Genomic DNA, 144179 nt, shown 5'->3' with positions numbered 1-144179 from the left:
AACCTGCGGCTCCCGAGGCCGAAACTCCCGAGGCCTCGGCAGGCCACCGAGAGGTGGCGCCTGATCGCTCCTCCCAGCCTGGCGCCCCTGAGGCAGGTCGCCCTGGTGCTTCTTCATCCACGCCTCGCGCCGGCCCTCACTTCGAGAGCTTGGGTCGGTTCCGCATAGACTTTGACGCCCTCCGTAAGATGAAGGAGGCTTCGAGTGGCAGTGATCGCCCCTGCCGCCCGTTGAAGCACAGGAAGTACTTCACCATGGATGAGTAAGTACCTCATTCTTGTAGTTCCTAAACTGCTGGTCTCTTTCCTGATGGTGGCCTTTCAGGATCCCTCCTGCCGAGCTCACGGAATCTGTCAAGAAACAACTTCCTCCGGCCTTGCCTCCATCATTGACCTTGAGTGCTCCGAGCTCGCGTGCCGCCCCTGATGCGGATTCGTCCAGAGAAGCACGCCAGCCCGCATGGTGCCTCGAGCTCGTGCCCTCGCCGCCTTCCCTTCGTGACCTTGCTCGAGATGTGATCAGCTTGTCCCGGGCCCCTTCTCTGATCGTGGACAGCGAATGGTTGAAGTCGATCTTCAGCTCTTCTTCTGGGGACGGGTCTGCGCCGACCCGGGTCCCTTGCGGGGCCTGTCCGGCGATTGTGGGGGTGCCAGTCCCCAGCCCCCTACCGACAGGGGGCGAACCACTTCAAGGCCCTCCGCCAACGCCGGCGGCGGAGGATGATATCGACGACGTGCTCAAGCGAGCGCGGGAGTGCAGCGCCATCCGCCAAGAGTTTTTTCGGAAGGCGACGGACGCGATGGGCCAGCTCGGTGGAGAGCTCGCGGATGTGGACATGTGTCTTGAAGCCGAAGGCCTGTGGCTGGTTGAGGAGCGGCGCAAGCTGAAGGTGGCCGTCAGCCTTGCACGTCATTAGCGTGATCTTGACAACGCAAAGGCCGAAGCATCCCTCGTGGCCTCGCGAAAGGCCTGCTCCCGAGCCATTGAGGAGGCTCAGGAGGCAGACCGACGATGCGAGATCACGGAGAAGCGCGCGTGGGAGCTCCAAGCCTGGAGCACTTCCCTGGAGCAGCAAGTGGAGCTGCGCCAAGCCGCCCTTGCGTTGCTGAAGGGGATGCCCGTCGAAGAGGAGGAGCTCCGGAAGCGCGAGGAAGCGCTGACGCTGGAGGCTGCCGAGCGCAACCTCGATCTTGAACGATTGGAGATGAGGGAGCGCCAGGTTACCCAGGCGGAGGACGACGTAGGCGCGCGGGAGGCCTGAATCCAAGAAGAGATCGACCGCCACGTGGCGGAAGTTCGCGCGGGTCTTGTGGGTGAGCATGGCAAGAGGTTGGAGCTGATTGTAGCCGAGGCGGCGGGCAGGACTGCCGCTCTCAGGACCAAACTGGCTGAAGCGACGCAGCACGCGGAGGCCACCGCAGCCGCCCTGGTGCGGCGCAGGCTGAGCTAGCCTCCTCCCATGCCGAGCTGCTTCTTCTCCAAAGGAGGGTCGATGACGCCGAGGCCATTGCACGTCGGAACAAAGACGAGATTCGCCAGCGGCAGACGCTGGAGCACATGCACAGTCCTATGCTCCAAACGCTCAGGGACAGGGCCAACACTGCCCTAGGAAATATCTGTGATGTGAATGTTTCGCAACCTCATGTGACCAACTATGCCGGCAATCTCCAGTTCTTCACCGACGTGGTGACGCATCTGGGGAAACGCTCTGAGAGGGCTCGTTAGCTTGTCGAGGAGAGGAGCCGCGGCCTGCTCGCGCGTGCATTCTCCCGTGTCTTCAGCCACCTTCAGGATAGGGATCCTCACTTTGACTTCGACGCTGTCATTGCTCCGGTGCCCGTGGCCATCCGAGGCGACCTGGCGCGGTGGGTGGAGGACAACATGGATGCACTTGTCCGGGCCTTCACCTCTGATGATGACGGGGTGGTAGTTGCTGCGGATGAAGGTGACGTGGTGAACGGTGGCGAAGATGGCGGCAACGACGACGATGGTGAAGCCAGCGATAGCGACAGTGGTGCCAGCGATGCTTCCGGAGACGGCCAAGAGGATGCGGTGAGCGACATGTCTGATTGATCCTGCGCCCCCTGCTGTTTATCCTGCGCGGAAAAAGCTCGGGCGTGGCCCTGAAGGTTGTAAGAGCATTTTGGGAGGGGAAACCCCTCATGTAAAAAGGATTGCTGTCCGCGCGTTGTTAAAGACGGCGCCGAATGGGCGCCCGCATGATGTTACGGGCCCTGCGATGAGTTGGTTGCTGTGATTTTACCTTTATCCTGGGCGAGCCTTGAGTAGGCTTGTGGTGACTCTCCGAGGGTCCTTCGGGAGACCTGTTGGCCTTGTGGCGAGAGCCTTGCGAGAGCGAGTGCCAGCCGCGGGACGGCATGCGCACGTGTGCTGAGCCCAGCCCCGCCCGCGAGGGGGCTCGCGAGGGGGAGGCGGCTAGTGCGAATTCCAACTTGGGCAGGAACCGGAATACGAGAAATCACGCGAACAAGACAAGACACCCCTCCCCGCATACGCAAACTCAAATTCAACTTCAACTTAAATCCGACACGAGAAAGCGCTACCACACAAAAGGAAGCGAAAAAACAAAAGGCCGCGTCTGGAACCTAGTCTAGTCTTCGACGTCTTCTTACCAGCGCGGAGCAAAGTGCTGCCACTGGGCGTCGGAGGGAGCCCCCGAGGCCCGAGGGCGGCTCTCCGGAGACTCCGGGGCATGTCCAGCCCCACTCATTATTACGTGAGAGTGTCACGGGCGGCGAGCTTCACAGGCACTTGGCCTTCTTCATAGGTACCGGCCCTGCTTCATATCGCCAGACGAGGGGCCCGCCTTGCGCCACCCTCAACCGCCATTGACGGCGACCAGAAACCAAGGACAACGCCAATGGGGTTAAGGGGACGCCAGCGGTTCCCCCGACGACCACGGGTCCTCTGCCAGGGGTAGGCCTTTTGGCACCTCCCCTACAGAGGGCCTACCTCCGAGAAACAACTTGCTCCGCGCACCGTGGGGAGGGGCCTGGCTCCCGGCCCCTCTCCTGCATCCCCTAGTGCACCCCTCCTGACGGGAGGGAGGCTGCCGAGCTGGGGCAGCCTTCCGCTGCAGTGACCTGAACTTCCTGCGACCCATGGTTAGCATAAGCTTGCTCCTGAGGAATTAGCGGTACCCGATAGCTGCTGCTGCCGGCGCGGTTGGTGAGGCTTCCTTGAGGCTCCTGAAAGGGCTCGGCTTCTGGCATCTCTTCCTCCCAGCCTGGCCCGAGAAACGAGCCGTGGTCTTATTCCAGTGCGTATTCCCGATCCACCATGTGGGGCACGTAAGCCTCCGGGGTCGCCGCCCCAAAGACTTCGCCGTAGTGCCCCGCGCTCCATGCGGCTTGGCCCGAAGCACCATCTTGGGGGTGATAGGGTGGCAGCCTGCCCGAGCCATAGGCGGCGATGCGCAGGCCCTCGCTCAGCAGGGGCGGTGCTGGTATAGCTTGACGCCCGACGCTGATGGTCGAGCTGGAGTTGACGAAGCCTTGGGGTACACTTGAAGGTGCGCGGGCGGGTGGGCCCGCCGTGCGATCCGCCCGGGGCCTGGGATGGAAGCTGGACGAAGAAAGGAGGCGCCCCTGAAGCACCGGCATCCAGGAGCTCGGCGACACACTCCAGCAGCATGTCATGGCCGCTTTCTTGCAGCCTGCACCGTAGCAGTTCTCGAGCCACCGTGAGCGCGGCCTTCATGTTCGCCTGCTCCCGTCGGGTGTGCGGCACTGTGGCCGTGGCATGGTTTGAGGCCCTTGCTGCTGATCACACTTGCCGCGGAGTGAGGGCAGGCGGCGCTTGACCGCGTCGCTCGCGCCCCGCAGCGTTCTGCGGAGTACGGGCTGCCTGAGGCGCGGGGTTGAGGTCACCTTGGGCAGGCGGCGCGGCGTGGGCAGGCCATGCCGCCCAGCGGTCGGCGTTGACCGTCGGGTCGCCGGACATTGATGCGACGAAGCAATGGAATGCAGGTCGGCGGAAAGAGGATTTTGGTGCACCCCTACCTGGCGCGCCAAATGTCGGATATCGGGTTCCGGCAAAACCCTTAAGGTTCAAACTCTGGGGTGCGCGCGAAGATCTTCCCCGTACCAATCCATGTCCCAACGCCTCACCGTGAATCTAAGCTACACGATGAACAACACAAGGGACACAAGGTTTATACTAGTTCAGGCCACCATTGTGGTGTAATGCCCTACTCTAGTGTGTGGTGTGGTGGATTGCCTCTGGGCTGATGATGAACAGTACAGAGAAAGAACAGCCTCGCGAGAGGTGTTCTTGAGCTGGTGCGGTGTTCTACTTGGGATGGATCTTCCTGCCTCTAGATGAGATGATCCCTACTGTGGTGGCTAGCTCTGTATATAGAGGCCCTGGTCCTCTTCCCAAATATTGAGCGGGAAGGGAGCCAACAACGGCCATTTTGAAGGGGAACAACTAGTACAAGCTATCCTGACTAAAGTTGGTCTTCGACTGCCAAAGGCACTGGCAATGATGCCCTCTTGGGCTCCACGGTGACCTCCGTCCCGCCGCTCTGCTGGTCTTGGTCTCGTTGCACCGATATGGTAACCTTTGCTTGATGCCTCGGTACTCTGTGCCTGCGCTTGCCCCCTTTGCACCAAAGAGGAAACGAGGACACTGTGCTGGCTGGCACCCGCCTGGCGCCCACCTGGTCTTGATCGTCATGGCTTGCGTCATGAGCACCTCGCAAGGTACCCCTGCCATGATCTCTCCACCTCTCGCGAGCCTGCCTGGTGAGGCCGCCCCTGAGGAAGCCTTGCATCGCCCGCCCCGCGAGGCTTGACCCCTCGCGAGGGTCTTGAGCTTGGTTTGATGAAGACGGGCCGTACTGGGCCACTGCTTGAGCCACGCCGCAGGCAGGCAAGTCTGGGACCCCCGTTCCCAGAACGCCAACAATAGTATCTTTGTCTAATATCTGGTTCACCTAGTGTATGCCTATGTTGTTCATCTTGGCTGGGAAACATATAGTAAAGCAATCATCGTCTGTCTTTTTATTAAATTAAAGCAATCATCAGCCTGCTATCATGATTTTTGGATCCATCCACTGGTTGTTACCATCACTCTAAATTTCTGCATGCTCTCCTTACATAATCTCACCATATTTTTGCCGTATGCATGTCAGATATTGTACACAGTCATGCAAAACATGTAGAGAAAAAGAGAAGAGTTTTGCACGGCAATACAATGTCATGCAAACATCGCTCCATTGTTCTGAGGCGGATTCAGACGCAGCTGACCACTCCTATTTACCCCCGAAGGTGTTTGCTCTACCTTGGCATGATGATGCTAGTCATATCATGCATATGTTGCCTTGCAGTGCCTACTTTTGACATCATATATGTCATCTGCTTACTTTAGACATGTTCTGTAATGCCACCTGTTTAGTTTCTATATCATATATGGGAATTATGCAGTCTCATGTCTTTTAGCCAGCCATAATATATGTGAAATGTGCAATGCCGTCCAGTTTAACCAGGCATCATAAATTTGAATGATACCTTGCCCATCCTTTTCTTCATTACATTTCCATTTGTCAACAATGTTTGTACATTAAACTACTCTTCCTGTGAATCAGCCATTTGGGTGGGAGATGGAAAAATCTGGAGTGAAAACAAGGCCTTTAGAGCAGACAGTGCTACATGTCGAAGCAGATCTCTTGTTGGGTCCCGATAGCTCCTCGGAGATGGATTCAGAGACAGATGACCAGTCCTATTCCCCTATCGAGGTTTATGCTCTAACTTGCACGGTTATACTGCTCATATCATGCATATGGTGTCTTGCATTGCATAGTTTAGACATCATATACAAAATATTCAACACCATGTTCTTAGTTCAGACATCATATCGAATGCCCTCTATTTAGCATATAAATCTCATATGTGAATTAAATCATGCGATCCTAATTACTTAGATAACATGTAGGTGAATTAAGTCATGCGATCCTGTTAATTTATTCATCATATCTTTGAATTATGTTATGCTATGCTATCCAGTTTAGATAGACATCATATGTGTGAAATTATGTCATGCTATCCGTTTTAGTTAAACAATATACATGTCAACTATTTCATGCCCTCTTTTTTCCACACTATCTATTGCATCTGTCTCTCATACAATGTCTGTACATTCAACTATGTTTTCTGTTTATCAGCCATTTGAATTGGAGCGGGTAATGCCAGTATCTAGCGGAGTAAAAACACGGTCTTCAAATAAAACAGTGCTACCTCTTGGTGGAGGTAGCACCCCGGTTGTACATGCACGAGAACCAGCCCTACCACACATAACCCAAACTCTCACAGATTGTACCCCTATTGCAATGGACAGAGAACCAGCTTCACCCAATCTAACCCCAACCCCAGCAGATAGTAACCCAGTTCCTATTGACACAGCACCATCACCACCACAGAGCTCCCAAACAAGAGCAGTTAGTAAGGCAGCTCCAGTGCCCAAAGGGCCAGTACTACCACGGCGAACCCCAACTTGTCGGCGTCCTGGGAACAGGGTTCCCCGGACTTGCCTGCCTGCGGCCTGCGGCGTGGCTCGAGTGGTGGCCCAGTATGGCCCATCTTCATCAACACAAACTCAAGACCCTCGCAAGGGGCCAAGCCTCACGGGGCGGACTTGTAAAAGGCTTCCTCAGGAGCGGCCTCGCCAGGCAGACTCGCGAGGAGGCAGAGAGATCAAGGCAAGGGTGCCTCGCGAGGTGCTCGTGACGCAAGGCGTGACGATCAAGACCAGGCGGGCGCCGGCCTGCGAAGTGTCCTTGTTTCCTCTTTGGTGCAAAGGGGGCAAGCACAGGCGTGGAGTACCGAGGCATCAAGCAAAGGTTACCATTTCGGTGCAACGAGACCAAGACCAGCAGAGCGGCAGGATAGAGGTCACCGTGGAGCCCAAGGCAGCGTCATCGCCATTGCCTTTGGCAGCCGAAGACCAACTTTAGTCAGGATAGCTTGTACTACATGTTCCCCTTCAAAATGGCCATTGTTGGCGCCCTTCTCACGCAATATTTGGGAAGAGGACCAGGGCCTCTATATATAGAGCTAGCCACCACAGTAGTGGGCATCTCATAGAGTCCCCATCAGATCGAGAGGCGATCGAACTCTCCCAAGTAGTTCATCGCACCAGCCCAAGAACACCTCTCCCGAGGCTGTTCTTCCCCTTGTACTTTCATCATCAGCCCCTGTGGCAATCCACCACACCACACACTGGAGTAGGGTCTTACACCACAACGGTGGCCCGAACCAGTATAAATCTTGTGTCCCTCGTGTTGTTCATCGTTTAGCTTAGATTCTCGCGAGGCGATCATACGTGGGTTGGTAGGGGAAGATCTTCGTGCGCACCCCAGAGTTCGAACCTTAAGGGTCTGCCAGAACCCAACATCCGACATTTGGCGCGCAAGGTAGGGGTGCGCCGAAGCTCTCCCTTCCGCCGGCCTGCTCTCCATCAGCACTGCGCTCCGCCCTCATGGCGGGCAACGCGCGGCCTACTCCGGCTGTCGACGCCGGCGCGGGGACCGGGGGGCTCCGAGCCTTGGCCCCCGCCTTGCGACAAGTGCGGTGGCCGAACAAGTTCAAGCCAGACATGCCGCCACGCTACGACGGCGCGGCCGATTCGCTGGCTTTCCTGCTGGCGTATGAGGAGGCTGTCCTCGAGGCTGGGGGCGACGACAGGGTCATGGCTAACTGGCTGCCCATGGCCCTCACTAGCGTCCCGCGCAGGTGGTTGCTCCACCTGCCAGCGGCTTCTGTGGCCTCCTGGGAGGAGTTGCGCAGCCTCTTCCTCGCGCATTATGCTGCGCCGGCGCCCCCGGTCGTCGCAGCTCTCCTGGGCGGCTCGCAGGCGCCCCCTTCGAGCCGCCACGTCGAGCCGTTCGTCCGCCAGATCGGTGCCGTCCTCAAGCGCCGTGAAGCCCCCCCGGGCTGGGTGGCACCCAAGGCCGATTTGACCTTCAGCTCGCACGATCACCCCTCCAACACCGCTTGTTCGGGCGCGCTCCCGATGCTATGCACCCCCACCATCTGCCAGGTGGCCGTCACTAGGACCCTCATCGACGGTGGGGCCGGCCTCAATGTGCTCTCGGTGGAGGCCTTCAGCCTCCTCCACGTGTCGCTGTGGCGACTCCAACCCAGCAAGCCCTTGCTAGGCGTCGGAGGTAGCCCCACCGACTCCCTGGGGCAGATCCGCCTCCCGGTGACCTTCGGCACCCACGACAACTTCCGCACGGAGCTGGTCAACTTCGACATCGCCCCCATCAGCCTCCCGTACAACACCATCCTCGGCTACCCTGCCTTGGCCCAGTTCATGGCGGCGACTCACCCGGCCTACAACCTCATGAAGATGCCCGGGAGCAGCAGCGTCCTTACCGTGTCTGGAGGTGTGAAGGATGCACTGTAGGCGCTCAAGCTCGCTTTCAAGACGGCTGCAGTGGCGCGGCCCGCCAGCGCTGACACCCTCGAGCCCAAGGGGGCTGCGCCGGCCAAGAAGAAGCAGCTGTTCACCCAAGACAAGGCGGATACCAAGCATGTACCAGTAGACGAAGATGGATCCTCTGGCGCCACCTTCACCATAGGCGCCAATCTCAACCCTTAACAGGAGGAGGCCCTGGTGAAATTTCTGCGTGCAAACAAGGAGGTGTTTGCATGGGAACCTGATCAGCTAGCGGGAGTCCCAAAGAGGTGATTGAAGACCATCTGAACGTGTGCCCCAACGTGCGTCTCGTGAAGCAGAAGGCAAGGCGACAGTCCACCGAGAAGCAGGCTTCATTGTCCAAGAAACCCGCAAGTTGGAGGTTGCAGGTGTCATTCGCGAAGTTCGCTATCCTGAATGGCTGGCCAACCCTGTTGTTATGCCGAAAAGGGAGGAAAGGAGCGCATGTGCGTCGACTTCACCAACCTCAACAAGGCCTGCCCTCAGGATCCATTCCCGCTCCCTCGCATCAACCAAATCGTTGATTCCACCGCCGAGTGCGACCTGTTGTGCTTCCTGGATGCCTTCTCGGGCTACCACCAAATTAAGATGGCGGTAGAAGATGTGGAGAAAACGGCCTTCCTGACCCCGTGCGGACTATATTGCTATACCTGCATGCCGTTCGGATTGCGCAACGCGGCGCGACCTTTCAGCGATTGATGCACATCGCCTTGGGCCGGCAGCTCGAAAGAAACGCCGAGGCCTACGTCGACGACATCCTGGTGAAGTCTGGGGAGGTGAAGACCCTGATACCGGACCTGGAAGAAACCTTCGCGAGCCTTCGCGAAGTGGACCTGCGGCTCAACCCGGGGAAGTGCGTGTTCGCAGTCCCTTCAGGCAAGCTTTTGGGATTCCTCGTGTCCCACAGAGGTATCGAGGCTAACGCAGAGAAGTTCATGGCAGTCGAAGACATGAGTCCGCCGAAGACCCTCAGAGAAATGCAGAAGCTCACCGGGCGAGTAACCGCGTTGGGACGCTTCATCTCCAAGCTGGGAGAATGAGCCCTGCCCTTCTTCAAGCTGATGAAGAAGAAGGGCCCGTTCAAATGGACTGAAGAGGCTGACAAGGCATTCCAAGATCTCAAGAAGTACCTGACCAGCCCTCCGGTGATGGTGGCTCCACGCCCTCAGGAGCCCTAGGTACTCTACCTTGCAGCCACGCCCTACTCCGCCAGCGCAGCCCTGGTGGCGGTTCGGGAGGAACGCCGGGTCAAGACCGCGTCGGTCACAACACCGGCCGCGGCAGCACAAGGCCAAGAAGACCTCGTGAAGACCACGGCCGCAGCAGATGAGAATCAGCCTCAGCAGGGGGACGCACCCAGGACGGAAGAGGCCCCGCCAAGCGACCAGGCGCTGGGGGCTCCGTCATCTCAGGAGGCGCCTCGACCACCGGAAGTCGCAGGCCACGTCAGCGCCCCCAACCTCGTCGAGCATACCGTGTACTTCGTTAGCACGATGCTGCGGGACGCAAGGGCACGATACCCCATGCCTCAGAAACTCTTGCTCGCATTACTAGTGGCCTCACTCAAGCTACGACACTACTTTCAAGGTCACCCCATCAAGGTCCTCTCGGCATACCCCTTGGAAAGGGTGCTCAGGAGCCCCAACTCAGCTGGAAGGGTCACCGAATGGAACATCGAGTTGCAAGCATTTCAGTTGGAATTCAGCACAACCAGAGTCGTCAAAGGAGCCGCACTCGCAGATTTCGTGGCGGAATGGACAGAGGCGCCAGGGCTTGGAGTGGGCGAGGATCGGTCGCTTTCCCCAGGAAGTGAGGCACCGGACGGCTGGGTCATGTACTTCGACGGAGCATTCTCGCGACATGGCGCAGGGGCTGGCGCAGTGCTCATATCCCCCACTCAGGACAAGCTCTATTATGCCGTGCAGCTCTGTTTCCAGCATGGAGAGAAGGTCTCCAACAACATAGCAGAATACGAGGGCCTGATAGCAGGCTTGAAAGCTGCAGCCGCCTTGGGGGTAAAGCGCCTCATCATCAAGGGCGATTCACAACTCCTCGTCAACTTCTCCAACAAGGTGTACGAGCCGAAGGACGAACACATGGAAGCATATCTTGCGGAGGTCCGCGGGATGGAAAAGCAGTTTTGGGGGTTAGAGTTGCAGCATGTACCCCGTGGCACCAATCAAGAGGCTGATGACATCGCCAGGAGGGCGTCCAGGCGGCTGCCTCAGGAGCCCGGCGTCTTCGAGGAACGACTCTTCAAACCCTCAGCACCACCATCACTATCAAGTACAGCGCAGCCTCGGGAGGAGCTCCCTCAACCGCCTGCCTCGGGAGCTCCAGCCTGCGGCCCGACCTCCGGAGCGCGCCTGCTCCTGGCGCTGGAGCCTCAGGAGGGATGTTGGAACGCGGAATTCAAAGATTACCTGATGCAAGGGACTCTGCCAGAGAAGGAGGAGGACGCAAAATGCATGGCGCGGCAGGCCACGGCCTACTGCATCCAAGACGGAGAGCTCTACCGAAAGCGGCCGAATGATGTTTCCATGCGTTGCATCTCCAGGGAGCAAGGGAAAGAGTTGCTGGCAGACATTCACGGTGGAGACTGTGGGCACCACTCGTCTTCACGGACCCTCGTCGGCAAGGCGTTTTGGAGCGGGTTCTATTGGCCAACAGCACTCAACGATGCAATCGAGCTGGTGAAAGCTTGTGAAGCCTGTCAATTCCACGCCAAGCAGATTCATCAGCCGGCTCAGGGCCTGCAGACCACCCCCCTCTCATGGTCGTTCGCTGTTTGGGGACTGGACATCATGGGCCCGTTTCCCCGGGCGCCAGGGGGCTACCGCTACCTCTACGTTGCCATTGACAAGTTCATCACCAAGTGGGCAGAGGTGGAAGCTGTCTGCACCATCCCGGCTGGTTCAGCGGTCAGATTCATCAAGGGCCTCGTGAGCCAGTTTGGGGAGCCTAATCGCATTATCACCGACAACGGTTCGCAGTTCACCAGCAATCTCTTTAAAACATATTGTGCTAACCTTGGAACGCAGATATGCTACGCTTCGGTGGCACACCCTCGGAGCAACGGCCAGGCTGAACGTGCCAACGCGGAGGTCCTGAAAGGCCTCAAAACCAGGACCTTCAAGAGAAGCTGGAGGCCTGCGGTAGGGGCTTGTACGACGAGCTCCAGTCCGTGCTATTGTCCATCCGCACAACCGCTACCAAGTCGATCGGCGAAACCCCATTCTTCCTCGTCTACGGAGCTGAGGCGGTCCTCCCTCATGAGGTCAGGCATCGCTCTGTGCGGGTCCTGGCTTTCGACGAAGCATAGCAGGACACCATGCGGGGGATGGACCTCGTGCTGGGGGAGGAACACCGTCGGGAAGCTGCGCTTCGGGCAGCAAGATACCAACAGGCGTTGCGGCGGTACCACTGCCGCAACATCCGCCCCAGGACCCTTGAGGTAGGTGACCTCGTGCTCAGGCGGGTGCTCTCCAGGGAAGGGCTGCACAAGCTCTCGCCATGTGGGAGGGCCCGTTCAAGGTTTTTCATGTTTCCAGACCTGGCGCCGCGCGCTTGGAGACCCAGGAGGGGGTGCCCATCCCAAACACGTGGAACATCCAGCACCTCCGGAAGTTCTACCCTTGAAGAAAGGCCCAGTGCCTGTAAAGAAGGCCCGGCGCCTGTGAAGCTTGTCGTTCCAAGAAAGGCCCGGTGCCTGTGAAGAAGGCCAACGCCTGTGAAGCTCATCGCCCCGAGAAAGGCCCGGTGCCTGTGAAGAAGGCCAATGCCTGTGAAGCTCGCCGCCCGTGACACTCCCATGTAATAATGAGTTGGGGTTGTACACGCCCCGGAGTCTCCGGAGAGCGAGAGCATACGAGCGGAATACGATACTATCGAGCTTTCCGAAAGTGTGAGCTGAAATTCCAGGCCCTCAGGCCTCGGGGGCTCCCGCCCACGCCCAGTGGCAGCACTTAGCTCCGCGCTGGTGAGAAGACGTCGAAGACTAGATTAGGTGCCGGACGCGGCTTTTTCATTTGCTTTCTGCAGTTGGCTTGTTCATCCTTATTTGAAACTTTATTGGAGTTGCTTTTAGCATTGTTGCCATCCCTGGCCCGTGATTCTCTATCTTTGTTGCTCGCCTGACTCATCTTCTCTTTCGCAAGCCTCGCGAGGGGGCTGCGCGGGCGCCCTCGCAAGTGCTTTCTGACCCCGTCTCGTGAGGCTCCCCTATTCAAGTTCACCGCGGGAGCACTTCTCCCGGTCCGTGCCCCACGGGCATCACGACATGAACGCAGGACCTGAGCCGGTTGCCCTCACGACCAGGTTCGAAAGTTATCCCCCCAGCTAATTTTTGCAGGCCTCGAGACGCACGACGAGGCCTCAGCCTCGGGAAGCAAAGACTGCGGCAAGTCCCCCCGAGCTAAGTTGTTCATACACACGAGCACGCAACACCGAAACACAGCACGGGAATAATTGAAATAGCATAGTAGTTAATGGCAGCAGTCCAGCACGCCCCCACGGGGCCCCACACTACTCTCTCTTTGTACAGGAAAGGGAGAAAAGCAAAATAGACGTAGCTTGCCCGACGATGACTCATGGCGGGGGCTCGTACTGCCCTCCGGAGCTTAGTCAGACCCCTCCTCACGCTTCACCGAGGCGCGACGACGGGATGACCCACTACCCCCTCAAGGCGAGCGCAACGGCGCGGTGGCTGGTCACGGCCGCCGCTGGAGGAGCTGTCGTCTGAAGGGGAGCCGCCGAAGCTTGGCGAGCTACGAATGCCGTCGGCCACGCGCCCACCTTCGTCCTCATCTCGGCCATCGCCGAGGCTGAGCACCCGGTCGCCGTCATCATCTTTGGGGCAGCACCCAACGCGGCGGCCATCTTCTCCGAACACCCTCACATAGAGGGTGGCGTCACCGTCAAACTTGAAATGCAGGGTGCACCGCTGGCCCAGGCCACGCGCGCGGGCAAATGTTTGCCAGCCACGGGCCAAAGCCACGTTCCCGGCGACGGAGATCTCCAGTGAGACCCAAGAGGCCTTGCTGCAGCAGCCGTCCGCTTGAAGCCAGAGGCCGCCAGGAGCGCCGGCCGGGATTTCGCCCGTGAAGAAGTGGGGAAGCTGGAGCCAGCTGCCGGTTGGGTCCGCCGACCACACGACGAACTCCGGCAGCACCTCAGCCGAGTGGAAGCGCGGCCTGGGTGGCCGCGCGGCCACGACGCGCCTCCCCTCACCCACCAGACGCCCGTCGCCACGCGGGAGATCATCGCCGCGACCACGGGGAGCCACTGTGGGAGTCGCAGGATGCTTGCGAGGACGACCTCGGCCGCGCTTGGGCGGAGGAGAGTCAGGCCCTTCCCGACGAGCCTTTCCTTTCTCCGCGGCTGAGACCCTCTTCGGCGGCGCCATGGGGCATGGCGAGCAACTGGGGTGGGGAGAAAGAAGAAGCAAGGAGGAAGATGTGCAGCGGGAGCCTGCGCCCACCCGCACTTATAGTCCAGAGGAGGCCAACCGTCGGCCTGCACGATCGCAGGTAATCATGACTCATTTTTGCATGCAGGGACTTGTCAGGTCGGGCAGTTGCCGAGGCAGCGTCGGGAAGCGGAGATGCCCACGTCCAATCAACCACCACGCAGCGCCCAAGGCCGCAGGCTGTTGGGTCCCGCGGCGCTCTGCACTTGCCCTTTCGCTTCTCTGCTAAGCCAATCCGAGCGCGCCTTGGGCCCGGGGGCTACTGTCGGCATCCTGGGAATGGGGGTCCCCAGACTTGCCTGCCTGCGGCCTGCGGCGTGGCTCGAGTGGTGGCCCAGTACGGCCCAACTTCATCAACGCAAACTCAAGACCCTCGCGAGGGGCCAAGCCTCGCGGGGCGGACGACGCAAGGCTTCCTCAGGAGCGGCCTCGCCAGGCAGACTTGCGAGGAGGCGGAGAGATCAAGGCAAGGGTGCCTCGCGAGGTGCTCGTGAAGCAAGCCGTGACGATCAAGACCAGGCGGGCGCCGGCCTACGTAATGTCCTTGTTTCCTCTTTGGTGCAAAGGGGGCAAGCACAGGCGTGGAGTACCGAGGCATCAGGCAAAGGTTACCATTTCGGTGCAACGAGACCAAGACCAGCAGATCGGCAGGATGGAGGTCACTGTGGAGCCCAAGGCAGCGTCATCGCCAGTGCCTTTGGCAGCCGAAGACCAACTTTAGTCAGGATACCTTGTACTAGATGTCCCCCTATGGCCGTTGTTGGCGCCCTTCCCGCTCAATATTTGGGAAGAGGACCAGGGACTCTATATATAGAGCTAGCCACCACAGTAGAGGGCATCTCATAGAGTCCCCATCCGATCGAGAGGTGATCGAACTCTCCCAAGTAGTTCATCGCACCGGCCCAAGAACACCTCTCGCGAGGCTGTTCTTCCCCTTGTACTGTTCATCATCAGCCCCTGAGGCAATCCACCACACCACACACTGGAGTAGGGCATTACACCACAACGGTGGCGCGAACCAGTATAAATCTTGTGTCCCTCGTTTTGTTCATTGTTTAGCTTACAATCTCGCGAGGCGATCAGACATGGATTGGTAGGGGGAAGATCTTCGCGCGCACCCCAGAGTTCGAACCTTAAGGGTCTGCCGGAACCCAACATCCGACACAACTCCACCAGTTAGTACGCCTATTCCTGTGGAGGAAGCTCAACCAGCTAGTCGTAGTTTAGCATCTATCGCATTTGATGTTGTTAAATCCTATGTGCGTATCTTCCCATCTTGGAAATATTATACTGAAGATGAAGGAAAATGCTAGTTGCAGGTGTTTGTCCAGGAGTTATGTGTAAATAATGTTATTCATGGCAATTACTTTGCTTTGTCCCATACATCCTACCTCCATGATGGTTATGATACAGCAAATTTTCCCATTTTTCTCTATACAGAAGGACCGATTTGGAAATTCAGGATGAGGTAACCTGTGCTAATACCTTTGCTATCTTCAAGAATGCTTGGTGGCAGTATCGGAATTATCTGATGAAAACGTACTTCACTGGCAAAGAAACTCATCAAATTCCCTTACGTTCTCCTAAGACACATTTACTGGAGGATGACTGGGAACGCCTTGTTCTGTACTGGTCCTGAACCAAGAATGTGGTAAGGTCTATGAGCTCATTTTCTATTTTTGAGTACTATATTCTTGCGTCTTACTGTACTCTGTTCATGTAGAACAAGTGCCTAAACCTGAAGAACAACTGTTCTAATTTAAGATTCCATTGCTATCATAGTTCAAAAAAGCGTTATGCGTTAATTGTGCGTTTTGCAACCGCCTTGTGCTTTACTGACCAAAGCGCATGCTTATGTGCAGTTATGCACAGATTAACTGTAGCTATGCGCAATGCATTTTGCCAACGCCTAGAGCCTAGGCGCGCTTAAGCGTTCGCTTAGGCACGCCTTTTTTAACTATGATTGCTATCGTGCATAGTGCTTTGCTCTTGTATCACTGTATTTACTCATACAAACTTATTTTTTAATTGAAGGATCCAATCGAAACTCCAATGGCACAGCAGGTATGTTCACGCATGTTTCTTTAACAGGTTTGGTCTTATCAATAGCTCTATTGATTTCAATTTCAATTGTGTATATAGTTGACTTTTCATATCATGCACATTACTAGCATCAGAACAGAGCAAATAGTGTTGTTGTACATGTAGACCCATGGTACCCATCTGAACTCTTGTTGTGCCGTGTAGTTTCCCACACTTTGTATTCTTTCGCTGCTGCTTTGTCTTGAACTGATATGATTTGAACCGTGTCTCTATTTTGATTTTGCAAGACAATGCAGTGACCATAGGACATAGATATATGTCTGTTTGATGCTTTTATTATGTACTAGTACTTGGCAATAGAAGACTTGGTAGTTTAATCCTGTCCACCTTACTAATGAACTGGTTCACCGAAATGAGTTTCATATACTAGTACATGCTAAACCTGTTATGTGTCTGCTTGTTTCTTCTTTTACAATGCTGACAGAATATTGGGGAAGAGCGCCTTATTAAGCAATGGTAAAGGAAGTAATGCAAATAAGGTTCAGGATAGTGAGACATCCTTGTTGGTCTCCAACAAAGCTGATAAAACAGCTAAGGAAGACTATCTTGAAGACAGTGAGACAACCCCAAAGTCTTGTCTTGGTTTAGTGTTCGAGTTACTGGCCACTACCGCTTGCACAAGCTATTCAAACTCACTATCTGAATCAGTTCGGTTTCTTGAGTCTCAACTACAAGCTCAAAGACATCGACCAGCTGTGCTGCGACAAGAAGTGGAAGGACTACGAAAGTCCCTGGAGCATTCAAATGCATACTTTCTGGTGCAACAACAAGCGTTGGAGGATTTCAGCGCCAAACAGGACAAAGCTAATAAGCTTGCTAAGCTTATTGCCAGCATGGTGGATACCCAGGATGACGTTTCTTGAGCTCTTCTGAAGTTGTTTCAGTTATGCTCTTGTTTTGCTGCCGCGTTTGTTTGCACTGCTGGCAAATTTTGACGGCCAGTGTATGTAATATGGTGCTTTGTTCCCCATATTTGCACTGGTGGCGAACTTTGATGCCCAGTGGATGTAATATGTGTAATGGCGGTAATAGGCTAGCGTTAGTTGCTTGCTTATTTATTTCCTTATTGTCTTGTTTAGTTGTTTGCTTGTAGGCACTGCAGCTCTTTTTCCGTGTTTTTCTAGTGGCCACAATAACCTTTTTTTGGTAACTAGGCCACAATAATCATGGCAACACATGGACTGTTGTAACCATGGGCCTCCTGCGGGCCGTATGATCCATGGGCCTTCTACGGGCAGTAGGATCCATTGGTCTTTTATACGGGCCTTAGGATCCATGGGCCTTCTACATGCCATAGGATCCATGGGCCTTCTACGGGCCGTACGATCCATGGGCCTTCTACGGGCCGTATGATCCATGGGCCTTCTACGGGCCGTAGGACCCATTGGTCTTCTACGAGCCGTAGGATCCATGGGCGTTCTACAGGGCGTACAATCATTTCGCCAATCATGGGCCGTACAATTCGTGGACCATAACAGGCCGTTAATAGTCCGTCTTTGATAACTCTATGAAAACAGCCCAACGGGGTTTTTTACATGAAAAGGGCCAACGTATTAACGGGCCACAAACGAGCCGACTGTAACGACGGGCTGGATTTGGCCCACAAGCAGAACATGACAGTAACGGGCCGTAAGTAACCGAATGCTGGAAATGAGCCCAAGAATAAATGGGCCCTGAGTAGGCCAAAAGATAACTTGGGCTGGAAACGGCCCGATGGAATAATGGGTCGTTAATGGGTATAAAGTGATACATTGTTCATTACGGGCCAGTTTCACCACGGGCCGTTAATGGGCCAAGAGTTACAAAGGGCCTCATATGGGCCGAAAGACGTCATGGGCCACACATGGGCCACAAGTAAAATGGGCTGAAATCATATTGGACGGCCCAGATGATGCTACTGGGCCAAATTCGAATAGGCCGTAACGGGCCCTGGGTTAGCGGGCTGTAAATGGGCTATACGTGAACAGGCAGTTAACAGGCTTTCCGTGGGCCGGCCCGCCACCTTTTTACCAAGTCAAACGGGCTGGCCTTTTCACAGGAATGGGCCTTCGTTGGGCCGTGCCACATGTCGACGTATCATAGGCGCCTTCCATCCAATGAGTGGATGACATCTGTCCCAACGGTGAGCCCACACGTGTTTCCTCCAGCCAATGATGATTTTACACGTGGAAAATCCCCATTGGTCGGGGCTGTTAACGGGTTATCGGATCCAAAACCGGACCCGATAGCTTAACGGCTTTCCATGGTGGATGCCACGTGTTAGCCACCTTTAACGAAAGCACTTCTGTGACGCGTGATTTATCGTCATGATAACTTTGGTAACGTCCTGGAACACTTCTACGACAGCACAGGTATGACTATCTTGATTCTGTCATAAAATCGTCATGGATGTACATGCATGACAGAAAACGTGACCTACTGTGACAAACACGTATCATCACGGAAGTGTATTTTTTTGTAGTGCATACCTAACTCTACAGGCTGACAAAGCGCTTAAATGCTTGCTCGGAAAGCCTTGCCGAGCTATCTTGCCAGCTTCACGCCTGCTCGCTTGACACATTGCAGGACGGGTGTCGTCTGTAGGTATCTCCTGTAGAAAGAGGCTGCCATGGCAAATGGCTGCCACTTAGTCACTTTGCGGCTTGACACCTCACTGATCGATGACGTGCGTCGTGGTGAGGTGGTTTGATGAGGTGGTTCCGCCTCCCCGAGTCCCAGTAGGCCCTGCTGGGGCATCTTGGGGGTTTTCTTACGGGGGTGACCCTGTCCACTCTAGGCTTGCCTGCCCGGCAAGGCAGGCTTTACTCCTGGTGGTTTCTTACTCCTTTGGCTTGGTCTTGGTCCTCTTGATCTGCATGTTGGTCCTTTGAAGATCTTGGTCTCCTACACCTTGGCCTGATCTTGGCGCTGTAATCTTGCTCCCATGTCTATGCACAGTCTGGGCAATGGACCCAGGGTTTGTTGCACCGACACAAACCCAAAAGAAGAACGGAGAGGGAGTTAGGATCGGTCGTGGGGTTGCAAGGCTTGGCCAGGAGCAACACCATTGATGCGCTCACCTTTCCTTCTTTGGGATTGAAGAAAAAGGTGCAGGAACGAAGTATGTCTACCAGACGGGGGGTAAATGGGAGTTTTAAAATTTCTTCAGAAATCACAAAACTCCCGGAGCCCACTAGCGGAAATGAGAAACAAACTACAGCGAGCTAAAACTAAGTACCGAATGGAAACTGAAACATGCATCAATACAAATCACATGAGAGAAAAATAGATCGAATGTAAATATGGGTAGTAGAGGTACCCAGTGATGCTCGATGGTGATAGGGTATTTGTTCGACCAGTTCATCCTGCTCGACAAGGACCACGTCTGGTTGGAGGGGTTGTGACTTAACATGGAAGATACACTCTTTTCGCCCTAATCTCCTCGATAATTGCTTCCTCAACCAATGTCGATCACTCGTGGTAGATACTTGAGGCGATCTCCGAACCTTTACAGACTTCTTCTTCGAGAACCACAATCACTCTTGGTCTCTGAAGAAAATGATACCTAACCATCTAAAGAGTTTGCAGCTCTCAGGAGTAATGGGCGGAGTGTACTAGACTTAGATTCGAGTGACGCTAAACCACTATCTAATTCTTCGGCTCTAGGGTGTTTTCTCTCATTGGATTTTAAACTCATATTGCTCAGAGAGGGGGTTGCTCGACAATCTTCTCAGAATGAAACGGAGCAGCCGCCGGACAAAGCCGGCGCGGGGTGTCTATTTATAGGCGCAACCTTCCCTGATGGGAAATGACCATTTTGGACATGCCGTCCAGCCAATGGCCAACTGACACATTCACAACTGTCGGATTTTTGGAGCAACGGTAACATTACTTGAGGAATAAGTAATGCTAACTCCTCAGTCAGAGAAAAATCTCCCTTCAGTGAAATGCTCATGAGATGCTTATGCAATGCTCTTGAAATGCTCATACATGCATGCAACTTGGTCGGCGGCCCCCCAGCGCTTCGTTTATTTCACTATTGCTCAGGGTCTGCGCCTAGCTTTGTACAAGTGGATACATGCAACTGAGGCAAGGCCTGTACAAAAGGGGGGTTGCCGGGCAGGGCCTGACAGCCACGCCTTACTGGTAGAACTTATGGAGATGCTCAATATTCCATGATTTTTGCAATTGAATGCCATCTCCGGTCTCCAGATGGACTGCACCAGGTCTGGTGACTCGAACTACCCGTTAAGGGCCTTCCCACTTCGGCGTCAACTTGTTTGTACCCTTGGCGGACAGAACGCGCCTATGGACAAGGTCGCCTTCCTCAAAACAGCGGGCATGAACCCTGCGGCTGTGGTAGCGACGCAAGGCTTGCCAATAGAGTGCAACAAGCGTAGCAGCCCGGAGATGGTTCTCCTTGAGTAGCACAAGGTCGTCATGCCGGTGCTGATCTTGCGCTACTTCATCATAGGCAAGCACTCGAGGTGACCCATAAATGAGTTCCGTGGGGATAACTTCTTCTGCCCCATAGACTAGGGAGAAGGGAGTCTGCCCGGTAGCTCGATTTGGTGTCGTTCTGAGGGACGAGAGAACTACCGACCGCTCATCGATCCACCGCCTGCCGTGCTTCTGCAGCCTATCAAAGGTTCTTGTCTTGAGTCCTTGCAGCACTTCAGCGTTCGCCCTCTAAGCTTGCCCATTGCTCCTAGGATGTGCAACAGAGGCAAATGAGATCTTGCTTCCGACGGCATGAACATACTTCATGAAGGCGCGGCTCGTGAACTGGGTGACGTTGTCGGTAATGATCCTTGCCGGGACTCCAAAATGACACACCAATTCTTTCATGAACTTGATAGCTGACTGAGCAATCACCTTTCTCACGGCAGCTACTTCTGGCTACTTTGTAAACTTGTCGATAGCGAAGAACAAGAATTCAAAGCCCCCGGCAGCTCCCAGATCGAAAATGGCCATGATAAAGGGATTGTCTGAAGAGCTTGAGCAGGAAGGTGGATGTTCTTAGAATGGAATTGGCAGGCTTCACATTTGGTTACTAGCTCAACCACATCTTGCAGGGCTGTGGGCCAATAGAATCCTTGTCGGAATGCTTTCCCAACTAATGCCCTTGATCCAATGTGGAGCCGCACATGCCTTTGTGTATCTCAGCCAGCAGTTCCTTTCCTTCTTCCCGACAGATGCACTTCAATTTCACACCTTTGGGCCTCCTTCTGTATAGAGTGTGATCGAAAAACTGATACATACTAGCCCTCCGAGCTACTCTTTCAGCTTCATCTTGGTCATCGGGAAGTTCTCCGGTTTGAAGGAAATGGACAATGTGCCTTGCCCAAGTTGGAGCCTGGGGCTCGGCAACAAGGACTAGCGGCACCTCCTCCATTGTGGGGGCACGGTCGTTGTTCACGGGGACCATAGGCCCGGTTGGAGGGTGCGGTCCGGCAAGTGATGAGGAGTTGTTTCCGGCAGGGTCCCTGCCAGGAGCCCTAGGAAGCTCTACCGGGAGAGGCTTACCGGAGTCCATATTTCTCCATTTCTGGGCAATTGTTGCTGGGGATACGGAGGGCTGAGTAAGATGGAGAACAAAAGTTCCTGGTTCCACAGGAAGCTTCTGTGTAGCACACTTTGACAGATCATCAGTTATGCTATTTTCTGCACGGGGTGCGTGCTCTGTTTGCAATCCGTCAAAGCACTCCTCCAATCTTCTCACTTCCTCAACGTATGCCTTCATCAATGGACTTTGGTAATCCTTGTTGACTTTTCTCACCACAAGTTGTGAATCCCCTCGAACGATTAGCTTCTTGATTCCCAATTCTGAAGCAATCCTAAGCCCGGCAAGGAGCCCTTCATATTCTCCTTTATTGTTGGCCGCCTCTTCCCGGGCTAAGAGCATCTGGACGACATACTTCAAGTGCTCCCGAAGGCGGCAATGAGAAGCACGCTAGCCCTTGCACCTTGTAGGGAAAAGGCACCATCGAAATACACGATCCATTCTTGGGGCGCTTCCTTGCCGGGGGTAGCTGTTTCCAGCACTTCCTCATCAGGGGTTGGCATCCATTCTGCAATAAACTCTGCCAATGCCCTACTCTTAATTGTTGACGTGCTCTGAAACCTGACATGCTCTCAAACCTCAGGCCAAAGATGGATAACTCCAAAGCCCAGCGGGGCGAAGAATAACAAGTTGACCTAGGTTGGGTATTCCGCAACAAAAGTATAGCTGTGCTAGCCATTTTCACCTTGAAAAAAAATCTGGGCTGGATATTTGGTCGACATAAAATAATAGCCTGGGCTAGACGGGTCACAGCCCGCCCAGTTGATACCCTGCTCCCCTGAACAACAACAAAAACATCACTCAAGAAAAACTCCGCTTACACCTAAAAAGACTAATTCTGCTCGAGCTGCTGGGTCCCAACTGTCGGCCGCTCCTTGTGCAATTCTCTCATTTATTGACTATATAGGTTGATGATGCTATGGCACCATGATGTCAGGAAACAAGGAGGAAGCAAAAAAATTATAAGGAGGAACTTGCGTACGTACGACTATGGCCCTAGTCGGTCCCTACTGTCATCCAGTCAAAAAAAGTCATCTCCTCAATCCTCATGTTCGTTGACCATGTTGACAATGCTCGGCGCCACGGCAAGCACAAAAACTCGAAGGACGACGGAGAGGGCCTAGCGGGCCCTACCGATGGTCTGATACAGCGCCCGCTGCTCATTCAGGAAGCCAGGATCATCGGACACCTATGAGCACCTTCGAGAGACTGAGACGACATGAAACGATATGGCCGCGCTTGGGAGCTCTGGTTTATTTCAAACCAGTATTAAGATACAAGTGTAATTTACTCATCATCAGAAACAACGTGTAAAATCCAGGAGTAATGAAACCGAGGGCCCGAGGTCTGTAACGAAAACTGGCGAGTTGCGCATGTAATTTGAGAGACCATTGTATATTTTACTAGTCGAAATCACCCAACCAAGCGCTTCGCCCAAGACCATCTGCATTTATTTACAAGCGTTAGTTTTACAAGCGGTTTTGGTTGGGAAACGATGATCCCATCACGACCTAAGATGATGAGTTGGTCGGAAGATCATATGGTTTCACCTCTAACCTACTCGAGTTGTCGTATAGGCTATGAAAGAAACATAAGACAATGAACTTGTTAAGCACAGAAACAACAGAAGAGGATGATCTTATTAACATGCAAATCACAAGCATTAGATCAACAGGCAAACAATATGAAGCATTATTCTCAGGAGGAATGGTGAACAGCTCGTGATGCCGCATGCCACAGCATTCCAAGCTCAACTTTGCAGTCAAAGTCACAAGGCCTGGCATTACATAGACAACATTCAGAACAAACTCTTAAAATACCTTACGTAAGTCAACATTCATGTGACAATGCATCTCAACAGAGTAAATATTTACTTTTGAACTAAAGACAGGAATAGGAAAAAACGATCGACGTTGCTCACAGCAAAGGGCGTCTGTCGGTGTCAAAACCGGCCGATCTCGGGTAGGAGTCCCGAACTGTGCGTCTGAAGATCGATGGTAACAGGAGACAAGGGGACGAGATGTTTACCCAGGTTCGGGCCCTCTTAATGGAGGTAATACCCTACTTCCTGCTGGATTGACTTTGATGAGTATAGGGGTTACAAGAGTTGATCTACCTCGAGATCGTAATGGCTAAACCCTAGATGTCTAGCCTATGTAAATTCTAATAGCCTCCATGGACTAACCCCTCTGGTTTATATAGACACCAGAGGGGCCTAGGGTTGTATAGAGTCGGTTTACAGAGAAAGGAAACTACACATTCGGAGTTCAAGCCTGCCATCCACGCAAAGGAGAGTCCCATCCAGACACGGGGAAGGGCCTTCTATCTTGTATCTTCATGGCCCATCATTCCGGCCCATGCTACACAGCCCGGACACACGAGGACCCCATAATCCAGGACTCCCTCAGTAGCCCCCAAACTTTCCTTCAATGACGATGTAGTATTCGGCTCATGTCTTCGGCATTGCAAGGCGGGTTCTTCATTATAATCCGGACCAATGACAATCCGGTGGTAACCTTGATGTCTTTTACGATTCCCCCCTGTCGACGCTTCGATTTTCGCATGCCGGGAAAATACGAATGGTCCATGATTTTTTGCAAATAAGTTGTTCACCACGCTCGGATGGCATCTATATAAGGAGCTATAGATTTACAAATGCCATCTCACATCACGCAGAAGGAAAACGGCCAAGTTTGGCCATGAGCAAAGCCTTCCATCATGGCTAGCGCCCCAGGCTCCTCTTCGCCCCCCATGGCCCTCAAGAGGGCGATTGGCAGAGTTGCTCCATGCCTCATCTTCAGCTAAGCCAGATCCAGACGCAGGGCTACCTCCCCCTCGCGGATCTAGTCTTTGTTCGAGCGGGATTATATTCAATAGGCAACGACGCGATGGCTGAGAACTTCCCCAACCCAAATAAGGAAGAGAGGGTGTGCTTCATCCCATTCCTATTGCGGGGCCTAAGATTTCCAATCCATCCCTTTCTCCTGGGGTTATTGGAATTTTATGGCATCCAACTACACAACCTCACCCCAGGTTCGATTCTGCACATCTCAGGTTTTGTTGCCCTCTACGAGCTATTCTTAGGCATCGAGGCCCATTTTGAATTATGGAGGAAATTCTTTTGCCTCTTTCCCGCCACCGAGGAGGTAGACGGATCCGGATAGACGGATCCGGATACCTTGTAGGAGCAATTAAAGAGGTATACCCGCAGTGGTCTTTGGAATGGTTCTATATGGACGATGTTCCGCTGCCGGATCCAGTTAGGCGCGGCCTCCCTGAAATTTCCAGTGCTCCTTTAAAGAAGCGCCTCAACTGGCGCCCCCGAAGTCCCAAGGAAGAGGACAGTGCGGAGATAAAGAGGTTGGTCAGCAAGGTCAGGTTGCTTGCGCATATGGAACTCTCGATAGTTGAGGTCATGGCGATTGCAATAAAGAGGTGCGTTCAGCCTCTCCAATCCAGAGTAACTTCCTTATGGTGTTACAACGGAGAAGACGACGCATCCCGTTACAGACGGAAGGGTCCAGATACCCCAGCCGAACTGGCCACAATGTTGGCCGAGCTGTATAAGGGCGAAAAAGAAGATTTTCTCCAGTTAAACTGTCTAGAGGGTTATTCGATGTACACCCCTGTCGAATCGGTAAGATTTCGATCGTCTGTGCTTATTTTATTGCGTTTACACACACTAATCCAATTCGCCCTTTGTCGCTTTCAACAGTCATGGAGGAAGATGACCGAGGACGTCCACTGTCCTGCTCCCCAGCCAGAGGATCACAGTCATGATGAAGATCCTGGCTTTTGCGAGGATCCGGACATATATAGTGTTCGACGATGGGGTATTTTATCAAGCGAGCCTTGATGGTTCAGAAGTGGCTATCACCGCCGACTACCCTCGCCTTTATCCCTTCTACATCGTGAGTATCCAGAGGATTCTTCAAAGGAGATCCTTATCCACATCCTTACCCGTTATACTGATCCAGATTTTAACAGGATCGGCACTCTAGGGACCATATCTTCTCAAGGGCGGTTGTCACATCCCTAGTTCTGGTATGCTCTGAGCTAGCTAGTCATGTGTTGCATCATGTTTAAATTCTTTTGAATTTGAAATGGGGATTGATCAAACCCTAGCACCAGATGAAATCAAATAGATTCAACATAAAATCATTTTCAATGAACCTGAAATGCCCTTCTAAAATGTCCATCACTTTTGCCTTGGGTTAGAACTTCTGCCAAAAATTGGTTCACATTTTTCTAGGACACATAAGGTCACTGGATTAAATCATTACCTATTTGCGTTTGGGCATTTAAATGCTATGAAATAATCTAAATGCCCAACTAATTCTGGAAATAAGTGAGGGCTGTTGGGAATAATCTAAACAGAGCCCACAGCTATTCTTAGGATTTTTGGAAGTTCCTAGCTATTTTTAATAAAGCCCAACAGATACAGAATAATAGAAAACAGAAACTAAAATAGGAGAAGCAGAGAGAGAGAGAAGAACTTACCTGGTACCCACCAAAGCCACCTGGCCGGCCCAGTTGGCCAGCCCAGCCCACCTGGCCTTCCCCCCTGTCGTCTTCCTCGTGACAGAAGGACGCCGGGCGTGTGCCCCATGCGCGCGACCACGCGCCCCGGCCACCTCCTGCTTGCCGCTCCCCCTCGACGCTCTGGACGCCCTGGACGTCGACAAGCACCCCCGAACCCTCTCACTCTTCCCCGAGGCCCTCCTCCCCTCTGCTCCCTCTCTCTCGCCTGAACCCGAGCGCCGCCATCGCCACCGACGACTTTCGCCGCGGCCATAGCCATCGCCTCGCCTCTCCGTTGTGTCCAGACGCCCCGCAGACGTCTGTATCATCTCCACGCTGACGCATGCGAGCTCGGAGGCCTTGAATCGTCGTCATCGTCTTCGTCTTCAAGCTCGGGCACCATCGACCGCCGCCACCGATTCGCCTGCTTCCGGCCTTCCCCGAGCACGCAGAGCCTACCCGTCGACGCGCTGTGAGATATCCGTCCTTTCTCCCTCGTTACCTCCGTCCCTTTCGACCCCTAGCATCAGCAACTGCCGTGGCCGAGCTTCCCCTACCACTGGCCCTGTTTCCGCCGTCACTGCAGTCGCTTGAGCTCGATTCGGAGCGCGTCACCGCGCTCAGGAAGCCACCAGGAGCCTAACGCACACGCTAACTCGCCCTCCCGTGCACCACAGCGCCAACCCCGCACTCATCTGAACTCCGGCCGCCGCGGAAGTGCTCGCCGCCGTCAACTCCAGCCATCCCAGCTGCTGTCGTCACCACCACTAGATGCGCGAGAGCTCCAGCAAGGCGTAGCAGCAAACTGCGCTCAAAACAGAGCCCCATAGCGAAATCCCGACTCCCTCCGCCGCGGATTTGGTCGCCGGCGGCTAAACGCCGGCGGGTTGACCGGTTTGACCGGCGAGGTTGACCCCTTCTTGACCAGGTTTGACCGCCTGAGTCACTGACGTGTGGGGGCCACCTCACAAACTAATCTGGTTTAGTGCTAACTAACCTAAGTTGTTAGTTAGACACTGACACGTGGGCCAGGCCCTAATTAACTTGGTTTAGCATTTAACTTAGTGTTAATTAACTCGGTTAATTAGTGTTGTCACTGACCAGCGGGTCCCCCAGGTCAGGTTTGACTTGGGCTGGCGCCTTTGACCTACTGACGTCACCCCGACGTCATGCTGATGCAGTTATCCTTTTTTCTAGATTTAATTTTATACAGGAAATTCCAGAAAATAGTGCAGACTTCAAAAATTCATAGTAATTAATCTGTAACTCCAAATGAAAAGATTTATATATGAAAAATGATCAGAAAAATCCAATCTTTCCATCTGTACTGGTTTCATGCATGTTAGAATACTTTAACCTTGCTGTTTAGGTGAAACAAGTTAATACACTAATATGACTTCATAAAATGGGTTTGCATTTGAATCTTTGGTTCAAATGGACTCATCTCAATCTGTTCTAGCTTGCATTTGCCCAAAACACATTCATATTGCCATGTCATAGCATGCATCATATTGTGCATTGCATTGATCGTGTTTCTACTCTGTTTGCCGGTGTTGTTCCCCCTCGGTAGACGTTGTTCCGACGCTGTGATCGTTGACACTGATGAAGACTCAATGCTATCTTCAGAAGTGCCAGGCAAGCAAAACCCCCTTGTTCATTCCAATACAATCCCACTCTCTCGCTCCTGCCCTCTTTTACTGCATTAGGACAACACCGATTCATCTGTTAAATGCTGCGGTAGTTGAACCCTTTTCCTCTGCATGACCTGTCATTGCCACAGTAAATAGATGAAACCCACTAGCATGAGTAGGAGTTGTTTGAGCCTTGATGTGCCTACTCATTCATGCTTGTTTGTCATGCCTGCTATTGCTTAGAGTTGTGTCAGGTCTGATTCATCGGCGATGAATCGGAGGTGGTGAACATGTCCTACGGTGTGTGAGCTAAATGTGTGAACATGATTTGGTAAAGGTAGCGGTGAGAGGCCATGTAGGAGTACATGGTGGGTTGTCTCATTGAAACCGTCCTCAGGAACTGAGTTCTGTGTTTGTGATCCATGAACAGCTACTACCACACATTGGGATCCTTAATTGACTCTCTCGGCTTCTTAACCACCCTTGTCCTCTGTCCAGGAGTTGCAAGTAGTTTCTGGTGTTTGTAGTATGCTGGAGGCCGTGCGCAGCGCTGACCCGAGGGGTGGGCTGTGATGCGGTAGGCACGTGGCATGGTGTACCGGGCGCCCGTTTGGTGTCTCGGGAACCCTGCACACATCGTTCGGGGCCGTATGTGGAAACCTCGGCCGGACTCCCTGCGGATGGAACCTGAATAGGCGATAAACCTGGACTAGAGACTTGAGTGTTTAGGTAGGCCGTGGCCGACACCCTCGCCAGGCTTCCGCTTGAAGGTTGCCGAGATACATGACGTGTACATGGCGGTAAGTGGCGAGAGCGTGTGTGAAGAAGTACAGCCCTGCAGGGTTAACATCATCTATTCGAATAGCCGTGTCCGCGGTAAAGGACTTCTGGGTTGCCTATAACAGTTCATAGACAAGTGAAAGTGGAAACTCTAAAACTCGCAAGATAAGCGTGAGTGCTATGGATGGCCTTCTCGTAGGGAGACGGGAGCGGATCCATAGTGGTGTATTGATATGGTGAATATGTGGACTCGTGTGCGCCACCTCAAAAGAGTTACTTGCAGTCGTAGTTCAGGATAGCCACTGAGTCAAAGCTGGCTTGCTGCAGTTAAACTCCACCACCCCTTTATTGATACCGATGCATATGTAGTTAGTTCTGATGTAAGTCTTGCTAGGTACATTTGTACTCACGTTTGCTTAATTTATGTTTTGCAGAGAGACTTCAGTCTCGCTAGTAGTTCCGCGTGGACTTCGACGTTTAGCTTGTTACCTAGTAGATAGTAGATAGTCAGGCTTCTCAGCCTTTTTCATTTATAGTTGTCTGTACTCAGACATGTTAAGCTTCCGCATGTGTTTGACTTTTATGCTCTGAATGCTGGGTCGAGAGACCCATGTTTGTAATATCTGGCTCTTCGGAGCCTAATGAATAAATACTCTGAGTCATAGAGTCTTGTTGTGATGCCATGTTGTATTTGCACATATCGAGCATATTGTGTGTATGATTGAAATGCTTGGTATGTGTGGGATCCGACAATCTAGTTGTTTATCCTTGGTAGCCTCTCTTATGGGGAAATGTAGTCTTATGCTTCCATGAGCCATAGTAGTCCGCTACAGCCCGGTTCACCGGAGTCCTGCTAGCCCAGCACTACTGTTCCGGAACACTTGACTGGCCGGCATGTGTTTCACTTCGTTCTTGTGTCTGTCCGTTCGGGGAAATGTCACGCGGTGACATCCGGAGTCCTGCCTAGCCTGCTACAGCCCGGGTTCCCGGAGTCCTGTTAGCCCAGTGCTACAGCACGGATTCACACGCTGCTGACCGACATGCTCGATGTTGATTCATGTATGCCTGTCCCCGTAAGTTAGTGCCGCTTTGGGTTCACGACTAGCCATGTCGGCCCGGGTTCTCTGTCATATGGATGCTAGCGACACTATCATATACGTGAGCCAAAAGGCGCAAACGGTCCCGGGCCATGGTAAGGCGACACCCGTGGGAATACCGTGCGTGAGGCCGCAAAGTGATATGAGGTGTTACAGGCTAGATCGGTGTGATTTAGAATCGGGGTCCCGACAGCGGCCCCTACACAAGGCCGTCGTTCGAAACAAAAAGGGACCGGGTGCACTACAGAGAACTGATAGGCTTCCAAGAGGTACTTATGCCTTAATGCATGCCTAGGAATGAGTCTGGATTATTTAAAGTCTCCCTTTTTATCCTTGACATCAGGAGGAGTACGCGGCAGAGGTGGGAAAACGCCTGATTAGCCAAATGTCCACTAATCTGGTGCCGGACTCGTCAACTAGGACGCGAGCCGACGCAATGCCCGTTCCGCCTCCTCAAGAGGATTTGGATGACGTATTAGTCATGAATTCATAGGTGGAGAGCGTGATGAATCACCGTCGATTAAAGGAGGCTATGCATGCTCCGTCCTTTTCTGAACAAGAGTTTGCCGCATTGAGTTCGGTCGATGCATATTTCCGAGCCGCTTGAGACGGACTTGCCGGACTCATTCAGCTATTCTCGAAGGATATAGAGGAAAATCTTGATGCAATCTGTATAGTCATATGCCAGTAGCCCCCGGGACTTAAAGCGGTGAAGCAAACCGATTTACGGATGGATAATTTTTGCAGGTTCTGAAAGAAAAGAACACTATGCTAGCGCAGGAGCTGAACACAAACCAGACGCAACTGAATGTGGTCACCGCCAAACTAGCGAAATTGAAAGAGACCGCAACGGGCGCATCTAGGGAGAAAAAGCTTGAGGAGGAAAAGGACAAACAGTCCAAAGAGATAGAGAGCTTGAAGGCCCAGCTATTGGCCGCTCAGAAGGAAAATGAAAAGCTGAAGGGCGGCATGTTCGGTATGTCTTCCCCTCTTATTCAGAGCTACCATAGGTGCTCATGTTTAATCCATAATGCGGAATACCATGACCTTGTTGTGGCAGGTTTGTTAACTGGTCGGCCAGAAGAGGCAGTATCCAGATTTCAAGGCGACGTGCTAAAGGAGTTGTCCGCCGTGCATGCTCGGGCCCGGAAAGCCATGAGGAGTATGCTGAAGGCATTATGGCCATCTGATACCCCTCCAGAAAGTATGGAGGGCTAGCAAACCTGTTCAAAGGTGCCCGACGCCGGTTCGAGCTATGGAAGACGTCTGCCTGCCGTGAAGGCGCACGAGAAGCCTGGGCCATGGTGAAGACACGCTTCACTAAACTAGACCCAATCATATAGCCCGAGTAGGACAACAAGGACCAGATGGGAAGGAAATCCCTTTAAATTTGGTCTATGATCAAGTAATGATTGCTGCGAAATATTCGCAGGAAGACTGTAGATTAGGCAGCCTTATAGACGGAATAGAGATGGAATAGGTTTTTGACTTAATGTATCAATTTACATTTATGATCAACCTTTGGTTAGATCCGAACGTGTGAAATGATTTTGTCATTGCAGGATTTCGGCTTTAACCTCCAGACCAAAATGGTGGAGTGTTTCCGGATACTTAAGACAAAAGGAAGTATCTATCCGAAAACTAGGCAACCCAGTCATTGTGCTTGAACAGACAAAAAATTGAAGTTCGGGATGTATGTTATATTACGTATGCAAGAAACATCTCCAAGGAAAATAGTTCCGTTAAGGGTTCATTTCCTTGGGTCGGCGTATTATGATTACATGTGCCGGGGTGTGTGCTCCGTAATGCGGAAAAACTGTCTCACAGTGTTTAAAATGATTGCAATACAGCAACAATCTGTCGTTTTAGTGCCGACCAATTATTCCCTTAAGAACGCTAGCTTTCGGCTTCACCCGTCTGAGGTACATGTCCAGATAACCCGGTTGTAACAATCGTAGAGGTGCTCCATTTATGCCCTAGCCGAACAATCGGGAACGTAGGGCATAAGCACAGGAGCAAGGCAACCCAGCTTGGCAAAAACTTAAGTCATAGAGGTGCATAGAAAAAAGGATGTATATCCGCAAACGACACATATATTGTGAGCTCTAGGCTTGGTATAATAATAAGCTTCTACTTACAGAAGCCCCCTGTCATGGTGGGGTGTGTAATTTAAGAATTTCTACCCCTCAAGTGTTCGGCTTATCCGAACACACCATGGGAAACGTATAAAAATGGAAAGAGGAAAAAATTGAAAAGGAGATAAAAGAACGAATAAGAAGCATGGCCGGACTTATGCGTAAAATCTTCGGAGCCGGGCAGCGTTTCAAGGGTTCGGCTCTAAGCGATTATCCGATGCATTAAGAAGGCGGTAGGCTTCTCCAGTGAGAACTTCATCTATAATGAAGGGACCTTCCCATTTTGTTTAAGTTTGTCCTTTTTCTTCTCTGGGAGGCGTAAAACAAGCTCAGGGACATTATAAGTCTTTGCCCGCACTTCTCTGCTTTGGTATCTTCGAGCTTGTTGTTGATAGAATGCGGAACGGGCATTTGCGACATCGCGCTCCTCCTCCAGGCCATCTTAGTCGTCTTGCCGATCGAGCTCGGCCTCTCTCTCTTCATACATGCGCACTCGAGGTGAGTCATGAATAATGTCATAGGGCATGACAGCCTCTGCGTCGTACACCATGAAGAATGGTGTGTATCCGATCGTGTGGTTGGGCATGGTCCGCAGCCCCCAGAGTATGGAGTCGAGTTCCTCCACCCAGTGTTTATCCGACTCCTTTAGGGATCGCACTAGTTTGGGTTTGATGCCGCTCATTATCAGGCCATTAGCCCGTTCGACCTGACCATTTTTTTAGGGTGATATACGGAGGCGTGATCGAGCTTGATGCACAGGTTAGGACACCAATTTTTCACCTCATCGGCTGTGAAGTTAGAGCCGTTGTCAGTAATAACGCTATGCGGGACACCATAGTGGTGTACGACACCGGATATAAAATCTATCACCGGTCCGACTTCAGCCGTTTTTACCGGTTTGGCCTACTTAGTGAATATTTCTTCTTACGTCTTCCCCCTTTAAGGGGTCCGACCATGTCTAGCCCCCAGACCGTGAAAGGCCAGATAATAGGGATTGTTCTTAGGGCTATGGGCGGCATATGGCTTTGATTGGCAAAAAGCTGGCATCCGACACAGCGCTGTACAAGGGCATGTGCATCTGCTAGGGCCATGGGCCAAAAGAAACCTATACGGAAGGCCTTGCTTACGAGGGCCCGAGATGCGGCGTGATGGCCACCGAGGCCAGCATGTATTTTGGCCAAGAGCTGCCGCCCCTCCTCTTCGGAGATACATCTTTGAAGAACTCCAGTAGTGCTTTTCTTGTAGAGTTCTCCTTCGTGAACTTTGTAGGCCTTAGAACGTTGAACTATGCAACGGGCCTTGTTCTGGTCATCAGGTAGCTCCTGCCTATTAAGGTAGGCTAAGAAGGATTCGGTCCATGGGGCGATTACCACCATGATTACATGGGCAGAAGGCGTTGGTTTGGTGCTTGACCCCCTGATGATATCGAAATCGTGTTCGGCATCCGGGGGTGTGATCGGCGCCGGACTGTCATTACCACTCTCGTCAGGCCATTCCATGGATGGCTTGAAAAGCCTTTCCACAAAGGTGTTAGGCAGGCCGGGGTCGCATTTAGCGCCCATTCGAGCAAGGATGTTCGCTGCTTGATTACTGTCTCGAGCCACATGATGAAACTCGAGCCCCTCTAACCGAGCTGATATTTTGAGTACGGCGTTGCGGTAGGCCGCCATCTTTGGATCTTTTGCATCGAATCATTCATTTATTTGAGTAATCGCGAGATTCGAATCCCCACGCACCTAGAGGCGTTGTATGCCCATAGAAACGGACATCCAGACACCATGCAGTAGTGCCTCATATTCGGCCGCATTATTGGAGTCCGTATACATGATTTGTAATACATAACAGACTGTTTCCCTTGTAGGGGATGTTAGGATGACACCAGCCCCCAATCCGGCTAACATTCTGGAGCCGTCGAAGTACATCACCCAGTTGGAGTATGTGTTGTACTATTTAGGGAGTTCGGCTTCTGTCCATTCGGCGGCAAAGTCGGCCAACACCTGAGATTTAATAGCTTGGCGTGGCTTATATGTTATTTCAAATGGTAAGAGCTCAATAGCCCATTTGGCAATGTGGCCGGTGGCGTCTCGATTGTTTATGATGTCATTGAGTGGTACTTCGGAAGCCACTGTGATCAAGCACTCTTGAAAGTAGTGCCGCAGCTTCCGAGATGCCATGAAGACCACATACGCTATCTTTTGATAGTGTGGGTATCGGGATTTGCATGGTGTAAGTTCCGCCGATACATAGTATACTAGTTTTTGGAGTGGGAATTTCTGTCCCTCTTCCTCTCGTTCGACGACGAGCACAACGCTCACCACCTGGTGAGTTGCAGATATGTACAGCACATAGGTTTGCCGATGTTTGGTGCGGCAAGGATTGGGTTGTTTGCAAACAAAGTTTTTATTTCTTCCAACCCGGCTGCTGCCGCATCCGTCCACTCTAAGTGGTCAGTACGTCGGAGCAGGCGATAAAGCGGCAGTGCCTTTTCTCCCAATCTGGAGATAAAGTGGCTGAAGGCTGCCACCCACCCAGCTAGTTTTTGGACCTGCTTTAGGTCTGTTGGCGTTGCCAATTGTGACAGGGCTCGGATTTTGGCTGGATTTGCTTCGGTTCCTCTATTGGAAACAATGAACCCGAGCAGCTTTCCGGCCGGAACGCCAAAAACACATTTTTCCGAATTGAGCCGTATGTCATATGTTCGGAGGTTGTCGAATGTAAGGCTCAAGTCATCCACCAATGATTCTACATGTTTAGTTTTGATGACTACATCATCTACATATGCCTCCACCGTCTTGCCAATTTTTTTCAGGCATGTTTGAATCATGCGTTGGTAAGTGGCGCCGACATTTTTGAGTCCGAAAGGCATAGTGTTGAAGCAGAAATGCCCATACGGAGTAATGAATGTCGTTGCGGCCTGATCGGATTCGTTCATCTTAATTTGATGGTATCCAGAGTATGCGTCGAGGAAGCACAGTGAATCGTGTCTTGCAGTTGCGTCAATGATTTGGTTAATGCGGGGCTGCGGGAAGGGTCCTTAGGGCAGGCCTTGTTGAGGTCTTTGAAATCGACACAAAGGCGCCAGGATTTGTCCTTCTTTGGCACCATGACCAGGTTTGCTAGCCAGTCCGGGTGTTTGATTTCTTTGATGAACCCGGCTTCAAGTAGTTTGGCTAGCTCCTCCCCCATAGCTCGTCGCTTGGGTTCAGAAAATTGCCGCAGCGTTTGCTTGACTCGTTTGAACCCCTTTATTATGTTGAGGCTATGTTCGGTCAATCTGCGTGGGATTCCTGGCATATCCGAAGGATGCCAGGCAAAGATGTCCCAATTCTCACGCAGGAACACTCTTAGAGCGGCGTCGATCGTTTGATCCAGCTATGCTCCAATGCCTGTTGTTTTATTAGGATCCGTTGGGTGTACTTAAAATTTGACCATTTCGTCTGCTGGCTTGAAGGAAGTGGATTTGGGTCTCTTGTCGAGGATTACATCGTCCTTGTCCACTATAGAGTGCAGAGTGGTTAGTTCCTCGGTCGCAAGGGCCTCGGATAGCGCCTCAAGGGCCAGGGATGCAGTTTTGTTTTCGGCGCGGAGTGCTATATCCGGATCACTAGTGATAGTGATAACTCTATTGGGCCCTGGCATTTTGAGCTTCATGTACCCGTAATGGGGTATGGCTTGAAAGCGTGTGAATGCGTCTCGCTCTAACAGGGCGTGATACCCACTATAGAAAGGTGCCACGTGGAAGAGCAACTCTTCGGACATGTAGTTCTCCGGTGTGCCGGATATGACGTCGAGTTTGATCTTTCCCGAGCTTCGTGCTTCTCGACCGGGGACGATGTCTCGGAAAGTGGTGCCTCTTTCCTCAATGCGACTTTTGCACATCTGCATTTTTTGGAGTGTATCTTCATAGATGAGGTTCAGTGCGCTGCCGCCGTCCATGAGCACTTTGGTGAGCCGAAAGCCATCCACTATTGGGTTTAAGACCAAGGCGGATGGTGCTTGGACTGGTCTGGCCCTTGGCTCGTCATCGGCGGTGAAAGTTATCGCCATGTCATTCCATGGATTTATTGCGGCTACCTGGTTGACCTCGACAAGTTCGCTTAATGCCCTTTTGCGCCGGTTGTTGGAAGAAAAGGTCTCTAAGATCATAAAAATGTTGAGATCGGCATCCTCCGAGGAGTGCCTCTCTGGAGTAATGTTGGTGAGGATGGCCTCGCCGCTCTTAGCCACCTGCCGGAGTACCCAACATGCCTGAAGGCTATGTGTTGGTTAGGTATTTGGCGTCGTATGTATCTGACAGGGCTTGTCGAGCAGGTCATCAAGGCAAGTTCTGTGTCCCATGAAGGGCTTGACTTTTTTGTCCATGATATGATGATCAGGTGCCCCGCAAGGGTGCGGCCTTTTTGTCCGTCCGGTGGGCTGCTTGAAGGCAGGCGGTTCCCACCGAGCTGTCTGGGCCTTCCAGGCGCTTTCCATTGTGCAGTACTTCTGTATGATGTGTGCCAAATCTACGAAGGGTAGTATGCGGTGGCGGTTGAGGGCGTTAAGGATTCCCTCATTCATACAGTTGCGGCAAAATACTGAAACCACGTCGTCGTCGCAGCAATCTTTGATCTTGTTTTTAAGAAGGAGGAATCTGGCCCAAAAGTGATGGACCATTTCCTCAGGTTGCTGCCGTACATACATTAGGTCGCATACATCTGGTGGACTTGAATTGCTTCGGGAATATTGCTTGTGGTGGGTGGGCGGGTTAAAATCTGAACCCTGACCCACTATTGCATCCGGAGTTTGAAGAATTGGCGAGGTCACCGACCCAGGATCCAGAGTGTCCTGGCGGCCTTTGGGCTCAACGCCCGGTTCTATCTTTGGAGGACATGAGGTCTCTTCCCGAAGATGGGTATCCAGCTCGCATGACTTGGAAGTCTGAACATAGCTTGTTCCTAACTTAGGGGGAGAAGTATTCTCGGCCTATTCCTCCACGACCGCTACCAGATGGGTGATTGGGGGGGACCTGATTTCCCTCTGATTGGGTTTAAGCCCAATCCGATCATAGTCTGTTGCAACTCCCAGGGCGGCGATGCGGTCTAGTAGCTCATTTAAGGATGAGACATCTACTGGATCCATCTTTTCAGGATATTCAAGGCCGATGCGAAGATGATGTTTAGCAACTTCGGGGGCTACCTTTGGCTTAACGGCCGCACGAGCGCCCATGGTGAAACCGCCGAGCTGGAGGACCTGTCCCGGAGCTAGGTCCCCTCTAGAGGTAATCTTGTCGTTAATGACAAGGCGAGCTATCAATCCCGCCGTCGACGACACAGTGGAACTCTGAATGAAAGCACCAATGTCGGTGTCAAAACCGGCCGATCTTGGGTAGGGGGTCCCAAACTGTGTGTTTGAAGATCGATGGTAATAGGAGACAAGGGGACGCGATGTTTACCCAGGTTCAGGCCCTCTTAATGGAGGTAATACCCTACTTCCTGCTTGATTGACTTTGATGAGTATAGAGGTTACAAGAGTTGATCTACCTCGAGATCGTAATGGCTAAACCCTAGATTTCTAGCCTATGTAAATTCTGATAGCCTCTATGGACTAACCCCTCTGGTTTATATAGACACCGGAGGGGCCTAGGGTTGTACAGAGTCGGTTTACAGAGAAAGGAAACTACACATCCGGACGTCAATCTTGCCATCCACGCAAAGGAGAGTCCCATCCGGACATGGGGGAGGGCCTTCTATCTTGTATCTTCATGGTCCATCAGTCCGGCCCATGCTACACAGCCCGGACACTCGAGGACCCCATAATCCAGGACTCGCTTAGCGTCCCACTCAAAGATATCAAATGCATGTCTTCTGGCTAACATCAATGAGCAAAAATTGACAAGGTTTTCCAATTCCAATATATTAAACTAGTGTCTTCTTGCTAACATCAATGATTAAACTTCGACAAGCTTTTCCCATTCAAAATATGTAATGCCTATGATTGTGGAACGGGCAGGGTTTGTCATCAGTTTGTCATCTGATAGTCCGGTGGCTCAAGGTGACGACGAATGATTAGAGAACCATTCGATGTATTGTGCATGATGAAGTATTACGGAGGACACTGTAACGCCCCGGATCCGATGCACCAGGTGTCTGCCAGTTATTCGCTGTCATTGCCATGTCTTCTGCTTGCGTGTTGCATTTTGCCATGTCATCATCTGCATTTCATATCATGTCATCATGTGCATCGCATTTGCATACATTTTCGTCTCTTGCATCCGAGCATTTTCCCCGTTGTCCGTTTTGCAATCCGGCACTCCGTTGTCACCCGGTGCCCCCTCTTGTCTTCTTTTTGTGAGCAGGTGTCAAACTTTCTCGGAATGGACCGAGTCTTGTCAAGTGGCCTTGGTATACCATCGGTAGACCACCGGTCAAGTTTCGTTCCATTTGGAGGTCGTTTGGTACTCCAACGGTTAACCGGGCATCCGCAAAGTCCATTTGAGTGTCCAGCAGAAACCCCCCTTCAAACATTCCCAAAACCCCTCTAAGTCTCTGCCATGCTCTCGGTCGTTTGATCACGATCGCGTGGGCGAAAACCGCACCTCGTTTGGACTCTCCTAGCTCCCTCTACCTATATAAACACCCCCTCCCCCGAAATTCGCGGATGAATTCCACCCTAACCCTAGCTCCGCTCCCCTCGCGCCGTCGGACACGTCCAGCCGCCGCCCTCCGCGAATCGCACGCCGCCACCTGTCCCTGGCCGCCGGCCCGTGCGAGCCCGTCGCGGGCCCGCCGAGCCCATCTAGCGCCGCCCCGAGCCCGCGCGTTCTCCGCCGCCGCGTCCATCTCCGGCCACCGGAGCTCCGCCGGACTCCGCCGCCCGCCATCCCTCCGCCGCCGCGTGTTCTGCCTCCCGTCGCTGCCGGGCTCCGCCCGCGCCGCCGTGCGCCCTCCGGCCGCCGCCTCCTCGCGCCGCCCAGCTCCCTCCGCCGCCGGCGCCCGGCCGCGCCTCTCCTCGCCGCCCCGCCGGCGTGCGCCGCCCGCCCCGCCGTCGGTGTGCCTTGCCTTCGCCTCTCCTCCGCCGCGCGCTCGCGAGCGCCTCCCCGTGCCACCTCACCGCCGCCGCCGGAGCGCGCCGCCCCTTCCTCTCTCCGGCGACTCGAGCCGGCGACCCCGAGCCCGATCTGCACTGCCGACCCGGCGTTGACTTCGTCCCCCCCCCCTCTAGGTCGAAATATTTCTAAGTCCCCAGTTCTTATCATTATGTGTGCATGTTCAACTGTGTGTAACTCCGTGCATGTCGAATTGTTCGTCTCGCGATGCTCTTCATTTTGTTCCATTGCACCTTGTTCATTTGAGTCCATCTTGATGCCCTAATCTTTGTTGGAAGAGGGCTAGTTGCTGTTATTCTCTGGTTCTTATCAGAACTTGGTGATTTGTCATTTTTGTATCATTTATTCTGTGCATCTTATGAGCATGAGCTCTACATGTGTTTTGAAGTATGCCATGCCATCTTTCCATTCGTGTAGTCCATGTATTTTTGTGATCTCTGTGGTGACTAGCACGAGCATGCAAAGTAGGTCCCGTAATATTTCTGATTTCAGGGACTTAGTGATTTCTCTAAGTCCTTGTCTGCTGTAATTTTGTTGCCATGTAAACTTGATGCTACAGAGAGATCCATGCATATTTTGGAGATTTCAGTAAGGATGTTTTGTAGCTATAGTTGTAATTGATCCATTAATGCAGTTGTTTGCAATTATGGAGTGCCATAGCATGACTTAATCTTGATCTACTTTTGCTATAAAATATTTCTGGCAGATTCTTAACATGATATGCAATTTTGCCAAGCTTATTGTAGTTGATCCATACATGCTATGCAATTGCTCTTGCCATGGTTAGCTTCATAAACATGCCATCTTATTGTAGGTGTGCTTGGTTTGTCATGCATTGCTCTGTAGTGAGTGCATCATGCTCACAAAGAGACCTACATATTAATATTTCTGCCATGCTCTGTTTTCTGCTAAGTCTAAAACCTGATAACGGAACTTGCTATGTTTACGTGCTTGCCATCATATATTCTGGTCCTTTTTGGCTTATGGTCAGTAAGGGACTTTTGTTATATGCTTTGAGTGAATCCATGCCATGCCTTGTTTTGCCATGTTAAGTTCCTGTAGCATATTGATTTCGTGCTCTGAACATTGCAACCTGATGCTGTTTCTGCCATGTCCAGTAATTATGCCAAGTCTGTGAATCTGTTATTATTTTGCAATCTTGCCATGTCCTTTTGAGCATGTTCTACTGATTTCTGGAGATAGCTCACTGTTCATGTTTTGTTGTGCTTTACCTGTACATCATGCCCATGTCTTTTGTTTTCATGTTAAGGTGCTGTAGCATATTGTTTTGATGCTTGCATTATGCCTAGTTGCTGTTTTGGACAGATTGTTGCTATGTATTGTTTGGAGTGTATGTGTTGCACCGTTGCTCCGTTTTGAGCATGCTCTATATGAAACTTGCTTAGATTTGCGTGTAGTTTCATATTACCATGTTGCATCCTTGTTTTGGGGTGTTTGTTTGATGTTTGTATGCATTTTGCATCAATGTCATGTTTAACTTGTTTTGCTCATATCTTCTAGACCGTAGCTCCGAATCTATTGAACTTTATATGTAACTTGACTAGAATTTCGTGTAGATCACCATGGTGCTCTTTAACTTGCTGTTTTACAACTTCAACTTAATGTTTATTCAGTTCTGGACCAATTTCGAAATTTGCATATGAGGACTTACCGGAATTGTTATAGGTTGTTTCCGGCCTCATTTAAACTTGCCTTGATGTGTTCTTGTATGCATCATCTCTTGTCATGAGTAGCTCCATATAGCCTTGTCATGCATCTTACTTGGTTGAGCATCATGCCTTGTTCTTGTGTGGTGTGTTTACCTGGTTGTGTGCTTCTTCTCGATAGTTCCCGTGTCGTTGCGATCGTGAGGATTCGTTCGTCTTCGTGGCCTCATCTTCTTCATGGATTCGTTCTTCTTCCTAGCCGGATTTTAGGCAAGATGACCGTCACCTTGGATCTCATTACTATTCATTGCTATGCTAGTTGCTTCGTTCTATCGCTTTGCTGCGCCACCTATTCACTTGTTCCTGAAGCCTCCCAAATTGCCATGAACCTCTAACCTTTGTCACCCTTCCTAGCAAACCGTTGTTTGGCTATGTTACCGCTTTGCTCAGCCCCTCTTATAGCGTTGCTAGTTGCAGGTGAAGATGAAGATTGCTCCATGTTGGATTATGTTTATGTTGGGATATCACAATATCTCTTATATTATTAATGCATCTATATATTTGGTAAAGGGTGGAAGGCTCGGCCTTATGCCTGGTGTTTTGTTCCACTCTTGCCGCCCTAGATTCCGTCATACCGGTGTTATGTTCCCGGATTTTGCGTTCCTTACACGGTCGGGTGATTTATGGGACCCCCTTGACAGTTCGCTTTGAATAAAACTCTTCCAGCAAGGCCCAACCTTGGTTTTACCATTTGCTCAGCCTATTTCTTTTCCCTAGGGAGTCGCTCTCTCGAGGGTCATCTTATTTTACCCCCCCCCCCGGGGCCAGTGCTTCTCTAAGTGTTGGTCCGAACTAAGTAGACTGCGGGGCCACCTCGTGGAAACTCGAGGTCTGGTTTTACTCGTAGGATGTCTCATCCGGTGTTGCCCTGAGAACGAGATATGTGCAGCTCCTATCGGGATGTCGGCGCATCAGGCGGCTTTGCTGGTTTTGTTTTACCATTGTCGAAATGTCTTGTAACCGGGATTCCGAGACTGGTCGGGTCATCCCGGGAGAAGGAATATCCTTCGTTGACCGTGAGAGCTTATCATGGGCTAAGTTGGGACACCCCTGCAAGGTATTATCTTTCGGAAGCCGTGCCCGCGGTTATGTGGCAGATGGGAATTTGTTAATATCCGGTTGTAGATAACTTGACACTTGACCTTAATTAAAACGCATCAACCGCGTGTGTAGCCGTGATGGTCTCTTCTCGGCGGAGTCCGGGAAGTGAACATGGTTTCTGGGTTATGCTTGACGTAAGTAGGAGTTCAGGATCACTTCTTGATCATTGCTAGTTCACGACCGTTCCTTTGCTTCTCTTCTCGCTCTTTTTTTGCGTAAGTTAGCCATCATACATGCTTAGTCGCTGCTGCAACCTCACCACTTTACCCCTTCCTTTCCCTTTAAGCTTTGCTAGTCTTGATACCCATGGTAATGGGATTGTTGAGTCCTCGTGGCTCACAGATTACTACAACACCAGTTGCAGGTACAGGTTGTGTGATGATCATGACGCGAGAGCGATGTTTACTTGTTTTGGAGTTCTTCTTCTGCTTCTTCTTCGATCAGGGGATAGGTTCCAGGTCGGCAGCCTGGGCTAGCTGGGTGGATGTCGTTTGAGTTTCTGTTTATGTTTCATCCGTAGTCGGATGTTGATCTTATGTATGTTGTATTGATGTATTCTTGCGGCATTTGTATGCCTTGTATGTATCCCCAAATATTATGTAACATTGATGTAATGATATCCACCTTGCAAAAGCGTTTCAATATGCGGTTCTATCCTTGGTGGGGCCTTCGAGTCTCTTTAGGATAGTATCGCATATTGGGCGTGACAAGTTGGTATCAGAGCCTCGACCGACCCTAGGAGCCCCCCTTGTTTGATCGTGTAGTTTGGCCGTTGTTGAGTCTAGAAGAAAACTTTTTCTGAGTCTAGTTATATCGGAGAGTAGGAATTCTTTTTACTCCTCTGCCTCTTCGTCGCTCTGGTGAGAAATCTTGACGTAGGTGTTTTGAACTATTCCTCTTCCCCTTCAAATTTTCTTCAGGATCACGTGGTTAGTTTTCGTTCGTTGTCCATCCTTTTTCTATCCGGCGCATTTCTCTTCGAGTGTTTTCGGTCCTCGTCATCTTTTGCGAGATCAGTCCTCAGTTATTTCTCTTCTGTCGTTTTCCCTGTCCGAAGTTGTCCTTGTTTTTCCCACCCGCCCACCCTTCTTCTTCTCAGAACCTGAGTTCATAATCGAGTATCCATTCTACTCGTGCGAAATCTTTGCATTCTCCCCTCAATTATTTCAACCGGTGCTTTTCTCTTCAAAGCTATTAGTCGATTTCCCCTTCCAAGTTGCCGTTGTTTTTCCCGCCCTCCCACCCTTTTATTCCCGGAGTCTGATCTGCTATTCAAGCATCTATTTCATTCGTGCGGAGCCTCTTCAGTCTTCCATCAATTATTTCAACCGGTGAATTTTTTTGCCTCGTTCGACATTCTTCATCTCTTTTCTTCTCCGGTGGATTCAATTCCAATTTTTCGGTAGTAACCATATTCTTTCCTCGGCTCAAATATGTTCCGTTGCTCGTTCCCCTCTCGTCATTTAATCGTTCCGGAGTGATGAAGACATCTCAGGAGATTCGTCTGTGTTCGAATTAATTCGAGGTTGTCACCTCATTCAAATATTTCTATTGTTTCGGGGCATCGTCTATCTGATCAACAATCCTTTTTCAACGGTATTTCTTTTCGGTGGGCCCTAACCCACAGGTCTTTTCCCAGGATCTTACCTGACTCTTCTAATTTTACCGGAGTTACTCTCAAATCCTTTCTGAAGTTTGACGTAAGTATGTATTTCATCAGTCAGACGCCTTCCAATTTCAAATTATTTTCACTGTTGACTCTACCTCTTCGATTTTCATTACCCCGGAGTATCTCAACAATTTTGGTGTTATTTCTCGTCGTCATTGTCAATTTTGGAGGACCGAAGAAGAATTTCTCTTAAATCTTGTTCGTTCTCCCGGAGATTCGCGGTGCTAGCTCGATATTAGCCTATCCAACTGTTTCTAGCCGTGCATTTATTTTCAACCATCCAGAGTTTCTCAGGAACTGTTTTTTCCGTCTCAGTTATCCGGAGGTCATCTTTTCGGTATATTTCGTCAATTCTAAGTTTTCTAATCCGTTCTCCAATTATTCTTTATTCATGCCGTTCGTTCGTTTACATATTCTTCCGGTGCTGCGTTCAAGTATGCTTCAACCAGCTCGCGATCTCTTCTTTTTAGTTGCATCTTGTTTCCCTCACCTATATTCGTGCTTTTCCTATTTTTCCCGGTGAGTCATCCTCCTTCGTCAGTCAATTTTTAGAATTCTTACGGTGGTTCGTTCAAGATTCTTTCTGTTGTTATCTTACCAATCAATTAATTCGTTCTTTCCAAATCCTACCGGTGGTTCACGAAGATTTTCTCAAGTTTTGACGCTATATCTCCCTTTTAATCTTTCCAACGAGAAAAAGTAGTATGCGAAATCCGTTGTTTCTCATCAATTTAATTGATGAAGGATAAGCATAACGTAAATTCTTATTCTTATTTCATCGTCGCCAAGAAATTCCTTTTCTTCAGAGTTTATTCTTGATGAACAAATTCTAGTTCCAAGTGTTTTCATCTTTTTCTTTCCCGGAGTTCAAATTTCCTCAGCTTTTTCGTCGTAACCTCCATCTAAATCATCGCAAGGCTTTAATCTTATTTCTTTTCTTCCTTCAATTTTATCTCGTCATCCTTTTGGTATCGGAGTTTCTTCACGATGGTTCGGCATGATTTAATTCTTTTCTCAAGTGTTCTTCAAGATTCTTATCGAAGGAGCTCAAGTATTTTTCCTTTTGCCTTTCGAAGTGCAATTAAACCTCCGTATTCTTTTGAAGTGGAGTTTGGCATTTCTTCGTTCTCTCTCAGCTATTCAATCTTTTCCGCTTGTGGTAGGTTACCACCTCATAATTTTGAGATGTTATACATAAGTCCACATCAAGCTTATTCTTTTGTTGTTGAATTTCCAACAACTCCATTCAATGTTTGCTTCGAAGGAAGCTCTCCATTTCATTCGTGGCACAAGTTGTCATTTTCTTCCCCGTTCTTATCATTCCACTCTTTCAAGTCTTCCGGAGATTTTGTGTTGTTCCTCAAGTCAAGTATCATCCCATTTCTCGAGCTTGTGCTGTCTAAATCCTTTCAGTCTTATTGGTTTCTTATCTAGTTCTAATCGGAGTGGTTTCAGAGTCTATCTGATTCCGTGAGCATTCGATTCTCGTCATTCTCGTCGTTCCTTTCTTCTCGAGTGCTCTCGATTCCTTGATTTCCTCTTGCGTTCTTATTCCTTTTTCTATCTTCTCCCAACCGGAGTGGTTTTGATTTCAGTCTTATTCCTTGAGCTTTTGCTTCTTATCGCACTCAACATTCCTCTTTTCTTCTCGAGTGTTTCTGACTTTGTTCACCCGCATTGTCTTGTTCTTGTTTTACCTCATCCTTTTTCTCTTCCGTCTCGGTCCTAAGATCTCGGGACGAGATCTCTTGTTAGTGGAGGAGTGTTGTAACGCCCCGGATCCGATGCGCCAGGTGTCTGCCAGTTATTCGCTGTCGTTGCCATGTCTTCTGCTTGCGTGTTGCATTTTGCCATGTCATCATCTGCATTTCATATCATGTCATCATGTGCATCGCATTTGCATACGTGTTCGTCTCTTGCATCTGAGCATTTTCCCCGTTGTCCGTTTTGCAATCCGGCACTCCGTTGTCACCCGGTGCCCCCTCTTGTCTTCTTTTTGTGAGCGGGTGTCAAACTTTCTCGGAATGGACCGAGTCTTATCAAGTGGCCTTGGTATACCACCGGTAGACCACCGGTCAAGTTTCGTTCCATTTGGAGGTCGTTTGGTACTCCAACGGTTAACCGGGCATCCGCAAAGTCCATTTGAGTGTCCAGCAGAAACCCCCCTTCAAACATTCCCAAAACCCCTCTAAGTCTCCGCCATGCTCTCGGTCATTTGATCACGATCGCGTGGGCGAAAACCGCACCACTTTACCCCTTCCTTTCCCTTTAAGCTTTGCTAGTCTTGATACCCATGGTAATGGGATTGCTGAGTCCTCGTGGCTCACAGATTACTACAACACCAGTTGCAGGTACAGGTTGTGTGATGATCATGACGCGAGAGCGATGTTTACTTGTTTTGGAGTTCTTCTTCTGCTTCTTCTTCGATCAGGGGATAGGTTCCAGGTCGGCAGCCTGGGCTATCTGGGTGGATGTCGTTTGAGTTTCTGTTTATGTTTCATCCGTAGTCGGATGTTGATCTTATGTATGTTGTATTGATGTATTCTTGCGGCATTTGTATGCCTTGTATGTATCCCCAAATATTATGTAACGTTGATGTAATGATATCCACCTTGCAAAAGCGTTTCAATATGCGGTTCTATCCTTGGTGGGGCCTTCGAGTCTCTTTAGGATAGTATCGCATATTGGGCGTGACAGACACGAACCATCTGAACATTTTGTGCAGTTCCACTAAAATCAAGCTGAGCATCCTTGTGGATTTCGTATTTATATGCTTGCAAGAAAACAAAGACACGTCAGCACACACATGAATATTGGCCCCAGTGTCAACCCACCAATCGGTGGACTAACAAACTAAAAGTATGGTAAACAGATTACCATACCCAGATGTCCCATCATTGTTGCTTAGAGTGACATTGACAGACTTGGAGTCCTATCCTGGCTTCTTGTACTTGTTTGGGCACTTGTTTGCCCAGTGTTCCTCCAAACCACAAGTAAAGTAGCCATCTCTCTTTTTGTCTTTCTTCTTACCCGTCTTAATGGCCGACGTTGGCAGCTCCATTCAAACAGATAGTACGGTGGCTCAAGGTGACAACGAATGATTAGAGAACCATTCAATGTATTGTGCTTGATGAAGTATTATGTAGGACACAAACCATCTGAACATTTTGTGCAGTTCCACTAAAATCAAGCTCAACATCCCTGTCTGCATAAATACAGAAAAAGCGTGATGAATATAATAGTGGTACTAGTTGATTAAACATACGCTTACAACTATAATCATCTTCATTATCTTTAATAGGAAAAGATAGCAATACAAGAGCTTGAATTAAACATTTATTCAAAACAATACAACAATATAAGTAGCACAACATAACAAAGCACAATCATGTGGATGAAGAACGATAATGACCTCGTTTGTTATAGATGTGTCGGCAACTGACTTGGTCATACCTTTCCTTGTGGAGTGAATTTTGCACTCCACGTGTTGTTGAGTTGCCCATGCTCTCTGCAGACTAGTCATGTCACCAGCATCTACTAATACTCTGTAAAGCTTCTCGATCATTCCTTCTGCAATGTAGCGCAAACAGTGACTCCTTCTTTCTACAAAGTGGTAAGACCAACTGGACCCACTAATGCAGCAGTTTTCCATAGACACATTGGCTCTTTTTGTGCAGTTCAACTAAAATCAAAGTCAAAATAAAACCGAGCTTTAATTTTGATATCCCTGTAAGCAACAATAGGTATAAGGGAAACTATTACTGAGAAATAACGGTTGATGACTTGTACTCCCAGAAGAAAAACATCTACTGATCTACCTTATGTTAATGGGAAACAAAGTAGGAGAGTAGAAATTCTCAATCAGTGTGATTCATTCATATTAACTGAGATATTATCTTAACAATGCCTTGTTTCAACATGTATAAAGAACGACAAAGCACAAAAGTACCATTCCTAAAACAATGCGACTGATTCATTTTAGCAGAGATATTATCTTAACAATACCTTGGTTAAACATGTAGAAAGAACAACAAAGCAGGATAGTACCATTTGTAAAACACTGTAACTGATATATAATAACAGAGACATTATGCGAACAATACATTTCTTAAACATGTACTCTGGTCGATCCCTAATAGAAATGGTACTCCCGCCGATCCCTAACAAGTGGTGTAGTTTTGAACTAAGATTCAGTAGTTAATTCTGAGAGTGGCATTGCTTAATTTTACCAGCGGCATTAGATTAACAATACAAGCAGCACAACATCTCAAAGCACACTGCACAATCATGTGGATGAAGGCCTGTACTGACCTTTCATGAGACAGACAAGATAAAATACGAACCTACCAACACGAATAGGAAATCCAATCTCGTTTTGTGCAGTTGCACTGAAATCAAGCAAAGTTGCCGGTGTGACATTTAAGTTCGCTATAGCAACAACTTAAATAGATATCCCTATTTTAACAGAGGCAAAAAAGGAAACAAATACTGGGCAACAAAGGAGGATGAAACAAATGGCGACAAAAAGAAGCATCTAACTTATCTTGATGGAAAACAAAGTAGGACAGTAGCATTTCTAAAACGGTTGCATTGATTCATATTAACAGAGACATTCTCTTAAAACAACATTCGTTAAAAACGTATTTTACTTTTAACAGTGGCATTGCTTCAATTTACCAGCGGCATTCTTAGATTAACAACAGCAAAATAGTTGTATGGGACATGGGACATGCCAGCACCATGTGCGTCCACACATATAAATGGGTGATGCAGAGTATGTTGCCAGGTAGCATATCTGCATTGGTCCCATATTTGTTCTCTTTGAACCTTTTTCCTATGTGAGGGCAGCAAATCTAGTCTTGCACAAACTACCGACGCTCCAGTTTCTTTCCTTTTTCAACAAAGAGATCGGTTCCTTACAGATGTGTGTACTGGGTTACCCCCTTTTTCCCCTTTCGACCGACAAAGTGGCTGGATAGCCAGTCTATACTACTTTCCCTCCCTCCTTTCCTCATTGAACCACGTCCTAGATTCATGCTCCACCCCACCGCACCCTTCTTTCCTCTTTGAACCAAGACCTAGATTCGACTATAGAATCGAAAAAGATCTGCATGCAGCTAGAGCAATGACGTTTTCAAAGAGTGTTATACCTTAGGGTCGTCGGGATGTGGCTAGACGTGCGGCGGGAGGCTGGATCTGCCCACACTACGTATGACAGTGAGGAAGATGGGGTCAGTGGCCTCCCGCACAGGCGCTGGGTGAAAGAGAATAGCGTAGCTGGCAGTGGATTGCCTCCCTCGCCGAAGGCGATAGAGTGAATGCTGCACTTCCTCCCCTTCCCGGTGCGACGGGATTCGGACAGCTCCTTCACTAGCTGTGAGGGGTGAGAGAGAGACAGAGGACAACACAATCTTGTTTAGATCTGGTAAAGATGGTGAGAGACTGTGAATATAGCAAACCCTAGCAAAGGAACACTAAGCCTCCAGCGTGTATATATATGTAGTGCGGCGAGAGTGTGGAGAGGGCAAACCCTAGCGAACAAGCGCTGAGGCTCCAGCTTATATAGTACTACATATATAGTACGGACTGAGCTCCGGTGCCTTAACTGCACCTGCGTTTGGCTGTATGACAGGTGGGTCAGCCACAAGTTGGGCCCACCTGTCATACACCCAAAGGCAGGTGCACTAAGTCAATCAAGCTACGTCCATATAGTACTCGTGTATACTACTAATATATAGTGGAGTGGTTTTATTATTCTCTCCATAACAATCATTTTAAATTGTGTAAGTACGAAACAAAACTCTTTATTTAACGTACCAGTGAAGAAAACTACTACTTACGATGAACTAACGATCCACGCGTCCTGGTCGCACTTCCTGTCCTTCACGTGTGGTACACTACCCTCTGTTAAGTGAACAACCACACATGTGCCAAATTATCAGAAACGTGTGAGAGTGTGTTCAAATAAAGAATTTTAATTTCAATTATCGGAAAGGTCTGAGAGTATGTACAGTTTTCCCTCTCTCAATAATTATGGTATGTTGTGTTCGTCCTAAACTTGGTCAAACTTTACAAAGTTTGACTTCAATCAAAACTATTATGGACAGTAAATAAAAATGGAGGGCTACTACGTCGATCCGGGTTGTTAGTGCACACCATTTTTTTTAATCAAAGGCTGACCACATATTTAGTTAATAGCTGGACTAATAAAATTACAGGGGAGCTGAAGACAAAGTTGTGAGAAGGCTTAGAAATCAATACAAAACTTATGCTCTTAGTACCAACGTCAATCCTTCTTCGAGGAAACATTTGGTTCATAGCCAATTGTGTGATAAAATTGCACCAACGTGAAAGACGAATGTGTCTCCAACGCAACCAAGGTGGACTGATGAAGGATATCATCTTTGTGGGCAACAAGCAAAGACCACTGATGGAAGACAGCTTGTTTTTCATTGAAAATCGATCAGCCTCACCAGCTGATGCAACCATGAGGCGCAACCATGAGCATTGATAGGTCATCGTGGTGATGCATCATCCATTTGGCATCAAGTTTGGGTAAGGCACCTATGAAGTTCGACAAATTCTCACCGTGGTCTGTTTCTTCTTAGTAATCAAGCTCGAGGAAGGAAGAACCACGTGGCAGAGGATAGTGAGGCGGACCAACAATGGCCATCCAATTTTTTGCAGTTCCACTAAAATTGAGGAAGACATGCCCAGGTATGGAGATACACATCGTTGTTTGCAAAAATATAAAAAAAGGGATATAGTGTTGTTACTTTGTTTTGGCAGTGGTACAAGATTAACAATGACATCTCAATTGTCAATAAGAATTAATGAAAAATACACCAACAAACAGAAGCATCATGATTATGTTGATGGGAACTAAACCAGGATACCCGAGAAAAAAAGCATTTCTTCATTTAACTAGTGATAGTATTAGATTAGCAGCAGCAATAGGAGCATATGAACAATAACCGCACAACCACCATGTACTTTTTGTCGAAACAACATGTATACCTCCACCGAGGCATAAACCAGGACAACTTTTCGAGTGGCATTTCCTCTATAATAGTAGGCGATGTTGGACCAGCTGACGAACCCTAGCTACTGTACATGGCGGGCTGGGGAGTAGTCGCGTAGAAGAAAACCCGCATACAGCAACCTGGGGAGCTAGACTAGTACAAGAAGTTATACCACAGGTGGGCGAGATGTCGCTTAGGAGGGCAGGCTAGATCTGCCCACATGATGACAGTGAACAAGGGTGCGGAGGACCTTCGTCCGCGCCAGCGCTGGCTCTGAGAGGATGGTGCGCATCGGCTTCCTCCATCGCCGGCGGCGACAAGGTCAACGCTGCACCTCTCACCTCCCACAGCGGACGGGATTTGGCCGGATCTATGACCACCGGTGAGGAGAGAGATAGAGTGTACACTGTCATCTTGTTTTGATATGGAGAGGGTGAGAGAGCGAGACGCGAGAAACCCTATCAAACAAGAGGCTATATATACAATGGAGTAAAAAAAATCTCCATAGCATTCGATCAAAAACACGGCCCCGCTTCCAGGTCGCGAGAGTCGTCGCGCACACACGCATAGACATAGACATGCATGTCCGTGTTTACGTAAAATTTGGTTTCCATCTCTAATCATATTTTTCCAACTGGCACATTATTTACGTTGTTAATTATATACGCAACAATATTAACGTACAACATCTCTTGTTTGCGGGCAACCGGACCGCTGCCATGCCTGCTCCTGACCAACCCGAACCCTCTTCATCACCCGCGTCTGCTTCCCGCCTGAAATGGTCAGTGCCGCATTCATGCCCAGCCAGAGCGGACGCGACCTCTCACTGGCGCCGGCATTGAAGCGGCGCGCTGGCCGAGAGAGCGTCGCCCGTGCCGCTTCCCGGGGCACGCGACTGCTCCGCGTTCAAAGGTCGCAATAGCCGGCCACAACATGCATGTAAAAAGTTCTTGTGAGTCCATGCTACAGCTAGCTGTCCTCCCCCAACTTGTCAATATCTTCCAGTATTGCTAGTACTCCATGGCGCAATCCATCGACAAGCAGGCAGGAAAGTTATCGTATACTCGGTTTGCGGTGAGTGGCATGCCGAGCGACCGTGTGGGGTGGAGCCGTGGAGGAGGGTGAGACACAAACGCGACAGACGTGATTTAAACGTTGGTTTTGCTCAATGGCGCGATCCAACGAAACGAAACATTGGTTTCTCTCCGTTTCCATTTTTTCTTCGGAAAAACGAAAACTTTCCACTCCATTTTCATTCCTACTCCAAGGTTGCCCCGTTACAATACAACATTCCATCAAATACAAAGGAAAACTAACACGCATGCTGATGCATCTCAATGATTCACAGATCATAGCCAATATTTACTTCACAAGTGAAGACAAAAGTTGTGAGAGTGTGTACAAAAGAAAAACTACTGATGGGGTCACTACAACTTAAACCCTAAACCCTAAACATGATTTAATTTCCTGGCTAGGTAGAACCTGTCGAAGGAAAGACGGCTGGCACCCTCGGATCATACGATGCTTTTGTGCAATTCCACTAAAATCGAGCTGAGCATCCCTGATGGCAAAGATATTTAAGAAGTGTGATTAGAATAATAGTACTGGCACTAGTTCATGAGACATAAACTTATCACAAATAGAAGCCGGTAGAAGTAGAGAAAGAACGACATGGAGATGGAGCTACATGTGGAGCTGCGGCAGTGGAGCAAGCTGGCTCCAAAAGGAAGATGTACCTGGGACGTCGCGCTCTAGCTAGAAGGGCGGTTGGGAGGCGACATCAGCCCATACCACGGGGACCCCTGATTGGGACGCGCCGACTGTGGGTTTTCACCCTCGCCGATTTCAACGGCGTCTACGTAGAACATCGTTCCCTTCCCCCAGCGGCGGCATCAGGCCGGATCTCTAACCAACAGTGTGGCCACCGTTGTTCTATGCTTGTGAAGAGAGCAACCCAAGCAAGCAGGCATGTAGCTTAGGCTCCTGCTAGTGTATATACAGTGGTTTTCTTTTTCTCTCCATATCAACCATTTTATATTGTGTACGTGTCATTGAAGAGTGAAATGATCGTTGCTTCTTCCGACTAACTTACTGAGTGATTTGACTGCTCCTTAGTGGCCCATACACGTACTCCCCCTACGTATGACTGTTCCTGAGTCTCACTTGTACTTATCTCTATTTTCTTGCATCACACGTAGACAGGATACGCATAAAGGAATTTTGTTACTACACGTTGTTACGTAGTACTACTAGTACCTACTGCCTTCTTCCGGTTCACTACTGGCACTCTCTCCGTCCTGGCTTATTGGTCCCCTTTGTACTCAATTCGTGGGCTCATTTTCCTCAAGAAATTGTCTTTACCAACATATTAATATCGAGAATGCATGCGTGAACAACGAATGATTAAACCTTGCATGCAACGTTTTGACAAAGCATTGAGTTATGAAAATGTGAATGTAAGGGACTACAACCTCGTGCATGCATGCAACAGTCACACGTACACATGGACGCAAAAACGTGTGCGATGCCCTAATGCATGCATGTCCGAGCACACTACGGAACACACATGGTCACGCTCAAGTGCTCAACCTACACGTGCATGCACACACATACTCAGCCAGGGTGAGCTAGTGACCGTATAAACACCAGAAAATGTATATATTGAGCGCAATGAGCATATTCCACTAACCGTATTTTTACAAATATACAGTGACAGACATTGTATTTATCTCATTTGAAATTAAGCCATATTAACCGGAAAGGAGGCAGTATGGACTAGCATTACTTCGTTGTGTCCCGTCAACTTGCCGAACAAGGAGAAGCTTGCAGGACGTGAGAAGCTTGCGCGCGGTGGCTCGCAGGACAAGGAGAAACTTTTGACTAATGCAAGCTCTCCCTCGCTCAGGCGGTGGATGTGCAACAGTTAATTCGTTGTCAGATTGCCAGAAGCATACACTGTACAAGTACCATTATTCAATTTCCCGAAGAGGCGAACAACCAAGCGCAAATTTTACTAGTACTAGTACTACTACTATAGAGGTACGTACTACTACTAGGATCCGGATGGAGGACCGCCTGCACTCTTATTTTATTTTTAAATGTGATAAAGCAATCTTCAACACATTTGGTTCTCTTCGAGGTTTCTCGCATGTGATAATGGAAGTTGATTGCATGGAAGACTCGCCACAATTCCCGCTTAATTCTGGCTCATATCCTGTTACAAATAGGAGCGCTCGATAATATTTTCTCTTTTTTTGTTATTCAACATGTAAACAGGTCAGCAAACCTTGCGGTGCATCTTTGTGCGAACCGTGCTTGCTGCACTTTGAATGTGACCAAGAGTTGTCTTGATGAAACACCTTGCTTCCTTCTTATTTTTGCGGGGTACCTCGCTTCCTAGTGACCAGTCTCTTGGCTGATCGTCCTAAGATTGCTTATATATGAATAAAGCTCTCTCATTTACCCGCCAAAAAGATTAAGCCATATTAAGCGGAAAGGAGGGAGTATGGACTAGCACTACTTTTTGGATTGTCTCGTCAACTCGCAAAACGAGAAGAAGCTTGCAAGACAAGGTGAAGCTCGCTTACGCCCACTCCGTCTACCTCAAGCCTAGTGGCTCGCAGGACGAGGAGAAGCTTTTGACTAATGCAACCTACCCTCGCCCAGGCGGTGGACATGCAGCAATTCATTCGGTGTCAGATTGCCAGAGGCATACATTGTAGTACCCAACATGCGGAGTACCATCATTGTTCGACTTCACGAAGAGGCGAAGAGCCAAGCGCAAGTTTTAGTAGTACGGGTAGTACTACTATTAGAACCGCATGGTGGAGCATCTGTACTCTTATTTTATTTTAATCTCTGATAAAGTACACATTTATTCGGGAGAAGTGCGGAAAACGGCAGCCCAATAGTAGTATTAAAAAACATCGAACATGTAATGATGATATCGATCAACCATGCTCGAATATATCTTGGCCTCCGTGGTAATGATGATATCGATCAACCATGCTCGAATATATCTTGGCCTCCGTGCGAGCCCGTCTGTGTGTTCTCGCTCCTCGTCTCTCTCAAGGAACGGCGGGTTGGCCATTTTGCCATCAATTGAGATCGGTTTTCTCACACCCCGGTCCCACATGTCAGTGATATGCCAAGAGGAAGTGCGTTGACCAACTGGCCATACGCGTACTTGGTTTTGCACCTTCATACTGCTCCTCCCTCCATCACAGTTTATAGGGCGTGCTTCATTCTGATGCATTTCTCTCCATGCATTTCCACCACCAGAGAGACTTTAGACGCGTTTGGTTTAATTCTCAATTAATTAGGGCATGGTAACCACAATTTTCTCTCGATGTACTACGTGTGTACGCGGAGTCGAGTAAGTGCATGCATGTGTGTACCCGGGGTGGAAGCACTGCATGCATGTGTGTACGCATTATTTCCTCTAGTAATAGCCGCCGTGCTATAACTACCAATTCTATTTTTCATGCCAATTGCTAGTCGCCTTGGTCCCAGAGATTGTTTTTTTGAAGCGCGCTCTATAAACAGTGACGGAGGGAGTAATATGAGCGGATTCAAAGAAGAGCGTATTGATGGTTGCTTCTTCCAAGCAACTTACAGTGGGAAAGGTGGGGCTTATGATTTGACTGCTCATTACTCACTACTAGTGCGGCACAACGACCGGGCTGAGTCTCCCATGCGGTTGTGCACTACTCCCTCTGTTCTTAGATATACTACGGAGTATTTGTCTTTCTAGAGATTTCAACGAGTGACTACATACGAAGAAAAATGAGTGAATCTACACTCTAAAATATGTCCATTTGAAATTTGTAAAAAGACAAATATTTAGAAACTGAGGAAGTATAATTTTGTGCATGGCACATGGACCCGGATGCAGAAGAGGCTTCTGGCAATGCTATCAAGCTTGCAGCATTTGTTTACATAATTGACGTAGTATACAAATAATTTTCTAGCGACATGAAATTGTACAATGCTCTGAGCTTTCAGCTTTTGTTTCGTGTGTCTTGCCATCCATGCTCTTTCAGAAAAAATGAAAAACTAACTTCCATGCTAATGCATCTCAATGATTAGCATATCAGAGCTAATATTTACATCACAACTGAAGACAAAGTTGTGAGAAGGTGTTATATTAAAATTGATCCATGCTTTCATTGGCAGCAACTTCCCCCCAGCTCTGTCTAAATCAGCAAGGCATGTTGGGAAAAAAGTAGCTGTCTGGAGCTGAGCGTCCCTGTTCCAAAGATATTAAGTGTGATTACAATAATAGAGGACTGTTGATGAAACAATAAACACACAAATAGAAGGTTGTCACCTTTGCAGTCTCTCTTAATACTAACTAGTTGGAGAAGATTAAGCAAATAGTTGGAGAATATTAGGCTCGGAGTTGGATGAGGAGGATAGAGCAAAACCAATCTACCTTTGTGCAGTCGCACTGAAATGTAGAGACGTTGCCCGTGTGACATTTTAGTACAACTGCAGAAAACACTCTTAAGAAAAAAGTGATTTGTGCAGTTCACCAAAAGGTCGCAATAGCAATGAGGTGAAATGGATAGCCATGTTTGCAAAAAAGAGGTAGAAAGGAAACATTTACTGGACAATAACAGTTGATGACACATACGACGACAAAAAAGAAGCATATTCCTTGTCCTAAGGGAAGATAACAACACGGTTGTGTTTGTCTCAAACGGTGTGAGGACGAGATTGCAATATGGAAAGTACGCTGGACGAGCTACGTTTTGGGCAAAGAACTATGGAAGGTCCACATGCAAGATTTGCCACATGTAGCAACGTGGGAAGATGGGCAGTGGAGCAAGGCCGGAGGGGATACCTGGGGGTCGTCAGGATTTAACTAGGAGAGCGGCAGCGGGTGGGATCTTCCCATACTATGGCAGCGAGCAGGTGGCGTAGGACCTACCGTGCCGGAGCTTGGTCAGAGAGAACGGTGGGTACCGCAGATCAGGACGAGCTGCCTCGGCGCCATCGAACGGAGAAACGATGCACATCCTCCTTTTTCGCCGGCGGACAGGATGCGGTCGGATTAGTGACCAATGGCGAGAGAGAGAGAGGCCAACGCCTCCTTGTGTGAGATACTCTAAAGAGAGACAAACCCTGCCAGGCAGGCTCCATTGTATATAGCGGAGCGGACTACCTTTTTCTCCATAAAAATCGTTTTATATTCTGTGTATGTGCCATTGAGCGATATAACTTTATTTAATAATAATGCACCAACGCATCAAGTTGAACTTTGTTTCGTGCATGCGTGGTACACGACCTCTGTAGGTAAAAAACCACTACACGCGCTGAAATTAGCATGTGGGATGCCATTTCGTACATAAATGAGCTCCACCGTGTACCCTTGTGGGTGTGGCTGGGCACGAAGCGTGAGTATGTGCACCTATCTCTTTGTGTATGTACACCACCTACGTGGGGTTGTGTGAGAGAAATACAAACGTAGAGATATAGTGTGTGGGTTCGTGAGTGTATTTGGGGGGGGGGGGGTTGAGAAATAGGCAAGCAATATGTGTCAATGATATTTCAATCAAAAAATGTAACATATGCAATGTGTGTGAAATAGAGTCCTGGATATATCATATATATAGAAGGGGTGATCCACGAGAAGAGAGTGGAGGTATCATCGGCTTGAGGTATCCATAGAATCGAAGAGAGGGATAATGTATGTATGTGTGTGCGCGCGATCGATAAAGAGTGCCATCAAATTTATGTGAGCCCACGTCATAGATATAGGGTGGCTGGCCTACTGGAACGTGAGAGGGGACATGTGCAGTTTGTCTCTGTGGCATGGATACCTACCTACATCGCTCGCGGTGTGTGGTGGGGTTGGGGGGTGGGGGAGACCTAATTAACTATAGAGGTACAATGGCTGGTATATGTGTGGAGGAGGAGAGAGACCTACCTTATGTATTGAGGGAGATCGACCGACATCCATGCACATGTGTAGGAGAGGAATAAGGTTGGGAGAGATACAGAGCAAGAGTGTCGGAGGGGTTGGTGGTGGAGTTGCTTCTAACAAATGGTGGGAGAGGCTTGCTAGACAAATGGAGGGCACACTTTCAATAACAATAAGAGAGGGGATGGCTGCTTGTCTGTGCACGTGCGTGTGAGAGACAGGTCAGGAGGCACGCACGAATGATGAGGGGGGACGATATGGCTGTGGTAAGTAGACGTAACTATATAGGAAGATCAATCGTCCTTTGTCAGAGAAAGGAGAGACATAACTTGTGAGGTATGTCGATCGATGGGTGGGGGAAATAGTTAAAGTCAACCTAGGTACATGTAGGGAGATTGATCGGTATACATGCATGTATGTGTTAGAAGCAAATAAGGCCCAGAGAGAAGGATAGAGAGAGAGGGATGCAGCTAGGAGGTGGTGCGAGTGGCATACTGTATCGAGGGGGAAGGAGTGTGCGAGTGCGAGATCGATGAAAAAAGGGGTGGGAGTGAGGCATGGACGGTGAGAAGAGAAGAGGGAAAGCTTGTGTTTGTGGTAGGCACACCTGGCTAGAGAGGCATGGCGATCGATGTGTGCCATAAAGAAGGAGCTGGGGGGCCTACACACACCATGGATGAACGACCTAAAGTGAAAAGATGAATTTGCATGATGGAGCTAGAGAATGCTGAGGAAGGGCGAGAGGGATGTGGCCGTGTGCATGCATGAGAGAAAGTTAGCGCTAGCTAAAAAGATAAGAGGATTGTGTGGGTGTAAAAGACGAATAGAGATCATAATTCATTATAAAAAGTGAATTTGGATATTTGAAGAATTTATCATAATGTTTTAAACCGATGCATGCGTGAATATATATAAGGGTGATACACATGGTGTGGTTATGAACATGTTGTACTACATATACTATATTTTATCTCTACTCTTATAAAAGACAGAGTTGTCGATGATGGTGTGCCTGCCATCCTGCAATATAGGTCGTCTGATTTATATCTGACGGATAGGAAGGAAACTATGGCAATTTTGAAAAAAGATACCCACACCCCTCTCCACATTTGCAAATAAGGCCTCCCCTCGATCATCTTGATGTTCCGTGGAACGCATGGGCATCTTGCTAGTACTACATATAATATATAGAACATTGATTATAATTTGGGATAATGTGTGGCTTTTGCAGCTCATGGCTAAATACTTGTCATAATGTAGGGGGTGAGGCACTATACTTTGTGTGATAAACACGGTGTGTGTATGGAACATGGTTTAGATTATGAATATCTAGTTAGTACATCAAATGTACTATTATTTGGAATCAACATCAAGTGTATTCAAAAAATTAAATTCGAGTTCATATAGTACACATAGTTCATATCTATCTCTATAGTAATCATGTGGTGTGTTGTTAAGGTAATACACGAATGATGGTTGAAGTTGGCAACAATCATGATTGTAGATTCTTATTCAAATAGAGAAACGAATTCAAATTTAGTTTGAATTGCAGCGCTAGTATAGACATTTGGAATGCACTAAAATGTTGGTATGACTAGGTTACATGCATTATACAGACAGCAAATTTTTAACTGGACATAACATGGATTCATAGCTTTGAATAGCATTTGTATAGTAAAACAGGACAAGACTCTCTTTGTGTGATGTGAATAGTTTTCTTTTTTTCATTTTTTCGTTGAGGGAAGTGTGAATTGATTTGGTCCGTACAAGTACAATTTTACACGTTAGGCTTGTCCCTAAAATTCAATGCGCGCCTTGTTATATCCTGAAATTCAGATATCGTGCTCCCAAAACTCACGCCTTCACAACCCGCGCCTTGCTATCCTGAAATTACGGCGCGCGCGAAAATTACCTCCAGCTGCCAAATCCCGACACGTGAAATCCCCTTCTAACCCCGAGCCGAAAGGGCCACTAGTTTCGGTGGGGGTACTTTTGTAACACACCCTACATTTTCGACAAGCGCGTCCCTAAGTCATGGTTCCCCCTCCCATCGCCTCCTTTTCGCCATTCGAAATCCCACGCCGCCATAACCTCTCCGCTCCAGCCGCGAAACCCCACTCTACTCCGTTCGCCACCTCACCGCTGCCCAGCCGGAGCCTATTCCCCGACGAAGTCGTCCACCGCAACAGCTCGACGTCCCTCATCCACATCCTCGGATGAGGATCCGTCGTCCATGTCGTCGTCCTGCCGGTTCAGCCGCCCCGTCCTCCACCTCTAAGGAGTTGCTCCGACGATCGCCTCATCTATCGCGGCTGCTCCATCCCCACAATACCGCCTAAACCTGCTCCGCCGGAACCGCAGCATCCTCACCGACACCTCGGACGAAGCCGAGGCCTACTTGGCGCCACCAAAGAGGTTGTACACTCATCGCATCGCACCTTCTCCTTAACTTGACCTCCCGGCACCGATGGTGCTCCATCCCGCACCCCCATGGCGCCGCTACCTCAAAGCCGGAGCCGCGGGCGACATCTCCATGGCGACTCTCCCCCAGTGCGAGGCCCCTTCGGCGGCGGCGTCCATACCAGCCGGATCTGCTGCTGCTCCATCTCTCACTCGCTCGCTCGCTCGCGCTGCTGCTGCTACTTCGGCTCTCGCTCACTCGCGATGTTGCTGCTGCTCCGGCTCTCGCTCACTCGCGCTGTTGCTGCTGCTCTGCTCTGATTTAGCTACACTTAATTTAGTCGACTGAATGAACTTTTGGGTCAGTCGATTTTCAGGGGGTGGGGGGCACGCCGGAGTTAAGGAAGAACCACCCACAGTGGGGAGGGGGCTCACCGGAGAGGTACCCCACTATCTATCTTAAGGTTCAGGGTGGGGCGATGGTCGCCGGGGGTGGGGGCGGGGTGGTGGCGTCGGAATCGCCGGAGAAAAAGCTCGACACGGGGGGGCTAGAGGGCTGGCCGGGGCGGTGGCGGACCGGTGGTGGGGAGTGGTTTTGGGCGGCGAGGCGGCGCGGGAGCGCCACCGGCCACGGGCGGCGGGGGCCGGCGGTTTGGCCGGTGGTGGCTGGCGGCTCAGGCGGGTGCAGGTTGAAGATGAACCACAGGCCCTCCCTAAACTACATGTGAAGTGCCTCTCTGCTACCATTGCGTTCAGTTTTGACAGTAACATTCAGATTCCACAGTAAATTTTATTTTCGACAGTTAAGTTCAGAGTCAATAGTTTTTACCTCATCCATAGTAGTCTGGCGGTTTTTGGTGATGTAAATTGTACATCTGCCATCTTTTGGCAATGTATTTTACATCATCTATTGGAGATGCTATTAGAATCCCACTTGAGATTAACGATGTTTGTCTTGTGCTGCTTCAGCCTCGATGTCTTACGGCTCGCCGGAGCTGCTCCAACGACGGAACTATCCATCACCACAGAGCAGTGCCCGGGACGCCGTCTACAGATTCCTCAGATCTTCCTCTACACTTCCAACAGCCACCTCTGCCTCAACTTCTTTAGCGACCAACCCAGTGATGCTGAGGTCGACATGGCAACGGCAAAGAGGTTGTACACTTGTCGCATCACTTATTACTCTACATTCATGTCGATCCATTAGGGCTATTTTGGTTCAATGGAAAAACACAGCAATAGGAAATTTTCCTATAACACTCTACTATTCAATTATTCATGCATTTTGTTGCAAGGAATGGAGCAAAATATCCACCTGGACCTACTTTTCAAAATCCTATGCATGAAAACAAGACCAAGTGCATTAGTGGCAGAATAACATTCTAACTATACACACTTTCATATGGTTTCACTTTATTTTGGCCATGTTTCTTTGCATTCCTCTGCTCTTCAAATTCCTGTGAACCAAACACCCAATTTGACAAATATCATGTGCTCACAAATGCTCTGTTTCCCATGTGCATTCCTATCCTATTCCTGTGTTTTTCCTATCTGTTGGTGATATAGCTATTGGTATGACCCGCCCAGGAGGGGCCGGGTTATACATACAAATATTCTTGAAGACCAAGACCCAGGGTAGAGATGGCAGTTTAGTTAAGGGCCCAAAGCCCAGAGGCAACTTAAGGCCCGTAGTGATAAACCGCCATGTATGCGTGACTTGTATTGTAAGGCAAGAATAGTTAAGAGACCAAGCCGGACACTATTTATGTGCCGGCCGGGACTCTGTAGGGCCGCTGGGCGTCGACCTCTGTATATAAAGGGACGACCCGGCGGCGGTTCAGGGCAAGTAACATCAGCTCGAGAATTAGGTCAAGCGATTCGCTCCCTGGTTATCGAGACATAAGCAATCCCACTCAAAACTGGATCGTAGGCTTTTACCTTCACCGTAAGGGGCCGAACCAGTATAAACCTCGTGTCCCTTGTCCCGATTGACCCCTTTAAGCTTCCTAGTTGCGATGGCTCCATGACTAAGTCCTTTCACTAGGACATCTGACGTGACAATTCCACAACAGTTGGCTCCCACCGTGGGGCCAGCGCACGGTGGATTTGAGTTCTTGAAGGGCAGCTTCAAAGGGCTCAAGGGATACGCTATGGGCCGGATGACCAAGAGTCGTCGCGGCAAGCTCTACATCGATGACGCAGGCTGGGGCCCCGCCGCCGGCTCAATTGAGTACGGGTACCGGGTCCCCTTCAACAGAATTCACATCTTCATCGGCAAGATTGGCGAGCCGGGCCCTAAGCCGGACATCCGCACCGACCTCATCGAGACGGCTCAGCGTGCGAGACCCACCCGGGCTCCGCCTGCTGTGAAGCGCGCCTTCATGGGATGCATCCACGGAGGGCTCTCTGAAGGATCTGCCACTGGCGGTGAGACAGCCATCTACTCTGATGGTGAATTGTCCACAGGTGAGATAGATTCGTTGCATCAACTGCAAGATGGCGGGCTTGGGGGCTGTTCCGATGGCAGCAGTATTCCGGATTTCCTCGAGCCACCGAGCAGGGTTGGAATCTTCATGGCCGACACACAACCTATCCAAGACTCCACAACTGCGGCAGCCATGACCTCCGGGTCAGTAGCAGCCGGGGCAGGAGGCCCTGCGCGCTCGCCGGCTCAGGTGCTGATAGATCTCACAGATAAGATGACCGCTCTGTTAACCGCCGTGGTCAACCCGGCGGGTCAAGCTCAACATGATGCGGATGTGGCGCAGTTAAAGCTGGATATAGTGCAGGCTAAGGAAAACCTGGCAGCGAAAGATATCAGGATGACCGCAGAGCGGGCGGCTCTGGATGCTCAGGCTCAGCGGATTCAAGCGCAGTCTTTTCCGGCTCACGCAGGATCAGAACGCGTCCAATGAGGTCATGAGGAGAAGATACCAGAAGACTCAGTCTCGACTCCCTTCGGTTTATGATCCATGAAACCTCTTTCACACACCCGACGCAGGACCCAATAACCCGCCGTGGCTCCCCTCGCGTACTGAGGTAGACCGGGTTGCAACACCCGAGGTCGGCGCGCCGGTTCAGCCACAGGTGATAGGGCCTCCCCGCAGGAATACTGCTCCACCTCAGTACGCACCGACACCACCGGGTCACTATTCCAACCCGTTGGAGAACATGATTGCGGCGGCGGCGGTTGAAACCCGCCGGGTTAGAGAACTTCTTCAGACGGCTTTAGCACAACAGGAGGCGTACTCATACAGCCGGGACAGGATCCACTCAACCCCTCGTCCGAGCCGAAGCCCGAGTTATAGCAGGCACATGGACTCAGCGGCCGTTTCTAGCAACGTCCAGCGTCGTAATCAGCCAGGCGGGCATGACCCGGCATGCCATGGAGCCCTTAACTTAGTAGATCAAGACAGAATACATCAAGAGGCTGAGCGGGCGGCTCAGCAGGCGGCTCAGCTGACGGCTTACCAGCCGTATCCGGTTTATCCGACGACTTCTATCGAGGCAGGTGTGGCCACCAGGACCGGAGGTGTCCCCTGTCTGGTGCCGGCTCTATGTAATGAGAGTTTGCCCAAGGATTTTAAGGGACCTAGGAATGTGCCGAATTACACATCCGACTTACAGCCCGGGGCGTGGATTGAAAGTTACGAGATGGCTATGGAATTACTGGAGGTCAGTGATGCTGCGATGGCCAAGTACTTTACCATGATGTTGGATGGGACCGCCCGCACTTGGTTGAAAAGCCTACCGCCTAATTCAATCAGTTCATGGGCGGAACTAAAAGCTCGGTTCGTCCAGAATTTCAAGGATACGTGCAAGCAGCCCATGTCAATCATGGATTTGACGAATTGCAAGCAGGAGGCGGGCGAGTCCACAACCCATTGGGTGCGCCGGGTTAAGGCCATAATACATTCGTCTGATAAGATGGATGCCGGCTCTGCAGTCTTAATGTTGGATAAAAATTGCCGTTTTTGCCTCTGAAACAAAAACTGGGGCGGCTCAAGCATGATTGTAATGATATGGGCACGTTGATGGCGGCTCTGGTCAAGTACGCCGACTCTGATAGTACCAAGGATCCCGAGTCTGATGATGAAAAGACAAGGAAGGGAAAGAAGAACGGCAATGGCAAGGGCCCTCAGCATAACCCGGCAAATCAAGGAGGTAATAAACGTAAGGCTGATGGTAGTTTGGAGTTTGTGGCTAACGCTAATGCACAGGGTAATAACCAACGGCGTAAGGGGAGACCACCTCCCCGGTCTGGCGGGTCTGGCCCCACACTTGAGCAGTTACTGAATGAGCCCTGTTCAAGGCACGACACTCAGCAGAAGCTAGCTACTCATCTATGGAAGGACTGTACGATCATGAAGGCTTTCAAAAATTCCAACATGTTCGATGGTAATAATGGGCAGGGTGGCGGCGGTTTCATGGCCCGGGCGGCGGTTCAAATTCCAACTTTCAAAATCCTCAAGGTTATCAAGGTGGTCATAACCAACAATCCGGCCAGGGCGGTCAGCAACAACAGCAAGGTGGATACCAGAGCCATCCAAAGCAGCTGAATGGTGGGCAATAGCATGTGTTTACCACCAGTTTGTGCAAACGAGACCAGAAGCTTCATAAGAGGACTGTGAACGCTATTGAGCCGGCAGTTCCTCGTTATTTGAGATGGTCTGAGCAGCCTATTCTATGGAGTAGGGAAGATCACCCTCCTCGGGTTAATAATCCGGGTCACCTAGCCTTGGTGGTGGCCCCTCAGGTTGGTGGATATAAGTTTGCCAAATTACTCATGGACGGAGGCAGCAGCATCAACATCCTCTATTATGAGACCTTCCGTCGCATGGGACTAACTGATAAAAGCCTTAAGCAGTCCAACACTGTTTTCCATGGCGTGGTGCCCGGCAAGTCGGCGTATCCAGTTGGTAAGATCGAACTGGAGGTGGCCTTTGGAGATGAATATGACTCCAGGGCTGAGAAATTGACTTTCGAGGTGGTCAAGATCAGAAGCCCGTATCATGCTCTGTTCGGGCGGTCGGCTTACGCCAAGTTCATGGCACGGCCGTGTTATGTGTATCTGCAGCTCAAGATGCCGGGTCACAAGGGTACCATCACGGTGCATGGGAGCCGGAAAATAGCCCTGGAATGTGAGGAAGGCGACGCGGCTTACGCTGAGTCGGTCTGTGCAACAGAAGAATTAAAGTTCTACCAGGACAATGTTGATCCGGCAGATATGACATCTTTGAAAAAGCCAACCACACAGCATGAGCCAGTCATGAAGTTTAAATCGGCCGATGATACTAAGCTTGTTGACTTTGTTCCAGGCGACTCATCCAAGCAGTTCAGTATCAGTGCTAATTTGGATCCCAAATAGGAAAGCGCGCTCATCGAGTTCATCCGTGAGAACCGGGACATCTTTGCATGGAAACGCTTTGACATGCCGGGTGTACCGAGAGAACTTGTTGAGCACATTCTTAATATTGATCCAAAGTTTAAGCCGGTCAAGCAGTTTCTTCGGCAGTTCAATAAGGAACGGCGCAAAGCCATTGGTGAGGAAGTAGCCCGGCTCTTAGCGGTTGGGCTCATTGTTGAAGTTTTTCATCCGGAGTGGTTGGCCAACCCGGTGCTTGTGCTCAAAAAGAACGGCACCTGGCGTGTGTGTGTGTGTGTGTATTACACGGATCTAAACAAGGCCTGCCCGGCTGATCCCTTTGCTCTCCCTCGTATTGATCAAATCATTGATGCTACGACGGGTTGTGAGCGTTTGAGTTTTCTGGATGCTTATTCTGGTTATCATCAGATCAAGATGGCAGTTAAGGACCAGGAGAAGACGGCATTCATTACTCTATTTGGAGCCTTCTGCTATGTGTCAATGACTTTTGGGCTCAAGAGTGCCCAGGCGACTTACCAGCGGTGTGTGCAGAATTGTCTTCATAATCAAATTGGGCGCAATGTTCATGCTTATGTGGACGACATAGTGGTGAAATCCAGAGAGAAGGAGACCTTGATAGGTGATCTGAAGGAAACCTTTGACAATCTTTGGGTCTACAAGATGATGCTTAACCCGGCCAAGTGTGTTTTTGGTGTGCCTGCAGGCAAGCTTTTGGGTTTTCTGGTTTGTAACAGGGGCATCGAGGCTAACTCGGAGAAGATCAAGGCCATTGCCTCTCTGGCTAAACTGGCGTGTATCAATGATGTTCAGCGTTTGGCGGGTCGTATCGCTGCTTTAAAACGGTTCATAAGCCGGTTAGGTGAGAAGGCCATACCACTATATCAAATTATGAAGAAGACAGGTAACTTCGTCTGGAGTGACGCTGCCAACACTGCTTTTGAAGATTTGAAGAGACAGCTGGCTGAGCCGCCGGTTCTTGCTGCTCCCATTGATAAGGAGCCCTTATTGTTATATGTGGCTGCTAACACGTGTGCCGTCAGCGTGGCCATTGTGGTGGAGCACAAGGAGGCTGGCAAGGAACACCCGTTTCGGCGGCCGGTTTACTACATCAGCGAGGTGCTTATTGAGTCCAAGCAACGGTATCCGCATTGGCAGAAGCTTGTTTATGGGGTGTTCATGTTGGAAATATGCCCTAGAGGCAATAATAAATGGTTATTATTATATTTCTTTGTTCATGGTAATTGTCTATTATTCATGCTATAATTGTATTGTCCGGAAATCGTGATACATGTGTGAATACATAGACCACAACCTGTCCCTAGTAAGCCTCTAGTTGACTAGCTCGTTGATCAACGGATAGTCATGGTTTCCTGACTATGGACATTGGATGTCATTGATAATGGGATCACATCATTAGGAGAATGATGTGATGGACAAGACCCAATCCTAAGCATAGCATAAAAGATCGTGTAGTTTCGTTTGCTAGAGCTTTTCCAATGTCAAGTATCTTTTCCTTGGACCATGAGATCGTGCAACTCCCGGATACCGTAGGAGTGCTTTGGATGTGCCAAACGTCACAACGTAACTGGGTGACTATAAAGGTGCATTACGGGTATCTCCGAAAGTGTCTGTTGGGTTGGCACGGATCGAGACTGGGATTTGTCACTCCGTGTGACGGAGAGGTATCTCTGGGCCCACTCGGTAATGCATCATCATAATGAGCTCAATATGACTAAGGCGTTAGTCACGGGATCATGCATTGCGGTACGAGTAAAGAGACTTGCCGGTAACGAGATTGAACAAGGTATTGGGATACCGACGATCGAATCTCGGGCAAGTAACATACCGATTGACAAAGGGAATTGCATACAGATTGATTGAATCCTCGACACCGTGGTTCATCCGATGATATCATCATGGAACATGTGGGAGCCAACATGGGTATCTAGATCCCGCTGTTGGTTATTGACCGGAGAGGCGTCTCGGTCATGTCTGCATGTCTCCCGAACCCGTAGGGTCTACACACTTAAGGTCCGATGACGCTAGGGTTGTAGAGATATATGTATGCGGAAACCCGAAAGTTGTTCGGAGTCCCGGATGATATCCCGGACGTCACGAGAGGTTCCGGAATGGTCCGGAGGTAAAGATTTATATATGTGAAGTCTTATTTTGGTCGCCGGAAAAGTTTCGCGTTTTATCGGTATTGTACCGGGAGTGCCGAAAGGGGTCCGGGGGTCCACCAAGGGGGTCCACCAGCCCCGGGGGGCCACATGGGCTGTAAGGGGTGCGCCTTGGCCTATATGGGCCAAGGGCACCAGCCCCAAGAGGCCCATGCGCAAGAGATAAGAAAGAAGGGAGAGTCCTAAAGGGGGAAGGCACCTCCGAGGTGCCTTGGGGGGGAAGGACTCCCCCCTAGCCGCACCCTTCCTTGAAGGAAGGGGCAAGGATGCGCCCCCCCCCCCCTCTCCCTTGGCCCTATATATAGTGGGGGGAAGGGAGGGCAGCAACATCTAAGCCTTGGGCGCCTCCCTCCTCCCCTGCAACACCTCTCTCTCTCTCGCAGAAGCTCGGCGAAGCCCTGCCGGAGACCCGCTACATCCACCACCACGCCGTCGTGCTGTTGGATCTCCATCAACCTCTCCTTCCCCCTTGCTGGATCAAGAAGGAGGAGACGTCGCTGCACCGTACGTGTGTTGAACGCGGAGGTGCCGTCCGTTCGGCACTCGGTCATCGGTGATTTGGATCACGGCGAGTACGACTCCGTCATCCACGTTCATTGGAACGCTTCCGCTCGCGATCTACAAGGGTATGTAGATCCACTCCTTTCCCCTCGTTGCTAGTAGACTCCATAGATGCATCTTGGTGAGCGTAGGAAAATTTTAAATTATGCTACGATTCCCAACAGTGGCATCATGAGCCAGGCCTATGCGTAGTTACTATGCACGAGTAGAACACAAAGAAGTTGTGGGCGTTGATGTTGCCAATTCTTCTTGCCACTACTAGTCGTTTCTTTTTTCTGCGGCATTGTAGGATGAAGCGGCCCGGACCGACCTTACACGTACGCTTACGTGAGACAGGTTCCACCGATTGACATGCACTAGTTGCATAAGGTGGCTAGCGGGTGTCTGTCTCTCCTACTTTAGTCGGAACGGATTCGATGAAAAGGGTCCTTATGAAGGGTAAATAGAAATTGGCAAATCACGTTGTGGTCATACGTAGGTAAGAAAATGTTCTTGTTAGAAACCTACAAACCACGTAAAACTTGCAACAACAATTAGAGGACGTCTAACTTGTTTTTGCAGCAAGTGATATATGTGATATGATATGGCCAGAAGATGTGATGAATGATATATGTGATGTATGAGATTGATCATATTCTTGTAATAGGAATCACGACTTGCATGTCGATGAGTATGACAACCGGCAGGAGCCATAGGAGTTGTCTTTATTATTTTGCATGACCTGCGTGTCATTGAATAACGCCATGTAATTTACTTTACTTTGTTGCTAAACGCGTTAGCCATACAAGTAGAAGTAATCATTGGCGTGACGACTTCATGAAGACACAATGATGGAGATCATGATGATGGAGATCATGGTGTCATGCCGGTGAAGAAGATGATCATGGTGCCCCGAAGATGGAGATCAAAGGAGCATGATGATATTGGCCATATCATGTCACTATATGATTGCATGTGATGTTTATCATGTTTTTGCATCTTATTTGCTTAGAACGACGGTAGTAAGTAAGATGATCCCTTATAATAATTTCAAGAAAGTGTTCACCCTAACTGTGCACCGTTGCGAAGGTTCGCTGTTTCGAAGCACCACGTGATGATCGGGTGTGATAGATCCTAACGTTCGAATACAACGGGTGTTGACGAGCCTAGCATGTACAGACATGGCCTCGGAACACACGCAATACACTTAGGTTGACTTGACGAGCCTAGCATGTACAGACATGGCCTCGGAACACGGAGGACCGAAAGGTCGAGCATGAGTCGTATAGAAGATACGATCAACATGGAGATGTTCACCGATCTTGACTAGTCCGTCTCACGTGATGATCGGACACGGCCTAGTTGAACTCGGATCATGTTTCACTTAGATGACGAGAGGGATGTCTATCTGAGTGGGAGTTCATTAAATAATTTGATTATATGAACTTAATTATCATGAACTTAGTCTAAAATCTTTACACTATGTATTGTAGATCAAATGGCCCACGTTGTCCTCAATTTCAACGCGTTCCTAGAGAAAATCAAGCTGAAAGATGATGGCAGCAACTATACGGACTGGGTCCGGAACCTGAGGATCATCCTCATAGCAGCCAAGAAAGATTATGTCTCAGAAGCACCGCTAGGTGAAGCACCAATCCCTGAGAACCAAGACATTATGAACGCTTGGCAGCAGCGTGCTGATGATTACTCCCTCGTTCAGTGCGGCATGCTTTACAGCTTAGAACCGGGTCTCCAAAAGCGTTTTGAGAAACATGGAGCATATGAGATGTTCGAGGAGCTGAAACTGGTTTTTCAAGCTCATGCCCGGGTCGAGAGATATGATGTCTCCGACAAGTTCTTCAGCTGTAAAATGGAGGAGAACAGTTCTGTTAGTGAGCACATACTCAGAATGTCTGGGTTGCACAACCGCTTGTCTCAGCTGGGAGTTAATCTCCCGGATGACGCGGTCATTGACAGAATCCTCCAGTCGCTTCCACCAAGCTACAAGAGCTTTGTGATGAACTACAATATGCAGGGGATGGAAAAGACCATTCCCGAGGTATATTCAATGCTGAAATCAGCTGAGGTAGAGATCAGAAAAGAACATCAAGTGTTGATGGTGAATAAAACCACTAAGTTCAAGAAGGGCAAGGGTAAGAAGAACTTCAAGAAGGACGGCAAGGGAGTTGCCGCGCCCGGTAAGCCAGTTACCGGGAAGAAGTCAAAGAATGGACCCAAGCCCGAGACTGAGTGCTTTTACTGCAAGGGAAGTGGTCACTGGAAGCGGAACTGCCCCAAATATTTAGCGGACAAGAAGAAGGCCGGCAACACCCAAGGTATATGTGATATACAAGTAATTGATGTGTACCTTACCAGTACTCGTAGTAGCTCCTGGGTATTTGATACCGGTGCGGTTGCTCATATTTGTAACTCAAAACAGGAACTACGGAATAAACGGAGACTGGCAAAGGACGAGGTGACGATGCGCGTCGGGAATGGTTCCAAGGTCGATGTGATCGCCGTCGGCACGCTACCTCTGCATCTACCCACGGGATTAGTTTTAAACCTCAATAATTGTTATTTAGTGCCAGCTTTGAGCATGAACATTGTATCTGGATCTCGTTTAATTCGAGATGGCTACTCATTTAAATCTGAGAATAATGGTTGTTCTATTTATTTGAGAGATATGTTTTATGGTCATGCCCCGCTGGTCAATGGTTTATTTTTGATAAATCTCGAACGTGATGTTACACATGTTCATAGTGTGAATACCAAAAGATGTAAAGTTGATAACGATAGTCCCACATACTTGTGGCACTGCCGCCTTGGTCACATTGGTGTCAAGCGCATGAAGAAGCTCCATGCAGATGGACTTTTGGAGTCTCTTGATTACGAATCATTTGACACGTGCGAACCATGCCTCATGGGTAAGATGACCAAGACTCCGTTCTCCGGAACAATGGAGCGAGCAACCAACTTATTGGAAATCATACATACCGATGTGTGTGGTCCAATGAGTGTTGAGGCTCGCGGAGGATATCGTTATGTTCTCACTCTCACTGATGATTTAAGTAGATATGGGTATGTCTACCTAATAAAATAGAAGTCTGAAACCTTTGAAAAGTTCAAGGAATTTCAGAGTGAGGTTGAGAATCAACGTGACAGGAAAATAAAATTCTTACGATCAGATCGTGGTGGAGAATATTTAAGTCACGAATTTGGTACACACTTAAGGAAATGTGGAATAGTTTCACAACTCACGCCGCCTGGAACACCTCAGAGAAATGGTGTGTCCGAACGTCGTAATCGCACTCTATTGGATATGGTGCGATCTATGATGTCTCTTACCGATTTACCGCTCTCATTTTGGGGTTATGCTTTAGAGACTGCCGCATTCACTTTAAATAGGGCACCGTCTAAATCCGTTGAGACGACACCGTATGAATTATGGTTTGGGAAGAAACCTAAGCTGTCGTTTCTAAAAGTTTGGGGATGCGATGCTTATGTCAAGAAACTTCAACCTGAAAAGCTCGAACCCAAATCGGAAAAATGCGTCTTCATAGGATACCCTAAGGAAACTATTGGGTACACCTTCTACCTCAGATCCGAAGGCAAGATCTTCGTTGCCAAGAACGGGTCCTTTCTAGAGAAGGAGTTTCTCTCGAAAGAATTGAGTGGGAGGAAAGTGGAACTTGATGAGGTGATAGTCACCCCTTCCGAGTCGGAAAATAGCACAGCGCGGGAAAATGTTCCTGTGGTGCCTACACCGACTGGGGAGGAAGTTAATGATGATGATCATGAAGCTTCGGATCAAGTTGCCACTGAACTTCGTAGGTCCACAAGGACACGTTCCGCACCAGAGTGGTACGGCAACCCTGTCCTTGAAATCATGTTGTTAGACAACGGTGAACCTTCGAACTATGAAGAAGCGATGGCGGGCCCGGATTCCGACAAATGGCTAGAAGCCATGAAATCCGAGATAGAATCCATGTATGAAAACAAAGTATGGACTTTGACTGACTTGCCCGATGAGCGGCGAGCCATAGAAAACAAATGGATCTTTAAGAAGAAGACGGACGCAGATGGTAATGTGACCATCTACAAAGCTCGACTTGTCGCTAAGGGTTATCGACAAGTTCAAGGGGTTGACTACGATGAGACTTTCTCACCCGTAGCGAAGCTGAAGTCCGTCCGAATCATGTTAGCAATTGCCGCATACTATGATTATGAGATATGGCAGATGGACGTCAAAACGGCATTCCTTAACGGCTTCCTTAAGGAAGAGTTGTATATGATGCAGCCGGAAGGTTTTGTCGATCCTAAGAATGCTAACAAAGTATGCAAGCTCCAACGCTCAATCTATGGGCTGGTGCAAGCATCTCGGAGTTGGAACATTCGCTTTGATGAGATGATCAAAGCGTTTGGGTTTACACAGACTTATGGAGAAGCCTGTGTTTACAAGAAAGTGAGTGGGAGCTCTGTAGCATTTCTCATATTATATGTGGATGACATATTATTGATGGGAAATGATGTAGAATTATTGGAAAGTATAAAGGCCTATTTGAATAAGTGTTTTTCAATGAAGGACCTTGGAGAAGCTGCTTATATATTAGGCATCAAAATCTATAGAGATAGATCAAGACGCCTCATTGGTCTTTCACAGAGTACATACCTTGACAAGATATTGAAGAAGTTCAGTATGGATCAGTCCAAGAAGGGGTTCTTGCCTGTATTGCAAGGTGTGCAATTGAGCACGGCTCAATGCCCGACCACGGCAGAAGATATAGAACAGATGAGTGTCATCCCCTATGCCTCGGCCATAGGGTCTATTATGTATGCCATGCTGTGTACCAGACCTGATGTAAACCTTGCCGTAAGTTTGGTAGGAAGGTACCAAAGTAATCCCGGCAAGGAACACTGGACAGCGGTCAAGAATATCCTGAAGTACCTGAAGAGGACTAAGGATATGTTTCTCGTTTATGGAGGTGACAAAGAGCTCGTCGTAAAGGGTTACGTCGACGCTAGCTTCGACACAGATCTGGATGACTCGAAGTCACAGACCGGATACGTGTATATATTGAATAGAGGAGCAGTAAGCTGGTGCAGTTGCAAGCAAAGCGTCGTGGCGGGATCTACATGTGAAGCGGAGTACATGGCAGCCTCGGAGGCAGCACAGGAAGCAGTCTGGATGAAGGAGTTCATTACCGACCTAGGGGTGATTCCCAATGCGTCGGGCCCAATGACTCTCTTTTGTGACAACACTGGAGGTATTGCCCTTGCGAAGGAGCCCAGGTTTCACAGGAAGACCAGACATATCAAGCGTCGCTTCAACTCCATTCGTGAAAGTGTTCAAAATGGAGACATAGATATTTGTAAAGTGCACACGGACCTGAATGTAGCAGATCCGTTGACTAAACCTCTCCCTAGGGCAAAACATGATCAACACCAGGACGCAATGGGTGTTCGATTCATCACAATGTAACTAGATTATTGACTCTAGTGCAAGTGGGAGACTGTTGGAAATATGCCCTAGAGGCAATAATAAATGGTTATTATTATATTTCTTTGTTCATGGTAATTGTCTATTATTCATGCTATAATTGTATTGTCCGGAAATCGTGATACATGTGTGAATACATAGACCACAACCTGTCCCTAGTAAGCCTCTAGTTGACTAGCTCGTTGATCAACAGATAGTCATGGTTTCCTGACTATGGACATTGGATGTCATTGATAACGGGATCACATCATTAGGAGAATGATGTGATGGACAAGACCCAATCCTAAGCATAGCATAAAAGATCGTGTAGTTTCGTTTGCTAGAGCTTTTCCAATGTCAAGTATCTTTTCCTTGGACCATGAGATCGTGCAACTCCCGGATACCGTAGGAGTGCTTTGGGTGTGCCAAACGTCACAACGTAACTGGGTGACTATAAAGGTGCATTACGGGTATCTCCGAAAGTGTCTGTTGGGTTGGCACGGATCGAGACTGGGATTTGTCACTCCGTGTGACGGAGAGGTATCTCTGGGCCCACTCGGTAATGCATCATCATAATGAGCTCAATATGACTAAGGCGTTAGTCACGGGATCATGCATTGCGGTACGAGTAAAGAGACTTGCCGGTAACGAGATTGAACAAGGTATTGGGATACCGACGATCGAATCTCGGGCAAGTAACATACCGATTGACAAAGGGAATTGCATACGGATTGATTGAATCCTCGACACCGTGGTTCATCCGATGATATCATCGTGGAACATGTGGGAGCCAACATGGGTATCCAGATCCCGCTGTTGGTTATTGACCGGAGAGGCGTCTCGGTCATGTCTGCATGTCTCCCGAACCCGTAGGGTCTACACACTTAAGGTCCGGTGACGCTAGGGTTGTAGAGATATATGTATGCGGAAACCCGAAAGTTGTTCGGAGTCCCGGATGAGATCCCGGACGTCACGAGAGGTTCCGGAATGGTCCGGAGGTAAAGATTTATATATGGGAAGTCTTATTTTGGTCGCCGGAAAAGTTTCGCGCTTTATCGGTATTGTACCGGGAGTGCCGAAAGGGGTCCGGGGGTCCACCAAGGGGGTCCACCAGCCCCGGGGGGCCACATGGGCTGTAAGGGGTGCGCCTTGGCCTATATGGGCCAAGGGCACCAGCCCCAAGAGGCCCATGCGCAAGAGATAAGAAAGAAGGGAGAGTCCTAAAGGGGGAAGGCACCTCCGAGGTGCCTTGGGGGGGAAGGACTCCCCCCTGGCCGCACCCTTCCTTGAAGGAAGGGGCAAGGATGCGCCCCCCCCTCTCCCTTCGCCCTATATATATGGGGGGAAGGGAGGGCAGCAACATCTAAGCCTTGGGCGCCTCCCTCCTCCCCTGCAACACCTCTCTCTCTCTCTCGCAGAAGCTCGGCGAAGCCCTGCCGGAGACCCGCTACATCCACCACCACGCCGTCGTGCTGTTGGATCTCCATCAACCTCTCCTTCCCCCTTGCTGGATCAAGAAGGAGGAGACGTCGCTGCACCGTACGTGTGTTGAACGCGGAGGTGCCGTCCGTTCGGCACTCGGTCATCGGTGATTTGGATCACGGCGAGTACGACTCCGTCATCCACGTTCATTGGAACGCTTCCGCTCGCGATCTACAAGGGTATGTAGATCCACTCCTTTCCCCTCGTTGCTAGTAGACTCCATAGATGCATCTTGGTGAGCGTAGGAAAATTTTAAATTATGCTACGATTCCCAACAGTTCATGGCAAGCCGGAAGCTTAAGCAATACTTCCTGGGCCACCCCATCACTGTGGTTAGTTTTGCTCCTTTGGGGGATATCATTCAAAACAGAGAGGCCACAGGACGGGTCGCCAAGTGGGCCATCGAACTTGGGCCTTCTTATGTTATGCATTGTTTAATATTACCTGCTACTTTATCATCTTGTTCACCTCTTAGACTCCAAGTTAGGTCCAAATTAATGTCCAAACTTGAGTTCTAAATTAGTTGTGGGGCACATATCGAGGCAGCAATGAATAGTATCCCTGCCTAATACCTGGTTCACCTAGGGTATGCCTATGTTGTTCATCTTGGGTGGGAAACAAATAGTAAAGCAATCGTCATCTGTTTTTCTTAAATTAAAGCAATCATCAGGCTGCTATCATTATTTTTCGATCCATCCACTGGTTTTTACCATCACTCTAGATTTCTGCATGCTCTCCTTACATAATCTCACTATATTTTGTTTGTATGCATGTCAGATATTGTACACAGTCATGTTGAACATCTAGAGAAAAAGAGAATAGTTTTGCGTGATAATACAATGTCATGCAGACATCGCTCCATGGTGGGTTCAATGGAAAACCCTCCCCCCTGAGGGAGTCCTGGATTAAGGGGTCCTCGGACGGCCGGACTATTAACATGGGCCGGACTGTTGGGCTATGAAGATACATGATAGAAGACTTCCTCCCGTGTCCGGATGGGACTTCCTTGGCGTGGAAAGCAAGCTTGGCGATTCGGATATGTAGATTCCTTTCTCTGTAACCGACTTTGTACAACCCTAGTCCCCTCCGGGATCTATATAAACCGGAGGGTTTAGATCGGAGAGGCAATCATAATCATATAGGCTAGACTTCTAGGGTTTTATCCATTACGATCTCGTGGTAGATCAACTCTTGTAATACTCATATTCATCAAGATCAATCAAGCAGGAAGTAGGGTATTACCACCATAGAGAGGGCCCGAACCTGGGTAAACATCTTGTACCCCGCCTCCCGTTACCATCCGACCTCAGACGCACAGTTCGGGACCCCCTACCCGAGATCCGCCGGTTTTGACACCGACATTGGTGCTTTCATTGAGAGTTCCGCTCCATCATCACCAAAAGGTTTGATGGCTCCGTCAATCATCTACAACACAGTCCAGGGGGAGGTTTTCCTCCCCGGACAGATCTTCATATTCGGCGGCTTCGCACAGCGGGCCAACTCGCTTGGCCATCTAGAGCAGATCGACAGCTACGCCCCTGGCCATCGGGTCAGATTTGGAAGCTTGAATTACATGGCCAATATCCGCTAAGACTTGATCTTCGACAGATTCGAGCCCATGAAGACTGCTCCCTGCCACCACAATGAACATGACCTAAATCTGTCATCGGACCGTGCTCGGGAGATAGCACCTGTAACTTCTCTGGCCCTAGATCCGGAGCAGATTACGCCTTCCAAGGATGGGATGCTCAACCCCGCCATGGAAGCCGCAGACTCAGTGGCGTTGGAGCCGCACACAGATCCAACCTTGAGCGGGGCCTGTGTCTTCAGAACCTTGGATCCGTATCCGGCCATAAGTTTCGAACCGCGTACATCCGCGCCCATCGAACCTGATCAGGCGCCGATCGTCGAGTTCAGCTCCACAGACATCCTCCGGCACTCACCTTTAGGCGATGTGCTAAACTCATTAAAAACCCTCTCCTTGTCAGGGGACTCTCAGCCAAACTATATCCGGCTTGAATTGGAAGTTGATGACGGAAAACTCCGCTTCCCACCCACCACCCACTTCATAGCCACTGTCGAAGACTTAACCGACATGCTCGACTACGACTCCAAAGACATCGATGGTATGGACGACGTTGCCGGAGAGGAGCAGGCACAAAAACCACCGCTTACAGGGCGCTAGACAGCCACCTCCTCGTTTGACGTATACATGGTGGATACACCCAAAGAGAACGACGGCGACAATGAAAATCCAGTCGAGGATAAGCCTCCTAAGATACAGCCAAAGCGCCGGCTCAGCGGCCCCGCTCTAAGCCATGCCGTGGTAAAAACAACAATACTGTCATAGGGGAAAACAATACTCCGCACGATGCCGAAGACAATGAAGACCCCATTGAGCCAACCTCCGAACAGGACGAACGGGAAGATGGGCGAGTTAGCCCTGACGAACATGCCATGAATGAAGACTCGAAGGACAGTAACTACCTTCCGCTCTCCGAGGACGAGGTGAGCCTCGGCGACGAAGACTTTATCGTGCCTGAGGAGCCCGTCGAACAGGAGGGCTTTAAGCGCCGGCTAATAGCCACTGTAAGGAGCCTGAAAAAGAAGCAGCAGCAGCTTCAAGCTGATCAAGATCTGCTCAATGACGGATGGACTAATGTCCTGGAAGCCGAGGAATATGGCCTCGAACGCCCAACCAAAAGGTACCCGAAGCGCAAATTGCTACACCAATTCGACGACGAGGCGCTGGAGCCCGTCCTACCAGCGAATAAAGCGGCTGACCGGCCACCATGTGGCCATGACAAAGCGGCAACTCGAGCCGAACACCAGCCCGCACTACCTCGCCGCAAAAACAAAAACACAACAGCTCGGGGATACACATATGACCTTCGGCATGACCTGGAAAATAGAGCAGGACAGGCCAGATCGATCTATGGATTGCGGGGGCGTGCCCCGATGCGCGATGATGGCCACCCAGCTGGATGTGACAAATATAACCACGTCCAGGCCGAAAACCACAGACGAATTCCATCCGAGCTACGGCACGACTTGCCCCGATATAGAGGTGCCGCACACCCCCTTTGCTTCACTGATGAAGTAATGGAACATGAATTCCCGGAAGTGTTTAAACCCGTGAACATCGAATCATATGATGGGACAACAGACCCCGCAGTGTGGATTGAGGATTTCCTTATCCATATTCATATGGCCCGAAGTGATGATCTTCATGCCATCAAATATCTCCCGCTAAAACTCAAGGGACCAGCTCGGCATTGGTTAAATGGTCTGCCCAAAAACTCCATTGGCAGCTGGGAAGACTTGGAAGATGCCTTCCTCGACAACTTCCAAGGTACATATGTCCGACCTCCAGATGCCGATGACTTAAGTCACATAGTTCAACAGCCCAGAGAGTCAGCCAGGAAATTCTGGACTAGGTTCTTAACTAAAAAGAACCAGATCGTCGACTGTCCGGATGCCGAAGCCCTAGCAGCCTTTAAGCACAACACCCGCGACGAATGGCTCGCCCGACACCTCAGCCAGGAAAAGTTGAAGTCCATGGCAGCCCTCATGGCACTCATGACCCGCTTCTGTGCGAGCGAAGATAGCTGGCTAGCCCGTAGCAATAACAATACAAGCGAACCTGGCACTTCTGAAGCCAGAAACAGCAACATCAAGCCCCGATGCAACATACACAAGCATCGAAACAACGGTGACAACACCGAAGACACGGCGGTCAATACCGGATTCAGTGTCTCTAAGTCCGGTCAGTGGAAGAAGCCATACAAAAGAAACAATCCGGGCCCGTCCAGTTTGGACCACATACTCGATCGTCCATCTCAAATCCACGGCACCCCTGATAAACTAGCCAATCATAACAACAGAGAGTGTTGGGTTTTTAAACAGGCCGACAAGTTAAATGCCGAGAACAAGGAGAACGGATCCCAAAGCAAGGACGATGACGAGGAGCCCCGGCCACCGAACACAGGGGGACAGAAGAAGTTTCCCCTCCAAGTTAAAACGGTGAACATGATATACGCTACCCATATCCCCAAGAGGGAGCGCACGCGCGCGCTCAGGGACGTCTACGCGATAGAGCCAGTCGCCCCAAAGTTCAACCCATGGTCATCCTGCCCGATCACCTTTGATCGCAGGGATCATCCAACCAGTATCCGTCATGGCGGTTCAGCCGCAGTGGTCCTCGACCCAATCATTGATGGGTTCCATCTGCCGTGAGTCCTCATGGACGGTGGCAGTAGCCTGAACCTGCTTTATCAAGATATAGTGCACAAAATGGGTATTGATCCCTCAAGGATCAAGCCCACAAAAACCACCTTTAAAGGTGTCATACCAGGTGTAAAGGCCCGCTGCACAGGCTCAATCACACTGGAAGTGGTCTTCGGATCCCCGGACAATTTCCGAAGCGAAGAGTTGATCTTCGATATCGTCCCCTTCCGCAGCGGCTATCACGCACTGCTTGGACGAACTGCATTCACTTGATTGAATGCGGTGCCACACTATGCTTATCTCAAGATCAAGATGCCCGGACCACGCGGTGTCATAACAGTCAATGGAAACACGGAACGCTCCCTCCGTACCGAGGAGCACACTGCTGCCCTCGCAGCAGAAGTACAGAGTGGCCTTTTTAGGCAGAACCTTAATTCGGAGGCCAAGCTCCCGGAGACCGTCAAATGAGTCTGAACTACCCTGCAGCAGGACAGTCCAGCCCGTCAAGAGCTTGACTAGCAATTCAGCCTCCGTCCCAGTCCCGACCAAGCGGCGACATTCGTACCACGCGTACATAACTACGCACTTAAAATACCATGGGCATAGATGGAGGCACAACTAGATCGTGGTCCATAGTATGGCTCAACCGCTCCTGGATCCGCATACTTTTACTTTTCCTTTTTCCTTTCAGGTCTCTTTTCTTTCCCAGGTAGTTCCTGGTGACCTGATCGACGGACCTATAGAGGGACGGATACACCAAGACGGCAAGAAGCATTGACGTACGGGGGAATTCCCAGATGGTTTCTTTAAATAATCGTTATGCCTGCCTTAAGGACCCGCACGCAGCTCTCCCTTGGTTGTGGCATGTTAAATAGCCCTTTTGCTTATCGCACTATTTGTACAAAATACGCTTTGACGTATTAATCAAACAACAATGGAAAATGGTTTGCGGCCCAATTTCTGTGGCATTAGCCTATTACTTCATTTTTCTTTTTTTTGATATTTTTATCAATTGCACCCGTACACTATGGTACGTCTCAATTCACCAGGGGCTTCATTATGCTCCATACTACGACAACAAAGTCCGAACACTTTTTATAGTACAGTTCGGCACCCCGAACTTATAGAGTTATATGCATCGGCTCCGAATCATGTCTTTGGTTAATAGTTGGGTTGCCCGACACCTGTGCTTGCTACCTTACGTTCCGCTATATCGGCTAGGGTAGTAAAGGGAGAACTACTGTGATTGTGTCCTGGTTCATCCGGATGAGCACCTCTGTAGAGAAAGCCGAAAACTGACTGTCATGATGCGGTGTGAGCCGGTCAGCTGTTCAAGAGGTTTTTAAATCTTTTGCGATTTTTTCCGAATTCTGCGGTGAATCGGTTTTTATCCGATCAGGAGTTGACAGCATCCCAAGTTCGGACTTCCGAGCACTAGGGGCTGTGCCTAAATTTCTATTGTCGAACTCCTATGGCTAAGTGAGGGTGATAAAACCACATAGTCCGATTGCCTTGTTCGTTGCTCTAAACACCTCCTTTAAGGACCAAACTTTGGAGTAAAGAGTGTTTAGATTTATCCCAAACATCCCCGTACTATCTATGTGGGGGCGGAAGCCGACGACTGGCCAACTCTCAGATTTTACAATACCGCCGCACAGGAGGTAAAATTTTAAATAACAAGCATTATATTACATAACGATCTTGTTTCCTAGTACAGGAAGGGATGACATGAGCATATTCACTCAAAGATTACATCCTTAGCACATTGCTCCGCCACAAGGCGGGATCCCTCCATAACATTGTCAAAGTACAACTCGGGGGTGCGATGCTCCTTGCCCGCGGGCGGTCCATCAGTCACAAGCTTCGCAGCGTCCATCTTCACCCAATGCATCTTGACTCGGGCGAAGGCTATTCGCGCGCCTTCGATGCAGACATACCGCTTGATGGCATCCAGCCGAGGGCAGGCATTGACCAGCCGCTTCACGAACCCGAAATAGCTGCTGGGGATGGCTTCGGCAGGCCATAGCCGGATTATTAAATCCTTCATGGCTAGTTCGGCCGCCTTGTGCAGTTCGACCAGCTATTTCAACTGATCGCTAAAGGGCACCAGATGTTCTGGCGCAAGGTATTGCGACCAAAACAGCTTCTCCGTGGAGCTCCCCTCTTCGGCTCGGAAAAATTCCGCAGCGTCTAAAACGCTGCATGGCAGATCCGCAAACGCCCCTGGAGAACTCCAAATCTGGGTCAGTAAGAGGAACCTTTTCTTCACATATCTGCTCTACATAATAAAGGCCTTACCCGTCGTGATTTTTCTGGCCTCCTGGATTTCCTGAAGGGTGCCCTGGGCTTGAAATTGGGCATCGTGTGCGCTTCGGCAGGCCTTGGTGAGCTCGGACTCTTGATCCGTAAGGTTGCGCTCCAAGGACTTGCACTTCTTGACGGTGTCCTGGAGCTCCTGCTGGCCTCAATGACCCTGGCCTCGTGCTTCTCACGGGTGGCCTTTTCCTTGGCTGATTTCTCCTCGGCCTCGGCCAGCGCCTTCTTGAGGGTCTCCACCTCGGTCGCCGCTCCTAAAAAATTAAATGGCACTTTAGTCAGCACAAATCATTTATCTTCCCTGAATATATACAAGGTTATTGCATACCTTGACTATCTTCCAGCTGCTTTTTCATGCGGCCGAGCTTCTCCTCGGTCCGCTCCAGACTCTGCTTCAGTCCGGAGACTTCAGCAGTGTGAGAGGTCGCAGCCAGCAGCGACGCCTGCTTATTCACATAGACATTTAAGGTTAGTCTCCTGCAAAATTATTTGATCCTCTATTCGGCTTTTCTTTTTGAACATCGGACAGAGTATCAGGGGCTACTGCCTAGACTGTGACATTCTTTTTACAATTGCGTTGCTTACCTCAAAGCCTGTTAGAAGGCTTGTGCAGGCTTCGGTCAGTCCGCTCTTCACTACCTGGATCCTCTCAACCATCATACCCATAAGGATACGGTGGTCTTCAACAATGGAAGCGCCTCGCAGCGCTTCCAGCAAAGTATCCGGCGCCTCTGGATGGACAGAGGTCACCAATGGAATAGGCACACCCCCTTCTTTCGAAAGAGGCTGTTTGCCTGATTCCAGAGCTGTATGGGTCTCCGGAATTATATTCGGCTGGGGGCCGAATTGGATATGGCTCCCATCGCCAGTCTCCATGGAGATTTGCTCCTCCATGTGTCCGACGGCTGAGGCTTCACCCTCCGGCGCCGCCTTGACGGCCTCCTGAGGCTCTCCCTAGCCTAGGATCCTTCGGGACAACACCTCGTTGTTATCCATGGTCTTGGGGGAGGAGGCCGCCAGAAGCGTCCCGCTGTCCATCGCCTCCGGGTCCAGCGAACCCTCCGTAGTGGAGGATCGCTCAAGGTTGGACTGAGCCGGACTGTGAATATATGATTCAACACGTTAAAACAATGAAGAAGAGGGGCCGGATACATGATTGTGTCCGGGAACTCACGATTTGTCCAGGGGCTTATCCCTGGGGTGCCACTCCGAGCTGCTGTCGGTGGCCGCGGTGGAGCTGTCCGGAAGGGAAGCTTTCCCCTTCTTGGACGCCTCGGCCTCCAGACGCATGGAGGCCGGCCTATTCTTTCTCCCCCCTCAGGGGGAATGGATTTCTTCTTCTTCCTCCTCTTCCTCGTCGTCCTCGGCGGCGGAGGAGTGAGTCTCGGCGTCTTCGGACGCCACGTCTGAAGCGCCGTTGCGACGGAGACCACCCCTGGTCCCCTTGGCCTTCTTCTTGGACTTCTTCTCCGGCGCTTGATAGGGCGCTGGAACCAGCATCTTCGTGAGAAGCGGGATTTCTGGGTCTTCGGGTAGTGGAGCCAGACAATAAATCTGCTCCGCCTTCTTCGTCCAGCCCGTAGTAGAACATGAGTCCGCGGACGAACGGGTGGAGAGGGAATCCCAGCCCACGGACGAAGTGGGAGATGAACACCACACTCTCATGGGGCTCACGGGTGGGTATAATCATTCCCTCGGCCGGAAGCCGATGGGTGATTTCCTTGGCCAAGTACCAGGCCTCCCGGAGCTTCGTAATGTCCTTCTCCTTGATGGAGCAGGCCATCCACTTGCCCTGCGCTCCAAATCCGGACATGGCTGGAGTGCTTTTTAGGGACGGAGAAGATGAGGACTTGGGCACTGGAGCTCGAGAATGGGATGGGCAGAGAGAGAGAAGGCGTGGGTGAAAAGGGTGAATCCTTATCCCTTTATAAAGGCAGTGAATATCATGTGCCTCCCCACTTGCCTTAAAACACGCCTATTCCCCAAGGGCCATGCAGGTGGCACGGTTGGGTTACCCATGCCCGTATTGATGAGAATCCCGTAATAAGGGGACACGATCTCTGCTTTGACAACATGTGCCAATGAAACCGCATCTCGAAATATGAAGCGGCAGGCTAAAAATGGTTCGAATAATGACCGGGTGGTGACGTGATGTCACGCTACAAACAGTTGTTAGCAGATTGGACTCGTGAAATATTATACTCTCTATGGTTGTGTGTGGGATTTGTTTTGCAGAGCCGGACACTTTTTTGTGTTCGAAGACTATTTTGGATTATTCGGAGAAGGAACCCGCCTTGCAATGCCGAAGACAATCTGCACGCCAGACACCTCGTCATTGAAGCCTGGTTCAGGGGCTACTGAGGGAGTCCTGGATTAAGGGGTCCTCGGACGGCCGGACTATTAACATGGGCCGGACTGTTGGGCTATGAAGATACAAGATAGAAGACTTCCTCCCGTGTCCGGATGGGACTCTCCTTGGCGTGGAAAGAAAGCTTAGCGATTCGGATATATAGATTCCTTTCTCTGTAACCGACTTTGTACAACCCTAGTCCCCTCCGGTGTCTATATAAACCGAAGGGTTTAGTCCGTTGATGCAATCATAAGCATATAGGCTAGACTTCTAGGGTTTTAGACATTACGATCTCGTGGTAGATCAACTCTTGTAATACTCATATTCATCAAGATCAATCAAGCAGGAAGTAGGGTATTACCTCCATAGAGAGGGCCGGAACCTGGGTAAACATCGTGTCCCCCGCCTCCTGTTACCATCCAACCTCAGACGCACAGTTCGGGAGCCCCTACCCGAGATCCGCCGGTTTTGACATCGACACCCCCCTCTCCAGATTGTAATCCAGAAGAAGATATCTGTTCTGAGGCGGATTCAGATGCAGCTGACCACTCCTATTTACCCCTCAAGGTGTTTGCTCTAACTTGGCATGATGATGTTAGTCATATCATGCATATGTTGCCTTGTAGTGCTTACTTTCGACATCATACATGTCATCTGCTTAGTTTAGACATGTTCTGTAATGCCACTTGTTTAGTTTCTATATCATATATGGGAATTATGCAGTCTCATCTCTTTTAGCCAGCCATATATATTTGAATGATATCTTGCCCATCCTTTTCTTCATTACATTTCCATTTGTCGACAATGTTTGTACATTAAACTACTCTTCGTGTGAATCAGCCATTTGAGTGGGTGATGAAAAAATCTGGAGTGAAAACAAGGCCTTCAGAGCAGACAGTGCTACCTGTCGAAGCAGATCTCTTGCTGGGTCCCGATAGCTCCTCAGAGATGGATTCAGAGACAGATGACCAGTCCTATTCCCCCACCGAGGTGTATGCTCTAACTTGGCACGGTTATACTGCTCATATCATGCATATGGTGTCTTGCATTGCATAGTTTAGACATCATATACACAATATTCAACACCATGTTCTTAGTTCAGACATCATATATGCGAATGCCCTCTGTTTAGCATATAAATCACATATGTGAATTAAATCATGCAATCCTGATTACTTAGATAACATGTATGTGAATTATGTCATGCGATCATGTTTAGTTAGTCATCATATCTTTGAATTATGTTATGCTATGCTATCCAGTTTATATAGACATCATATATGTGAAATTATGTCATGCTATCCATTTTAGTTAAACAATATACATGTAAACTATTTCATGCCCTCTTTTTTCCACACTATCTATTGCATCTGTCTCTCATACCATGTCTGTACATTCAACTATGTTTCCTGTTTATCAACCATTTGAATAGGAGCGGGTGATGGTAGTATCTAGCGGAGTAAAAACATGGTCTTCAAATAAAATAGTGCTACCTCTTGGTGGAGATAGCACCCCGGTTGTACATGCACGAGAACCAGCCCTACCACACATAACCTAGACTCTCGCAGATTGTACCCCTACTGCGATGGACAGAGAACCAGCTTCACCCAATCTAACCCCAACCCCAGCAGATAGTAACCCAGTTCCTGTTGACACAGCACCATCTCCACCATAGAGCTCCCAAACAAGTGTAGTAAGTAAGGCAGCTCCAGTGCCCAAAGCGCCAGTACTACCACAGCGAACCCTAACTCCACCTGTTAGTACACCTATTCCTGTGGAGGAAGCACAAACAGCCATTCATAGTTTAGCATCTATCACATTTGATGTTGTTAAATCCTATGTGCGTATCTTCCCATCATGGAAATATTATACTGAAGATGAAGGAAAATGCCAGTTGCAGGTGTTTGTCTAGGAGTTATGTGTAAGTAATGTTATTCATTGCAATTACTTTGCTTTGTCCCATACATTCTACCTCCATGATGGTTATAATACAGCAAATTTTCCCATTTTTCTCTATAGAGAAGGACCAATTTGAAAACTCAGGATGAGGTAACCTGTGCTAATACCTCTGCTATCTTCAAGAATGCTTGGTGGCAGTATCAGAATTACCTGAAGAAAACGTACTTCACTGGCAAAGAAACTCATCAAATTCCCTTACGTTCTCCTGAGACACATTTACTGGACGATGACTGGGAATGCCTTGTTCTATACTGGTCCCAAACCAAGAATGTGGTAAGGTCTATGAGCTCATTTTTTAAGTACTATATGCTTGCGTCTTACTGTACTCTGTTCATGTAGAACAAGTGCTTAAACCTGAAGAACAATTGTTCTCATTTAAGATTCCATTGCTATCGTGCATACTGCTTTGCTCTTGTATCACTGTATTTACTGATACAAACTTATTTTGAAATTGAACATCCAATTGAAACTCCAATGGCACAACAGGTATGTTTACGCATGTTTCTTTAATAGGTTTGCTTTTATAAATAACTTTATTGATTTCAATTGTGTATACAGTTGACTTCTCATGTCATGCACATTACTAGCATCACAACAGAGCCAATAGTGTTGTTGTACATGTAGACCCGTGGTACCCATTGTCGGATATCGGGTTCCGGCAAAACCCTTAAGGTTCGAACTCTGGGGTGCGCGCGAAGATCTTCCCCCTGCCACTCCACGTCCCAACGCCTCGCTGAGAATCTAAGCTACACGATGAACGACACAAGGGACACAAGGTTTATACTGGTTCGGGACACCGTTGTGGTGTAATACCCTAATCCAGTGTGTGGTGTGGTGGATTGCCTCAGGGGTTGATGTTGAACAGTACAAAGGAAGAACAGCCTCGCGAGGGGTGTTCTTGTGGTGGTGTGCTTGGAGAGGAATTGCTCCGTCTCTGTTGGCTCTAGGTGAGATCTTCTCCCCCCTCCTCTTTCCTACTGTGGTGGCTATCTCTATATATAGAGGTCCTGGTCCTCTTCCCAAATATTGAGCGGGAAGGGCGCCAACAACGGCCATTTTGAAGGGGAACATCTAGTACAAGTTATCCTGACTAAAGTTGGTCTTCGGCTGCCAAAGGCACTGGCGATGACGCCGTCTTGGGCTCGACGGTGACGTCCGTCCTGCCACTCTCCTGGTCTTGGTCTCGTTGCACCGAAATGGTAACCTTTGCTTGATGCCTCAGTACTCCACGCTTGCACTTGCCCCTTTGCACCAAAGAGGAAACAAGGACACTGGGCAGGTCGGCGCCCGCCTGGCGCCCGCCTGGTCTCGATCGTCATGGCTTGCGTCACGAGCACCTCGCGAGGTACACTTGCCTTGATCTCTCTGCCTCCTCGCGAGCCGGCCTGGTGAGGCCGTTGCTGAGGAAGCCTTGCGTCGTCCGCCCCGCGAGGCCTGGCCCCTCGCGAGGGTCTTGAGCTTGAGTTGATGAAGATGGGCTGTACTGGGCCACCACTTGAGCCACGCTGCAGGCCGCAGGTAGGCAAGTCTAGGGACCCCCGTTCCCAGAACGCCGACACCCATCTGAAATCTTGTTGTGCCGTGTAGTTTCCACGCTTTGTATTCTTTCAATGCTGCTTTCTCTTGAACTAATATGATTTGAACCGTGTCTCTATTTTGATTTGGCAAGACAATGCAGTGACCATAGGACATAGATATATGTTTGTTTGATGCTTTTATGATGTACTACTTGGCAATAGAAGACTTGGTAGTTTAATCTTGTCCACCTTACTAATGAACTAGTTCACCGAAATGAGTTTCATATACTAGTACATGCTAAACCTGTTATGTGTCTGCTTGTTTCTTCTTTTAGAATGCTGACAGAATATTGGGGAAGAGTGCCTTAGCAATGGTAAAGGAAGTAATGCAGATAAGGTTCAGGATAGTGAGACATCCTTGTTGGTCTGCAACAAAGCTGATAAAACGGCTAAGGAAAACTATCTTGAAGACAGTGAAACAACCCCAAAGTCTTGTCTTGGTTTACTGTTAGAGTTACTGGCCACTACCACTTGCACAAGCTATTCAAACTCACTGTCTGAGTCGGTTCGGTTACTTGAGTCTCAACTACAAGCTGAAAGACATCGATCAGCTATGTTGTGACAAGAAGAGGAAGGACTGCAGAAGTCCCTGGAGCATTCAGATGCATACTTTCTGGTGCAACAGCAAGCATTGGAGGATTTTAACGCCAAACAGGACAAAGCTAATAAGCTTGCTAAGCCTATTGCCTGCATGGTGGATACCGAGGACAACGTTTCTTGAGCTCTTCTATATTTGTTTCAGTTATGGACTTGTTTTGCTGCCGCGTTTATTTGCACTGGTGGCCCATTTTGATGGCCAGTGTATGTAATATGCTGCTTTGTTCCCTATATTTGCACTGGTGGCAAACTTTGATGCCCAGTGGATGTAATATGTGTAATAGCTATAATAGGCTAGCAGTAGTTGCTTGCTTATTTATTTCCTTATTGTCTTGTTTAGTTGTTTGCTTGTAGTCACTGCAGTTCTTTTTCTACGTTTTTCTAGTGGCCACAATAACCTATTTTTGGTAACTAGGCCACAATAACCATGGCAACACACGGACTATTGTAACCATGGTCCTCCTGCGGGCTGTAGGATCCATGGGCCTTCTACGGGCCGTAGGATCCATGGGCTTCTATGGGCCGTAGGATCCATGTGCCTTCTACGGGTCGTATGATCCATGGGCCTTCTACGGGCCGTTGGATCCATGGGCCTTCTACGGGGCGTATAATCATTTTGCCAAACATGGGTTGTACTATTCATGGACCATAACGGGCCGTTACTAGGCCGTATTTGATAATGCTATGAAAACAGCCCAACGGGTTAACAGGCCACAAACGGGCCGAATGTAACAACGGGCTGAATTTGGCCCACAAACGGAACAGGCCAGTAACAGACCGTAACTAACCGAATTCTAGAAAGGAGCCCAAGAATAAATGGGCCCGTAGAAGGCCAAAAGTTAACACGGGCTAGAAACGGCCGACGGAATAATGGGCCGTTAATGGGTATAAAGTGATACACTGTTCATTATGGGCTAGTTTCATCTTATGCCTTTAATGGGCCCAGAGTTACAAAGGGCCTCATATGGGCTGAAAGACATCATGGGCCATACATGGGCTGGAAGTTACGATGGGCTGGAATCATATTGGACGGCCCAGATGAAGCTACTGGGCTTAATTCCGATAGGCCATAACGGGCCGTGAGTTAGCGGGCCGTAAATGGGCTATATACGAACAGGCCGTTAACAGGCTTTCCGTGTGCCAGCCTATTACCTTTTGACCAAGTCAAATTGGCCGACCATTTCACCGGAATGGGCCTCTGTTGGGCCGTGCCATGTGTCGACGTATCATAGGCACCTCCTGTCCAATGAGTGGATGACATTTGTCCCAACGGCGAGCCAACACGTGTTTCCTCCGGCCAATGAGAATTTTACACGTGGAAAATCCCCATTAGTCTAGGCTATTAAAGGGTTATCGGATCCAAAACCGGGCCCGATAGCTTAACGGCAACCTATTACGGTGGATTCCATGTGTCGGTTACCCTTGAGGAAAACACTTCCATGACGTGCCATTTATCATCATGGAAGTGGACACTTCTGTGATGATAATTTTGGTAATGTCATGGAATACTTCTACGACAGCACATGTATGACTATCTTGATTCTGTCATAAAATCGTCATGGATGTACATACATGACAGAAAACGTGACCCACTATGACATACGCGTATCATCATGGAAGTGTATTTCTTTTGTAGTGCAACGCCAACAAAACAGAATCTGTCAAAAACAGAACTCTCTGTAGTAATATAAAAACTTTGAGTATGTCTATAACTCCAAAAATTCTGAATAGTTAGGATAACATAGGAAATTTGTATATCAATATTGTGTAAATAAATCAGGATTTTATTGCACTTCTGTGATTTTACAAAATTATGTTACTATCGCACAAAGTTTTCATTTTTCAACAAGATCAAATCAACTGTCACCCAACATGACCCCAAAGGCTTTACTTGGCACAAACACCGATTGAAACATAAAAACACAATTGTAACAATAGCATAATTGTGCAGACACTCAAGAACAGAAAGAAAAAGGCAAAAAAATATTTATTGGGTTGCCTCCCAACAAGCGCTATCGTTTTATGCTCCTAGCTTGGCATAATGCATGGATTCAAGTGTTATCATCTTTAGTTCTAGATCTGTAAGATGCCCTCATGATTGATTCATATGGTGGCTTAATTCTTTTTCTAGGGAAATGTTCCATACCCTTCCTTAGTGGAAATTGAAATTTAACATTGCCTTCTTTCATATCAATCACGGCACCTATAGTGCGTAAAAACGGTCTACCAAATATAATTGGACAAGACGGATTGCAATAAATGTCAAGAACAATAAAATATATGGGCACATAATTTCTATTTGCAATAATAAGAACATCATTAATTCTTCCCATAGGCTTTTTAATAGTAGAATCCGCCAAGTGCAAATTAAGAGAACGTTCTTCAATATCGGTAAGACCAAGCACATCACATAAAGATTTCAGTACTGTGGAAACACTAGCACCCAAATCACATAAAGCAAAACATTCATAATTTTTAATCTTGAATTTGATAGTAGGTTCCCATTCATCATGTAATTATCTTGGAATTGAAATCTTTAATTCCAACTTTTCTTCTAAAGCTTTCATCATGGCATCTACGATATGTTTAGTAAAAGCTTTATTTTTTTTCATAGGCATGAGTTGAATTTATCATGGATTGCAACAAAGAAATACAATCAATCAAAGATCAATTATCATAATTAAAGTCTTCGTAATCCAAAAGAGTGGGCACATCACTAGTTAAATTTTTTACCTCTCCAAGCCCACCTTTATCATTTTTTCAACAAGATTTTCACCCTTCGAATTATCGGGACGCCTTCTAGATAAAGTTGACTCTTCTTCGGTCCATTTATCGTTAATTATAATTTTACTAATCAAGGAATCAATAGAAGAAACACCAATCATTTTAAGATATTCATCAATTTTATGAAAGCAATCGGTAGAAAATGCTCTTTCTAAAAATTCTCTTCTAGCTCTAAGCATAGTGGTTCTTTTCTTACTTTCATCCATATAAACATATAAAGCTTTTATTGATTCCTCAATCTTTGGTACAAAAAATTTCAACTTGAGATTTTCTACGTCGTGAGAAATTCTATCAATGCTTCTAGACATGTCATCAATCTTATTCGACTTTACTTCTATCGTAGTATTAAAAGCTTTTTGAGCATCGATAAATTCTTTAATATTATTCTCAAGATCAGGGGTGTTCCTATTATTATTGTAATAAGGATCACCATAATTATTAGAGGAATTTTCTAGGAAAGGCCTAGGATTAAAATTACCTCTATAAGCATTGTTATTAAAATTGTTTCACGAGACAAAATTCACATCTACGAGATCACTATTTTGCTCAATCAAAGTAGACAAAGGCGTGTCATTAAGATCAATAGGAGCACTTTTATTAGCAACTAATTTCATAAGAGCATCAACTTTTTCACTCAAAGTAGAAATTTCTTCAATCGAATTAACTTTTTTACTAGTAGGTGCTCTTTCGCTATGCCATTGTGAATAATTAGCCATAATATTATCAAGCAATTTAGTAGCTTCAGCCAATGTAATTTCCATAAAAGTATCACCCGCGGTGGAATCTAAAAGATTTCTAGAAACAAAGTTCAATCCCGCATAAAATTTTGTATAATCATCTAAAGATTTAAACCATAAGTAGGGCAATTTTTAACATCAACTTCGTTATTTCCCAAGATTGTGCAGCATGTTTGTGCTCAGGTTGCTTAAAATTCATGATTTGAGTCCTAAGGGAAATAACTATTGCGGGCGGAAAATACTTAGTAATAAAAGCATCTTTGCACTTATCCGAAAAATTGATACTATTGCAAGGCAAAGAAGAAAACCAAAATTTTGCACGGTCCCGCAAAGGGAATGGAAATAATTTCAACTTCACAATATCATTGTCCACATATTTTTTCTTTTGCATATCACACAATTCTACGTACATGTTTAGATGGGACACGACATCCTCATTAGGAGTACTGGAAAATTGATCTTTCATGACAAGATTCTACAAAGCGGCATTAATATCACAAGACTCCGCACTAGTGGCGGGAGGAGCAATAGGAGTGCTAATAAAATTGTTCTTATTGGTAATGGAAAAATCACACAACTTGGTATTTTCTTGAGACATCACGACTACGCAAACAAGATTGCAAACAAAAACAGATCTGACAAGAAAACGACGAACAAAAAAGAGGGCGAATAAAACGGCAAATTTTGTGAAGTGGGGGACATGAAAATGAGAGGCAAATGGCAAATAATGTAAATTGCAAGGAGATGAGATTTCTGATTAGGAACCTGATAGATGTTGATGATGTCTCCCCAGCAACGGCACCAGACATTCCTTTTGATGTCGCTCAAACTATGTCGGTATTTCCCCAAAGAGGAAGGGATGATGCAGCACAGCTACGGTAGGTATTTCCCTCAGTTATGAAACCAATGTATCAATCCAGTAGGAGAACCAAGCAACACTAGGTAAATGGTACCTGCACACAAAGAAAAAATACTTGCAACCCGAAGCATATAAGGGTTGTCAATCCCTTCTTCGGGTAACGGCTCCAGAAATTGTAAAGTTGACGAGATAAAATTGTGATAGATTAGATAAATAGATCTCGATTAAACGCAAAATAAAAGATGCAAATAAAAAGTGCAGGAAGGTATTTTTGGGTTTTTGGAATAACAGATCATAAACTAAAAGTGGCAAATAATAGATCGGAAAGCAAATATGATAAAGAATAGACCCGGGGGCCGTAGATTTCACTAGTGGCTTCTCTCAAGAAATAGCACACAGCGGGTAAACAAATTAATGTTGGGCAATTGATAGAACCTCAAATAATTATGCCGATATCCAGGCAATGATCAATATATAGGCATCACTTCCAAGATTAGTAGACTGACTCCGGCCTGCATGTACTACTATTACTCCACACATCGACCGCTATCCAGCATGCATCTAGTGTATTAAGTTCATGGAGAAACGGAGTAATGCAATAAGAACGATGACACGATGTGGACGAGATCTATTCATGTAGGAATATCCCCCATCTTGTTATCCTTAATAGCAATGATACATATGTGTCTTGCTGCCCATTCTGTCACTAGGAAAGAACACCGCAAGATCGAACCCATCACAAAGCACCTCTTCCCATGGCAAGAAAAATCGATCTAGTTGGCCTAACTAAACCAAAGGTTCGAAGAAGAAATATGAGGCTATAAATAATCATGCATATAAGAGATCAAGGAAGACTCAAATAATATTCATGGATAAAAGATCTGATCATAAACTCAAAGTTCATCAGATCCCAACAAACACAACGCAAAAAAGTTACATCAAATAGATCTCCAAGAGACCATTGTATTGAGAATCAAAATAGAGAGAGGAAGCCATCTAGCTACTTCCTACGGACACGTAGGTCTATGATGAGCTATTCACGCATCATTGGGGAGGCACCAATGAGGATGATGAACCCCTCCGTGATGGTGTCTAGATTGGATCTCGTGGTTCTGGAACTTGCGGCGGCTGGAATTGTGTTTCATCGACTCCCCTAGGGTTTTTGGAATATTTGGGGATTTATAGGGCGAAGAGGTGGTGCGGGAGGCCACCAAGGTGGGCACAGTGCAACAACGTACCAGGGCGCGCCTGGGCTCCGGGGCACGCCCTGGGGGGTTGTGCTCCCCTCAAGCCTCCCCTCTGGTACTTCTTTGGCCCATCTTGTGTCTTCTGGTCCGGAAAAATTCTCCAAAAAGTTTTGCTGCGTTTGGACTCCATTTCGTATTCATTTTCACTGCAGATCTTGCAAACAACAGTATCTAGATCCGAGTCAAACCCAATCTTCTGGTACGGAGGATAGTCAAAGCTTGAGTGATATCCATGTAAGATTCTTTGAGTTGTCTGACGACAAACTTGGAAGATGCAGTTTCCATCCGACTATAAGGTCATTGAGTTCAGCAGTGTGGTGGTTGATTTCAACAAAATTCTCTCTCATGTCTTGAACAAGATCTGTTGCTTGTGTAATGACTTCAGGAGGAATTGGCAAAGATGCCACTTCACCATGGAATAGATTTTCCACAAACTTGTCAAGCTGCTCCATGATGAACACATGATTGTAATAATGAGGAGCATCAGATCGGATATCAGACTGTGCAACTGGAGCAGTTTGCACAGGAACTTCCTCGGATGGAGGCATAGAAGCCAATGGTTGTATCAAGGTGGGAGCAAACTGAGCAGCCTTTTCCTTCGGTGCAGTATCTTGAGGAGAAGTTTGCTCGGTGGTAGGGGCCTTGGTTGGTTCCTTAGTTTTCTTCACTTAAGTTTTTGGAATTGGCTCGCCTGTGTTAGCAGTGCTGACGGGAGCATCAATTACCAAATCCTTCAAGTTAATTGCATTTGGATGAGGAGTTGTATCCACGTGATCTACCATAGTGACAATGGTAGGTGGAGTTTTCTAGCAATTTTCTTTGGTGGTCCGATAGGATCCTTTCAAACCCGAAGATCAGGCAGCACCGTAGAAGTTGTGATATTGACATGCTCACTGAGAGTGGCATCAACTTCATCTCTAGTGAGCGGTGGATCATCTTCATCAAAGGAATTCCTTTCGACATTTTTCACAGTTGGTTCAGTCGGTCTCTTCTTCTGTGGGCTCTTGCGTCTTGCACTGGGATCATGTTTGTTTTTGGTTCGACCTTCCGATGTTCCTTCAACCTTTTTCTTCTCGACATCATCTTTCAGAAGATGATGATTTTCTTCTTCACAAGCCCTTTCCTTTTGTAGCGACCAGACCTCAGACGGTCTGATCTCTGTGCATCAGTGTCATCCCTGGATCAGTAATGCTGACACGCACAGTACTCGAAGGATTTATAACAGAGTAGCAATCACACACTTATTACATCGAATGTCTCAGAAGAGAACTTATTACAATAAATATGGCTTAAGGCCATCTAATAACGATAACAGCGGAAGGCTTGGAAGATAAGTGAGTCCATCAACTCCAACGGCATCACTGAGTATAAGACCACGACCTAAGGCACCTTACTCGTCGTTTGAAAAGTCTGCAACATGAAACGTTGCAGCCCGAAAACGGGTCAGCACATGGAATATACTAGCAATGTAACACATAGAGAATAATGAACAGAAGTATGCTATACTACATGCATATATGGCTGGTGGAAAGCTCTATGGTTACAGTTTTGCGAAAAGTCAATTTTTCCCTACTGCAAAGGAATAAGTTTTATTTAACTATCATGGTGGTTGTTAAACATTGAGAAGGATGACACCCTCTCAATCCCAATTAAACATCATCATTAAACCCAACAAAATTAATTAAAGTAAGGACATGGCGACTCCCACCTCCCCACCGCCACCCTAACCCTAGCCACCCCACATCGCCGGCGATCCCCACATCCCTCCGTGGGTTTTGCCATCTGATCGGCTCATCTTTCCCGGCGTCTCCTCCTCTCGCCTCTGGTTGTCTTCTTCCTCATGGCGGTTCACGCTGCGCTCTCCTTGGGATTGGATTTCTCCCCGGGGATGAAGTTGGCGTCCGAGATCCAACACACCTTCAACAGATCGGTGCACCCAACAGAAGACACAGGCCATTTCATTATGGTCGTCTCTTTTGCACGACACACCTTCCGGCTTGATGAGGACACTGTGGGGTTCGCTCTTGAGGCGGCCATTGGAGGTTATTGCTCCCACCTCAAGGTATCTTTTCTTCACCATGGCGTCTACTCTTTCAACGTTTCTTGCAAGGAGGTGGGTTTTTTCATTCTGCACTAGCGGAGTTTTGTCTGCGATCAGTTCAAGTGTTTTTTCCACCTCTGGGGTCATGGTGGCCCGGATTGGCAGAAGGAATTTCGTCTTTGGCAATCTGAATGCCAAGAGGAATGGGTTTTAGTCAGCCCCTCTAAGAGGAGAGCTCGCATTGGTTTAGAGGCCATGAAATTTCCTCCGGCCAAATCTTCTCTCCGTGCTCGCGCGGCCAGATCTCTTCCCAAGAAACATGCTACGTTTGCAACGTTCATGCAGTACCCAGCACGTAAGGGCTATAGCTATGGCCCGACTACCGATGAGGTGGCCACGGTCCGAGCAGCGGACTACCGTGTCTCGTCTCATGAGGATGTGGATGATCTTTCTCCGGCGACCCCCCCCCCACCGCCGGCAAGGCTAGCGATTCAGTTTGGAACAATCCCGCCTTCCCCGGAGGGTTTATCTCCTGCCCGTTTAAACCCTGGAACCTCGGGTGGCCGTTTAGTCTTCTCATTGGAAGGTTTGGATTCCACTGTACCCGCTCAACCGACTCTACCAGGCCATGTTCCTCAATTGGGCTCCAGGGTGCAGCCCATATGCCTGTCAGATGACAAGAGTGGCAGCCCATCACCTATGGCCTCTAGGGCTTCGTCCCCTGAGGATATCATCCGAGACCTGCAAAGTTTTGATGTTATGATTGAAGATATGGCTGCGAGCTATTGGGACTGTCAGAATTGCTTGGCTATGCGCCACACATCAGAGACATGCACGAATCCGGTCCGGTGCCGTAATTGTTTTCGTTCGGGACACGTTAAAAAAAATTGCACCGGCAAGCCGCCTGACTTATCCGTCTGGGTGCCCAAAGTCCCATCGCCGGGTTTTGGGAAGCGGGACCGAACAGAGGATTCTCCCCCTACCTCTCCAGTTTCCCGAGACCAAACGCCTCCGGAGAAAACCCCATCTGCTTCTCCGCCGCCACCATCGCCGCCGGACCGCCCTCACGAGCACGCCCACGCTTCCCCCAGCTCTGGTCCGGCTCCTGCTCTACAGCCTTCAATGGCGGTGTTTGAGATTGACCCGCATCGCTTTATCCCTGCGGGCTTCGACATTGAAGATGGCGGAGCAGATCGTCTACCTCGCACCTTCTACACGCCGGCCGTCCCGCCGCCCCGAGCGCATGAGCAGTACATGGTGGCCATTGTGGAGCCGATCCCGCCTCCAGAGCTAGTTGGGGTCCGTCGTCAGCAGGTTCTTGATTTTCTAGTTCAAGTGATGCATGTTCCAGTTCTTTCTGCTCAGACTCGGTATCAAGGAGTTGGTATGTTCGAGATGGAAGATCCAGTTGTCCGGGGCTCTTTTACTCTGCATCCACCGTTTCCCTTAGGGATTGATGATGATGGCAACGAGTTTTTTGTCTGTTTTATTCCGCATAATCAGGGTGAATGTTTTCGAGCTATTCATGGTCAGCGGACGGGGTGGTTGATGTTCATCGGCATCCCTTTAGACTACAGGAATACGCAGTGCATTGCTGATATGGTTGGCTCTTTTGGGAAGTTTCACTACTGGAATAGTACTGACCGGCGCAAGGTTCGTGCTTTGGTCCATGCCTCGTTCCCCGACAATGCGCTAGTTCCTCGTTCGGTCACCTTTCGGGAATTTGCCAATTGGGGCGACGTCATGGTTTCTTGGTCTGCTGGTTGCTATATCCTGTCAGGAGAATTCGCTAGTGCCATGATCCCAGCGGATGAGGACCCAATGCCTCTAAATGGGAATCCCCACCCGTTGCCTGGAGTTCAAGTGCCGCAGCCATTTTGGGCAATGCCTCCATACTCTGCTTTGGGATGGAACGCTGTTCCTCTGGGCCCTCCTCAAGGGCAGAACGAGGGGGCGGGCTGGGCTGACAATGTGCCGCAAGGAGCAGGATGGGGCCCATGGGAGGAGCAGATTCAGCCTGACCATCAGCAGCAGCATCAAGAGGTCCAACCTGTCCAAGACCAGGATTCTATGATTCTGAACCCATCTGTGGATTCTTCTGATAATGAGGATATGGCTGAGGTCCAGCAGCCTCTTCACGCCCCACCAATTGTGCAGCTGGAGCCGATTCATCTTGGCCTGGTCCGGGTTTTTTATGGGCCAGTTCTGCCGTCGGCCATGATCTGGGAGAGATCTTCCAAGACTTTGTTACCTGAATTCTTCATCAAGGATATACCAGCTTGCCTCCCTAGTTCTTCTGCGCTCTTGCTACAAATCAAATTTGGGTCTGCTGATCTGCAAGCGAAGTACCAGCTTTTTTCTGCACCGCCTGATGTCTCCGTTCCTGGACCCAGCTCCTCGGTGGTCATTGAGGAGTTGACACCTGAAGATCACTCGTGCTCCACTTACCAGGTCTCTCAAGAGGACTTTCAGTTTTCTTCGGTTACACCTTCTCCGCTGGGCAAGCGGCCACGTCAGTCTGCACGCTCAAGGCGCTCTATCACGCTTGTGGAGCCAGTTTTCGACTTCTCCACTCGACGCATGACGCGCAGTGCTGCCAAGAGGACAGGCATGAGGTCCGTCTCTGCCATTCCTCCGAGGTCTGCCCCCCAGCGTCGCCCGAAGGCCAAGAAGCTTCGACTTGACGATGAGCCCAACATGCTCCCTCTCCCACCTCCGACGCCTATTCCGATGCTGCAGGCCATTGGAGTGGCTTTGGGCACCGATCCAGCTGAGTTATCAGTGGAGAAGCTTATGGCTTCTCCCAATCCTGCTGAAGAAGGTGATGGTTCACATGATGCTTGACGGCCCACGAAGATTCCTGGCGAGTTGGGCGCTTTTGCTTTTGTGCCCATTTTTTGTTTTCAGTGACTATCTGCAACACTTGGTTACTGTTATTGCCACTTGTGTTTCGTTTATGTCCATGCTGTTAAGCAGCTGGATCTGCAACTATACCCCTGCGTTGTTTTTTTATGGATAATTGCTATTTTCGCAACTGGAAGGTGCTCTGTTGGAATGTGCGAGGGCTCAATTCTGAGGCTCGACAGCGTGATCTACGTGCCAAGATTGAGGAGAGCAGATGTTCTGTTATTTGTCTGCAAGAAACTAAATGTGCGAGCTTTGATTTCCGTACGATTAGATCCTTCTGCCCTAGGCGGTTTGATCAATTTGCGTTCTCCCCTTCTGTTGGAGCCTCTGGCGGGATCCTCGTTGTTTGGAACTCCTCGATCTTTCATGGTCAGCTTGTGGATATTCAGAGGTTTGATGTTATCGTCTCTTTCCAGTCATTGCAGAATTCTGAAAAATGGACCCTAACCTCTGTCTATGGGCCATGTGAGGGCCAGCCTAGGGATGATTTTGTTAGTTGGCTTTATCACCTTCAAATCCCCCCGGACGAAAATTGGCTCTTGTTGGGGGACTTCAATTTCATCAGATCTTTGGAGAACCAAAACCTTCCGGGTGGTGATACCAATGATATCTTTCTATTCAACGAAATAATTGGTCACCTGGGTCTTTTGGAGCTGCCCTTGAAGGGCCGGAGCTTTACCTGGTCTAATATGCAGCAGAACCCCCTGCTTGAGCAACTCGATTGGTTCTTCACTACTGCTGATTGGATTTCACACTACCCAAACACCGTGGTTACCCCACTAGCCAGAACTTCCTCCGACCACGTGCCTTGTGTGGTGTCCATTGACACTACCATTCCTGCGGCCAAGATTTTTCGGTTTGAAAATTTCTGGTTGGATATGCCGGGGTTCATGGATTGTGTCTCCAAATCCTGGAATGCACCTGTTTTCTCTGATCTTTCTGCTTCCGCGGTTATCACAAGGAAATTTAAGCGACTGCGGTACAATTTGAAAATTTGGAGCAAAAAATTATCGTACATCAAAAAGCTTACTGTTGATTGTTCAAAGGTTATTCTGCACTTTGATCATCTGGAGGAAGTGCGACCTTTAACACAGCCGGAATTCAACTTCCGGAAACTCGTGAAGTTTCACTATGAACATCTGTTGAAACTTCACTATATATATTGGAAGCAGCGGTGCACTATTAGGTACATCAAGGTTGGTGAGGAGAATTCAAATTTTTTTCATGCCATGGCCTCCGAGCGTATGAGGAGAAACTCAATCTCCAGTCTCAAAACCAGCTCCATGCTTGATCCAGTCACTGATCATGCTTAGATGGCGGGAATCCTTTGGGCCTCTTTCAAATCTAGGATGGGCCGGGCCCAAGGGATCTCTATGGGCTTTGATTTGAATCATTTAATCCAACCAATCCCGGGGCTAGAGGAGTTATCCTTGCCTTTTTCTTATGAAGAAATTCACAAAGTTTTGAAGGATTTGCCGGCGGATCGGGCACCTGGCCCAGATGGCTTTAATGGGATGTTTGTCAAGCGCTGTTGGCCTATAATTGAGGGGGATTTCTTGAGGATGATTCGGGCTTTTTATGAGGGGAAGCTTTCGTTGGAAAATATCAACTCCTCCCTCATTACGCTCATACCCAAAATCATGTCACCAGAAGGGCCGGATGATTTCCGACCAATTTCCCTAACCAACACATGTCTTAAATTCCTCACAAAACTACTGGCTAACAGATTGCAGTGGGTGATCCTTAAGTGCATCCACAAAAATCAGTATGGGTTCCTCAAGGGTCGGTCGATTCAGGATTGTCTGGCCTGGAGCTTTGAGTATATTCATCAATGTAAGCAATCCAAGCGTCCAATTGTAATCCTTAAGTTGGACTTTTGCTAAGGCCTTTGACACAGTTGAGCATGAGGTTATTCTTCAGATGTTGCAGCATAAAGGATTTGATGCCAAATGGGTTCTTTGGGTTAAACAGCTGTTATCTACAGGTTCTTCGTCTGTGCTGTTAAATGGCATTCCTGGAAAGCAATTCTTGTGTAAGTGTGGTGTCAGGCAGGGTGATCCACTCTCTCCTCTGTTGTTCGTCATCGCAGCCGACCTGTTGCAATCTGTGGTCAATCAAATGCTCGCGTCTGGCACACTCTCTTTGCCTCTTCAGACACATGACAGGGATTTTCCCATCATTCAATATGCAGATGACACGATCCTATTTCTTGCGGCTAAGGATGATGAGCTTGTTGCCCTCAAGAATATGCTGCTTACATTTCAACAGTCCACTGGTTTAAAGGTTAACTTTGCTAAATCCTCAATGATCCCACTCAATATGACCACCGAGGAGGCTGACAGACAGACTGCTATTCTTGGTTGTAAAATTGGCCAGCTTCCATTTACTTATCTTGGATTGCCTTTGGGAACTACGAGGCCAAGGATCATTGACCTCATGCCCTTAGTTGACAGTCTCGAAAGGAGATTAACTGCAAGCTCTTCTATGCTGAATCAAGGTTCTCGATTACAACTCCTCACCTCTGTCCTGACCTCTCTGCCAATATACTTTCTGTGTAGCCTCAATATCCCAGCCGGGATCATTAAGCAACTGGACAGGATCTTCAGGCAATGCCTTTGGAGGGGTAATAGTGATGTTCCAAAACAGTCCCTGGCTGCTTGGGAGCTCGTTTGCAGGCCAAGAGATAAGGGTGGTTTGGGCATTATTAATCTGAACATCCAGAACAAAGGACTGCTTCTCAAGCATCTACACAAATTCTATAACAAGGTTTCTGTTCCTTGGGTGACCCTGATATGGAATAGTTACTATGATCATGGGGTCCCACAGGCAACAGCTACTGCTGGATCTTTCTGGTGGAGAGATATTCTGAAGCTGCATGAGGCTTACACTACTATTGCTTCAGTTCACATCAACATGGGTGATTCTGCTCTTTTCTGGACTAATTCTTGGCACATTGGGGGCTCTGCTAGACCCCTCTGTTGGAGATTGCCAAGGTTGTTTTCTTTTGTCAATAATGACAGGATCTCTGTGAGGGAATTTCTCCAATCCCAGGATCTCTTTTCCATGTTTTATCTGCCTCTTTCTCAGGAAGCTGCTGCTGAGTTGCACATATTGGAAAATTGGATCATGCAGTTAGACAGAGACCCCACCATACCTGATGTTTGGATATGGCCTGGTCAATCAGGAGGGTATACTGCAAAAAGTTTTTACAGGATCATGCACTCCCACTTGCCTACAATACAACCCTGTAAATGGCTTTGGCAGAGCAAATGCACCATGAAGATCAAGGTGTTTGGCTGGCTTTTGTTCTTTGACAGACTTAACACCAAGGATATGCTGGTTAGGAGACACTGGCGCTCGCATCAGGATGACAATCTTTGCCTCATCTGCAGTGAGTTGGCGTATGAGAATAGGATACATCTATTTTTTAACTGCACCTTCAGCTGTAGAATCTGGAACTATTTGGGTATTGATTGGTCTGGAGGTTCAGATATCCTGCAATGTCTCCTGCACGCCAGGTCTAACTTCACACACCCTTTCTTCGTTGAAGTTATACTCACAGCAGCCTGGAATATCTGGATTAGGCGAAATGGCAGAATTTTCAGAGCTGAGAGAGCTACTTTCAGTGCTTGGAAGTGTAATTTCATCCATGATATTTCTTTGCTTGCTCACAGGGTGAAGGACTGTAACAAGCCAAAGCTTTTGGCTTGGATTGATTCTTTGTTGTAAAGCAAGTACAGTTAGTTAGCAAATAGGTAGACTCTTTCCCCTTTTGTTTTCCTTCTTTGTATAGTTTGTTTTACTTGTACAGTGGCTATTTATTTAATAAAGGACTGTGGGGCTTTGCCTCACAGTAAATATTCAAAAAAAAATTAATTGAAGTAACATGATGAGATTCACATGATAATCCAAGAACTAGATACTCAAGATGTCCATAACTGGGGACACGGCTAACCATGATTAGATTGTACACTATGCAGAGGTTTGTGCACTTTTCCCCGCAAGACTCGATCTCCTCCATTGGATTCTCGCACTACATGGTGTTTGAGAAACGGATGACCGAGACATAGTCTTTCAAAAGCGTTAGCACCTTACGATCGGGTAGACAGTTACACCTACTTTCTTCTACATCTGCTAGTCTACCACTGTAAGAGTTCACACAACTTAATCAACTATGCTAGAGCCCATAATAGCTTGCGGCTGCACACGGAGGTTTCTAGTATGAATAATCTTATGATCCCTTTGAGCCTGGGTGGCGGTCCATAAAAAAATAGGCAATCGCTGGAATACCCAGGTGTCTTAGTCCACCCAGATGTGTGTTTAAGTTGCCACCTTAAGTAAACCATTAATTAACAATCTCACATCTGTCATGGATACACTCACCCAATCGACGTCTACTAGCATAGCATAGCAATATGAGCAAACGTAGAAGTAACTCCCAAGGGTTTGATAATAAAACAGGTAATAGGTACTACCTCATCTACTTCCCAAAACCCACATATTAATCAGATCCTAATCATGCAATGTTTGAGGGTTGAAAATAATGCATAAAAACTGGGTAGTAAAGAGGTATGATCAAAGTGTTACTTGCCTTGCTGATGGTCCGTGAAACCTAGAGATTCGAAGTAGCAAGCGGCGCACTCCAGGTATTCTATCGCAAACAAACAAGCATACAATAAGCACTCATCTAATGCACATAAAACTCAAATAAGAGATCTAACCAGAAAGTTCAACTTAAGAACTCCGGTTTGCAAAAAGAATCAAATCAAACGAAGCAACGAAAATCAAACGGCGAAAGAAACAAGCTTCGTTTACTAATCTGGTCCTAAGTCAAATTTTACAGAAGCAAAAACTTGTTTGAGTTGGTTAAACGGAAAGAGGGTTTCGAGATGAAACTCTAGGCGCTTGAATCGCCTGATTCCGACAAACGAGCGAAAAGAAAAACTAAAACGAAAATCGGATCAGAAATCGCGATCAGAAATAATCGCGGAAAATCCGAGAAAAAAGAAAAACGGACGAACAGGCTAACGAACGAACGTTCGCAATCTGCGGTTAAACGGTGAAAACCGTTCGTTAAAACGAACGTACGGACGAACGTCCGCTAAATAAACTAAACCGAAAAAAACCGATCTATTCTAAAAAACGAAAACTAGGGTTTTTCAAAAAAGGGATCGGGTTTTTTTTTAAACGGGGCGGCGGCGGGTGGCTACCTCGTCGGGCTCCGGCGAAGTCTGGCAGGCTCCGGGGGCTCCGGGCGGCGGCGGCGGGTGGCGGCGGCGCCGGCGGCGGGAAGGCGGATCGGGAGGCGGGGCGGGTCGGGGTGAGGAGGGCGGCGGCTCTTTAAAGAGGGGGGGTGGCTTGGGGGTGGGGGCAAGGCGGCGGCGGAGGAGTCCGGCTCGGACTCCTGTCCGGGTCGGCGGCGGCGGCGCGCGCGGTCTCCGCGCGGGAGACGGCGGCGAGGAGGCGGGCCGGCTCGGCTGGGCCTCGGCCCAGTCGGGCGCGCGACTTTTTTTTAAACAATTCCGCCGAGCAGAAAAAAATCCTAGAAAAATAAATAAAAAACTAAAAATGCCAAAACAAATTTTCACCGTCTAAATAAAATATTTAGAACGAGATGAACATTTTCTTGGCCCTAAAATGCCGTTTTGAAAAATGTGCAATTTTCCTAAATTCAAATAAAAAGCCAAAAACTCCAAATAAAATCTTATTTGATTTTATTATTCAATCTTCAATATTTCTTTATTTTGGGAAAGTAATTTTATTCCCTCTCTCATATTTTTATACTTTGAAATAATTGAAGATAAAATAAATAAAATCAAATGATCCTATTTTCAAAATTTGAGAAAACTCAATATGAAAATATCGAAATCCCCAACTCTCTCCGAGGGTCCTTGAGTTGCGTAGAATTTCTGGATCAAGCCAAAATGCAAATAAAATATGATATGCGATGATGATCTAATGTATAACATTCCAAATTGAAAATTTGGGATGTTACAAACCTACCCCCCTTAAGATGAATCTCGCCCTCGAGATTCGGGTTGGCTAGAAAATAGGTGAGGGTGGTCCTTCAGCAGATCTTCCTCTCGCTCCCAGGTGGCTTCATCCTCGGTATGGTGGCTCCACTGAACTTTGCAAAACTTGATAACCTTGCTGCGTGTGACTCGGCTGGCGTACTCGAGAATCTTAACTGGCTTCTCCTCATAGGTCAAATCACTATCCAATTGTATCGCTTCCAGCGGCACGGTATCTCTTAGTGGTATATCAGCCATCTCTGCGTGGCACTTCTTCAACTGGGAAACGTGGAACACATCGTGAACTCCTAACAATCCTTCGGGCAATTCCAACTTGTAGGCAACTTCTCCCATACGCTCCAAAACTTTGTATGGTCCTACAAAACGTGGCGCTAACTTTCCCGTAACTCCAAAGCGCTTAACTCCTCGGAGTGGTGACACACGAAGATAAACTCGGTCTCCGACTTCGTAAACTATCTCCTTGCGTTTAGAATCTGCATAGCTCTTCTGCCTGGATTGGGCTACCTTGAGCCTATCGTGAATCAACTTCACCTTCTGTTCAGACTCCTTAATCAAATCTGGTCCAAACAACTGGCGATCTCCAACTTCATCCCACAACAATGGTGTTCTACACCTCCTTCTGTACAAAGCTTCGAAAGGGGCCATCTTCAGACTGGATTGATAACTGTTGTTGTAGGAAAACTCTGCATATGGCAAATTATCGTCCCAACTAGACCCATAATCTAGCGCACAAGCTCTCAACATGTCCTCCAAAATCTGATTGACTCTCTCGGTCTGTCCATCTGTCTGTGGATGAAAGGCTATACTGAATTCTAGCCTGGTACCCAAAGTTTCGTGTAACTGATGCCAGAACTTTGAGGTAAACTGGGTTCCTCTGTCTGATACAATGCTCCTCAGAACTCCATGCAGACATAAGATCCTGGTCATGTATATCTTTGCCAACTTAGCACTGGTGTAAGTGGTCTTCACTGGGATGAAATGAGCTACCTTCGCCAAACGATCAACTACAACCCATATAGAGTCATAGCCTGAATGAGTCCTGGGCAATCCCGTGATAAAATCCATGCCTAACTTATCCCACTTCCATTCGGGTATCGGCAATGGCTGTAGCAATCCTGCTGGTTTCTGATGCTCTGCCTTCACTCTCTGACATACATCACAAACTGCTACGTACTTCGCAATATCCTTCTTCATTCCGGTCCACCAGAAAGTATCCTTCAAATCTAAATACATCTTGGTATTTCCTGGGTGAATCGAATACGGTGAATCATGGGCCTCTTGCAAAATCAACTTCCTGATCTCTGGGTCATTAGGCACATAAACGCGGTCCTCAAACCATAAGGTATCGTGCTCGTCCTCACGAAATCCCTTGGCTTTTCCTTTGCTCATCCTTTCCTTTATAGAGGCAATCTCCTTGTCAGTCTTCTGAGCTTCTCTGATCTTTTCCATCAAAGTAGATTGAATCTCTAATGCTGCAACAAAGCCTCTCGGAACTATCTCTAAACATAGCTCGCGAAGATCCTCGGCTAATTCCTTTGGTAACTCTCCGGTCATGAGTGTGTTGACATGGCTCTTGCGGCTCAACGCATCTGCTGCTACGTTAGCCTTTCCGGGGTGATAATGCAATCTCATATCATAATCCTTTATGAGCTCCAACCATCTCCTTTGCCTAAGATTCAACTCCTTCTGCGTGAATATGTATTTCAAACTCTTATGATCCGTGTACACCTCACAGTGGTTTCCGATGAGAAAATGTCTCCATGTCTTCAATGCATGTACTACAGCTGCTAACTCCAAATCATGCGTAGCGTATTTTAACTCATGGGGCTTAAGCTGTCGTGAGGCATATGAAACAACTCTTCCTTCCTGCATAAGCACTGCTCCAAGTCCTCGACGAGAAGCATCGCAGTATACTTCATAATCCTTGCGCTGATCTGGTAGAATCAGCACTGGTGATGTAACCAAACGTTTCTTCAACTCCTGGAAACTAGCTTCACATTCCTCAGTCCAATTGAACTTGGTGTCTTTCTTCAACAGCTCCGTCATGGGCTTTGCAATCTTCGAGAAATTCTCAATGAATCTCCAGTAGTATCCTGCGAGTCCAAGAAAACTCCGGATCTCTCCAACTGATGTGGGTGATTCCCAGTTTGTCACAGTGACAACTTTGGTGGGGTCTACTGCTATTCCTTCTCCGGATATAACATGTCCGAGGAATCCAACTTCCTTCAACCAAAACTCACATTTGCTGAACTTGGCGTATAACTGATGTTCTCTTAGCTTCTCAAGTACCAAACATAAATGCTCTTTATGCTCCTCTTCATTCTTTGAGTAGACCAAAATATCATCAATGAACACTACGACGAACTTATCCAGAAACTCCATAAACACCTTGTTCATCAGGTTCATGAAATAGGCAGGTGCGTTAGTCAGACCAAATGACATAACGGTATACTCGTACAGCCCATACCTGGTGGTAAAAGTCGTCTTAGGTATATCCTTCTCTCGAATCTTCAACTGATGGTATCCTGATCGCAGGTCGATCTTGGAAAATACCTTAGCTCCTTGTAAACGGTCAAACAAATCATTGATCATCGGCAGTGGGTACTTGTTTTTGATGGTCACTTCATTCAATCCTCGATAATCAACAACCATCCTAACGATCCATCCTTCTTCTCCACTAGAAGCACTGGCGATCCCCAAGGTGAAGAACTTGGGCGAATATAGCCTTTATCCAGTAACTCCTTAATCTGCTTCTTAATCTCCTCCAAATCTTTTGCGGGCATCCTGTACGGTCTCTTAGATATTGGCCCTGTGCCTGGCAAAAGCTCAATTAAAAACTCAATGTCTCTATCCGGTGGCATGCCTAGCAACTCCTCTGGAAATACGTCAGGGAAATCCTTCACCACTGGTACTTCCTCCTGTACAACTCCTGATAAGGAATTCACCTGAGTCCTCTTCGGCACATGCCGTGATACATACTTAATCCTTCTTCCTTCTGGGGTGGTAAGCAAAATTATCTTACTGGCGCAATCGATGTTTCCTCCGTACATCGATAGCCAATCCATACCCAAAATCACATCCAAACCTTGCGACTCCAAGATTATTAAGTCTGAGGGGAAAACATGCCTACCTATGGCCAATGGCATCTGAAAACATCCTTGGCTTGCCATATACTCTGCTCCTGGTGAACTTACTAACATAGGTGTTCTAAGAAATTCGGTGGGCAGTTTATACTTATCCACAAATCCCCTTGATATGTATGAATGCGATGCGCCAGTATCAAAAAGAACGAGTGCAGTAAATGACTTAACCAAAAAACTTACCTATTACTGCATCTGGCTGGGCTTCAACCTCCTCCATGTTAACGTGGTTCACCTGTCCTCTGTGGAAAGGGTTGGGCTTCTTCCCAGAGCTTCCATTGCCATTTCCATTCTGGGCTTCAGGACATTCATTGGCATAATGTCCAGTCTTCTGACACTTATAGCAAGTGACTTGCCTCAGGTCTCTCTTTGCTGGGGTTGATGGGTTGGTACGGTTCTGGCTGTTGCTTCCTCCATTCCCGTTACCATTCTTGGGGCCATTATGATTGTGCGAACTACCTCCTCCATGGCTATGCTGAAAATGTCCTCCCGATTTTGGGGTAAAACGTGGCTTCTACGGAGCTCCAGAATTGTACTTCCCTTGTCCATACTTCCTCTTGCGGCTTTCAATCTGCTGCTGCTTCCCTTCAATCATGAGAGCTCTATCTACCAACTCCTGGTAGTTGTTGAAGGTTGTTACCATCAACTGCATGCTCAGCTCATCATTCAGTCCTTCCAGAAACTTCTCCTGCTTGGCTGCATCTGTAGCAACGTCATCTGGGGCATAACGTGCTAACTTACTAAAGTCCTCCACATACTATCCTACAGTGCGTCCTCCTTGGCGTAGGTTGCGAAACTCACGCTTCTTCATAGCCATAGCTCCTGCTGAAACATGGGCAGTATGAAAAGCTTGCTGAAGCTGGTCCCATGTGACAGTGTCAATAGGGTGAGTGGCTGTGTAATTCTCCCACCATGATGCTGCGGGTCCATCAAGCTGATGTGCGGTAAAACGCACTCTTTCTGCATCTGTGCATCCTGCAGTGGTCAACTCCCTTCCAACTTTGCGGAGCCAATCATCTGCAACAATCGGCTCGGTGCTACTGGAATACACCGGCGGATTCAGTCTAAGGAAACGGGTTAAGTGATCAACAGGTGGTGGAGGTGGTGGAGGTGGTGGGTTGTTGTTGTTGTTGTTGTTGTTGTTGTTCCCCTGATTCTGATTCTGGACTAGTAACTGCATCAACGCATTCTGCTGCTGGATCAACTGAGTGAGCTCCGATGGGAAAGCAAATCCATTCTCACGTCTCGGAGGCATCTGAGGGTTTAGAAAAGATGAGAATTTAGAATAGAATGAGGTCTAGAGAAAAAACACTACCCATATGCACATGAGTCAGAAGCAAACAATATCACTCAAATCAATTTCAAACAAGGCATACAATCGATCTAACTATCGTCACAAGGTGCTCGGACTACACTATATACATGGCGGAATACTACTACTGATATGGTGGTCTACTAGAAATTTTGAACGGTTGAAGACTCCATGATATCTTCTCCAGCTTCATCAACAAAGTCATCTTCACTGGGGTCAGAGTCGGTGTCGTCGATGATGATGTAGTTATCCGGGCAAGTGCAATCATGGTCTTCTCCTCCTGGTGCTGGGTCTCCCATGAATACTTCGATCTTCTTTATCAGGTCGTCATTCTTCTCCAACAATGTGGCGATCTCCTCCTCATATCCATCGCGTGTAGACTTGAGTTCTTCCTCCAGCTCCGTAATCTTGGTCAATGCCTTCTTTAGGTCTGTCATGCCTGCGCACATTTGGTTCTCCTGGCGACGAATGTGTTGGTTTAACTCCTGGATGAAAGCTGCAATTGATCTATCCTTCTTGGTACTGATCATCTCCCATTGCTCATCTCGGCGCCCACAAATCTGGTAGATAGTATCCTTAAGCTCCTTGTGGTATACTTCTCCAATGCGTCCCATGGTGATGAGGGCTGCCATGCTCTTTCCTAGACTCCAGGTTGGTGCATCGAAGGAAAACTCTATGGGCTCAGTGACGGGCATGAACGTCCTTCCTGGAACTTGAACTTGAATCAACCATCGCTCCTCTTTTGGTAGTGTGGCGTTGTAGGTTCCAGTGAAGCTTGGAATTCCGATGTTCAGGTATCTAGTGACTTCCTTCAAGTGGCGTCCAAAAGGTGTATCCTCATCTGGTTGCATGAACTTGTTCCTTGCATCCGCCATCCTAAAAGAGTAGAAACTGGAGAGGAGTCGGAAATGAGAAGAGAGTAGTGATATAGGGTTTAAGCTTAGTGGTCGTGTCCTACAGTCAGCGTGTGCTCTGATACCATCTTGTAGCGACCAGACCTCAGACGGTCTGATCTCTGTGCATCAGTGTCATCCCTGGATCAGTAATGCTGACACGCACAGTACTCGAAGGATTTATAACAGAGTAGCAATCACACACTTATTACATCGAATGTCTCAGAAGAGAACTTATTACAATAAATATGGCTTAAGGCCATCTAATAACGATAACAGCGGAAGGCTTGGAAGATAAGTGAGTCCATCAACTCCAACGGCATCACTGAGTATAAGACCACGACCTAAGGCACCTTACTCGTCGTCTGAAAAGTCTGCAACATGAAACGTTGCAGCCCGAAAACGGTCAGCACATGGAATATGCTGGCAATGTAACACATAGAGAATAATGAACAGAAGTATGCTATACTACATGCATATATGGCTGGTGGAAAGCTCTATGGTTACAGTTTTGCGAAAAGTCAATTTTTCCCTACTGCAAAGGAATAAGTTTTATTTAACTATCATGGTGGTTGTTAAACATTGAGAAGGATGACACCTTCTCAATCCCAATTAAACATCATCATTAAACCCAACAAAATTAATTAAAGTAACATGATGAGATTCACAAGATAATCCAAGAACTAGATACTCAAGATGTCCATAACCGGGGACAGGCTAACCATGATTAGATTGTACACTCTGCAGAGGTTTGTGCACTCTTCCCCACAAGACTCGATCTCCTCCGTTGGGATTCTCGCACTACATGGTGTTTGAGAAACGGATGATCGAGACATAGTCTTTTAGAAGCGTTAGCACCTTACGATCGGGTAGACAGTTACACCTACTTTCCCCTACATCTGCTAGTGTACCACTGTAAGAGTTCACACAACTTAATCAACTATGCTAGAGCCCATAATAGCTTGCGGCTGCACACGAAAGTTTCTAGTATGAATAATCTTATGATCCCTTTGAGCCTGGGTGGCGGTCCATAAAAAAAACAGGCAATCGCTGGAATACCCAGGTGCCTCAATCCTCCCAGATGTGTGTTTAAGTTGCCACCTTAAGTAAACCATTAATTAACAATCTCACATCTATCATGGATAAACTCACCCAATCCACGTCTACTAGCATAGCATAGCAATATGAGCAAACGTAGAAGTAACTCCCAAGGGTTTGATAATAAAACAGGTAATAGGTACTACCTCATCTACTTCCCAAAACCCACATATTAATCAGATCCTAATCATGCAATGTTTGAGGGTTGAAACTAATGCATAAAAACTGGGTAGTAAAGAGGTACTATCAAAGTGTTACTTGCCTTGCTGATGGTCCGTGAAACCTAGAGATTCGAAGTAGCAAGCGGCGCACTCCGGGTACTCTATCGCAAACAAACAAGCATACAATAAGCACTCATCTAATGCACAAGTAAAACTCAAATAAGAGATCTAACCAGAAAGTTCAACTTAAGAACTCCGGTTTGCAAAAAGAATCAAATCAAACGAAGCAACGAAAATCAAACGGCGAAAGAAACAAGCTTCGTTTACTAATCTGGTCCTAAGTCAAATTTTACAGAAGCAAAAACTTGTTTGAGTTGGTTAAACGGAAAGAGGGTTTCGAGACGAAAATCTAGGCGCTTGAATCACCTGATTCTGACAAACGAGCGAAAAGAAAAACTAAAACGAAAATCGGATCAGTAATCGCGATCAGAAATAATCGCGGAAAATCCGAGAAAAAAAGAACGGACGAACAGGCTAATGAACGAACGTTCGCTGTCTGCGGTTAAACGGTGAAAACCGTTCGTTAAAATGAACGTACGGACGAACGTCCGCTAAATAAACTGAACCGAACAAAACTGATCTATTCTAAAAAATGAAAACTAGGGTTTTTCAAAAAAACAGATCGTTTTTTTAAACGGGGCGGCGGCGGGCGGCTACCTCGTCGGGCTCCGGCGAAGTCCGGCGGGGTCCGGGGGCTGCGGGGCTCCGGGCGGCGGCGGCGGGTGGCGGCGACGGGCGTCGGCGGCGGCGGCTTCGGCTTCGGGCGGCGGCGGCGCGAAGGCGGCGGCGGCGGCTCGACGGATCGGGAGGCGGGGGGGTCGGGGTGAGGAGGGCGGCGACGGCGGCTATTTAAAGAGGGGGGTGGTGGCTTGGGGGAGGGGGCAAGGCGGCGGCGGAGGAGTCCGGGTCGGCGGCGGCGCGCGCGGTCTCCACGCGGAAGACGGCGGCGGGGAGGCGGGCCGGCTCGGCTGGGCCTCGGCCCAGTCGGGTGCGCGACTTTTTTTGTTAAAACAATTCCACCGAGCAGAAAACAAATCCAAGAAAAATAAATAAAAATCTAAAAATGTCAAAGGAAATTTTCACCATCTAAATAAAATATTTAGAACGAGATGAACATTTTCTTGGCCCTAAAACGCAGTTTTGAAAAACGTGCAATTTTCCTCAATTCAAATAAAAAGCCAAAAACTCCAAATAAAATCTTATTTGATTTTATTATTAAATCTTCAATATTTATTTATTTTGGGAAAGTCATTTTATTCCCTCTCTCATATTTTTATACTTTGAAATAATTGAAGATAAAATAAATAAAATCAAATGATCCTATTTTCAAAATTTGAGAAAACTCAATATGAAAATATCGAAATCCCCAACTCTCTCCGAGGGTCCTTGAGTTGCGTAGAATTTCTGGATCAAGCCAAAATGCAAATAAAATATGATATGCAATGATGATCTAATGTATAACAATCCAAATTGAAAATTTGGGATGTTACACCTTTTCAGCCTTCTAGGCTCTTTTGAGGGCATTTTTCTGCCGCTTGGCAAGCTCATCAGGATAGGACGCGGGTGTACAAAGAGAGGACTTATGAGCATTTGGTGGTGGCGGCGGTCTCTCCTGGGGATCACTTGCACGAATGAGACCAATTTCACGGCAATCGCCCAGGGAGGATGGAATGCAAAGTTCTTCACACACCGAGGATGAATCATTTCATAGTTGAACCACTAGCAAACCCAGTGGCGTCGAATCCTTTTTAGACGCTTGTCTCTTTCTCGTTTTGATTCTTCTAGAATAGTTACATACTTATCATGAGAGATGTATTCAAATGAATTTGTGAATGGTTGCCTGCCACCCTTCTTTTTCTTCGGAGCATCTTCTTCTTGCTCGCCAGCACTCGGTTCATTTCTCTTTCTCTTGCCAGTTGGTGGGCCTCTCGTTGGGACCTTTGCATTCGGAGCTTTTGACTCATCTGTTGTACCCAAGATAACCTCTTCTCCATCAGCCATGCTCATTGGTCGAGCAGAATCCTCAACAAATTGCATATACCTCTGAATAAGAATAGATGCGAGGGAAAAATGGAACAGGGTTACGAATGCTCACGGCGAGATTTTGGGAGTGAAAACGTTTTGAAGAAGAATTAGATGCAGACTTTGAGAAATGTTTTGAATGAAAGAAATGTACAGAACGGTCCAGTAGATCTAAAGAATATACTAGTCAGTGTGCTAGGCATTCCATTCGTACGAGACATAACACAAACCCTAGATAAAACATTTCGGATGCGAGGGACAACTACAAACCACATACACACAAAATACCTAAGCAGTAAAGATCTAAAATATTGGTAAAATCAGAAAAATTTAACCATGGACGAACTCGAACATGAAGAACGGAAGACCGAGTTCGCACTACACATACCCTAGATTGGTGATGTGCAGTAACTACGGTGGCGCGGGGAAGTAGATGTCCCACGGCGGCGAGGAAGGACTCCGGCGACAACTTTCCAGCAGCAAAGTGACGAAGAGATCGTCGGCGTCGAGCTCAAGGAGGAGCACTGCGGTAGGGCTTCGGAGGAGAAGGTGGCGAGGAGGAAGAGAAATGGATGAGGGAGCGGTAGCACTATGGTATTTATATTCGAGGGAAAATAACCGCAACGAGTGACTCTGATCCAACGTCCACTATCGAAATACTATTGCTATTCAACGAACAAGATATGCTGGCAGTTGATGGATAGCATGTGGCAACCATCATAAAAGATCATGGTCCTGACTTGGCGGGAATCCCCAAATTTTGGATAGCTTTCGCCAAAACAAATTAAAGTTCGGACCGAATATTTATCGTGGTCAAGGAAACCAGATAAAGTTTCGATACCAAATGAAATTGAGCATTCATAACGGAACAACATACATTCGAAGAGATAGAATGGAGGGAAAACAATGTCCTATGCATTTCACTCAGACAACAAAACACAAACACTTGAACGAAAAGCTATGAGTGAAATACATTCAGACAAAAACAGGATCCGTAAATCGAACAGAAACTTAACGAAAGAAAATTGTGGTGGCGTGGCCAACCGTATAAGAACTGTATGACCCCGAGCGTCTCAAAATTATAGTGGCACCCGGTTAGTATAGTTCTTCGTTAATGTATTTACTCTTAGAAAGAAAATTTCACTTTGTCAAAATTTTCGAAGTCTGCGAGTGTTGTGCACCCATTCCTTCTAAGATGTGGAAGTGTTGGCACGAGTGCCGAGTCCAGCTTACTGCAAGTTTGCAAAGTCCAGGATATTTAGTTCACACCACAGCGCAGAAAATCTTTTCTCATCGAGAGGCTTGGTGAAAATATTAGCGAGATTGTCTTCAGTATTGACGTGATTGATGACAATATCCTCTCGAGCAACATGATCGCGAATGAAGTGATGTCTAATGGCAATATGCTTGGTGCGAGAATGTTGCACTGAATTATGTGTAATTTTGATAGCACTCTCATTGTCACAATATAACAGAATCTTCTTGACCTTGATGCCATATTCCTTCAGAGTCTGCTTTATCCACAATAACTCTAAGTCCAACAAGCGCAAGCAGCAATATATTTGGCCTCAGCCGTAGAAAGATATACACAATCCTGCTTCCTTGATGACCAACATACCAAAGATCTACCGAGGAAATGGCATGTCCCTGAAGTAGATTTCCTGTCAACAAAGTCACCTGCGTAATCTGAGTCTGAATATCCAAGGAGATCAAACTATGCTCCCTTAGGATACCATTACCTAAAGTGGGGGTGTGAGCCAAATATCTCAGAATACGCTTGACCACTTGGTGATGCGATTCTTTCGGTGCAGCTTGATAGTTGGCACACATGCAAACACTCAACGTAATATCAGGTCTGGAAGCACATAGGTAAAGAGAGAACCAATCATCGAACGATAAGCCTTCTGATCGTAATCCTTACCATATACATCTGCGTCCAGCTTACCATTCATGGGCATTGGTGTTTTTTAGCCATTCATTTTGGAATCTTGCATTTTGAACTTCTTCACACATTGTCTCCGATATTTCTCCTGAGATATAAAAATTCCATTTGCCTGTTGACGAATTTGCAGTCCAAGAAAGAACTTGAGTTCACCCATCATTGACATTTGATATTTCTCGGACATCATATTTCCAAACTCTTAAGCTGCAAGCATTGTTAGTACAGCCAAAGATAACATCATCCACATAAATTTGACACACGAAAAGATCATTATCAAGAGCACAAGTGAAAAGTGTGGGATCAGTGGATCCTAGCTTGAACCCTTTATCGAGCAAAAACTTCTTCAAGGTGTCATACCAAGCTCGAGGGGCTTGCTTTAGCCCATATAGAGCCTTTTTCAACCTGAAAACTTTGTTAGGAAACTCAGGGTGTTCAAAGCCAGGTGGCTGTCTAACATATACTTCTTCATGAATTTCACCATTGAGGAAGGCACTTTTCACATCCATTTGATAAAGCAAGATATCATTGTAATTTGCATAAGAAAGAAGAATGCGAATTGCCCCAAGGCGTGCAATAGGAGCATATGTTTCACCGAATTCAATACCTTCTACCTGTGTATACCCTTGAGCGACAAGACGTGCTTTGTTTCTCACAACAATGCCATTCTCATCTTGCTTGTTCCGAAATATCCATTTGGTAATGATGATATTGTGCCTTTGAGGATTCGGTTTGTCAACCAACTCCCACACATCATTCAATTCAAATTGCACCAACACCTCTTGCATAACATTCATCCAATCTGGATCATTCATGGCTTCCTTATAGTTGGTATGTTCTGCCAATGAAACAAAGGAGAAAATGCCACAGTAGTTAGCCAAATGAGTGCATGAACGAGTTGCGGGTCGATAACCTAGATTCTCGAGTTCATCGAGAATCAATGAAGGATCAACTCGATTTGCCACTCAAGGGTGAGGGTTTTCATCTTGATGATCATTATTATTTTCATCAGCATCATTATTTGTATCACCATTCCCTTCATGATTGCCATTTTGATTGGCATTTGAATTTGAGTTGTCATTTGTATTTGGAGTGGCATTTCCTTCGGTAGTGGCTTGACGAGTTCTACTTTGAGTCGTGGGGCCATAATCATCATCGGAAGAGTCAGGAGCATTTCCTTCAACTGGTTTGATGCTCCCAATAGCCATTTGCTGAATAGCATCTGAAATTGGTGGTTCATCTATCACATTTAGCAGCTGCTCCTTTTGGGAGCCGTTAGATTCATCAAACCGCACATTTACAGTTTCCATAACTTTCCTTTGGTGACACTGGTACTCGTCGGTGCTATACAAACGGTTTTTAACCCCTTTCCGCGACGGCATTTGGAACCGTCGCCAAGTGAGTGTGGGCGATAGGGGGGTGCTTCCCACACGACCCAGAAACCGTCGGGGATAGGGAGCCAAGATGCATATACAGTACTCCTACTCGTTTTTGCTCGCATTGCCAACGCAGTCGGTATTCTGTGGTGCTACGGTTATGATAGGCGACCCATCACAAATGGTTCACTATTATAGAATATGTATGATAAGCATACAATCACACACATTCGCTTGTCCCAAACCATATGCGATAACTAATTAAGAAGATTAGCTAATCATCGTACGAGTGTCGGATAGGATTATGAAACATCGTACTGTCGTAACATCGTCGTGCATGACAACTATCGCACACACTATTCTATGGTGCAACGTTTACGATGCATACTTCATCAGAAATAGTTCATGGTTGCGAATCGTGTACGATAAGGCAACTATCAGAAACGTTTAGTTTACCCGCACAGTTTGTGATATTCTCTGACATCGAGCACGCTTTGCAAATGGCGACTTTGTGCATGCTTGCACACGTTTCCTCTCTGTGAACCGTCTCGGATTATGGTGTATATCACAAACGTTTGTGTTTTACCAACCGTGTGTGCCGTAATGACCTGGAGAGCGTAATTTCACCGTAATTTAATTGCTGCTATTTCAAATTGTACCGGATTTGAATTTGAATTTGAATGTATGATATAGCTTTATTCATATCCATCATGTTCAAACAACCAATGCATTATTCGATTCATAAGTACATATCAACAATTACTTAAGAACCAAATAAAGAATGATGGACCATAGTTGTATACTTGTACTATTAAAGAAGGTAAAGAAAGAGGCGAAATACATTCTGGTTGCTGAACAAGGTGAAGCGGAATGCCCATATTGTGCCCTCCTCCATGCAGAAGGCACGCACGACTCTAGTCCAACACCTTGTGATGGCCGACCGCCCATCCTTCACAGTCTTCATGAAAACATCTAGATAATCATCGTGTTCTGGTAGAAATACATTAACCTTTGCATGCCCACCAATCATGTAGTTTGAGAGGTAATCTAGAGTAAAATGCTTCGGGAACCACTGCAAAGGAAAAAAGATTCAGACATTGTCATCTAACACAACTCATTATGGTCAGTAAAAAGAAGGCTGCAGAGTTCTTACTTACCATCCTGCAGTTCGCTGTTGTATTGGATAAAGTGTAAACAAATAGTTTAATTGCCATCTTTTGACCCATTTTACTAACAATCTTTATCAGCTTCCTGATACGACTCCGTCGTATCTATAATTTTTTATTGTTCCATGCCAATATTATTCAACTTTCATATACTTTTGGCAACTTTTAATACTATTTTTGGGACTAACATATTGATCCAGTGCCTAGTGCTAGTTCTTGTTTGTTGCATGTTTTATGTTTCGCAGAATCCGCATATCAAACGGAGTCCAAACGGGATAAAAACGGACGGACATAATTTTTGGAATGTTTATGATTTTTGGGAAGAAAAACCAACACGAGACGGTGCCCAAGGGGGCCACAAGGCAGGGGCGTGCCCCTGACCCTTGTGGGCACCCCGTAAGGCGGTTGACGCTCTTCTTTTGCCGCAAGAAAGCTAATTTTTGGAGAAAAATCTAGGCGAAAGTTTCAATCCAATCGGAGTTACGGATCTCCGGATATATAAGAAATGGTGGAAGGGTAGAATCTGAGAGCGCAGAAACAGAGAGAGACAGATCCAATCTCTGAGGGGCTCTCGCCCCTCCCACGCCATGGGAGCCAAGGACCAGAGGGGAAACCCTTCTCCCATCTTGGGAGAAGGTCAAGGAAGAAGAAGAAGAAGGGGCTCTCTCCCCCTCGCTTCCGGTGGCGCTAGAACGCTGCCGGGGCCATCATCATCACAGCGATCTACACCAACACCTCCGCCATATTCACCAACATCTCCATCACCTTCCCCACTCCTATATTCAGCGGTACACTCTCCCGCAACCCGCTGTACCCTCTACTCGAACATGGTGCTTTATGCTTCATATTATTATGCAATGATGTGTTGCCATCCTATGATGTCTGAGTAGATTTTCGTTGTCCTATCGGTGATTGGTGAATTGCTATGATTGATTTAATTTGCTTGTGGTTATGTTGCTATCCTATTGTGCCCTACGTGTCGCGCAAGCATGAGGGATTCCCGCTGTAGGGTGTTGCAATATGTTCATGATTCACTTATAGTGGGTTGCTTGAGTGACAGAAGCATAAACCCGAGTAAGGGGGTTGTGGCGTATGGGATAAAGGGGACTTGATGCTTTAATGCTATGGTTGGGTTTTACCTTAATGATCTTTAGTAGTTGCGGATGCTTGCTAGAGTTCCAATCATAAGTGCATATGATCCAAGAAGAGAAACTATGTTAGCTTATGCCTCTCCCACATAAAACTTGCTATCGGTCTAGTAAAGTAGTCAATTGCTTAGGGACAATTTCACAACTCCTACCACCACTTTTCCACACTCGCTATATTTACTTTATTGCTTCTTTATTTAAACAGCCCCTATTTTTTATTTACGTTCTCTTTATTATCTTGCAAACCTTTCCAACAACACCTACAAAATACTTCTAGTTTCATACTTGTTCTAGGTAAAGCGAACGTCAAGCGTACGTAGAGTTGTATCGGTGGTCGATAGAACTTGAGGGAATATTTGTTCTACCTTTCGCTCCTCGTTGGGTTCAACACTCTTACTTATCGAAAGAGGCTACAACTGATCCCCTACACTTGTGGGTTATCACTTCCTCACTTGATGTTGGTTCATCGATATCTCATTTCCCCATACGCAGAAAGGGTCGAAGCGTGGATCTTTACCAATGACATATGTACCTAAAAGCACCAAGTTAATATTAGAAGCTAAAAAGCAATTACACAATGATGTAGTACAACACTCTTTTACAATATCTTATAACATCCAATATACTCACATATTAGATGAATTAACATCTTATATTATGGGCCGGAAGGAGTTTATTGCATTCTTACAAATTATCAGCTGATTAACTGCCGATGTATCCATGGGTTACAGTTAGTTTGAGCTAATTCGGGCTCAAATAGCCCTAAAGTATATCTAAACATGAGGGCTAGTTTGAGCTAGTTGCATCTATAACCCACCCAAAAAAACTATCCAACCCAAGAGGTGCTAATTGGAGCTAGTTCTCCTAGTGCATTTATTGTCCATCTAACCCTGCCATCCAAACAACTCTTTGTGATGGAGTTAGTTCAGGGTTAGTCATGAGCTAGAAACTAACTCTAACCTCTAGCTAAGTTGAGTATCCAAACAGGGATGTGTTGTTGTTGTTATTGATGCTGCTACTCTTCTACGTATATCTAGACATCATCAGAACATTAATGTAACACTCTTCCTTGTTGTTATGTAGCCTAGAATTGCATATTTAGACATTAAGTACAGTGCATGTTGCTATGTAGCCTATGATTACATATGGCCCTAGTTAACCTAACGATAAATGGGTTGCAGATATATTCAGTTAAAAGTCCGATTCATCGATTAGTCCCTTATCAGCCCCCGGCCTATATGGTACCAGCTACTGATATCCTGAACAGTGAGCATATATAAGCCATGGGATGAAACTAACCTCGATCGAAAATAGAAGTCATTCCCAAAATTGTCCTATGTAGGTACATCGAGAAGCGTGTTAAGAACAATAGGCTAAACATCAACCAAAATTGTCCATGGCAGACAAAATAATCTCCAAAAGATAGCTTCAGTGTGCAGGTTTAAGCACGCTAGTAAAGCAAAACAAGTGGAAAGGTGTGTTAACTGCAACAGGCCTAACATTTAACAACAAGCAAACATAGTCATTCAAACTGGTATTGTGCCGGTCTAAGTACACCGGTTATTGTTAAAAAAATGGAAAGGCGTGCTAACTACAAGATGCAGCGACCAAATGTAGTCATTCATAGTAGTATTGTTGAAATTGGTACTGATGAAATTGAACTGCACAGTTCATACTTGCACATATAGAACATCACATTGTGAATAAACGGAATAAACAAGGCATACTACGAACAACCAAAGATAGAATTTGAAACTGGATATATGCTAACTACAAACAACCGAACAGTCAAAAAACTTTAGAAGAGTCATATGCTAGCTATAACATGCTTAACAACAAGCAAATATATGCATTCCTATCGGTATGTTTAAAACTGGATTGATGAAATGTACTGCATAGTAAATAATTGCACATGTAGAGCATCACATTGTGAACAACTAAAATAAACAAGGCATATTGCAAACAACTAGATATAGCAATTAAAACTGGACATATTCTCACTACACTACAAAAGGGACTCGACAAAACAAATCATGGTTTTCCCCCTGTGAAGAGGCACAACAAAACAAATCATGGGTTTCCTCACTTGTCACACATGGGCTCGTTCCCGTGGGAAGAGCACGGACCCTGGATGCGCTCCATGTTGTCACAGATGGGCTCATTCCCCTTGGAAGAGAACGGCTGTAGGGTGGCCTCCCTGATGTCGCAGACGGGCGCTTTCCCCTTGGAAGAGTGGATGGGCTCTTTCCCCTTGGAAGAGTCGGAGAGGGTGCCCTCCTCGTGGTCGCCGTCGATGAGGTCTGACTTGGAAGCTATGGATCCCAAGCCAGCGTCGTAGAATGTGTCCTTCAAAAATGAGAAAAGTGGCTCGATGGAGATGTAGCATGGCAAATTCTTGACAGTGAGCCAGAGGAGATCAGCGGCGGGGCCATGGATGAGATCGACGGCGGTTGAACCCGAGGGGTTGGGGATGGGCCACTTAACTTGTGGCATAGCCCGCCTCAGGCCATCGCTGTCGATGACCTCAATGTCGTAGCCGGCATCCACACATGCCCGCATAATCTAGCCCACTGATTGAGTGTCTACGGCCAGTAATGGTCGTCAGCTTCCTCGGCGACATCGGGCGAAGAGACCGCGATACACCTTGTAAGTGCATCTAGTGCCCCTTAGTGATTTTCGTGTATTGAAGACTTATAGGTTAAGGGACTAATATGTTTGTGAGTGTACACAGGCTCTATAAGTCAATGAGGAGTTTGATATTTACAGTGAAAGTCGACCCCTAAAGATGAATGTCTTCGGTTGAATACTTTGGTTCTCCTGAAGACTTTGAAAGTGAAGAAATTTGTGTGACCTTGAAGACTTCAATATTCATGCGAGGAATCTGAAGCTTGAAGACTTTTGTTTTCGTAGTTTCATTTTCTCTTTCTTGAGTCATAGGAAACACCGTACTGTTAAAGGGGGTCGAGGTAATACTAAGGAAACTGATTTCCATGTGATGCTCATCTCAAAATCCTACACCTACCCAATCCTTCGAGTGAAGCCATTGGAAATCTCATATCAGTTCAGTCAATTTCTTCAGTGACAGAGACGAAGATCTTCTGATCTCTGAGGAATTTGTTCTGACTGAGGAGTTAGGTATTTGCCAATGCGGATTGCCTACACAGTGAGGAACATGATAGCCCTGAGGAATTCGAACCTCAAATCCGACCGTTGCTGTGCCACACGCCAGCTGTTCAAAATATCCTACCACCTAACGGTCATATCAGACAAGGGCATTTATGTCTTATCATGTCGGGCTGCTCCCTAGGCTATAAATAGTCGCCCCCTACAACCAATAGCTGGTTGGCTGCTCCGAAAGAAACTGACACTTGTCATTTGAGAGCATCCCATCCTCCGAGGACTTTGAGCGAAAATCATCAAGTGAGGAAAACCCAAATCCCAAACCCAAACCTACAAACCCCAAAGTGATTGGGCATCACTGACGAGATTGTTCCTGTGTGGAACCGACGCTTGTTACCTTTGAGGACTGTGTATCCTCCAGACGGTTAGGCGTCATGGTCTGAGCATCCAAGAGGAATTGTGGATTGCCGAGTGACCAAGTGTGTGAAGGTTTGGAAGTCACCTATGAAGACTTACCATTACTGTTGGGCGAGGTCTGTGTGATCTTAGCTCAAGGACAATACGGTGAGGATTGTGTGTCCGGGACTATGTGTCCTCGAGTTTAAATACTCAGCCGCTCCAACCAGACGTACAACTTTCACAATAGTTGGAACTGGTCTACCAAATCATTGTCTTCACCAAGCCAACTGGTTCTATTTCCTCAACCCTTTCATTTCCTCAGTTATGTGTTGATGAACCTGATCATTACTGTTTGAAGACTTTGACTGAAGACTTTCTCTAATTCCTCCATCCTATTTCTTCAGTCAGTTTTGTCTTCATCCTGCTTATCCTGTGTTTATGCTTTATGTACTCTGTGTTTGTCTTTCATTTCATCATGATGACCATGCTATTGCTCTGTTATCCTTATACCTGAGTACTTATTCCGCTGCAAGTAGTTCTTCGCCTAGAAATTTCCTCACCCTGAAATTCCTCAGTGATGAATTCATAAAAATCGCCTATTCACCCCCCCTCTAGTCGACGTAACGCACTTTCAATTTGTATCAGAGCAAGGTACTCCCTTGTTCTGTGTGATTTTGGTTTAACCACCTGGAGTTTTAGTTATGTCGACTGCAGGTATGATCAAGGTCTCGGCTGGGTGTCCTACCTTTGATGGAACGGACTACCCCTACTGGAAGAACATGATGTGTATGCATCTTGAGGCAATTGATAACGATCTCTGGTACGTTGTGGAAAATGGCATTCACTCAGTCACTCCGTCTCTGAATGCTACTGATGTGAAGAGATTCAAGAAACTCGATTCTCAAGCAAAGAATATCATATGTGGCCATCTGAGCAAAGGTCAGTATGACAGAGTGAGTGCACTGGAAACTGCTAAGCTGATTTGGGACAGGTTGTCCAAGGTCAATGAAGCAGTCTCAACTCAACGTGACTCCCGAGTTGATGTTCTTCGCAATCTCTTCAACCGCTTCAAAAGACTTGACAACGAAAATGTTCAGCAAACCTTCGATCGCCTCACTGACATCTCAAATGAGCTTCAAGCACTTGGTGCCACTGACATCACCGACCATGAGGTGGTGAAGAAATTGCTGAGATCGCTTCATACCTCATTCGATACCCTCGCACTGATGATTCAAGAATGAGCAGATTACAAGTCACTTGATCCCGCTGATATCCTCGAGAGGCTAAATACTCATGAGTTCCAGCTTGCTGAGAAGAGAGATCTTTATGAACCGAGCTACGGAAGATCATGTGCACTGAAGGCCAAGGCAGTATTTGAGTCCTAAGCTGAGGATTCTGGTAGCAGCCTTGGTGATCCTGAAGAATTGAGCCAGGAGCTAGCAATGCTCGTGAGGAAATTCCTGAAGTTCTCTTGCCGCGGCCGTTTTGGAAAGTCTTCAAGAAATGATGATTCCTCGTCCCGTGACTACAAAAAGAGAACTTGCCACAAATGCAAGAAACCTGGTCACTACATGTGTGATTGTCCTCTGTGGGAAAGGGAATCAAAGAAGAAGAAGTACAAAGATGACGATTCTGATGACTCAAAAAATAAGAAGGAATCTTCAAAGTCTTCATCATCAAAATCCTCAAAGTCTTCATCTCACAAGAAGAGCAGTTCCAAGAAGGCCTGGGCATTCATTGGCAAGGAAATGGACTCTGAAGCTGAATCTGAGGAAAATGTGGAAGAGGAGGAATCTGAGGAATCTGACTCTGGTGTGGCTAGCCTAGCCCTCGCTACTGCTTACGTCAGCAAGTCCATCTTCAACACTGAAGAAAACGACTTCCCCGACTCCGCTGACAAGAGCGTCGATGACTATGCTCCCACCTATTGCTTCATGGCAAAAGGTGCCAAGGTATCGAACATTCCCCCTCTGACTCTAGCGAGGATGAATCTGATGACAATCTCAAGCCTAGCTATTCAAAACTTGCTAAAATTGCTGTTAAACAACAGAAGGCTTTAGAAAAGATTCAAAATCAACTAGACATGTCGTGGAATTGTCACGTCAGATGTCCTCTTACTAGGACTTAGTCGTGGAGCCATCGCGGCTAGGAAGCTTAAAGGGGTTAAACGGGACAAGGAACACGAGGGTTATACTGGTTCGGCCCCTTACGGTGAAGGTAAAAGCCTACATCCAGTCGAGGTTGTATTGCTTGGGGTTTCGACGACCAGGAGCTAAACCGCCCTGCCTGGTTATCGATCTGATCTTTCTCGTCCCTGATCCGCCGCCGGGTCGTCCCTTTATATAGAGAGGTTGACGCCCAGCGACTCTCAGAGTCCCGGCCGGCTCATAACAGTGTCCGGCTCGGACTCCTAACTATTCTTGCCTTACACTACAAGTCTTGCCATAACGGCAGTTTATAACTACGGGCCTTAAGCCGCCTCCGGGTCTTAAGCCCATTATTGGCCCGCCGTCTTCAAGCTTGGTACCGGGCTTCGCGTGATGACCATTATGACGTAACCCAGCCCCTCCTGGGTGGGTGACTCTAATGGTTATATCCTCAACATTAGGCCCCAGATTGATTTGAACCGGTTCATGTCAATCTTCAATCCCTTTGAAAGAAAATCTTCCGGCTTATATCTGTGCAAAGGTTATAACCCGCCGTGACGTCATCTTCTGGATTCCTGGTAACCCGCCATGACGTCATTCTCCATTAAGCTCATTTCTTTATTCCGTTATATCCCAACGGATCTTATCTTTATTGGCCATCCCGAAAATCGAGGCGCTTCTATGGCGAGATACTCACGCCGTGACCTCCTCGTTTCTCGCGCCCACTTATGAGCCTCACCTTATAAATAGCCCGGCCCATGAGCCTCCAGTTACTTGTCGCCTCCATCGTCTTCCTCCTCTCGCTACTGTGCTGCCGCTCAAGTTCCACCGCCACCGCCGCGGATCTCCTCGTCGTCACCAACTCAGGCTGCTGCATCAACCTGACGTGACCAGAAAAACGCGGCGAACCACCGCAGTAACTCCGCATCTGTAAGCTTTCTCCTACCCGTTCCTCATATCCACATTAGCGATCTTCAAGTTCGTCGGTGTTCGTTGCCATTCATCACGAACTCTTGATAGATTCCACTATTACCACCCTTTCTTGATCTTTAGACTGTACAAAACTGTTGCGGTAGCTGTTTCGCACCCATTCCCAATGTACATAGATCCCTTTTCATTGCATAGAGGCTCCGTTCGAACCTATGAACTTCTTCTGTGTCTGTTCTAGGTCTAGAAATTTTCCCTCTCCAGTCGATCGTTTGATCCAGAATAGTTACTGTGATATGTGAAACTTGTTTGCGCCACACTTAGTCAAAAATTGCATCTGTTTTGCTATGGCGGCTCATATCGCCGACTTAAAAGAGGCCACATGCTGTAAAATTTCTGGCTCATTTATAATAAAGCTTTAGACAACTTGAATTACTTACGATGCCCTCAGCGGCTTAAATAACCCGACGCAATTAGCCATATGTCATTAGGCCCCTTCATAAGCCGCCATTTTGAGTGTCAAACTGTAAACTTCTTCCGGCTTATAGTTGAACCGGACATTTGTTTTTGTCATAGGCTTCGTCTTTCACAATGCCGCCCAAGGCTCCCAAGGCACCCATTACGTGCAATTGGATGAGATCCAACGTTACTGATGACACGTTAGCTGATTTCGTGAAGACGGGTTACCTGCCCAAGAAGGAGGTCATGTCTTATCGTGCCCCTGACCCGTCGGAGGAGAGACCTCAACCTAGAGACGGCGAGGTGGTGATATTTGCTGATCACATGAGCCGGGGCTTCGCACCGCCCGGCTCACAATTCTTTAGGGATGTTCTGAACTTCTTCGATCTGCGGCCGCAAGACATAGGACCCAATTCCGTGTCAAATATCTGCAACTTTCAAGTATTCTGCGAAGTATATCTTGGAGAAGAGCCCAGCCTACTGCTCTTTAGAGAGCTGTTTTATCTGAACCGCCAGAATGAGTGCGCCAACGGGCCGAGTCTGGAACTTGGTGGAATCTCCATTCAACGCCGGAGAGATTGCCTCTTTCCTTACGCTGAGCCGTCAAGCCATCCAAAGGACTGGAACCAGACATGGTTCTACTGCCAGGATACTTCTCCGGCTGACGAGAGCCCTCTGCCCGGCTTTCGTGCCCTGCGTCTGGAGCCCAATCACCCCCTACCAGAAAAGCTATCTCAAGCGGAGCGTCAACCTCTGATCCCCACCATCAATAAGATTAAGGATCTTCTGGGAAATGGCCTCAACGGCATTGATCTGGTCCGGGTCTGGATCTCTTGGCGGGTGATCCCCTTGAGCCGCCGCCCCGGCTTAATGTGTGATTACACGGGCCGGAAAGATGACCCTCTGCAGCACAGCTCCCACGATCTACCTGAGGACACCGTGGAGGACATGACCAAGTCTCTCTTGAATGAGAGCTTAGCCGACTGCGGGAGGACCGGCTTAAGCCCCTTCTGCAAGACTAACCCGGCTCCAGCGGTAAGCCACTGACTTGAACACCTTACTTTCCCTTTGGATAGTTTTCATCTGAACCTTAAGAAGTCTTTATGATATTTTTCAGGCTAATGATAAGTTCTGGAAGGTCAAGTATGACCATGAGGCAGCTAAAAAGGCCAAAAAGGCTAAGAAAGCTGCCAGGAGAGCCGCTCCCCGTAAAAAGGGAAGCAAGCCTACTGCCTCAGAGCTGCTTCAGTTGGATGACAGCTCCGAGTCAGAGGTAACCCTTGATTCTTTAGGCTCTTCTTTGTTTCTGCTTTTCGTCTGTCTCTTAACCACCTTATTGACTTGATTATCCGCAGGATGATACCGGAGCGAGTAACCCGGTAACTATACTTTCCTCCGACTCGGACCCCTTGCCAAGGCTGAAAGTCCGAAGAGTAACCCGGAAAGTAAGATTTTCGCATCCTTTAGCTTATCAAGATCCTCAATTTCTTTTGAAGCAACAGATTCATGAGAGCCGGAGGCAAACCCGGGCCAGCAAGGATGCAGACCTCTCCTCCGGCTTACCCGAGGCATCAAGAAAACGCCGGACTGAGGTTATCTCCAACTTATACCCTTCTCATCCTTTAGCGGGTGTCACTCGTCAACCGCTCAATTCGCCTGATTCAAATTATCAGGAAACTTTACCTTCCTCTGGTGATTCCATGCAATCCACCCTGCCGGCTTTCAAGACCGCACCCGGGTAATGATGATCATCTCATTATTCTTATCTTATTTATGTTTTTGTACTAACCTTTTGTCCTTTCAGTGCTCAAGCCAAGCTCAGCAAGAGGGCGAAGAAGAATAAACCGGTCGAAGAGCCGGTCCTGACTGAACCGGAGACTTCAGCTCAAGAGCCGCCAGCTGCCTCTGCTCCTGAAGCCACCGCTCCAACCGACGAGCCAGTCATGGAGACTTCTGCTAACCCGGAGATCCCCAGCTCAGCTCAACCGGCCGATGACCCGGATGTGGTGATTACCCGGACTGAATACGTTGAGCCGGGAAGACCCACTATGTTGGCCAGATGCTCTGCCAAGGAAGAGCTGCTAGAGCGTCGCCGGGCTAGACTGGATATTACTGATTATACTAACTTGAGCATTGGAGACATTGTCTCTGGTTACATTGGTCAGGTGCACAACAGCCGGGATCTGGAGATTGATATGGTGAAGCAGATCCAACAAAAATCTGAGGTACAAATTTCTTGCTTACTCCATAGTCAGTCTTACTATGTTAGCCCCCAAGTCCATTACTTATGATAGAATATGTTGTAGACTTAACTTCCGGCTTACTTTCATGAACCGGCAACTTGTAAATAGAATCTTTCAACATGCATTAGCCCCCAAGTGCCAAGTGTCTTTGCTTGCAAAGTGCTTGGGACTTTAATGTTGGATAATCATTACTCATACTATAACCCGGAATTTGTACAGGCTGCTGGCAAAAAATTTGAAGCTGAAATCTCTGAGCTGAAGAACCGCCTGAAGACTCGGGAAATTGAGACCCGGAAGGCCAACGCCAAATTCGAGTTCAGTGTTGCTGCACAAGAGAAGCTGAAGAAGAAGTTTGAAACCGAAAGGAAGACTTGGGCCGAGGAAAAAGCTGCTTTGGTCAGCCGGGCCGAACAGGCGGAGGCTGCTTTGACGGAGAGAACCGCCGAACTCTCCGGCTTAAAACGCCATGTGTCACAGATGGTCGCCGCAATCTTCGGTAAGTCATTCTATGAGCTTTCAACAAGTTTACCTTCTTTATGTCTCATAAATCCCATCATTGCTAGCGGCTTACCTGACTTTGTTAAACAGGTCCCAGAAGCGCCAACCTCAATCAGAATGTGCTGACCAAGCTGAAGGCCGTGTACACCTTGGTGGAGCAACTCTACACCGGGTCACAGCGTGCTTTGGCCGTTGTGGCCCTGTCCAATGAGGTTCCGACTCACCTGGCGGACGTACTTCGGCGGCTTGCCGTTCTTCCTCAGCGCTTCCAAGAGCTACGACGGGCCTCTGCAAGAGCCGGAGCCATAGCTGCTCTGAGCCGGGCCAAGGCTTTCCTCCCAGAGCTAGACCCGGCGGAGATCGCACTTGGATACCCCTGTCTGAAGGAAGACGGTACTCCCTTTGATCAACAAGACTTTGCTGCCTGTGTGAAGAGTGTGCGCCCGGTGGCTACCTTGATTGGGAACGACACCGACCTTACCAAGTATCAGTCGGGCTATGACTCGGAGAATCAGAGGATCCCCACTCCACGCTACAAAGCAATCAGCTTGATCCCTCCGGCTCGTAAGCATACCTTCGCCCCAGAAGTTGACCCGGCCGGGTTAATTGACGAGGAGGCTCAATTTGAAGCTTTGAGCGGCATTGACTGGAAATCGTCAACCTTCCAGGTCATAGGAACAGCCGGAGGAGCGCAGAGGGATGAGCCAGAAGCTTCGACCCAGCAAGCATCTTGACTCTTAGGCAGCTCATGGTTACGCCTTTAAAACAATGCCTCACCTTTTGGACTCGTGAAGTCTTGTAATAGAGTAGGACAAACACCTAACTTTGCCGTGCCATCGTGCATGTGTTGAATGCTTATCTCTATTTAAGCTGCTTCTTCATATTCCTCCGGGTTATAATTGATCATTTATTTTCCTTAAGTTTGAAGGACTGTCTTTAATCATCCTGCATAGAAAACAAACCACAAGTCTCCGGGCGGCTTACCACACTGAGAATCATAGACCGTATATATAACCCGGAATATGAACCAAAGTCACCAAAGACTGGCCCTCAATTATATTCTCGATGTAACCATAATAACATGCTTACAAGCCTTCAAGTATACTTCCGGTTCATGTAACCCGAATAATAAGGTTAAGATCGCAACTCCGGTTTACCAACACTGATAATGCTTATTTGTGTGTTACTAACATCGTGAATCAAGGTTAAGTCGGCGGGGTAAGAACCGCCCTTGCACACTGTTGATACAACCAGAAGAACTTGTTGCAAATCAGAAAACCAAAACTTAGGGGCTTCCGGTTCGAATACGACGAGAGACCCGTCCCAAAGGGGTTAAGCTAAGATTCGAATGCGATCATATAGCCCCCAGTGGGTTTGGCGTTGCCGATCAAGAGGGTACCGACAGCTGTGTTCTCTTTGGTTCGAATATGACCCATGTTTGAACAGGAAGCCCCCAAATGACCTTAAGAATTGTTTAACGACGCTGATTCGAATACGATCCACGTCGGTTCCCAAAGGGGGTTGAGCTATGATTCAAATATGACCAAAGAAAACTCCCCAATGAGCTCGGCAATTTGCCAATCAAGTGGGTATCGACAGCTATGTTCTCTTTGGTTCGAATACGACCTATGTTTGAACAGGAAGCCCCCAGGTGACCATGTTGTTTACGGTTAGATTTGAATACGATCATAAACCGGATCCACCTCCAAATGACCATGTGATGTTTGTAATGGAAATAACACGTTTACCTTTGGAGAAGAAAAAAGGACAGAGGTCCTGCTTTATTTATCATAATATATACATGGCTATAGAAATATGTACATTATCAGAGCCGGCGGCTCAAGTGTAATAAGGGCGAAGCTGAGCTATGTTCCACGGCCGACGGGTCTCTTCCTCCGACTTGCGTGAATCTTTGTGCTCCCAAACGTCGATAAGGTAGTATGACCCGTTATGCAAGTTCTTGCTGACCACAAAGGGCCCTTCCCAAGGCGGGGATAACTTGTGTGCATCTGTTTGATCTTGGATGAGCCGGAGCACCAGATCACCTTCCTGGAAGACCTGGGACTTAATCCGGCGACTGTGATAACGGCGCAGGTCTTGTTGGTAAATCGCCGAACGAGCTGCTGCCACATCACGCTGTTCGTCCAACAAGTCAAGACCATCTTGGCGCGCCCGCTCATTATCCACCTCAACATAAGCCGCCACTCGAGGTGAGTCATGACGGATATCACTAGGGAGGACTGCTTCCGCTCCATAAACCATGAAGAAAGGCGTGTAACCCGTAGATCTGTTAGGAGTAGTATTGATGCTCCATAACACGGAGGGTAACTCCTCTACCCAACAACCTGGCATCCGTTGCAAAGGGACCAAAAGCCGGGGCTTAATACCCTTCAAAATCTCCTGATTAGCTCTCTCAGCTTGACCATTGGATTGAGGGTGAGCCACTGATGAAACATCAAGTCGAATATGCTCTCGTTGACAAAACTCCTCCATGGCGCCTTTAGACAGATTGGTCCCATTGTCAGTTATAATGCTGTGTGGAAAGCCAAAGCGAAATATCACCCTTTTCATGAACTGAACCGCCGTGGCCGCGTCACACTTGCTAATGGGCTCTGCCTCAACCCACTTTGTAAACTTGTCAACTGCCACCAAGAGGTGGGTCTTCTTATCCTTGGATCTTTTAAAGGGCCCAACCATATCAAGCCCCCAGACGGCAAATGGCCAAGTAATTGGAATCATCCTGAGCTCTTGAGCCGGCATATGAGCCCGTCGCGAGAACCTTTGACAACCGTCGCATTTACTGACCAAGTCCTCCGCATCAGCATGAGCTGTCAGCCAGTAAAAACCATGACGAAAAGCCTTGGCCACAAGGGATTTTGAGCCGGCATGATGGCCACAATCCCCTTCCTGAATCTCACGTAAGATTTCTTGACCCTCCTCAGAGGAAACACAACGCTGGAACGTGCCAGTAACACTGCGGCAATGCAGCTCACCATTGATAATGACCATTGACTTAGACCGCCGGGTTATTTGTCTGGCCAAAGTTTCATCCTCAGGCAAATCTCCCCGAGTCATGTAAGCCAAATATGGCACTGTCCAGTCTGGGTGATGTGGAGAACCGCCACCAACTGTGCCTCCGGGTCAGGGACAGCCAAGTCTTCCTCTGTAGGTAACTTGACAGAAGGGTTATGTAAGATGTCCAGGAAAGTATTAGGCGGCACCGGCTTTCACTGAGAGCCTAGCTGGCTTAATGCATCAGCCGCCTCGTTCTTCCTGCGATCAATGTGCTCTACTTGGTAACCCTGAAAGTGACCAGCAATGGCATCAACTTCACGGCGGTAAGCCGCCATGAGAGGGTCCTTGGAATCCCACTTGCCTGATACTTGTTGAGCCACTAGGTCTGAGTCGCCGAAGCACCTTACCCGGCTCAAGCTCATCTCCTTAGCCATCCGAAGACCATGGAGCAAAGCCTCATACTCGGCCGCATTGTTAGTACAAGGAAACATCAACCGTAGCACATAATGAAACTTGTCACCTTTAGGGGAAGCCAATACAACTCCAGCCCCTGAGCCCTCCAATTGCCTAGACCCATCGAAGTGAATAGTCCAATATGTATTATCCGGCTTTTCTTCAGGCACCTGTAGCTCTGTCCAATCGTTGATGAAATCCACCAAAGCTTGAGATTTAATAGCAGTGTGTGGTATGTACTTCAGACCATGAGGCCCAAGCTCAATAGCCCACTTAGCCACTCTTCCCGTGGCTTCTCTGTTTTGGATGATATCTCCAAGGGGAGCAGAACTAACCACAGTGATGGGGTGACCCTGGAAATAATGCTTAAGCTTCCGGCTTGCCATGAATACACCATAAACAAGCTTCTGCCAATGCGGATACCGCTGTTTGGACTCGATGAGCACTTCACTAACGTAGTAAACCGGCCGCTGAACCGGATACTCCTTACCCTCTTCCTTGCGCTCCACCACCACAGCCACACTGACGGCTCGTGTGTTAGCAGCTACATACAGTAATAAGGGATCTTTATCCACTGGAGCAGCAAGAATCGGGGGCTCAGCCAGCTGTCTCTTCAAATCCTCAAAGGCAGCATTAGCAGCATCATTCCAGATAAAGTCATCAGTTTTCTTCATCAACTGGTACAGTGGCATGGCCTTTTCACCCAAACAGCTTATAAACTGGCTCAAACCAGCGATACGACCCGCCAGACGCTGGACGTCGTTTATACACGCCGGCTTAGCCAGAGAGGTGATTGCCTTGATCTTTTCCGGGTTAGCTTCAATGCCTCTGTGAGAAACCAGAAAACCTAAGAGCTTGCCGGCAGGAACACCAAAAACACACTTGGCCGAGTTAAGCATCATCTTGTAAACCCGGAGATTATCAAAGGTTTCTCTCAAATCATCTATCAAGGTCTCCTTCTCCCTGGACTTAACCACGATATCATCCACATAGGCATGAACATTGCGCCAAATCTGGTTATGAAGACAATTCTGTACGCAACGCTGATAAGTCGCCTGTGCACTCTTGAGTCCAAAAGGCATAGACACATAACAGAAGGCTCCAAAGGGAGTAATGAACGCCATCTTCTCCTGGTCCTTAACTGCCATTTTAATCTGATGGTATCCAGATTAAGCATCCAAGAAACTTAAGCGCTCACAACCCGCCGTAGCATCAATGATTTGATCAATACGGGGGAGGGCAAAAGGATCAGCCGGACATGCCTTGTTTAAGTCCGTGTAGTCCACACACATCCGCCAGGTGCCATTCTTCTTGAGCACGAGCACCGGGTTAGCTAACCACTCTGGATGAAAGACTTCAACAATAAACCCGGCCGCCAAGAGCCGGGCCACCTCTTCACCAATGGCTTTCCGCCTCTCCTCATTAAACCGTCGAAGGAATTGCCTGACCGGCTTAAATTTCGGATCAACATTGAGAGTGTGCTCAGCGAGTTCCCTAGGTACACCTGGCATGTCAGAAGGTTTCCATGCAAAAATGTCCCTATTCTCACGGATGAACTCGATGAGCGTGCTTTCCTATTTTGGATCCAGACTGGCACTGATGCTAAACTGCTGAGATGAGTCACCTGGAACGAAATCAACAAGTTTAGTCTCATCAGCTGACTTAAATTTCATTGCCGGCTCATGCTCCGTGGTCGGCTTTTTCAGAGATGTCATATCTGATGGGTCAACATTGTCCTTGTAAAACTTCAACTCCTCTGTTGCACAAACAGATTCTGCATAAGCCGCGTCACCTTCCTCACACTCCAAGGCTATCTTGCGGCTGCCATGAACCGTAATGGTCCCATTGTGACCTGGCATCTTGAGCTGCAAATATACGTAACACGGCCGTGCCATGAATTTGGCGTAAGCCGGCCGCCCAAATATAGCATGATATGGACTTCTTATCTTAACCACCTCAAAGGTTAATTTCTCCACCCTGTAGTTGTACTCATCTCCAAAAGCCACTTCCAGCTCAATCTTACCCACTGGATACGCCGACTTACCAGGCACCACGCCATGGAAAATAGTGTTGGACTGGCTGAGATTCTTATCAACCAACCCCATACGATGGAAGGTCTCATAATAGAGGATGTTGATGCTGCTGCCTCATCCATGAGCACCTTAGTGAACTTATATCCTCCCACCTAAGGAGCCACCACCAAGGCCAGGTGGCCCGGATTATCAACCCGGGGGGGTGATCCTCCCTACTCCACACAATAGGCTGCTCAAACCATCTTAAATAGCGTGGAACCACCGGCTCAACAACATTCACAGCCCTCTTATGAAGCTTCTAATCTCGCTTACACAGACTGGTGGTAAACACATGATACTGTCCACCATTGAGCTGCTTTGGATTGGTCTGGTATCCCCCCTGCTGCTGTTGACGACCCTGGCCGGACTGCTGATTAAAGCCCCCTTGAACATTCTGAGGATTAGAATTTGAGCCGCCGCCCGGGCCATGAAAGCCGCCTGCGCCTGAGCCGCCACCCGAGCCATCGTTGCTATTAAAGGCATTGGAATTCTTAAAGGCTTTCATGATTGCACAGTCTTTCCATAGGTGAGTAGCTGGCTTCTCCCTAGAGCCGTGCCTTGGACAAGGCTCATTCAACAACTGCTCAAGCGTTGGGCCTGACACGCCGGCCCGGGGAGGTGGCCTCCCCTTGCGTCGCTGGTTGTTACCCTGTGAGCTGGTGTTGGCCACAAACTCTAGGCTGCCGTTGGCCTTACGCTTGCCACCTCCTTGGTTCGCCGGGTTATGCTGAGGACCCTTGCCATTGCCGTTCTTCTTTCCCTTCCCTGTCCTTTCATCATCTGACGCAGGGTCCTTGGTACTATCAGAATCAGCGTACTTGACGAGAGCCGCCATCAGCGTGCCCATATCATTGCAATCGCTCTTGAGCCGCCCTAGTTTCATCTTCAGGGGCAGGAAACGACAATTCTGCTCCAACATCAAGACTGCAGAGCCAGCATCCATCTTATCAGATGAATGTATTATCTCTTTGACCCGGCGAACCCAATGGGTTGTGGACTCCCCCTCCTGCTGTTTACAGTTAGTCAAATCCACAATTGACATAGACTGCCTACAGGTATCTTTGAAGTTTCGGATGAACCGGGCTTTCAACTCAGCCCAAGACCCAATGGAATTCGGTGGCAGCCCTTTCAACCAAGTGCGGGCAGTCCCATCTAACATCATGGTGAAGTACTTGGCCATTGCCGCTTCGCTGACCTCCAGCAACTTCATGGCCATCTCATAACTCTCGATCCAGACTCCGGGTTGTAAATCAGCTGTGTAGTTAGGCACCTTCCTTGGCCCTTTGAAATCCTTGGGCAGGCGTTCGTTACGGAGAGCCGGCACCAGGCAAGGAACACCTCCGGTCCTTGTAGGTATACCCACATCGACGGAAGCCGTCGGGTAAGCCGGGGGCGGCTGGTAAGCCGTCAACTGAGGCACCTGCTCCGCCTCTTGCCGTGCTCTGTCTTGTTCTACCGCATGAAAAGCTCCATTATGAGCCGGGCCGTGGCCAGGAGGCAGGTCATGGCGTCGGACATTGCTTGAACCGGTCGCTGAAACCATGTGCCTGCTATAACTCGGGCTCCGGCCTGGACGAGGGGTTGAATGAATCCTGTCCCGGCTATAAGAATATGCCTCTTGCTGCGCCAGAGCCATCTGAAGGAGTTCTCTGACCCGGCGAGTTTCAACCGCCGTTGGAGAGTCACCGTCAATTGGGAGAGCCGCCAGCCGCGCCGCTGCGGCGACCATGTTTTCCAACGGGTTGGCATAATGACCCGGGGGTATTGGTACGTACTGAGGCGGGGTAGGGTTCACCCGGGTTCGGCCCCTTACGGTGAAGGTAAAAGCCTACGTCCAGTCAAGGTTGTATTGCTTGGGGTTTCGACGACCAGGAGCTAAACCGCCCTGCCTGGTTATCGATTTGATCTTTCTCGTCCCTGAACCGCCGCCGGGTCGTCCCTTTATATAGAGAGGTTGACGCCTAGCGGCTCTCAGAGTCCCGGCCAGCTCATAACAGTGCCCGGCTCGGACTCCTAACTATTCTTGCCTTACACTACAAGTCTTGCCATAACGGCAGTTTATAACTACGGGCCTTAAGCCGCCTCCGGGTCTTAAGCCCATTATTGGCCCGCCGTCTTCAAGCTTGGTACCGGGCTTCGCGTGATGACCATTATGACGTAACCCGGCCCCTCCTGGGCGGGTGACTCTAATGGTTATATCCTCAACAAGACAGAAGCGATGACCTGTTGGGTGAGGAATTGAATCGAACTAAGACTCTGACAGATAATCTTGAGATACTTCAAACTCGGTTTGACAACCTTCAAAATCATCATAACACTCTTTTATCTTATCATAAAAAGCTCTCTTATGAATTTCTTCAGAGAAAGAAAGATCTTGAGAAGTTAAAAGCGAGTTATGAAGATCTTTAGAAGGAAAACGATTCATTGCTTGCTCAACAGATCAGTTCCGCTCAGGAAGAATTTATTCCACCATGTCTGAAATGCATTGAGCGTGAATCTGCTAATTCATCACCTGAATGTTCAAATGCTTCTATTGCTGCAAATTCTTCAACTGTCTCTGTGGTTACAAATTCCTCATCTGAGGATACCACATGTATCACTAACGATAATGCAGGGCTGAAGGAATTGTATGTGACAGGCATTTACAAAAGCCTCAAAGGGCATCAGACTCTATGTGATGTGCTCAAAAAGCAGATCTTGAACAGGAACCCTGGGAAAGAGGGTATTGCCTTTGATAGGAAACTCAATGCTGATGGGACCTACTGGAAACCTGAGCAGTATCCCAAAACCTCATGGGTTGCTGTGAAAGGACCTCCTCTAGATCCATGCACTTTATCTGGCTTTACCTCTGATTCTTCATATTCCTCTGATGAGTCATTTGACTCCAACTATAAACTATTTAAGAATCAGAACGGTGAAGTATTTGCTCAATATGTTGGAACTAACAGCAGGAATGGTCCCCCTATGAAGAAAATCTGGGTTCCTAAAAGATGCCTTGAAAATCTTCAAGGGAATGTCATCATGACACCACAAATGAAGGATAGGAACCCCCAGATCAAATTCTTCATATGGACCAAATTCTTCTTATGGATCCAAGTCCTCATATGGATCAAATTCCTCACATGGATCAAAATCCTCATATGAACATCATCATGCTAACACTTCTGTTTCGCAGGGAAAGTCTAAAGGCTTGATTATGTGCATTATTCTGCAAATCATTATGTTCATAAGTCCTCGAAGAATTTCTCTGCTTATGCATATGCTTATCCTAACCACTCTTCTGTGAAACGAAGTGCACTGGCTTCAATGCCATCATTTTCTTATGGAGCTCGCAGAATGATGAACTCTTTGCCACCCCTCCAGATGTGGGTGGTGAAGAAAAAGAACTAATCTCTTATGCAGGGTCAGGTCTCCAGACGAACTTACTCGTCTGAACAATTTGCTGGAGACCTGAATGTGCTTGAAAGGACGCAAGCTAATCATGAAGAAATGAATCATTCATTTCACACGTCCTCATATTGTTATATCTGTTGCTGTTGATGAAATTGATATCATATTCTTCATTGATGAAGTATATGGGTTCGTAAGTTGCACTAATTCATCTGCAGGATGAACAACCCAAAGCTACTGAGTGGGTCCTCGACAGTGGATGTACAAATCACATGACTGGTGACAGGAGCTTGTTGATGGACACTGATTTGTCACCATCTCATCTGAAGCATATCACCTACGCTGACAAAGGCAAAAGCAAGGCATTGGGTCTAGGTAAGGTTGCAATCTCAAAGGATAAACACATGGACAAGGTCATGCTTGTTGAGTCCTTAGGATTCAATCTTATGTCTGTCTCAATGCTTTGTGATCTTGATATGGTTGTTGTCTTCAGCAAATATCGTTGCCTTGTACTAATGGAATTCGACAACTCGAAAGTCTTCGAAGGCTTTAGGAAAGGAGACTTGTATATTGTTGATTTCTCTGCAGGACCACAGCCTGCCACATGTCTACTTGCAAAAGCTTCAGAATGCTGGTTATGGCATCGACGACTTGGTCATGCTGGGATGAGGAACTTACATACACTCGCGAAGAAGAAGCACGTCATTGGCATCGAGGGTGTCAAATACCTCAAAGATCATATTTGTGGGGCTTGTGAGGCTGGAAAGATCACCAGAGCCAAGCATCCCTCGAAGACTATCATGACCACTTCTCGTCCCTTTGAATTACTTCATATGGATCTCTTCGGCCCTACTCATTATGCCATGTTCTCTAGTTCTGCATCATTATATGGCTTTGTCATAGTTGATGACTGTTCTCGTTACACATGGGTGCATATCATCACTTACAAAAATGAAGTGCAGGAAGTCTTCAGACGATTTTCCTCAAGGGCTTCCACTAACTTCGGTGTGAAGATCAAGCATATCAGAGGTGATAATGGAACCGAGTTCAAGAACACTGGCCTCGATGAATATCTCGATATGCTTGGTATTACTCACGAATTATATGCTCCTTATACTCCTCAGCAGAATGGCGTCGTGGAGTGCAAGAACAGGATTCTTTTTGAGATGGCTTGCACCATGCTTGATGAATAAAAGACACCTCAACGCTTCTGGCCTGAAGCAATTGATACTGCGTGCCACATCATCAACAGGGTATATCTTCACAAATTCTTCAAAAAGACCTCATATGAACTCCTCACTGACAAGAAACGCAATGTAAGTTATTTCAAAGTCTTCGGTGCTAAATGCTGGATTAGAGATCCTCACCATCACTCTAAATTTGCACCAAAAGCACATGAGGGTTTTATGCTTGGTTACGGAGAGGACTCGCACACCTACAGAGTCTTCAACATCAATCATCACAAGGTTGTTGAAACTGTAGATGTGCGGTTCGATGAGACTAATGGCTCGCAAAGAGAGCACCTACCTCCTGTGCTAGATGAAATGTCACCTGAGGAATCTATCAAGTTCAAAGCTACTGAGCATGTCATCCCTACCGAAGAATCTGCTGAAGAAGTCATTCCTGATCGTGAAGAAAATCACGCTGGTGCTGCTGAAGAAATTGGTCCTGAAGAAACTGCTGGGCCTAGGCAAATTTTGTCAACCCGCACATCCTCATGTTGGAAATGAAGTGCAGATTGAGAAGATCATCGATGACATCAACGCACCAGGTCCCCTCACGTGCTCAAAAGCTTCACATTTATCTAACTTTTGTGGGCATTTTGCATTTGTCTGTATCACAGAGCCCACTAAAGTTGATGAAGCATTCATGGAATCTGAGTGGATTCAAGCCATGCAAGATGAATTGCATCAATTCGAGCTCAACAATGTGTGGGAGCTTGTCAAGCGACCAGACCCACGCAAGCACAACATCATCGGTACCAAATGGATCTACCGCAACAAACAAGATGAAAATGGCCTTGTGGTGAGGAATAAGGCTTGTCTTGTAGCTCAAGTCTACACGCAGGTTGAAGGAATTGATTTCGATGAAACTTTTGCACATGTTGCTAGACTTGAGGCTATTCGCATATTGCTTGCTTATGCTAACCATCATAATATCATCTTACATCAAATGGATGTGAAAAGTGCATTCCTCAATGGTAAGCTTGAGGAAGAAGTATATGTTGCTCAACCACCAGGTTTTGAGGATCCAAAATTCCCAGATCACGTCTACAGACTCAACAAGGCCCTCTATGGCCTCAAGCAAGCACCTCGGGCATGGTATGACACACTGAAGGAATTCCTCATGAAGAAAGGCTTCAAACCCGGTTCACTTGACCCAACTCTTTTCACCAAAACATATGATGATGAATTATTCGTGTACCAAATATATGTTGATGATATTATCTTTGGTTGTACTAACCAACATTACAGTGATGAATTTGCCTATATGATGAGTGAAGAATATCAAATTTCTATAATGGGAGAATTGAAATTCTTCTTAGGTCTTCAGATTCGCCAACAATACAATGGCATATTCATACCTCAGGAGAAATACCTCAAGGATGTGTTGAGGAAATTCGGCATGCAAGAGTGCAAAGGTGTCAAAATTCCTATGCCCACAAATGGCCATCTATGCACTTATGAAAATGGTAAAGACTTCGATCAAAAGGTATACCGCTCCATGATTGGATCTTTATTGTACCTATGTGCATCTAGGCCGGATATTATGCTTAGTGTTTGCATGTGTGCTCGATTTCAAGCTACACTGAAGGAATCACACCATAAGGCTGTGAAGCATATCCTTCGATATCTAGCTCACACACCAACACTTGGATTATGGTATCCCAAGGTCTCTTCCTTTGATCTCATTGGATATTCAGACTCTGACTATGCTGGTGATCGGGTGGACCGCAAGTCAACGTCAGGCACATGTCATTTCCTCGGACGATCCTTGGTATGTTGGTCCTCGAAGAAGCAGAACTGCTTATCACTCTCCACTGCAGAAGCTGAGTACATTGCTGCTGGATCTTGCTGTGCTCAATTACTATGGATGAAGCAAACCCACAAGGACTATGGCATCAATGTGAAGAATGTGCCACTCTACTGCGACAATGAGAGTGCCATCAAGATTGCTCACAACCTAGTTCAGCACTCGAAGACAAAGCACATCCAGATTCGTCATCATTTTCTTCGTGACCATGTGTTGAAGGGCGACATCTCCATCGACCATGAAAATATTGAAGATTAGTTGGCCGATATCTTCACAAAGCCCTTGGATGAGAAGAGATTTAGCAAGTTGCAGTGTGAGCTAAATATCCTAGGATCTTCGAATGTTCTTTGAAAAGGACACACATCCTAACACTTATGCTGACTTGATGACTTAGATGTGCAACACACGAAGTAACGTTTTTCTTCAATCAATGAAGACTAACCCTCTCAGTGTGAAGAAATTAATGAAGAAATTGATTCTCAGAACCCTATGAGAGTTGTACGCGGTGTCTGAAATCAGCTTTCTTATACGGTGGGTTACGCCACCAACCATAGTTGAAAATCTTCAATTTGAGTTCTTCTTCATTTTTTGAAATTCCTCAGTTTTTTCGAATTCTTCAACTTTGCATTGTCTTCACTCTTTCCGTCGTTATCCTTCATTCAGTATATAATATGATATATGTGTGTGTGTGTGTGTGTGTGTATGAGTTTATGTCCTTAATAGCATTCACTTATTGCTAATTCTTCAAGTTGCTTTTTCTACTAAGTGAATGTGATCGGATCCTTATCCCCCTCTATGCTAAACTCAACCCAGTCTGTTCACAAATTCTTCATGTGCGTTCTATTTGAAACTCGTTCAAATTCTTCACTATGTCCTTGTCAGCCGAAGAAATTGCGAACGACACATTAAAATATTCTTATCTGAATTTCGGCTTTTCCCGCTCAAATCGTTACACATTCCACGGAATAGTTATCTATTAACCCACGATCTCACACGATCGCCACCTCTCAGTACGTGGGTGACACATGTCGCACGAATGAGAAGGGTCAGGGGCACGTTCGTCCAAATTCTTCGGACGAACGGTTTTTCACCTCAGCTATAAATACCCCCTTCCCTTCCTCATTTTGTTTTTACTCCGCTCGACCTCACTCCCTCGCTCGAGCTTCTCAAAACCTAGCGCCGCTGCTACCTCCATTGTCGTCGGTGAAGAAGAGCTTCACTGCCTCGACCTCGTCGCCATCGTACTCGCGCCGGCCACGGAAATCTTCTCTCCGCCGCCGCTGTAGACGTCTTCCTCCGCCAAGTTAGGGCATGGAAGATCCGAGCCGACGAACTTCCAAATCTACACTTCCTGTTCGTCGTGTTCTTCATCAAGGGTAATTAAAAGTTACTTTTACTGCATTTATTCTACTGATGATTTTCACCAAATCTTCAAAAGGTGTTTATTCTTCAACCTCCACACTCTAAACACCTAGCACAAATCTTCAGTTCTTGATATGTTTCTCTAAGTGACGTTTTTTTCATGATTCCTCAATTGTGTCAATCTCACGATTCGCACAACTCTGGAACCTAAGTCAAAGAACGCTTAGTGAAATTCTTCAAGACACATCGGGTCAATTTCCTCAAACTTGTTCTGTTTTACAAAAACTTCTGAGAACACATATGACCTCTCCAAATTCTTTGCACCTATACTCTGTTCACAGGTACACATGTCTGCTACTGAATCACTAGGTTCTCATCAACTTAACTCATTTGCAGCGTTCCTTGAAGAAAAGCTGCATACTTGCTCAGAGAACTCAATTGTTCAAATTCCACAGCTGAAGAAAATGGCAGATGGTAAAAGGCCTCAGAAAGGAGGAAAGAAGCTTGAAGTCAATACTGCCTTTGAGATCCCTGATGACATCTATGTAGGGTACTGCACGCCTGATGAGGCAACTCATGGCAAGGAGATGAAGAATGCGCGCAAAGTGCGCATACAGAGGATTGAAAGAAGATGGGCAAGAGAATGGAGGGAGTACAGATATGTCACACCTAAATACATGAAGAAATTCGCTCTTAACCCTCCATGCTCAAGACCTCCTCTGGCACCTAGCCAAAGAGCTGATCCAACAAGCCTTAAACGTGGTGAGGATTATGCTGATGAATGGGCCAGGCGGCAAGCTAAGTTGGCCAAGCAGGCCAAAGAAGCAGTGAAGAAATATAATGAGGATTCTGCTGCTGCCGCTGCCGCTGCTGAGGCTTCTTCAAGCAAGAAGGCTATGCCAAAGAAGCTAGCCAACAAACCAACTTCCTCAGCAATGCCCTCACGGCCAAGTTCTTCTTCAATGCCCTCATGGCCAAGCTCCTCGTGCCACCAAGGCAAATTCCTCAAGCTGCCCCAGTTCCTCAAGATGCACAAATTCCTCGGGCTTCAAAACCCTCAGCTCCTCCGGCAAAGTCCTCAGCACCTGTGCATCTCGCCACGTGTCAAAGGACCACTGGCATATCAATTGCCTCAGGAGCTTCAGCAAGTTCTTCAGCTCACCCTTCATCAACTGGTCCCACACTGCTGAAGACCAAGGCCACTGCTGGACGAGGCACTAGACCAAGTCCTCACAAGAAGCAGGTGGTCTTTCAAACTCCATCTGATGATGAGGCTGACAATGATGAATTAGCTGATATCATCAAGGATAGATAGTAGCGGGCCGCTAGAGCCAAAGGAATTGTTGTGCCCCTTCTACTGGATCCAAAGAAGATCCTGGATTTCATCGATCTTTGGCACAAAGATCCAAATGCTCCAATGCCAGAGCTGGGCCTCACTCCTGGACAAAGTCGCATGGTGACGGCATTCATAGCTGAAGAAAAATGGAAATATGATCAAGCCAGAGTGGCTAAGAAAGCGCAGTACAAGAAGCAGCGCTATCTAAAGGACAATGTCCTCACCCTATAGCCTGAACAACTCCTCGCTCTGCAAGCTGATATCAAAAAGCTCAGCGATGAATTTGATTCCTACAAGGCAGAATGGCTAGGAGCCAAAGTCTGATTCGTCAAGATGGCGAAGAAATTCACTTCAAGTGCTGCTGCTCCTGTGCACATTGAAGTCACTCCAGCTGAAGCATCTGCTCAAGCCACTGAAGGAAATGACAGCACCGCTGATGAAAATCAGGATGCTGATGAAACTGCAAGTACCAGGGCTGCTGAAGAAATTCCAGCCTCTGAAGAAACTGCCAGGGCAACCACTAGTGTTGCGCCTGAAGAATCTGCCAGGCCAGCTGAAGCATCTGTTGCTGCGCCTGAAGAAATTGCTCAAGACAGGCCAACTGCATCAGTTGTGCCTGAAGAAATTGATCCTACTCCCACTGCTCCGCCTGCACCAACACCAAGCCCAATTCTTCCTTCTGCTCTGGAAGTGAAGAAAACCAAAGCAGCAGAGCGAGCTGCTCTGAAGAAGAGGAAAGCATCAGCTGCCTCAGAATCTTCTGCACCCAAGAAGGCGAAGATTTTGACAAGTTCAATTGACAATCCCATTGATGTTGTTCCTCTTTCAAGCATGCCATCAAAGGAAATTGTTCCTTATGGTGAAGAATATCAGATTCCTGAAGAATCTGCTGAAGAAGATCCCTCTGCTGCTTCCACAGAGCAGATGGATGAAGAAATTGAAGCTGATGTTATCACTTCAACTCCTCAGGTATCATCGCCAACGCCTCAGTTCACTGCTGAAGAGGCTGGCGTTGAAGAAATGGAAGTGGATGAGGATGTGGA

The sequence above is a fragment of the Triticum aestivum genome, chromosome 1D (genome assembly GCF_018294505.1).
Source record: "Triticum aestivum cultivar Chinese Spring chromosome 1D, IWGSC CS RefSeq v2.1, whole genome shotgun sequence".
NCBI lineage: Eukaryota > Viridiplantae > Streptophyta > Magnoliopsida > Poales > Poaceae > Triticum > Triticum aestivum.
Note: the sequence above shows the minus strand (reverse complement) of the source record.